At 43.6% G+C, this 144,179-nt stretch overlaps 3 protein-coding genes across 5 annotated transcripts; all 3 read left to right on the forward strand.

Annotated features, from left to right (window-relative positions):
* Positions 1-35,848: 35,848 nt before the first annotated feature.
* Positions 35,849-72,895, forward strand: ATOSB (atos homolog B). 3 transcript variants are annotated; one of them, XM_075269734.1, is made up of 10 exons: positions 35,849-36,057; positions 52,353-52,613; positions 55,252-55,442; positions 56,510-57,812; positions 64,471-64,523; positions 64,605-64,704; positions 65,067-65,225; positions 65,336-65,404; positions 66,777-66,994; positions 68,150-72,895. In XM_075269734.1, the coding sequence occupies exons 3-10, from the start codon at positions 55,369-55,371 to the stop codon at positions 68,301-68,303; spliced, it is 2,130 nt and encodes a 709-aa protein (XP_075125835.1). In that variant the 5' UTR covers positions 35,849-36,057; positions 52,353-52,613; positions 55,252-55,368; the 3' UTR covers positions 68,304-72,895. The 3 variants fall into 3 exon arrangements, with proteins under 3 accessions (XP_075125835.1, XP_075125837.1, XP_075125836.1); XM_075269736.1 differs by lacking the exon at positions 52,353-52,613 and having other exon boundaries at positions 35,849-36,066; positions 55,249-55,442; XM_075269735.1 differs by lacking the exon at positions 52,353-52,613.
* A 4,122-nt stretch (positions 72,896-77,017) lies between these two features.
* Positions 77,018-90,538, forward strand: STOML2 (stomatin like 2). Its single transcript, XM_075262398.1, has 10 exons — positions 77,018-77,137; positions 80,116-80,268; positions 82,011-82,110; positions 82,885-82,943; positions 84,793-84,894; positions 86,661-86,795; positions 88,632-88,776; positions 89,503-89,582; positions 90,047-90,175; positions 90,371-90,538. Exons 1-10 carry the CDS (start codon positions 77,096-77,098, stop codon positions 90,464-90,466), a joined length of 1,041 nt encoding a protein of 346 aa, XP_075118499.1. The 5' UTR covers positions 77,018-77,095; the 3' UTR covers positions 90,467-90,538.
* A 2,926-nt stretch (positions 90,539-93,464) lies between these two features.
* Positions 93,465-109,953, forward strand: PIGO (phosphatidylinositol glycan anchor biosynthesis class O). The gene is made up of 11 exons (XM_075269725.1): positions 93,465-93,512; positions 97,734-98,224; positions 98,450-98,593; positions 101,053-101,176; positions 101,349-101,508; positions 101,765-101,938; positions 102,705-104,268; positions 105,815-106,018; positions 106,153-106,358; positions 107,428-107,498; positions 109,394-109,953. The coding sequence occupies exons 2-11, from the start codon at positions 97,744-97,746 to the stop codon at positions 109,521-109,523; spliced, it is 3,258 nt and encodes a 1,085-aa protein (XP_075125826.1). The 5' UTR covers positions 93,465-93,512; positions 97,734-97,743; the 3' UTR covers positions 109,524-109,953.
* The last annotated feature ends 34,226 nt before the right edge of the window (positions 109,954-144,179 follow it).

Here is a 144,179-nt window from a genome sequence, read left to right on the forward strand (position 1 = left end):
GGCATCCGCTGTAATAGAGAGGCGGAAGCCGGCAAGGGATAGATGCAGGTGCCGGGGCCTGAGACATCGCTACGCTCCTCTGCCCTGCATGAAGCCAGCGGCGGCAGGGGCGATGCTATTCCGCTCCTCCGTCCCCCCGCCGCTGGCTTCATGCAGGGCAGAGGAGCGCAGCGATGTCTCAGGCCCCGGCACCTGTGCCAGCGTCTATCCCTCGCCGGCATCCGCCTCTCTAGTACAGCGGATGCCGGGTCAGTATCGGTGGCCCCTTCTCCCCTGGGGCCGGTCCCCACCGGCCCCATACCTGTGAAGTTGCAGGCCGGCTCCTGCGCGGCGATATCGCAGGAGCCGACCTGTTCTGGTGACAGCCGGGAGCCTAATGAGGCTCCCCGGCCTGTCACTGCTATATTAGTATTGCGGCTGGGTCTATGACTTGCCGTAATACTAATATACAGAATGTCTCATAGACGGCAATACAGTTGTATTGCCGTCTATGAGACTTGCAATCAAGTGACTGCAGGTTCAAGCCCCTGGGGGGGGGAATAAAATAGTAAAAAAAAAAAAAAAAAACTTTAAAAATATATAATAAAAATATGAAATAAATAAAAGTTCTAAATCACCTCCTGTCCCTAGAACATATATATATAAAAGTAGAAAATCATATATCATAAACCACCGGGGTTTTTTTTCAATACAAGGTGATCTAAGAAATAGATATTCCCCAAAATGGTATAACTAAAAAGTACTTCTGGCCCCGCAAAAAAAAACACTCTATGCGTCCCCGTACAGCTGCAGGGTCACCTGTCAATGTGGCCTTGCAGCTGTTGCAAAACTACAACTCCCATATATTAAATATTTTACCAGTTTTTGCTTCAAAATTTTTTTTCCTTATTTTCCTCCTCTAAAAACTGGACTCTTATAGTCCAGTGCGTCTTATAGTCCGAAAAATACGGTAATCCCCTTAGGGAGGGTTTCCTCAACTTAACTTACAGAGCCCAAGACAGAACGGCCAAAGGCCGTCGCGTCTGAAGCACATGAGCTCAGCCTATAGTTCTTCACAAAGGTGTTTTTTTTATAACTCAAATTTTTATTGAAAATTTTTTTAAACAATAAGAAAAGAAAAAACAATTACAAGTTACAAGGCGAACACCCGCCCTGCGAACAGAAAAAGCACACAGTGCAACACAAAATACAATCAGAAGAATAAAATAAAAAAAAAATAAAAAAATAAAAAAAAAATTAAAGACAAAGAAAGCAACATAGAAAAAAAAAGAAAAAGGAAAAAAGGGGGGGGGAGGGAGGGGTTAGTGGGACAGATGAGTGGGGGAGAGGACTAAATGTGGGGGGTGAAAGGGTAGGTAGGGGTGAGTGTGAGCAGTCAGGAAACCAGTGAGAGCGCTCGCCAGGTCATCCATACCACAGCCAGTTGGGAAGGGCTCGGGAGCAACCACTGGTCAAATACCTGAGACGAACAACAAGAGTATCAATCAGAGGAGGGGTCAGAGCCCAGGAGCGTCCGGTACTCTGCAGACTGTTGAAACCTGAACCAGTAGAACCAGGTTTTGATGTACGCCTCAGTCGTGCCATGCAGGAAAGACGTGAGATTTTCCATGCGCATTATCTTGTTGACCTTCAAAATCCAGAGGGAGAGAGGAGGAGGATCCACTCGTTTCCAAAAAAGGGGGATACAAGCCCGGGCAGCGAGGATCAGGAATCTAAGTAGGGAACGCTTATAGACCTTTACAGAAGACTCACAATGATTAAGGAGGAACAGGGCAGGGCCCAAATGGTGAGAAGTTTCAGTAAGCTGGAGGGTTATCCGCTTGACCCCCTCCCAGAAGGACGAAAGGGCAGGACAGGACCAAAAAATGTGTAGCAGCGTGCCTTCCTCGTCGCCACAGCGCCAACATAATGGGGAGACCTGAGGAAACATAGCATGGAGTCTCGTAGGAACCCTATACCATCGGGACAAGATTTTGTAGCTGGCCTCCTGGTGGCGAGAGCTGATGGAAGCAGTATGAGAAAGGCGAAAAATGCGCCTACGCTGCTCCTGAGAGAGGGAAAGGGATAAGTCAGATTCCCATTTCAACAAGAACGGCGGAACAAAGTCCTCCGGAGGTTCAACCAGGATCCGGTAAGTGAGCGAGAGGGAGTGGCGAAGGGGGCCAGCACCAACAAAAATCTTCTCCAAGGGGGTAGGTTCGACGCGGAACTCTGCAGGAGCAGGGAGAGAATGTAAAAAGTGACGAAGTTGCATCCCCCGCCAAGCATCCAAAGGGGGCAGCTCAGGAGGGGCCTGGGAATTCAGAAGTGTAGTCCATCCCCCAGAGTCCTGGATTCACAAAGGTGTTATCAGATGATCATGAAGCTGCCGAGCAAATCTGTTCCAGAGCTACTGGCTTCTTCTCCGCCCATGTAGTTGCGACAGCCCTCGTGGAGTGAGCTCTTAGATAACCTGGAGGAGAAAGACCTTGGGAGGAGAAAGCCAACCTGATGGCCTCTCTGACCCATCGCGAAATGAAGATTTAGAAGCCTTCAGGCCCCTCGATTTCCATGCTAAATTACCGTATTTTTCGGACGCACTGGACTATAAGACGCACATCTAGGTTTTAGAGGAGAAAAATAGGGAAAAAAAATTTTCAGGCAAAAAATGGTAAAATATTTAATATATGGGAGTTGTAGTTTTGGAACAGCTGCAAAGCCACATTGACAGGTGACCCTGCAGCTGTACGGGGATGTATAGGGCGTTTTTTTTGTGGGGCCAGGTGTAGACCGGGCATTTTCAGACACAGGGATACCTAATGTATATGTTTCACAGTAATGTTATACTTTTATATGTATTCTAGGGAAAGGAGGTGAACTTTTATTTATTTTATTTTTTATTATATTTTTTTTAAGTGTTTTTTTTTTTTTTTTACTATTTTAATATCCCCCGCCTAGGGGGCTTGAACCTGCAATCATTTGATTGCAAGTCCCATAGACGGCAATACAAGTGTATTGCCGTCTATGGGAGATTCTATACATTACTATCGCGGAGGGTCATATACCAGCCGCGATAGTAATATATATCTATGACAGGCCTGGGAGCCTTCATTAGGCTCCCGGCTGTCATCGGAACAGGTCGGCTCCTGCGGCCTCGCTGTGCAGGAGCCGGCCTGCATCACTAAAGGTATGAGGCCGGGGGGGGGCTAACTAACTGTCGGGACCTGCGGAGGAGCAGTGGGTTTGCAGCATGGCCGTGCTACTGCCACCGCTGGTTTTCTTCAGCGGCAGTAGCGCGGCAATCCGCAGGCCCCGGCAGCTAAGACAGTCCCCGGCATCTGCTGTAATAGACCGGCGGATGCCGGGGAGTGTCTTAGCTGCCGGGGCCTGCAGTATTGTCACACTCCTGCCGCTGAAGAAAACCAGCGGTGGCAGTAGCGCGGCAATCTGCAGGCCCCGGCAGCTAAGACACTCCCCGGCATCCGCCGGTCTATTACAGCAGATGCCGGGGACTGTCTTAGCTGCTGGGGCCTACAGATTGCCGCGCTACTGCCGCTGAAGAAAACCAGCGGTGGCAGTAGCGCGGCCATGCTGCAAACCCACATTCAGACTATAAGACGCACCCTCATTTTCCTCCGAAATTTGCATCTTATAGTCCGAAAAATACGGTAATCAGGAGATTTTCAGATCTCCTGAAAGCTTCCCCCATCTTATCCATGGGGAGTATGGGTCTGCTGGAATTGACATCCTTTTCCAAAGAAACAGTTTGGTTGTCCATGGTTAATCCCACCAGCGATGGCAAGGACAAAGAGCGCCTATCAGTGCGCTGTTTCTTGGCGATGTGGGAGATGGAATCCCTGATGTCCTTAGAAAAGAGAAAGAAAAAAGGGCCGTCCAATGGCTGGACGGTCATGAAAAAGAAAAAAATCACCATAAAGTCTCTTACCCAGACAATAACATCTCGAGTAGAAATGTTCTCGGGAGGAGGGCCTCTGCAAGAACGGCAAGCGGGCCCATACATGGCCTGGGACAAAGGGGAAAGAAAAATATTTATTTTCCCTGTTTTTTTTGTTTTTTTTTTGTGAAAAAAAAACTACCATCAGGCAGGGGAATTTCGCGTCCAGCGCAGGCCTGATGCCTCCTCTTAGAGGAGATTTCCGTCTTCTATGGTCAAGCCACTCACTCTACGGAAGGAACAAACACGTTAGTGTATCACCATAAGAATAATAGCAAGACCTGCATACTCACGGAAGAGGCCACCCAGCGCTTGAATAATTGAGCTGAATAGCAAAAGAAGCTCCAAAGCAATGAAGCAACCGCTACACAAATACAGGCTAGTGCCAGCAAGCCCCACTAGTAACTAGTAAGGCCCAGAGCCTCCAGAGGAGGGATCTCCTATAAGGAAGGGGCCAGAAGGGGCATGGCCACCCGCTGCCAACAGAGCCCTGCACTCCAAAACATAATGAGAACAAAGGGGCTCAGCACCTTGAGGCCCTGCAAGAAAAGCAGGGATAAAACATAAAGATCTTGCCCCACAAGCAAGGAGCTGGCCACAAGGGGCGGGGAGCTAACAAATACCGCCCAAGGCCCACCCCTCACCAGACAGACGGCCTAGCAGCCGGCTGGAAGTGGGGCCAAGCAACTGGAAATAGGCCGCAAGAGCCTGGCACTAAGGTAAGCGGCAAGTAAGCCAGACTAGGCTGCAAGCGCGGCCGGAACAAGCCGCAGCAAGGCAAGACCACGAGTGTGGCTAAACAAGGAGGCAAGCGAAGTCCAAACAAGGCCGCAAACGCAGCCCAACCCAGGCCACAGCGCGGCCAAAACAAGGCCGCACAAACGTGGTCTAACCACAAGCGGGCGGAGAGCCTAACCGGACCAGGCCACACTGCGGCTAACTGACCCAAACTGAGAAAACAAAGAAGATGAACAAAAGAAAAGGACCAGGACCTCATACACAGGCCGAGGAGAGGTAACAAAACCCCCAAAACCCTGGTCAAGGAGGACACAAAGTCCTCCCCACCTGTCCTACCATCCAAAGGACAGAAAAAAAACACACGGGGGGGATTTCCAGTGCCCTCTTATAGGACTTAATCATGCATATTTAAATTAATTGCTTATTAAAATATTCCATCTGTCCTACCAGCACGCAGGGGCAGAAATACCCCACATTGTGCTGCTGTATGACGACAGGAAATAGACATTCCCCAAAATGGTATAACTAAAAAGTACTCCTGGATCCACAAAAAACAAAAAAGTTTCAAAGTTTTCGATTTTTGGGATTAAAATGTAAATAAAACTATATAACTTTTGTATACCCGGAATCATCCCAAAACATAGAATACAGGTACAGGAGTGAACACCATAAAAATGAAGCCCATAAGAAAGTCGCACAAATGCGATTTTTCTCCAATTCTACCCCATTCTGATTTTTTTCCATCTTTCCAGTACATTGTACAGAATAGGGGCCAGGATCGGTAAGTGACGCCGCAGGCCCCACAAAGACTATTATTATACTTGGGGGTCTTTTCAGACCCCCGAGTATAATGATCGGAGGCCCGAGAGCGGTAAGGGAACATAAAAAAATTGTGTTACTCACCTCTCCGGGCAGGCTTGTGTGTGACGTCCATGACATCATTGAAGATGGCCGACACCACCGAGGAGTGCAGCGGAGCCGGAGATAGGTAAGTGACATTGTTTTCTATGTTGGTTCCCCCCCCCCCTTCTCGATTATTATACTCTGCAGTCTGAAAAGACCCCAGAGTATAATAATTATTCATGACTGTTCACAATGGGGCAAAATACCGTTTATAGGGACCACTATGTGGCGTAATATTAAGTGCAGGGGCCACTATGGGGCATAATAGAGCGCGCAGGAATGCGGGGGGGGATGTCAAAAGTTCGCCACGGGGCCCCGCCATTCCTAGTTACGCCACTGGTTATGGGGTTTACAGTGTTTGCTTGAACGTGTCTACTTCTTCACACAGTAGATGGGCAGTGGCATCGCGCGTTGGACCCCCACCAATCTCATATCGATAACTTATCCTATGGACAGATCATCCGTATTTTAGCTCCGGAAACCCTTTTAAGGAATCATCTGTGCTCCCTTTCTCCCCGCAGGTGCTGCTCTCGCCCCCTCCCTGCATATAATAAACTTTATCTCAGTTTTCTCAGCTCTGTTTCCTGTTCGTCAGCTGTTCGTGAATTATGACTCAGGTCTCGTATGTGAACTGACATGAGAAAAGTAAGCAGCAATGGCTGAACTTTGGACCGTGGCGAAAGCGCTGAACCTCGCTAGCGTCCTGTCAGTCTCATTCCCTGATGTTTCCTGTACGGCAGGGTTAGGATTTCACCTCTTCTCAACTCTGTGTCCGTCTCCTCCACATTATATCAAGCTGCTGATTATATCTGATTTTGGGTAGCCCCACGTTATAAAGTCCTAAAAGGATATTCTAATTTAGAAATTGGATAAATACAACTTTCCCAGCAACTTTCTTTCATGTGGCTCCATGACTGCTAGTGGCTGCAGATATGAAATATTCTGGTTTTATGTAAAAATAAAAAATTTAAAAATTTAATTATTGTAAAACATTTATATAATTTGTGTTGTATCCTTGTATATCGCAATGTGAGGTTGGAGATGTGGTTGTTTTCTTCCTACATCGGACTACTCCTACATAAGCAGATGAGAAAAGAGGAAAAACAGGAGATATCTGATGCAGCTCTAGATGTGACTAGAGTAGAAAACACGAACCCATCAGTACAAGATGGCTTTGTTATGTTTAGATTATACAGAAAGGTCAGATGGTGTCAGAAAATTGAACCTGAAAAGTTTATAGACTTCGGACCATAAAGCAATGAAACAGGGTGGGGGTACAGCAAATTACATCTGTGATGGCCGCCATGAAAAGGTGACTCCGCCGTAAGTATATAGTCCTTCTATTACTCTCCTTACATTCCCTGTACGTTATCTTCACTCCTGACACTCTAGGGAAAACAGATTGGTTTTATAAGAGCTCAGCAAAGCTGATAGGGAACATCTGGCATCAAGCTTGCTGATGGTTTCCAGTAACAATCAGCAGAATTGTGTTTGCAGTTCTGCAATAATACAGTATGGAATTCTGGATCAGTAACACGTTCAGTATCAGGACACGTTCATATGGGGGAATTTGGAGAGGAATTGAGGTGATCTTCCACTTCAGTTTCATTTCCACAAAGCTGAAATCGAGTCTCGACTTTCCGCCGCAGATTTTCACACCGATTAGACACATATACAATAGGGTTAATCTGGGGTGAGGCCTCACATGGGAGTTTTCATGGTCATTCGGCAAGATTGACGTAATTTCCTATAGAACTCATTTCCGTTTTTTGCCATGAGTTTGTTGGGCTGTAGCATCCAAAAAGTGGGTGCATAAAAAGGCTCCTGTGCGTACAGCGCCGCACCTCCCATGAGGCGACCTGAAGCGATCGCTTCAGGCGGCGCTATGCCAGGGCCCCGGGGAGCGCGGCATTTTTGCTTACCTAAGCCAGTCCAGGACAAGCTGTCCTGGACTGGCTTAGCGTCACCGAGCGGTGGATTGGGGAGGCCGCTGGAGCAGTGGCCTCCCCTCACGCTCAGGCACAGAGCAGGTCCTCTCCGTGCCTGCTCTCTGCCTGCTAACGCTGCTTTGCCCCGCCCCCTTCGCTCCGCCCCCTCCTCCGGGGGGGGGGGGCTCTCTGTCGTCCGCCTCGGGCAGCGAAACAGGCAGGTTCACCACTGTGTGCATAACTAATCCCATCTATACCAATTTTCTGAAACACACGCTTCACTTTACCTATTGGAGGGCACCGCTCCCGATGTCTGTGCGACCTGCTCTGCCTCCGATGTCTGCCACGCAGACATAAGGAGCAATGCCCTCCTGTGGCATAAAAGCGATGTGGCAGGAGGACACAGGCGGATCACCGGAAGCAGTGCAGGTCGCACAGACATCAGGAGCAGTGCCCTCCAATAGGTATAGTGAAGTGCGCTCCATGGCCTGGCCCGATCTTTCCGGCAGGTCGGACAGAAGTGCTTGGCGGGCCGCATGTGGCCCACAGGACACTGTTTGAGAACCCCTGGCCTATGTATTCAGCTCATCGGCGTCCGTAGGAAATCGGGACATACCTCCCGCCAACCGGGACCGCAGGACAGGACACCAAAATCGTGAGTGTCCCGCGGAAATCGGGACGGTTGGGAGGTATGCAAGATTACCGGCTTTTCAAAACAACATGGCTTTGCAATATTATGAAATATCTTTCCTTTCTATGTGGCCACCCAGTGGTTGTGATGTGGATTGCGGCCTGTCAAAGCTGTCACAGTATTATATGGAATTTGTTTAATGAGAAATGGAAGCCCCTAACCAGACTGGAGGTAAAGTGATAGGAGAGACATGTGTAACTCAGATTCTTATATAGAATAATTGGACATAACATAGGACATTGTAGGACATTGTTTTAAAGTCCTAGGAAATATTCCTCCTACATTACCCAAAACTGATATGATGAGGGGTTAAACAGACACCCCCAGTGTTTGGCTGAGGCTCCGAGAAGCAAATTACAAAGCTGCAACCACAAATTATATCAGGCTCTAAATAAAGCGAGAACAGAATTAGAGATGTCAGGAATCCTGTGGATCCTTCTTACAGAGAACCGTGCGCCCTGGAACAGTGATGGCGAACCTTCTGAGCATGGCGTGTCAAAATCCGAAAAATAAAACCTAGGTTAACGTGGATGCAGCATCACATCTTTTTATGGCCCCCACATAGTATCTGACCTCTTTTTTATGGCCCCCACATAGTATCTGACCTCTTTTTTATGGCCCCTGCAAAATATCTGACCCTTTTTACGGCCCCCACACAGTATATGACCCCTCTTTTCTTTCCCCCACCCCCTTGAGGGTGCACAGTAGCCAGCGCTGAAGAATGCAGGGACACTGTAGCGCCGCCTAGAGGAGGTAGCAGAAGTTGGCCAGGAAAAGAGCCTGGAAGGGGAGTACAAAAAATGTCGCACAGAGTCAACCACTTGTTCCAGGATTCTGATATTATGGAAACACGGCGCAAGTGTTGTGCTTTTTATATTTTGTTGCTAAGTCCTGACCATAAAATAAATGCATTAGGACGACGGTTTGATAAAGAAGATAGTGATTGCATCCAGGTACTAGAAAGCACCAGGACGGAAGCAAAACTCCATATAATTCTTGTAGTATTATGCAGGGTAACGCCTGCCCGATATCTTAGATCTTATAAGTCTTTCTTTTACATGTATAAAGAGAGCAGACTCTGCCACCTAGTGGTTTCTTAGGGTAAAAATATTGAAAGATGCCACCTAGTGGTAAACAAGGAAATTATATACCATATAGATATTTTTATGTAGTTTATGTTCACACATTGGATCGCTGTGTATTGCCTAATTTATAATAAACGTATAAACTATATAATTGTAGGTCAGTAGTAGAGATGAGCGAACACTATTCGAAACAGCCGTTTCGAATAGCACGATCCCATAGAAATGAATGGAATCGGCCGGCACGCAGACTTTGCCGGCAGCAGGTCGCTTACCCCCTCCCCCCGCATGCTGGCTACGTCCATACATCTCTATGGGAGCGTGCTATTCGAAACAGCTTTTTTGAATAGTGCTCGCTCATCTCTAGTCAGTACAGGTTCAACCCCTGGGACCCTCACTGATCATATGAATCAGGGTCCTTTAAAGCTCAAAATATTATAAGGACCCCATAAGTCAACAGATAAATAAAAAAGTTATGTATTTCAGAAGGTAACAAAGGAAAATACGAAACCAGTCGCTGAGTCTTACAGATTCTGCCTCAAAATCATCACTAAATTCCGTCCAGATTCCACCTTCTATTGTTTGCTGTGGCAGGGGGATATCAAAGCAGGACTCTGATAAAAACAACAATTACACCGTGTGTACATAGCCTAACCCCCCCCCCCCCTTTTTTTTTTTTTATAAGGAAACCCAGCAGCAAGATTTGAATTGTTCTATAGCACCCCCACTGGAGAGTTAAAGCATTACACAGTGTCCATTGAAATCATTGTAATGCACACACACTGCATAGCCTGTCTCTGTTCCATCTAATACACAATTTCACAATGGTGTAACCAGTCCTATATAGACCGTGGAGCAAACTATGAACTGGGCCCCCGACCCTTTGCCATGGGTACTGCAGCTTTATAGGACACAGATGTAATACCCACAACTGCCATTATCAGTAGGGGGAGTAAGCAGCGCCCCATACAGACAGTGCTGGGAACTTATTTGCTCTGGGAAACCATTGGGTTGCCAATCTAAACTTGCCAACTTAGCTTATTGATAAGCCCCCAATTTATGAAAGGCAGATGACCCCTTCATGCTAAGGCCCCACGTGGCGTCTTACAGCAAATAAAACGTTGCAGGAAACACCGCAGTGGCAACGCAATGCAGTTGTTCCTGCAGCGCTTTAAAAAGAAAGTTCAATTTTTTTCCATGGCAGGTAAATTACAACATTTACGCCATGTGGGCACCGGTCTTAAAGGGTTTTCAGCTCCTTCTTATTGATGACCTATCCTAAACATAAGCATCAATAAAATGTCAGGGGGAGGTCAAACACCTGGGACCCCTGATCATCAGCTGTCTCATGGGGGTCCACAACAAAGATCACGAAAACTGGACAGTGTTGGACTCCCACTGATCAATAAATTACTTCCTATCTTTTTGAATAGAACTTCCTGTTGCTGGAATACCCCTTTAAGGGTGCACTCACACTATGGATACGCTGACTGATTCTGAACGTTAAAACACGGTCAGAATCAGCGCGTATAAAGCAGTTCCATTCATTTCTATGGGAGCCGACATATGAGCGCTCCCCATTGAAATGAATGGGCTGCTTTTTTTCTCTACGAGTGCTCCATTGAAGTGAATGGGAAGCGCTTGCGTGTACGGCTCGGAATGAACCGAGCGCCGGGCCCCTTCACATGGTGAGCCGTACATGCGAGCGCTTCCCATTCACTTCAATGGGAGCGCTCGTAGAGAAAAACGCAGCCCATTCATTTCTATGGGGAGCGCTCATATGCTGGCTCCCATAGAAATGAATGGAACTGCTTTATACGCGCTGATTCTGACCGTGTTTTAACGTTCAGAATCAGTCAGTGTATCCGTAGTGTGAATGCACCCTAACATTCACTTTTACATCATATTTAATATACAGGCAAAATTACTTTCTTCATGTGCCCATTTCTTCACAAGTGTCTTTATGTGACAACTTTTGTCATCTTCATATTATATTATTCGGGTCAATAACTAGTAAGATCCACATATGAAAAGAATATAGTCAAAACCTTCATAGATTTTTTTATTATTATTATTTTTACATGTAGATTGGGAACCCCATATAGGGATTACAATGTACATTTTTTTTCCCTATCAGTATGTCTTTGTAGAATGGGAGGAAATCCATGCAAACACTGGGAGAAAATACAAACTCCTTACAGATGTTCCTGGCAGGATTCAAACCCAGGACTCCAGCGCTGCAAGGCTACAGTGCTAACCACTGAGCCACCATGTTGCCCAGAGTCTTATGTTTTTATTAGTCCTGGTGGGCCACGGCTGGGAGGGGAAGGAGCAAGATGCATCCTTGTAGGTGTCCACAACCAGGAAATGAAGGTGCAGCTGCTTCCGTCTTTCAGTCCTTGTCCGGTATTTTTGTCCTTGTTACATTTGTAGATGAACTGTGTAGATCGTGACATAGCACGTATGCTCGAAATAGATCCTTCATACTCAACCTAATCATTTCTTGCCATGTAAATCCAGAAGAAGGCGAAAAGTAACCCCTGAGGACTAGATATTGGTTTGTCCTCAGTTTGGGGGAAAAAATTCCTTCTAGGCCCCAAATATGGCGATCAGAATTAAATCCCTGGATTGTTGCTGCTCGAGTCTACATGGTGGCTGGTGGTAGGTAAGTGAAAGGTCCTTTCATGATGATGCTGGAATGGCGCTGATCTATATCAGTCAATTATTCCTGTAGGAAGAGAAATAGACATGTCTGAGAATCAGCTCTTCATATATAGTTTGTATAACTGGGGGGTGTAAAATAATGGCGAGGTTTATCGTAACTGACCAATGATACCACTATGGATGTCACTGCATGTTACACTTACAAAGTCCAATTGGAATGGTGGACGGGCCGTGCTGGACTCCACATCGTCCCAGTATATTTAGCTGAAGAATGGGTGAGATCTCATGAATGGTGATATTGAAAGTCGGTCACATGGAGATTTGCAGAGAAGCTGGAAAGTAAGAGCAACCATTAGATATATTATCAATGACTGTGAGGGGAAAATATCTGTGTAAAGAGAGAGATTAGCATTCATTCTGCCATCTTGATCTGAAAATCTCCATTCTGTCTTTTACTTTGCTTACACCTCGAGATTTGCAGTTCTGCTCTTTTGTCTTATTTAGAGGAAAGGTTGGACTGTTCCTCAGTTTCTCATAACTGTTACTTAGGTTCTCAAACAAATACAGAATATCCATTAGATATTAGATCAGTCTAAACAAATAAAGATGAAGGACGAGAGCATCCATTTTGATGTTTTGTGCTAATACTTTTGTAAAACTAAAATGGATGACACGGACAACCATGTGTTAACTCATGTATTGCTTATGCACGTATTTATCAGTTGTAAACGCCCATTATATACCCTAACCAACGATAATTCATATTTTTCTGTTCTGTATCAAATTGGCAAATAGCCATAATTCATCTATATAAGCTAACAATTTGTAATAAAGATTAGAACACCTATGATTCTCAGAAACTAAGCGTGTCTGATTCTGTGTTCCCGAGCTCAGCAACCATTTTGTTTTAATTTGGAACCGACAGCATGTGCTCCCAGGGGAATTCCCCCCACAATGACACATACTATAATATTACTTACCCCTTCTATGATATGGATGGCATCAGGACACATTTCAGGTGGAAATTCAATTTTATTCACCTCCAGTGACAGAATATAATCTTCCAGTGAGCCTTGGCCATAGAACGGCTCAAAACCAACAGTCATCAGATATAAGAAAGGAAAATGAGTCCACCAGATGGTTGTATTCTTCACCCTGTAGTACCTGTATAAGACATGAGGTAGGAGATGAGTGGAATATACTGGTGAGGGGATCACAGTCTATGGACTGGTCTAGGATAGTGATAGGCTAGATAAGGATTCTTATGGGTCACGTAGGATGTTATAGACTGTAAGTATCAGATGTTACTCTGTCCTACTATCTACATCAATCAGATAGGAATGGTCCTTATCTCAGGGGCGATGTAACCAGGGGTGCCTACGATCCCTGTCACCGTGTCCTCCTCAAACACATATATGGCTGAGAAGCCAAAGTCAGAGATTTTGATGTGTCCGTTGTCAGCAAGGAGGGTATTTTCAGGCTTCAGATCACTGCAGAGAGAAAGAGCAGACACTTATTTTCATGGATAATTTATTAATTTAGATCTTTACATTATAGATATGTACAAAGACAATTTAGGGAGTCATCAGCAATATGATGTGGGATGCACAAGGACCCTTGGAGGGCTACAAGGAAGCTCTGGCTCAGGATTGGGGATCGGTATATAAATAGCGGCCATCGCCGTCTCCAGTAATCTAGCAGGTAACATCCTATTAAATGAAAAAACCCAGCAGGGGCCGACTGGGCCTATCCTGCTCTGCCAAATCATAACGGAACTCCCATTGAAATCAATGGAAGACTGAAGAGACGCAACATTCCATTTTCAAAAATCAGACGCCCCTTGGCCTGCACTCTCTCTCATGTGCATAAGGTCTAAGGACAGATTTTACATCTCTTTAACAATCTGTTTAACAGATGCAAAACATGAAAGCAAACAAATTGTCTACAATTTACATGAAGATCAATGTACAAAAAAAATGATCAGTTTCTGTCCGTTTTTTAAAGATGGACAGAAAAGTACGGTAGAATATGTCTTTCTGCAAAAAAATGTTTTTATTGATCTCCATGCCATCTGTTCACTGACATTTTTATTATGCATGCTTTAAACAAACCTGCTAAAAAGATGTAAAACCACTTGATGTGAATACAACATTGCAAGGTCTGTATGCTGTGGAGTAGAGGCAGGAGCGTGAGTATGCTGCCACCTGCTGTTCAAAAGAAAAACTCACACTCAATATGCAAAGGAGAATTTTATTTTGTCAATCTCCAGTTTTATCACATGAGATTAGAATTCACAAATGTCTCTAATGAAAAGTTATCAGCATTTCTGAAATTAGCCAATATGGCCACCATTACATCTCTCGCCAGACACGCAGTACCCTACATTAAATCTGGAGTAACCTGGCAAAACAAAACAACTTGCAGATTTTTATTCACTCCCCAAATACCGTGCAGCAACTACTAGCACCTGAGAGATGCCACAAGGAGTATGGAAAGTTGTCACAGTCACAATACTCATTACTGACAGTAGTCAGGGTAGGTAGTCAGCGACTACCGTGAACCAGTAATGACAGCGTACACTGATCAGCACACTAGATGGGGCTGTAACTAGTATCAGGGTGGTGTCTACAGAGAACCTGACAGAAGATGTAGCCAAGGAGACAAACAGAAAGCCAAACCAACTCCTAGTGGTAAGAGGGAGGTTATATACCTGTAGATAGGAGGCAGTATTATAGTAGTTATATTCTTGTACATAGGAGCAGTATTATAGTAGTTATATTCTTGTACATAGGAGCAGTATTATAGTAGTTATATTCTTGTACATAGGAGCAGTATTATAGTAGTTATATTCTTGTACATAGGAGTAGTATTATAGTAGTTATATCCTTGTACATAGGAGGCAGTATTATAGCAGTTATATTCTTATACATAGGAGGCAGTACAGTCATGGCCAAAAGTTTTAAGAATGACACAAATATTATATTTTCACATGATCTGCTGCCCTCTGGTTTTTATGTGTGTTTGTCAGATGTTTTTATCACATATAGAAATAGAATTGCAATCATATTATGAGTAACCAAAGCTTATATTGACAGTTAGAATGAGTTAATGCGGCAAGGCAATATTTGCAGTGTTGACCCTTCTTCTTCAGGACCTCTGCAATTCTCCCTGGCATGCTCTCAATCAACTTCTGGACCAAATCCTGACTGATAGCAGTCCATTCCTGCACAATCAATGCTTGCATTTTGTCAGAATTTGTAGCTTTTTGTTTGTCCACCCGTCTCTTGATGATTGACCACAAGTTCTCAATGGGATTAAGATCTGGGGAGTTTCCAGGCCATGGACCCAAAATCTCTATGTTTTGTTTCCTGAGCCATTTAGTTATCACCTTTGCTTTATGGCAAGGTGCTCCATCATGCTGGAAAAGGCATTGTTGATGGCCAAACTGCTCTTGGACGGTTGGGAGAAGTTGATCTTCGAGGACATTCTGGTACCATTCTTTATTCATGGCTGTGTTTTTAGGCAAGACTGTAAGAGAGCCGATTCCCTTGGCTGAGAAGCAACCCCACACATGAATGGTTTCAGGATGCTTTACAGTTGGCATGAGACAAGACTGGTGGTAGCGCTCACCTCGTCTTCTCCGAATAAGCTGTTTTCCAGATGTCCCAAACAATTGAAAAGGGGATTCATCAGAGAAAATGACTTTACCCCAGTCCTCAGCAGTCCACTCCCTGTACCTTTTGCAGAATATCAGTCTGTCCCTGATGTTTTTTCTGGAGAGAAGTGGCTTCTTTGCTGCCCTCCTTGAGACCAGGCCTTGCTCCAAGAGTCTCCGCCTCACAGTGCATGCAGATGCACTCACACCTGCCTGCTGCCATTCCTGAGCAAGCTCTGCACTGCTGGTAGCCCGATCCCACAGCTGAAACACTTTTAAGAGACGGTCCTGGTGCTTGCTGGTCTTTCTTGGGCGCCCTGGAGCCTTTTTGCCAACAATGGAACCTCTCTCCTTGAAGTTCTTGATGATGCGATAGATTGTTGACTGAGGTGCAATCTTTCTAGCTGCGATACTCTTCCCTGTTAGGCCATTTTTTGTGCAGTGCAATGATGACTGCACGTGTTTCCTTAGAGATAACCATGGTTAACAGAAGAGAAACAATGATGCCAAGCACCAGCCTCCTTTTAAAGTGTCCAGTGGTGTCATTCTTACTTAATCATGACAGATTGATCTCCAGCCCTGTCCTCATCAACACCCACACCTGTGTTAATGGAGCAATCACTGAAACGATGTTAGCTGATCCTTTTAAGGCAGGGCTGCAATGATGTTGAAATGTGTTTTGGGGGATAAAGTTCATTTCCTAGGCAAATATTGACTTTGCAAGTAATTGCTGTTAAGCTGATCACTATAACATTATGCAAATTGCCATTAGGAAAACTGAAGCAGTAGACTTTGTAAAAATTAATATTTGTATCATTCTCAAAACTTTTGGCCATGACTGTATTATAGTAGTTATATTCTTGTACATAGGAGCAGTATTATAGTAGTTATATTCTTGTACATAGGAGCAGTATTATAGTAGTTATATTCTTGTACATAGGATGCAGTATTATAGTAGTTATATTCTTGTACATAGGAGGCAGTATTATAGTAGTTATATTCTTGTACATAGGAGCAGTATTATAGTAGTTATATTCTTGTACATAGGGGCAGTATTATAGTAGTTATATTCTTGTACATAGGAGCAGTATTATAGTAGTTATATTCTTGTACATAGGAGGCAGTATTATAGTATATTCTTGTGCATAGGAATAGTATTATAGTAGTTATATTCTTGTACATAGGAGGCAGTATTATAGTAGTTATATTCTTGTACATAGGAGTAGTATGATAGTAGTTATAGTCTTGTACATAGGGGCAGTATTATAGTAGTTATATTCTTGTACATAGGGGCAGTATTATAATAGTTATATTCTTGTACATAGGAGCAGTATTATAGTAGTTATATTCTTGTAAATAGGAGCAATATTATAGTAGTTATATTCTTGTACATAGGAGCAGTATTATAGTAGTTATATTCTTGTACATAGGAGCAATATTATAGTAGTTATATTCTTGTACTTTGGAGCAGTATTATAATAGTTATATTCTTGTACATAGGTGGCAGTATTATAGTAGTTATATTCTTGTACATAGAAGTAGTATTATAGTAGTTATATTCTTGTACATAGAGGCAGTATTATAGTAGTTATATTCTTGTACATAGAGGCAGTATTATAGTAGTTATATTCTTGTACATAGGAGTAGTATTATAGTAGTTATATTCTTGTACATAGGAGCAGTATTATAGTAGTTATATTCTTGTACATAGGTGGCAGTATTATAGTAGTTATATTCTTGTACATAGAAGTAGTATTATAGTAGTTATATTCTTGTACATAGAAGTAGTATTATAGTAGTTATATTCTTGTACATAGGGGCAGTGTTATAGTAGTTATATTCTTGTGGATAGGGGGCAGTATTATATTAAAAAATGGAAAAAATGGCAGCACTCCAATATTTAGAAAAAGTGTGGATTTATTCCAAGCAGCGACGTTTCGGTTCTTATCTGAACCTTTCTCAAGCAAAGAAGTGAGGGAAAACCACCAGTTTAAATAACAACCACATCATATGGTGCATAATTACAATTAATTAGTTAGCATGTGGATACAATGCAACACAACATCAAAACACACTTAGGTGGAGTGAAAGATACAGTGTAACAAAGTGTTATAAATATACGATGATCTAGTAACATTTTTCAGATCAATATAAGTGACACATATATATAAAATCACATCATATATAAAATATAAATATGAGGAGGAGGAACATCCACTTGCTTTCACTAGTATCATGGGCGTTTATTCATACATTGCAGTGTCCAAAAGTGACTACTGTGCAAAATCAGAAAAAACATAAAAAACATGCCTTCCCAGGCTGAATATATCAATCATAGTATATCCCTGCACGCACAGAGTAAAATAAAGTCATGTGCGGCATACCAAAAGCTGGCATCCACCCAGACTACCCAGTGCACTTGTGTAAACCTGCATGTTAAAAAACAAGCAGACACAGTGATATAGGGGGCAGTATTATATTAGTTATATTCTTGCACATAGGAACAGTATTATATTAGTTATATTATTGTACATATGAGCAGTATTATAGTAGTTATATTATTGTACATAGGGGCAGTATTATAGTAGTTATATTCTTGTACTTAGGAGTAGTATTATAGTAGTTATATTCTTGTACATAGGGGCAGTATTATAGTAGTTATATTCTTGTATATAGGAGCAGTATTATAGTAGTTATATTCTTGTACATAGGAGCAGTATTATAGTAGTTATATTCTTGTACATAGGAGTAGTATTATAGTAGTTATATTCTTGTACATAGGAGTAGTATTATAGTAGTTATATTCTTGTACATAGGAGTAGTATTATAGTAGTTATATTCTTGTACATAGGAGCAGTATTATAGTAGTTATATTCTTGTACATAGGAGCAGTATTATAGTAGTTATATTCTTGTACATAGGAGTAGTATTATAGTAGTTATATTCTTGTACATAGGAGCAGTATTATAGTAGTTATATTCTTGTACATAGGAGTAGTATTATAGTAGTTATATTCTTGTACATAGGAGCAGTATTATAGTAGTTATACTCTTGTACATAGGAGCAGTATTATAGTAGTTATATTCTTGTACATAGGATCAATATCATAGTAGTTATAATCTTGTACATAGTGACAGTATATAGTAGTTATGTTTCTTACTATAACAGGTGATCTTGTAGTATTCACTTCTCCTCCCCCAATCCTTAAGGGTAGAGATAAACAGTAACACCACAACTCTTGCTGCAGGCGCGTCACACAACCACAATGGTGTGACTTTACTTTCGAGTATGTCAGGTTGTACGGCTGTGTCAATTGCGTTTTCATAGAAATAAACATCTTGTGATGAAAATTGATTTATTTTTTTCAGCAAATTGTGGACATCTTGCACATCCGCTGTTTCTCTCTGGCGTCATGCTCACGTCTCCGTCTCCTTATATTCTCTGACTTTGATGTGTTAATTGCTGTCGCTGATTCATATCCTGTTATGTTATGTGAAGGTTTTACGATGTTTTATAATCACCTGGTAATAATGATAATGATATATGTAATGCACTAGTGACAATCCCTACAGGATATAGCACAGGGTTACAGTCCATAAACTGGCGCCAACATGTGGTTCACATTCAGTTTCCGATGGTTTTATAGTCATTTATGGTCATTTCTAAGTCCATCATCTGCGGCCTGTGACTCTCCAGGTGTCGCCAAAAAACTTTTTCTTCTTATGTCAATCAGCTGTTTGGTGTACCCCTGACATGGCCGCCTATTTTCACCTTTGGTTGGCGTGGAAAAAAAAGGCAACATTTTACAGGCCCATCCACATATTGCAGGAAAGTATCCACATTGGATAAGCTGCAATTTCCAAAAACGTTGCGGTTTTCCAAATTGCAGCATGTCAATTATACCTGCTGACGGTTTCCCCTTTAGGTATAATTGAAGAAAAAAGTCTGCAGAGGAATCCTCTGTCTGCAGGAAAAAGCGTGATGCGTTTGCGCCACACTTTTTTTTCCGCTGTGCTTTTTCGCTGCAGCCTGTTGGGTGGGGCCTTAGCCTTAATGTGGTGCATCTTTGGCGCAAAGCCCTTTCTTCTGCTACATCCCTTGTCCTATGCTTTGCTTAGCACTTTTTGCATCAGTGAGCAGGGTGGGGACACCTTTGCCTAACAAATTTATTATTGTAACTCCCTAAATATGGAGGCTCTTAATAAATCAGATGTGCTTTGCACCAGTCAGGGAAGTGCCAGTCTTACCACGTCCCACTATTGTATATATTAGTGCAGTAAACTATGCTGGGCGGGGGTCCAATTCCTCTGTTTCCTTATATTCATTGTGTAGGAGTGTGCCTGTCCCTCTGTTGGGCTTAGTTGTAGTACTAGGTAGGGCCACACTCATATATAGATCACTGTATCTGGATAAACAATGTAAGGATTGTTCTGAGGATCCTCAGGGCTTCTAGGAGTTATTCCTCCACCCAATCATATATCAATGTATGATCAATGTATCAAGCCAAGCTACCCCTTTAACAACCTTCTGTCTACACATATGAATGGACTCTAGCTTTACACTCTGCAATCAATCTCATAAAGAGATCATTTGCTTCTGAGTTATATCTTGCTGTCTGATACTGCAAACACAGGGGATCAGATACTAAAACCATATCGGTCTCCAAGCAGCTGAAGTCTGAGGCTGCTGCTTAGTCCAGGAATAATTTTCAGCTTTCAGAAGACAACCGGTTCTCAAGGTGCAAGTTCTCTGTAAACCCATAATAAACAGGAGCAGCAGCTGAAGAGTCACTCATCATAAATCACCGCCTGTCATGTCTATATCACACCTGGCTATACCTACAGTGCGTCATGTGATAAGGATGACATTGGGAATTTAAAGTGTTCCTCCAGTTCTAAAGTAAAAACTTTCCATGGATGAATAGTACAGGTGAATATAAGAGACTTTGTAAGATTTCTTACTAAGATCTACTTTCTTCTCCACTTCCGCTTGTTTGTTTAGGGCCCGTGCGCACGATGTAAGGCGGCATTGATTCTGACTCGTAAACTCGTGTCAGAATCAGTGCTTCAAAGCAGAATCCAATGGGTTCCGTTTAACGTGCGTAACACATTGAAATCAAAGAGTTAAAAAGCCTCCCATTGATTTCAATGTGTAGCACGCGGAAGACGGAACCCTTTGAATTCAATGGGATTCTGTTTTGAAGCACCGATTCTGACATGAGTTTACGTGTTAACACTGCGTTACATCATGTGCACTGTCCCTTACATAGAATCTATAGCTGTATCCTGCTCAAACACAGAGCTCTATGGAGAGGGGAGGAGGATGAGGAGGATGGTAATTGATTTATTGGTTCTTCTCTCGAGCATAGCAGTAGTAAGAGAGCTCCCCATCAATCACAGAATAGCAGAGTGTAACAGCAGGAGTCATCTGTGTTTTCCAGTAGCCTCCTTATACCCCTCCCTTCTCCATAGACTATTATGTAAAAAGTAACTAGGAGCTTGTTAAATGATGAAGGCAACATATTTGTTAAATTATATATTTGCAAAGTTTCTTATTTTATTCTGTACTATTCATTTCTGATTTTTTTTTATATAATTAGAGATACCCTTTAAGGCTAAGGCCCCATGTAGCGAATACAGCCAAAAAGCACTGCCGAAAAAAACCTGATGCATTTCCACCATGATTTTTCCTGCAGCGCTTTTTGGCAGTGGCTTTGAAACCCCCTTAAGGCCAGGGACTCACATAGCATAAACACCACACCAGGAAAATGGCGGTGTACTACAAAGTGGATGGAATTCTGGCTAATTCCTTCTACGCATTGAAATAAAATATCCACAGCATGTCAATTATACCAACGGAATCACCAGTGGTTTCCCTATAGATATAATGGAAGCAGAAAGGTTTCCTCTGCGGACCTTTTGTGAAAAGTGTTGCGGGAAAAATCCGGTTGCATTGCAGCTGTAGTTTTTCCCGCAGTACTTTTTTGCTGGGCCCGCTACGTGTAGCCTTAATAGGATCATTTGCAGATTGCAGACTTTGAAACTGAAGGAACTTAGCTGAATATCAAACCCGCTGGTTACGTCACCTTTCATTGTTGATTTTAAGCAAACATGGTGGGGCAGATGGAAAGCTGCTGAGTGCACCATGTGTGACGCTTTGACCTGGTTATGGTTACACACAGTGACTCATCCTGAAGCTGCACTGCTATGTGTGTAAACTGTATGAATATTGCAAATATTTGCGTTGTACATTTATCAATCTGATCTGTTGAGACGACTGTGTCACTGCCTGTAATTTCAGACTTACCCCTACTGTCATATACAGCACAATCCTCTACTGAAATACTCTGTGCTGCGGGAGATCCCACTCCTTCCAGTATGCAACTCTCAGTTTGTGACCTCCCACAAGATCAGACCATTTCTCTGGGAGGGGACTCTGCTTGTTCCATTATGTAACCATGAAGATGTCTGTTTGGGTTATGTGGCAGGTTTTCTATACATTCCACTTTTAGAACCAAGATAGTATACTTGTGAATACCGCAGACATGACCTTGGGCTAGATAAGGACACAGCTACTGCAGATATAGATATATATATATATATATATATATATATATATATATATATATATATATATATATCTACCCGGCCTATACCCTACATACACCATACCTCTCTGTCCTATCACATATTCTGTACTGCTTTAGGATAAGGACCCACGTGGCGTCCCACAGCAAAAAAGTGCTGCAGGAAAAAAACATGGCAGCAACACATCACAGTTTTTCCGGCAGCGCTTTTCACTAAAAGTTTGTAGAGGTTTCCTCACCAGCTTTTCCGTAGGCAAAATTGATATGCTGCGATTTCCAAAACCGCAACAGTTTTGGAAATCGCAGAGTGTCCACTGCACATATTTTCCCGCAAAGTGGGGATGAGATTCGCTAGAATCCACTTTGCTGTGATTGTAAATGCCTCGTTTTTTCCATGATGCCCTGGCCTTACACTGCTTTATATCGTAAAAGACCATCCCATACTACTACTTACTTCACTATACTGCTCCATACCCTACAGCATTGCTCGTAGTGTTATCCCATACCACACAGTACTCACCCGTACACTGCCCTGTGCTTCACCAAAATGCACTATACATTTCAATCAGTGGCGTAACTACCGCCGTAGCAGCAGAGGCAGCTGCCCAGGGCCCAGGGCATTAGGGGCCCGGTGACAGCCGCTACCGCTGCTATCATTATACTCGGGGGTCTTTTCAGACCCCCGAGTATAATGATCAGTGGCCCGGGAGAGGTAAGAAACATAAAAAACACTGTTACTTACGGTACCTCTCCACGATCCGAGCAGGCTTCGGCCTAGTCGTCTGACGTCTCATGACCCCGGCCTGCGTCCCGGGTCATGTGATGTCTGACGTCATTGAAGATGGACTACTTCGGAGGCCGACAGCGTAGGAGCTGGGAGATAGGTGAGTAACATAGGATAGGTGAGGTTTTTTTATGTTTTTCTCCCCCCTGGGTCTCTGATTATTATACTCTGGGGTCTGAAAAGACCCCAGAGTATAATAATTGTTTTTGGTTGTCCACAGTGGGACATAATACTGTGTGCAGGGGCCACTATGGAGGATAATACTGTATGCAGGGGCCACTGTGGGGTACAATACTGTGTGCAGGGGCCACTATGGGACATAATACTGTGTGCAGGGGCCACTATGGGGCATAATACTTTGTGGAGGGGCCACTATGGGGGATAATACTGTGTGCAGGGGCCACTATGGGGTACAATACTGTGTGCAGGGGCCACTATGGGACATAATACTGTGTGCAGGGGCCACTATGGGGCATAATACTTTGTGGAGGGGCCACTATGGGGGATGATACTGTGTGCAGGGGCCACTATGGGGTACAATACTGTGTGCAGGGGCCACTATGGGGGATAATACTGTGTGCAGGGGCCACTATGGGGCATAATAGAGCGTGCAGAAATGCGTAGGAGGGGGTCGGTCGAGGTCTTCGGCATCTGTGTTGGTCGGGGAGGGGGGCCATGTCAAAAGTTCGCCACGCGGTCCCGTCATTCCTAGTTACGCCACTGATTTCAATACTAACTCTGCCACATACTTTACCATATTGCCTTGGACTGAGCCACAGCGGAGTAAGTGAATCCCTGAAGACCACTAGCCCCCAACCTCTGCATCAGTGTCTCAAGTCACAGTAAGGCTTAGTTCACACGGGGGGCATAATGGCGGATTTTGTCACCAAAAGTGACGCGCCACTCTCAGGCCGAAACCCACCTGCCACGACAATCGCGGCTTCCCCCTCTGGAGTTGTCTCAAATTAATGGGCTGACTCCGGAGGTTGCTGCCTCCAGGTGGACGCCACGTCTCAACGAGCCACGGAATCTGCCTGAAGAAAGGGCAGCCCGCTTCTTTTTTCTGTGAGCAGCAACATGCCTCTCACGGAAAAAAGTAGCCTGGTGGTCTCCATAGACCATCATTGTAAGGGGGCGGATTATGACGTGGATTACGCGCCATAATCCGTTCCCTCTGTGCCTGTGTGAATGAGCCCTTAAAGGGGTGGTACAGGATAATTTTTATTTTTTTTTAAACTAGGCCAGGGGAGGTGAAAAAAAACCCATACCCACCTGTCCTGTTGCTCCAGCGTTTTCTTCTGGCAGAAGTTCCTGCCGGTGAGGCCAACCAGCGTCTTAAGGAAAAGTGACCCAGGTCATCACATCAGAGCAGCAAAACCCTGGCCTAATATAAAAAAATGTACCGTATATATCTAGGACAACCTCTTTAACTTACTGCACAGCATTAAGACAGTGTACAGTATCACATGGACTCTGCTCCCATATAATACACCATGTAGAATATTTAACAAACTACCCATATTATTATATATGGACATATTGGCTGAGATGATGTCTAGGAACACAGGAAGGTCAACCACTATCCTGCCTCCTGGGCCCTGACTCCTTATTGTCTGACTATGGGAACCCATCATCTTGATCTCCGAGCTAAGGGGAACCTAGTCTAGGGCAATGGCTAAGTAGCAGGCTAATACTGAAAAAAATGTGCCTACGGAAACGCTGACAATTCCAATTCCGACAATTCCCCTTAGGTGTAATGGAAACAGAAAGTCTGCAAAGGTTTCCTTCCCGGGACGGTAAAACACTGTGTTTCTGATAGTAAGACATGGCAACCAATCAGAACTCTACTTTCATTTTCCCAGGGCAATTTAAGAAATGAAAGCTGAGCGCTGATTGGTTGTTATAGGCAACAAGGACGGTCTTGTTAGTAGATAGTTGTGATAGATGAGGCCTAGCAACAAGTCAGTATTGCAAAATGATTTATATGCCAAGTGACTCTGTCTAGACGAGCATTTCTTATTATATTCTGTGTCTCAGTCATATTCTTTATAAAAACTACATTTGTGTAATTTTATAACCAAAGACTGGAGTGTAGTACGCCATTCTTAATAACTGGCTGTGCTCTTGTGACATGTGACAAAATCGCACATATTAGTGTTGTGTGAGCGGAAGACATTTTATGACAAGTTTGTAATTCCGAACATTGTTCTTCTGGAAAAACAAGACACATGCAATAACATTTTGGGAGACCTATTTTCTATAATGTTGTAGTGCCCTCTACATGTATGCAGAGTATCAGTTATATTATTAGGATGCTGCGCTCTACAGAGTATTACTACAATATTATGAAGCCGTAATCTGCAGAGTATTACTACAATATTATGAAGCTGTATGCTGCAGAGTATTAGTTACAATATTATGAAGCCGCACTCTGCAAAGTATTAGTACAATATTATGAAGCTGCGCTCTGCAGAGTATTAGTTACAATACTATATTATGAAGCCGTAATCTGCAGAGTATTACTACAATATTGTGAAACTGCACTCTGCAGAGTATTAGTTACAATATTATGAAGCCGCACTCTGCAAAGTATTAGTACAATATTGTGAATCTGTGCTCTGCAGAGTATTAGTTACAATGTTATGAAGCTGCATTCTGCAGAGTAAGGGTGAATTCACACTGAGTAAACGCTAGCTTATTCTGAACGTAAAACACGTTCAGAATAAGCGGCGTCTAAAGCAGCTCCATTCATTTCTATGGGAGCGGGGATACGAGCGCTCCCCATAGAAATGAATGGGCTGCTTCTTTCACTCCGTGCAGTCCCATTGAAGTGAATGGGGAGTGCCGGCGTGTACGCTCCGGCATGAGCAGAGCTTGCCGTATACGCTGGCACTCCCCATTCACTTCAATGGGACTGCACGGAGTGAAAGAAGCAGCCCATTCATTTCTATGGGGAGCGCTCGTATCCCCGCTCCCATAGAAATGAATGGAGCTGCTTTAGACGCCGCTTATTCTGAACGTGTTTTACGTTCAGAATAAGCTAGCGTTTACTCAGTGTGAATGCACCCTTATACTACAATATTATGAAGTTGTTCTCTGCACTATATTACTGACAATGTTTTATGGCTGTGCCTGCAGAGTATTAGTTACAATGTTATGAAGCCGCACTCTGCAGAGTATTAGTTACAATACTGTATTATGAAGCCGTAATCTGCAGAGTATTACTACAATATTATGAAGCCACACTCTGTAGAGTATCAGTTACAATATTATGAAGCCGCACTCTGCAGAATATAAGTTACAATGTTATGAAGCCGCACTCTGCAGAGTATTAGGGCTCGTTCACATCTGCGCCCAGGTGTCCATTCTGCAGGTTTCCATTTCCTGCATAAAACAGAGCAGGATACGGAAACCTGCAGGAGTCTTTCTCACCCATTCATTTGAATGGGTGAGAAAGATGTCCGGCTGTGAGCGTTTTATGCTCTCCGCCGCGAAACCGGGTTTTTTAATCCGGACACAGAGTTGGACATGCAGTACTCTATGTCTGGATTTAAAAATCCAGTTTCGCGGCGGACAGCATAAAACGCTCACGGCGGGACCCGGTCTGTGCTTTCCGTCTTCTGGCATGTAGAAGACGGAAACCACAGAACGGAGACCAGAACGCAGGTGTGAACCTAGCGTTAGTTACAATATTATGAAGCCGCACTCTGCAGAGTATTAGTTACAATGTTATAAAGTTGTATGCTGCAGAGTATTAGTTACACTATTATGAATCTGTGCTCTGCAGAGTATTATCACAATATTATGTTGCACTGTATGGTGCAGTTTTGATTATTATTTTTTTTTATTTCAAAGCCGAGGATTTTCCCAACAATATCCACAAACAAAATGTTCACTAGAATGTGGTCAATAAGCCCTCTCCAAAGGGAGAAGGGCCCCCATGAACTTATTTCCTTATTCTCCCCTACCCTCCTCCAGGAATCGTAAATCAGTTTTATTGCCCTCACAAAGAAAAGTTCAGAATCAACACCCATAAGAGCAGCACTTTAAGAAATCTCAAGTGACAAAACATGTAAATGTGAACACAGCGATATAAAAACAAAACAAACAAACAAACCAAACAAAGTAACTTGTACAGACAGCCCATCCTAACCTAAAAAAATAATTCCTCACGTTTAAGACAACCAGGAAGCCAGAGTATAGATGTGTGCTCAGTATGGTGTATAAGTGCACTATAAAACCAGGAGGGATGTCAGCCCCAAGTGATTTTAGTTTTGGTGCTCACCAGATTACCACAGGCTTCTAAATCTGGGAATGGGTCTTCAGTGTCACAGACCTCTGAGCCTTGTAATTTCAGCCCAGATAAGGTAAGCGAGGCTGAGGCCTCATGTTGCAGAAATGCAGCTTTTGCTGTGTTTTTTGAGCCAAAGCCAGGAGTGAATTCAACAGTCAGAAGAGATGGGTATAAAAGCTTATATTATATTTTCCATTCCTTTTCCCATTTGGCTAAAAAAACAAACAAAAAATCCTGCAAAATCTGCAAATAATGGCTGCATTTCTGCTATGTGGGGCCTCAGCCTTACACTTTTTATGATTGATCGCCTCTGATCATTATATTCTGCAGTATTAAGAGACCCCAGAGTATAATAACAGCAGTTTTGTTTTGGAAGTGTTCGATCCAAACAAAACTGTGAGACGAACCTTGCGAGGTTTGCCCAACAAATACGCTAAGGACTAGTTTGCACGCAATTGCGCATGTGCATTTTCTGTTGCGGCTGCTGCGACGGGATGCCAGTGCAGTGCACGGCATCCCATCGCGGCTTTCCGCTCCGGATTAGGCCCAAATGAATGGGTCTATTCCGGATGGTACTGTAACGAGGAGGACACTGGCTGGTTCAGCTGCGGAATCCACCTGAAGAAAGGGCAGCTCGTTTCTTTTTTTTGAATAAAGAACACTAGCGGTCTACATACACCACCATTGTGAGGAGGCGGATTATGATGTGGATTCTGTGCCAAAATCCACCCCCTCTTGCCCCTTGTGAATGGGCCCCTAGAGCTGCAGGCTAACTTGCCAATCCCTGCTCCTGCCTAAGGTCAGCTCCACTTCTCCATTCAGCCCCAGTTTGAGACATGATATGGGATTTGGGATGGTTGGGGGGGAAGGGGGAGTGAAGGTAGCCGTGGGGATACACAAATAGTGCCTAATAATAAATCAGGGTCCACCACTATGGCTGCTATGGGGGCAGTTCTACTACTGGTCCCTGTAATAGATCTTGTGAATCTTCGGTTTCCATAAGTTTACACTGTTGAACTATTAGTAAATCTGGGCTTTTGTATATTACCATGTGCTTTTGCACAATTACAAGCATGTCTAATGGCCAGGCAGACCTGTGCTGGACAATGGAGGGTCTCATTATAGTGAGTGTGATTCTTGTTCCCTTGGTGCATTGTGGGCTACGGCCTTTGTCTGAAGCCTTGGTGGCTGTAACTGCAGGATAATAATGATGTTCCTGGATGTGCAGACGTTCCCATGTTGCGGGGATGCTCCTCTGTCTGCTCCGTATGATAATGATCAGGATTAGGTGGAGATAATCTACCATTACTTGAGCTGCTGGTTCTGTTCTATTACCTGCACCCTCAGAATTACTAACAGTGGGTCCACTAAGGTCAGCACCATAAGGTGACTGCAGGTTGCAGATGTGATTGCAATTATTTCCTATTACAAGTGCTGATAATGTATTTACTCTGTATGTAACATGTTATACTAGCAGGCAGTGCAGGCAAGGGAAGGTAAGGCAGCCATAGGAGTCTTGTCAAGGTTTATTGCGGACTAGAGTGCCCAGTGGTCCCAGAAATCCCTAGTGAAATTGGCAGATAAAATACTCCGATACTGCCCCCGAAATCAGCGACAGCCAGAAGACCTGTTAAAAAGCAGCCAGAGCGCCCCTATAAAACAGCCAAAATGCCCTTAAAACAGCAGCTAGCGTGCCCCGTAATGACAGCCATATTGACTTTATAACAGCCAGACTGTCCAATAGTGGGTAGAGTTCCCCCATAATAACCAACCAGGGAATACCTTATCATACCAGGGTGTCCCTACCTCTAATATTCAGTTCCTCTTTAGACTAAGTTCACGTCTCCTCTGGTTTCAGTTTTAAAATGAAAGGCTCTGTGTGTGACCACTATATTAAAGGTCCGCTTCTCCATAGTCCTCGGCCTCCAATGGCAGCACTAGTGTGAACATAGTGTTAGATGGAATGAGTGTTTACTGAAATGAGTTACAAAGTGTGGCTGCAACAGGCTTGGGATATGTTCACACAGTGGAAAACGGATTCCACGTGTGAACATACCATGCGGCTAGCCTTGACTGAACGCCAATGTAGTGCAGCGGCATCCCGTTGGGTCATTCTACTCTGGATTAGGTCCGAATGAATGAGTCTCATGTGCAGACGTCGTGGCTGAATCAGCCGCAGAATCTGCAGCAAGAAGGGTTATCTCGCTGCTTTTTTCCACTACTATCTAACGGGGAAAAAAAGAAGCGAAGTCAATGGGAGCCGTTTTAGGAGGCGGATTCTGCGTCAAAATCCACTGCCAAAAAAACTGAACTAGCCCTTACAAAGGGCAATAGGAATAGTGGCTACAAAGATCTTACAGGAGGTAACTATTTTAGTGGTTACAAAATCTCAAAGGGGCCACAGATTGACTTTTTACATGTCTTTAGAGGCACAGTTCTTGGTGGTTCCTTTATGGGTAACACCCAATAACATGTCCACCTGTTTGGTAGCAGTCTCATACAGCACGTCATTTGTTCTCAAAGCAGGATTGTCAGGTGATAGTTATAATTTTGGCCGGGGCTCAATACACACCTCAGTCCCTAGTCTCGATGGTATGCTTTCTATTGTCCCTAGGCTAAATGCATTGGACATTGCCCCTGTCTTCTATCTCAAAATGGAAGTCTGGCTGGTCAATATACATCCAATTCACGCTCACCTGTTCACACAGACATGAGTCTTCCATCAGTCACAAGCAGTCTCAGGCAGCAGTGACTGGTTTCACGATAAGCAGTAACAATACTCCTGTGTAGATGGTCTCCACCATTATTCAGGACAGTATTGCAGTTCCGTTACCAATTTCTACCTGTCCAGAGTAAGCCCTCGTTCACATCTGTGTTGGTATTCTGTCCAGGGGAGTCCACATGAGGATCCCCCCGAATGGAATACCGAACGCAACTGCAAGCAGTGTGCCAGTGAAAGCACACGGACCCCACAGACTATAATGGGGTCCATGTGCTTGCTGCCAGATCTCCGCAGAGATCATGTGGACAGGAAAGTAGTTCACAATCTACTTTCCTGTCTGCATGATTCGTGCGGGCAGCACACTGACCCCATTATAGTCTATGGGGTCCGTGTGCTTTTACTGCACACCGCTTGTAGTTGTGTTCGGTATTCCTCCTGGAGAGTCTGCATGGGGAATACCGAACGCAGATGTGAACAAAGGGTTAGGAGTGTCATGGGTGCAGATTCCATCATCCTCTTGGGTCTTCAAATTTAATCTTTTCAGATGCCCCATGTCTGCATCATGATCTTAGGCTACACTCAACTCTGCATCAGAGTCCTGTCGCAGAGCCCGCTGAAAATTGGTGAAGTAAGAAGTTCTATACACCTGACGGACCATTATAGTCAATGGGGTCTGCTGGGCTCTGTGTGTAACCATTGTTTTAGCAGTCCACCTCTCCATTGTTCAGGTCCCCTGACGGACCCGAACAATGGCGATGCAACACTAGTGTTAACCTAACGTCACTGCTCTAGGATGATGCAGCTACTCTTTCCCCTCACTGCTATTACTACAAGGTGCTCATTAACACCCAGCGCTGCTGTTCACTGATGCGATATAGATTACATTTGCCAGTACAGTAATTACAATACTATGCATATATACATTGCATTAATATAACATGGCTAACATAACTATAACCCACAGCAATGGTCAAAGGGATACTTGATGTGGAAGGGAATGCTGACAGTCTGCATGGGGTTTCAACAATCTAACAAGCTGTGTGACTGACATAGGGTGAGCTGATGTGAGGCCAAGGATATATTAGATAATAGGTTTGTGGAAATGGCATATCCCCCACTGAGCAAACTGCTACAGAGATGTGCTTGGGCCTAAGCAATCTATTATTCCCTGTTGTCAGCCATTTCATATTGAGAAGAGGCCGACTCTTGACTGTGTGACGGGTGAATATACTCTCTTGTTCCTTGTTATGGGCTGTGTCTGAGGCTGACTAGTGTGTTGCTAGGCCTGATGCACACAATACAGAAAAACGAGTGTGACGGATTTATTTTTTGGCCAGTCACATCTCTGTTTTCAGAACAATGGAAGTCAATGGGTGTAGTCACACCTGTTTTTGTAAAGAATTGTATATAGGATTCATTAAAAAATAGGACATTTAGGTCCTATTTTTGGCCATTTTCATGCCTTGACAGAACCCTATACAAACTTAGGTAGATTTATTAATTTGTCTAAATTTATCAAAATTTTGCTTTGGGAAAATGTGGCGGCAACGCATCATGGTTTTTCCCACAGCGCTATTCACAGAAAGTTCGCAGGGGAGGGCAACACGGTGGCTCAGTGGTTAGCACTTCAGTCTTGCAATGCTGGAGTCCTGGGTTCAAATCTCACCAGGAACAACATCTTCAAGGAGTTTGTATGTTCTCCCTGTGTTTGCGTGGATTTCCTCCCATTCTACAAAGACTTACTGATAGGAGTTAAAAAAAAAAAAAAAAAAAAAAAAAGTACATTGTGATCCCTATATGGGGCTCACAATCTACATAAAAATTTTTTTTTTTAAATTGAGGTTTTCTCTATGGACTTTCTGCTTCAGCTATACCCATAGGGAAACTGCTGACGTTTCCATAGGTATAATTGATATGCTGCAATTTGCAAAACCACAACGGTTTTGGAAAACGTAGCATGTCCGCAGCGCATATTTTTCCACACTGTGAGGATGGGATTTGTTATAATATCCAAAACACAGTGACTGGAAAACACAGGCAAATTGCGGCGTTTACGCCACATTGGGCCCAGCCAAAAAGGCAAACTATTTTAGTTGCCTATAGCAACCAATCACAGCACAGCTTTAAATTTTTAAACGCAACATATGAAATAAAATCCATACTGTGATTGGCTGCTGTAAGTAACGAAGACCATTTTTCATTTAGACAGTTTCATCCATTTGACCCTATGGGTATATTTTTAATGTCCGTCAAAATGGATTTGCTTCTGAGTGATAACCTTTCAGTGGGTTGGGTGAAAGATATTAAAAGATAGTGAAATTAAAAACGACAGATGAAATGGATGCAAAATGACACGTGATGTCCTTTTTATTTAATTTTTTTTCTGTTTTTAAATTTTTCGTGTGCATGAGGTGAGTGGAAGACATATGGAAACGTCCTTGTCTCCATGATCCTTATTAATTACTACTTTATATCCCGTATTGTCAATGCTGAGACTTACTTATCCCACCCTTAAATGCTGCCCAAGATTATCCCACAAATACTGCCAGTTTGCCCCATATATAAGGAAAGAGTAACCTAGTTAAAGCTACTGTGATGCCCCAATAACAAAGCAAGTGTGTCTCATAAACTGTGTCAGAGTGTCACCTAAAAACAAAGCCACTGTGCCCCATAAACTGTGCTAAAGTATCCTGACCCTAAATCAGCAGAGTCCTGTTTTAGGCTGAGGCCCCACGTTGCAACTTTTTTTTTGCACCTTTTTGCTGCAGTTTTTTTAGCCAAAGCCAGGAGTGGATTGAGCAGAACGTATAAGAACTTCCTAAATATTTGCTATTCCTTTTGCAGCCTTAGCCTTAATATCACTTCATGACATATACAGTATATACATGTTAAAGACGTCACAAGGATTCTGCCAGTATTCCCACACAATCCTCAGTAGTTTAATAATATATTGCTTAGTATGAAGTTTTAGGCCCGGTTTACATCTGCGTTCAGGTTTGCGTTCGGGGAGTCTGCTTGGGGACCCCCCGAATGAAAACCATATCAGCTTAAAAAAGTGGTTAGACTGTAATGGGGTCTGCATGGTTTCTGCCCAAAAAGAGCGAAAAATGCGGAGAGTAAAGTCCTGCTTGCAGCGCTTTTCTGTCTGCATTTTTCAAGTGGAAAGGGGAACAGAATCCCCCAAACGGAGAGCCAATGCTGGTGTGAAAACAGCCTTAGTCCATTTTTTAAAAACTCTCCTTCTAATAAACAGAATAAAAGATGATAAAAAGATTCATGTACTTAATGATGTTGCCAATTAAAACTTCAACTCATCCTGCAAAAAATAAGCCCTCATACAGCTTCATTGATTGAAAAATAAAAAAAAGTTATAGCTCTTAGAATATGGCAGCATAAACACATTTTTTTTTAATTTGAAAACAAGTGGTTGGTGCAAAAGTGGTAAAACGTATAAAAAAAACAACCTGTAAATATTTAGTATCACCACACAGACCCACAGAATAAAATAAAAATAACAATTTATAATGCAAAGTTAGTGGAAAATTCTGAGTCTATAAATGTTTATAAATTGTATTAATTTTCATATCAAATAATGTCTCATACCCTAAATATGCTGCCATTGAAAATAACTCCTTTCGCAAAAAAGAAGCCCTCGTATTGGGCTGGTTCTCCATTCACTTCTGTGTTCAGTGTTGGAGACTACAATACAATCCCAGAAGCCCGATAGTAGTGAATGGACAGTCTGTCACGCCATCACCTTGGTGCTCCATTCACATGCTGACCTAAGGGTAAGTTCACACGGGGGTTTTTTGGTCAGGATTTTGAAGCCATATCCACCTCAAAATCCTGACCAAAAAGACAGTTTAGTTCTCTTTTCTAGGAGCCGCTTTGTTCCAGCTCCCGGAAAAAGAGGCAAGATGCTCATTCTTCAGGGCATTTCGCCTCGCAATTCGGCCTGAAGACACTCCCTCCTCCTGACTAGGCCCATTCATTGGGCTTAATCCGAAGCGGAGTGCACGACTGGATACTGCAGTCGCAGCTATCTTTTTTGGTCCGGAACCTGAGGCGGCCTTCAGTACTTACCCTAAGGGTAAGTTCACACAGGGTTTTTTGGTCCAGAACCTGAGGTGGAGGTCGCCTCAGGTTCCGGGCCAAAAAAACGGGTGGCCACGACTGAATGCCGGTGCACTGCGCCGGCATCCAGTCACGCATTCCGCTCTGGATTAGGCCCAATGAATGGGCCTAGTCGGGTGTGTCGTGAAATGGCCTGAAGAATGAACATCTCTCTTTTTTTTTTTTTCCGGGAGCTGGAGCCATCTTTTTGGTCAGGATTTGGAGGCAGATACGGCCTCAAAATCCTGACCAAAACAGTCTGAACTTTCCTTACGGGAGACTTTCAAACACCCCCCCCCCCCGTCCTCCTGATAACAGGGACTGGCCCCCAGACACCAGACACATCCCTTGTCCTATGGATATCCAAGATAGCACAACCCCTTTGTGGAGTTAGTGCGCCATAAACAGTACCAGAGAACCCCAAAAACAAATAGTAAACCCAAACCATACTATAGAAAGTGAGATGCTATAGCAGCCAATAAGCGGCCCCTCTTCACTTCCTCTCCCATAGTAGTGTCATAATCCCTATCTGATCAATGCTGACCCTCCAGGTATCTGGTAGATCTCCTTCTTATACATGGAGTATGTTGTATAGGGAGTTATCTCTAAAGTTTAGTATTATGTCACTGTACAGATAGCAGGATCCATGCAAACCTTGTAGGCCTCATACACCCCAGAAGTGGCACACTCCACATACACAACTACATACAGGATCACAGCCATTCCAAGACCTGCCACCATATTGGCTGTCACTTTTAAATCAGATTCTCAGCAGCTGACAAGACAGTCACTTTCTCGGTGTGTACTGGTAATAAGTCACAGGCTGGTCAGGCTAGGTGACCTGGTCTGCTCATTGGCATGTCGGTTTAGTTCAGCTGATCTGGGAAGTCAGGCCAATACTTGGACTCAGTTTCCCAACCTAAAGTTGGCCATGTGAAACAGTCTTGTGATTTATCGCCACAGTCTCAGTCCATGCTTCCATGACTGCATGACTGCAAGGAATAAGGCTGGGGGTATAAAGGGACTTTGGTTGAGACAGTTACAATGTGAGCTGGCAATCCAGGGTTTAATGCTACAATCAGAGATGACACAGGAGGGGTTAACTCTGCAGCCAGCACTGGCAGTGCAAAAGTTAATGACACAGTATGAGCTGGGATTGGAGAGGTTAATGTTGCAGTCAGGGCAGGGAGTGTAGGGGTTAATGCTTCAGGCAGTGTAGGAATTAAAGCGGCAATGCAAAAAGGTTATGAGGCGGTGTAATGGTTAATGCTGATGTCAGATCTGGCAGTGGAGGGGTTAATGCTATAGTCAGAGCAAACAAGGGGCTTATGCTGAAGTCAGACCTGGCAGTATAGGGGTCAATGCTGCCGTCAGAACTGGGGGTGGAGGGGTTAATGTTGAATGAAGTCTGAGCTGGAAGTGCAGAGGTTAATGAATGCAGTCAGAGCTGGCACTGTGGGGGTTAATGGTGCAGTTAGAAGTGACCATGCAAGGGTTATGTTGCAGTCAGGGCTGGCACTGGCAGGCTAGGGGTTAATGATGCAGTCGGAGCTGGCAGTGGAAGGGTTAATGCTGCAAGGTGAGAGTGGCAGTCAGAGCCGGGAGGGGGCAGTTTTGCAGTGACATCCCTGCCTACCAATGGCAATGAAGGCCTGAGCACCAATCAGAGGGCAGGCCCGGCCTGAGGGGCGTGGTTAGTGTGAGGGGTGGGCAGGGGAAGCACAATCAGCTGGCAGCAGCAGGCAGGAGCTGTGAGTGTGCAGAGGGCAGTGTACAGGGCATTATCTGCTGTCCCCCTCCACCCTGTAAGCAGTCACCCCCACACCCCTCTACTGCCCCCTCCCTGCGCCACGATCAGCTGCCCCTGGCACTCACACTGACAGCACAGCTCCCTCCCTGCACAGCCCCCTCCTCATCCTGCACCCTGCCCCCCTCCAGCTTCTCTTCCCTGGAAAAGTTTGGGGTAAGTCTGGTTGTTTTGCTTGTCTGTGGCAGGGGAGGGGGGTTGTCTGGGGGGGCAGCTCCTCTCCTCCTGGGGTTTGGGAGGGGGTAAGCAGGGGAAGTGGATGAGTCAGTGCAGTTGTAGTGTACAGCTATGTACTGTGACTTGCATCTCCTGGCTGGGCCTTGACCTAAAGGCTGACAATCTAATGCCCCTTTACCCCTCCCCACTCACACTCTGTATGGTGATCTGTGTTGTACTTGTTTTAACCTCTTTGCTTCCTCCAGAGTAGAGTGACAGGTCTATGATGTCAGCCTGCCATAAAGAGTATTGCATACAGTTGTAATATACAGGAGCCCCCCCCCCCCCCCCCCCTCTAGGGGACAGTGCTGACCTAGACTATATACACCCAGCTGCTGCTGCTATATACCCCTATAGGTAAGGTGTGGCAGATGCCTGGGACAGTGCAGGGATGTGACCAGTCGGGAGGGCATTAGTCAGGCTCAGCCATATATAGTCTTACATACTGATGAATTACAATACAGACACAGACTCTGTCACCGCCATATGGTATAACTATATAGTGTATATAATAGTATCTGGCACAGATGTGCGCCCTGCAATACATAGTATTACATACACCTATATGTCTATACGGGGCCTTCATATATGGAGTCATCCTTATACAGAAGAGGCCTACCTGCGGGTCCTTGACCGTCTATATCAGGGGTGGGCAATTAATTTTCCCATGGGGCCGTATAAGAAATTGAAACTATGCTAGAGGGCCGCGCCACGGCAAATTTAGCTCCACCCACTTCTACGTTGACTCCGCCCATTCCCAATCATCTTTCCATGTGCCCCCACACAGTATAATCCTCCTACAGTCACCCGTACATTATATGTCCCCACATTATAATGTTCCCTTCTAACTGCCCCACAGTATTAAGCCCCTCTCCTGGTGCCCCAGTATAAACTGGTGGAAACTAGAGGGGACATGAAACTGGAGCAGCTGGAGGGGGACATTAAACAGTGGGGGTAGTTGGCGGGTGGCAATAAATTGACAGCTGGAGCGGGACATGAAACTGGGAGCAACAAGAGGGGGACATTAAAATCGGGAAGCTGGAAGCAGACATTAAACTGTAGGGGTAGCTGGAGGGTGACATTAAACTGGGGGCAACTAGAGGCAGACAGGTCCCCCTACAGCTTCCTCCACGGTTTAATGTCCCCCCAGTCTGTGCCCTCTTCATCTACCCCCAGTTTTATGTCCCCCCCCCTCCATTTCTCCCTCAGTTTCATATCCCCCTTTATTTTCCCCATTTCATGTCCCCCCCCCCTCCATCTCTCCCCCAGTTTCATGTCCCCCCCTCCATCTGCCATCTCTGCCCTAGTATAACATTCCCCTTCCATCTCTGCCCCTAGGTTACTGAGACACACACACACACACACATAGAGACAGACATAGACAGACACACACATAGACAGACACACATATAGACACACACACATATAGACACAAACACATATAGACACACACACACACTTTCTCTCTCTCTCTCTCCCCCCCTGCAGCTCACCTTACATCTCTCTGTACTTTATGACACGCTCCACATCTCCATCTTCGGCCGGCACTAAGACACGCCCCCCGAGACACGCCTCCCTAGTCAAAGCTCTGCGGGCCGGACTGAATCAGTCAGAGGGCCGGATGTGGCCCGGGGGCCGGACTTTGCCCAGGTCTGGTCTATATCCTATTTCCAGGACCTCTCACGTACTTGTGCCCATTGGGGTGTACGCCATTAAACCCATTACCAATGAAACAGCCAAATCAAGATATTTTTGGGTTGGCAACTAATCTGGGGCAAACATACAAAATCAATGTAACTGTGGCCTCTGTACATACTCCGTCCTGTGTAGTAAGGTGCCATTACTTGGACTACATGGCCAGCCTGCCGCAGCTGAATAAACCCATTGACTAGGTTCTTTGGGCCTAGTAGCTAAAATAATTTGGGGGATTGACCCACCCTCAGCCCCTATGAAATGCTCAGATTTGTATAAAAGCTGAGATCAGAAAACCTTACCAGTAAATGGCTGAGAAAACCATCCAAAGATGGCATAGGAGAGCCCCATGATGACGCCCAACAATTGACGCACCAATCCTGGCTGTACTTTACTTTTCAGTTCCATTATTATTGACAAGATCCCTGCTTGCTTTCAGTGGATGAAAATTCATCCTAAGTCATAGTAGCAAACTATGAATCATCAATAAACTTCCAAAATTTTGCTGGTCTTGGCCCAAAAAAGGTAGTTTGTGTTATCCCTACCCTGGGTCAGTGAAGGCAGTTCCAAGGGTGAGGCCTAAATCCACCAATTTTTACCAGTGAGAAGAAACAAGTAACAAAACTAAGTGTTTTCTGACAGCAAGCAGACATCTTGAAAATGGAATTGAAAGGAAAGCTTGAAGGATATTGAAATGTTTGAGGCCGGGAACCCACATTGTGAAAATGCAGCATTTTGGCCATGGTGGAAACGCAATGCTGAATTTTACATTACCTTCAAAGTGGATGAGATTCTGGCTCTTCCCATTTACACATTGCAGAAAAAAATCCACAAAAGAAATGTTGCAATATCAAAAATGCTTGCGTCTTTGTAAATCGGACCATGTCGGTTATACCAACAGAAATGTGACAGCGTCTTCTCTATAGGTATAATAGAGGCAGAACGTCCGCACAGGAAAATTCTGCAGGTTTCTGTGAAAAATGCTATGGAAAAAAGTGATGCTTTTACACCGCAGTCTTTTCAGCGCACTTTTTGGTTTTGGCACGCTACGTGGGGCCTTAGCCTCAAGAGTTTTTTTGGGCGCAATACTGATTTCATACTGATGATCTATCCACAAGATCAGCTATTCTATCAGCCTTTGGGTGCAGGACACTGCCAGTATACAGCAAGCATGTGCAGCACCACTTCTATACAAGTAATGGGAGCAGCGCAGCAACCCAGTCCACTACATCGTTTCAGCGCCACTTGACCTATTATTTGAGGAGCTTTACTGCATGCGCTCCCCATCCACTAGCAGAATAGGTGGCCTGTATGGGGTCCAGGTGTTAGACTTCAGTAGGTCACATACTGAAGTTGGAAAACCCCTCTAAGGCGAAGGCCCCATGGGATGTCCCGCAGCAATAAAGCGCTGCAGGAAAAGCCACGCTATTAGCACTCTGGTTCATTCCTGCAGTGCTTTAAATAAAAAGTTTGCAGTGTTTTCCTCTGTGGACTTTCTATTACAATTATACCTATGGGGAAACCGCCAGCGTTTCTGTAAATATAATTGACATGCTGCAATTTCCAAAACCGCTCTGTTTTTGGAAATCGTGGCATGTCTGCACTGCAGTTTTTAACGCAAAGTTTGCAGGGGATTCGCTAGAATCCCATCCACTTTGCACTTACTGTAAAACGACACGATTTTTCCCTCAGGCTAAGGTCTCGCCTAGTAAAAAACGCAGCGGAAATGCGTTTTCTTGGTGCTGCGTTTCCACCATGGTCAAAACACTGCATTTTTGCAACGAGGCCCTGGCCTAAGGGTACTTTCCCATTCCATTTTCTTAGTCATCTGTAGATATGGGCACGGGCTTGGACTTGACCTGCACCAAGTGATAATTTAAGGAGGGTAACTGGGGATTCGATCACTGGGACTCTCGCCATTCACGAGAACTGGTTCGCCTCTAGATTGAATGGAGCAGCTGGTCGGAAATCCACGCACTGCCACACCATTCTTGTTTAGTTAGTTATTGGCATATATATAAAATGGATCTGCCATTTTTTTTATTTTCTCTGTTCAGCTTCTATGTGCAGGTGTGAACAGAACCTAACCTACAGGCTTTGGTCTCTTACTTTTGACTTTACTGTCCATGCTTCTTCAGTAGGTCGGTTCTTCATGGTGTGATACAAGAGTTGTCCTTAGGATAGGTCATCTATATGAGATTATTGGTTGTCTAGCCCCTGGGACCCCACAGATCAGCTATTTGAAGAGGCCTCTACTCTCAATATCAAGCACAGTGCTATAGATTTCATAGTGGTAGTGTTTGGTATTGCAGCTCTTCACCCTCCATTTGAATGAGACTGAGCTGCAAACATGTAATGAATGAGCACAACACCACATGGCCTGTGAACAGGAAGCCGTGCTCATCTGAGCTTCTAGCAGCTGATCTGTGGCGGTCCCTAAGGATAGATCACCAATAGGCATACCCCCAAAAACCACTTTAAATATGCTGATCGATGAGTCTGGTTCTTGAAACCTCCTGCAAAGACTTTTTGTTTGCGAAAGTTTCCTCCGGCTGCTCATTCTTAGGAAATGTAGTGTTACATGGCAGTCATTCAGATGAATAGCTGCCATGTAACACATGAATGGCTCAAGTCGACCATCATGAAAGCTGCTGCTTGGTAGAGGTCTAACTCATGAAGGAGGAGGGGGTGCTGAGTGATTTATCCCAACCATGTGTCAGAAAGATGTCTGTCTGGTGGGAAGTGTATAAGATAAAGTAGGCCCAATTCAGAAATTGGATATGCAGCTACTTGAAGCTGGTGCTATGCTGTGCCAAGGTGTTGTATCACTGGTTAGGGGATAAGTGTCTTATTTCTGGATCCCATTGATCACAGGAATAGGGGTCCATTTGAGCTACATTTGTGCCTCTAAGTTGTCGCTGTCAAGTTGGAGAACTCAGGGCCCCCCATTCTTGTAACTGGTGGTCCCAACGGCCAGACCACCAGTGATCAGACACTTAAAGGGCTTGTCATCACTTAAGCTCAGGCTATGCCATAAATACCTGATCAGTGGAAATGGCACTGTACAGCTGATCGGTTTGGTGAGGGGATTAGATGTTGGCCCACCCTGGTAAGGTATTTCTCTATTGAGGATAGACCATAAAAAGTCTGAACAACTCCTGTACAATCTTATGCGGACAAGCACATGCTGTAGATTGTATAGTCGCTGCTTTTGGTATTGCAGCTCAGCTCCATTCATTTGAATAGGACTGGACTGCTGCATGGCCATGTGACTGATGGAGGCGTTTCATCGTCTAGGACACCCCCTTTGGGGCTCTGGTACATCATAGCACTAGAAGAAAGAAAAACGGATAACTAACACAAATGGACCCTGATTGACCCTACTGACTAATGTGGTCCATGGTTTTAACAGAAATCGCTGGACAAAAAATTTGGGGTTTCAGTACTTTCTTGTATTGATTTCTAACGGATCTGCTCCAGACGGACACCTGGTGCAGGTATAAATGTAGCCTGGATATGAGGCAATGGCTTCCAAGCCATATTGCTATCCACAACGCAGCTGTACAACCTTTTCCTATTTGCTACAATGTATCAGTGCAGGTAAAAATATCAGTCTGGAGTCTAAGGGCTAATTCACACGGGGTTCTGCGTGAACACATTCCACTATGACTGGCGTGACTGGATGCTGGTGCAGTTCACCGGCATCCCGTCGCGGCTTTCTGCTCCAGATTAGGCCCAAATGAATGGGCCTAGTCCGGAGGGTGGTGATGCGAGGTGGACGCCGCAGCTGACTTAGCCGTGGAATTCACCTGAAGAAAGGGCAGCTCATTTCCATTGATTTCAATAGGAGGTGGCAGGATTTCGACATGGATTTCGCATCAAAATCCTAACCATTTTGCCCCGTGTGAACAAGCTGTAAGGCCTGGTTCACATCTGCGTTTGGGTTTCTTTTCAGGGAGTCTTCTTAGAGACCCCTCCAACAGAAACCTATACGCTTTAAAAAGCAGTTACTTTCATGAAACCTGCGGACCCCATAAACTATAATGGGATCCATTATAGTCTGAAGTCCGCAGGTTTCCCAGGTACCGCTTTTTAATGTGTATAGGTTTCCGTTCAGGGGGGTCCCCAAGCGGTCTCCACGAACGCGGATGTGAATAGGGCCTAACCTATTTATTTTGTCTAGACCAGATACATCTGGCTTCCATGGTAATCATCCTCTACGGTGACATGCAATATTATAATTATAGGGGACAGTAGCTTGTATGTCATTGTTTGTATTGCTTGCACGCTCCTTATCACATTATATGGAAGAGCGTAAACACGTACTGCTTACTGGAGACAGCATGGGATGGGTTAATATAGCACTGGTGACAGGTGGACACTTCTGTGGCTATCACCGCACACTGGATTTAACCCTACCTTTACCTTATTGGCATTAAAAATGTGTAATGTTTTATTCTTTGAAGGTAGTTTATTTTAATATATGGTTATGGGGGCAGCCAACATGTCGGAGCTGTTACAAGCAGCCAACTCAGTCATGGAAATCTGCAGTCTAGAGATGACTCACTGACTTTTATGGGAGTAGTTGTGGGCATGCTCTATGACCCATGTAAAGGCCATTGTACAGGGAGGGGAAGAAGTGAGCTGTGACATCTATTGTCAGTAGTGGATCCAGTGTCATCTATACGTACGTGTTCCCTATTATGGTAATCCTACTTGTGTTAATGAAAAGTGATCTCAACAGAGCAGGAAGTCTCAGCAGCCAGATTAGAATAATCCTGAAGTTTTCAATGTAGTAATATATAGAAAATGGAAACACATAATTACCAAATATGATCAAGATATATGTTTAACATAAAAAGCTCATGACCCTATACTATAACAGGTTGCATGTGATTAGAAGGAAGGCATTGCTTCCCTTATTTCCAGAAACCGCACCAGCCTTGTCCCTTTGGCTACGGTTGGAGTTTCCTTGATGCTGAATCCGCCTGAGTCCCGCAAGGAGGACTGTTCTCTCTGCTGGGTTTCAGTATAAAATTAGTGGAAACTGGGTGGAAATCCGAAAGTTCCTTTATTTTGTGGATTGAGCCTTTACCATTTCCTGTATGGTTCTCGTTCTCCTTCTAGCTGAGTAACAAGGTGACTCATAGGATCCTTGAAAATAAAGTTTGCTCAGCTATATATAGAAGGTTTTTTTGTTTCTTTTTTCTCCTAAATATAACTCAGGTGTCGTGCGTGGCCTTGTTATAGATGGGGGCAGTGATGTGGTATATTAGTGGTACCCTACACTGGAAAGTATAATGTATATGCCATGTAGTACACCCTACAACAGGTAGGCTATCAGGTGCCCAGTCTCCAAAGTTGGAAGCCATACTTATGGTAGGACATTTTTTAAATGGTTCAAAGAGAGAAATATAATTTTTGATGTTAGAAATCTATATGCCCTATAACGCTATCCACTAAAATAGTTATGTACATATAAGCTCACCAATAAAGTTGGTTTGATCCAAAACCGTAGACTGTAATGGGGTCCGTGTGGTTTCCGCACGAAACCTATGGAGAGTAAAGTGCTACTTGCACGACTTCCCTCTCTGCATGTTTTGTGCGGAAACCACACAGACCCCATTATAGTCTATGGGGACCCCGGGTTTCCCAGGTAACTGCTTTTTAATGTGTATGGGGTTCCCAGAATGTAGAATTGAATAGGGCCTCATACACAGGCACTCTTGCCTTGCCTGAGGGTGAACTAGGAGTGGGGAACAGTCTGGCATACGTTTATAAAGGGAAGGGGCACTTAACATCTAACTTCATGTTTATCTGGCAACAGGGTGGAGTCAGGAGGGCCCCATATGCATGAACTGGTCATCTGACCCTTTGATGGATTCAGCTGATATACATGTATTGTGTGTAGCCAACTTACATGCTATACTGGGATATATGTGACTACGCAGTATGGTGCTATAGTGCACCTGTTATCATAGGATAGATGCAATGTGAGATACTGAAGCCAATCCCCAGTTCTTATCTGGTTCTCTTGAGTCAATATAGTACATAGAGCCTGGAAATAATGAAGCAGAGGGCATCAGTCATCCTATATAATATAACTATAGGCCACAGAGTTCCTTTGCCCATATTAGTACATGTATCGGTCTGTGCACCCTAAAAAACAAAAACAAAAATGGCACCAATACATGGGATGTGTGCACCTCTCGACAGGTTGTATGTGGTTTTGCAGTTCAGCCCCGCTCGCTTTAATTAAACCAAGCTGTAGCACTGGATGTGTGGAGTTGTTTCAGGAAGAGCCCTTAAAAGAGCACCTGTCACCAGGTCTGACAAACACCATCTGATCGGCAGTGTCTCTCTGAGAATTTTAGTATTTTGTTTTTCAAATCCATTCAGCCATTCCAAAGATATAAGCCCTCTCACTGTTGATGCAAATTAGTCTACAACTGAGTGGGCGGAAACACTGTGTTCTCTCTGGGGGTGGAGTCTGTGCTGTATGGCATGCAATGTCACCGCCCACTAGAGCTTAATTTAGAATAATGCTAGCAGGGCTTATATCTTTGGAATGGCTGAACAGATTTGGATAAACAAAACGCCAAAATGCTCAGGGTGACAGTGCTGATCGGGTGATGTCATTGGGATTTTCAGAACTGATAACAGGTCCTCTAGAAAGGTTGGCTGCCAAACCCTTTAGTGAGCTGTCCATATTGTTACCTAGCTTTTCAAGGAACTGATAAGACTCTTTCCTAGAATTCTAACAACCTGCGCGAGAAGATATTTCAAGCGCACATATTTTCAGGGGCTGAGACTGATTTTCTCCAATATTTCCAGACATTCATTTTCATTCCCTCTTTTTATGGCCGCCCCTGACTTGTCTATAGAAGATGAATACTCTCTGACTGTGCAAAGGCACGGCGTATAATTATTCCTGACGTGCGACAGTATAATGTGCACCAGTAGCATTAGTCAGCTGAAGGGTTAATTTAAACGGCCCACACCTTACATTGCTAGCCTGTGGGTGTCGGTAATTTTCAGAGCTTGTGATAACATCATCCATTTAATTTGATGGATTCACGGCCTCCTCCCTGCTTGTGCAGTCATCAGAATTCGAGGGGGAATGGAAAGCCCCCCCCCCAAAAAAAAAAAAAAAAAAAATAAAATAAAATAAACACCCATATTGCCCTATGACCTTTCACGTAGGCTTAGAAGGTGGAGGAGTAGCTTATCACAGGAGTAGTGATAAATGTCAGGCTGTCCATTGTTGGCTGTGGGGTTACAGGAGCATTTCTGATAAGGTGTGCAGTAAGACTAGATCAATATTGGTCAAATCCACAATTTTGGCATGTCTGGACAAATCCATGATGTACATGGGGGTGTCCCAATTTTTTCTCAACAGATGATTCAGGTAAAAGTGGGCGGATTGGGGGTGTTGAATAAGGTGCTAGGAAGGGGACACAGGTGTTGGGCAATGGCTTTCCCCTCTTCCCATTCAGAAGAGATGCCGAAATGGGCTTGCATGTGTATGGGGATATTGGTAGGGACTGAGTGTTTGATAGCTATTAAAGGTGTATGGTCACTTTAACACCCCATGATGACAGTATGTACCAGTGATGGATAGCGAGGTCTTCAGAAAAAGTCGTAACTAGAAGCTCTTGGGGGCCCAATGCAAAATCTGTAATGGGGCCCCATTTTAGCATATACAGTCTATAATACGGGTGCCTTGTTATCTTGTAGAGGCTATAGGCCCCCTCAGATCTGGTAGCGATTCATACCTCTGCATCATCTATGGCTATGCCCCTGATTACAGATGAAGAAGGGGGAAATATGGGCAACAAGTCTACAAATGTGCTCTCCAAGTACAAAGATTTGGCATATAGTATGTCCTATAGTAGTGGTTTTCATCCTGTGGCTCTTTGGGTATTTGTAAATCTTGACTTCCAAGCCAAAGGCCATGTGAGTTGTAGTTTTCAATTTGTAGCTTTTTGACTTGACTTGGACCTAGCAATGGCTCCAGTGGATCTTCAATAATAGACCTGTATGGTACATCCATATGATAAGTGTGTGTGATAAATGTGGATCCTAGCTCTAAGGCCATCAATTACCTTCAGGTCAGAGGTCCTCCGACCTCCCCCCAGTCCTAACTGAAGAAGTGGCCACTGGTTGCCATATTCGGGCAGAAAATGAATGAAGTGACCATGCAAAATGTTTGGCCGTTTACATGGCTCCCTGGAAAACCCCTTTGAACTGGGGAACAAACTGAGGAATACGGGCTGGTTCCGACCCCGATCCATGTGATAAGAATAGGCACCAGCCTGCATTCATGGGGTGCTGTCTTTACTATTATGATGTATTCAGCCAGCCCCCACAATACAGGAATGGTGACCAATTCAGAGGTCATTTTGGATTAATGTAGAATGAATGTTATGTCCAGACCCATGGCTTGTGAACTAAGGAGCTGGTGTAAGGATGGCCCTATAATGCCATCATGGAGTCAGTAAAGGACGCTCAGAGCGTTTGTCTTATCTGTAAGCTGTAGCCACTGGCACAGAAAGGCATCCCTGCCTACCAGTCTCTTCTGAGCTAAGGCATGCCCAGGCACCAGGCCAGCGTCTGCAGGATTACGCCTAGGATATGAATACATGTGGGTCTTTATTGAGAAAACTAGTACGCTCTTGATCAAGGGATTAGATGTTCCTGAATTGTGCCTGACTCCTACACATGGCTTACATGCTGTCTAGGTATCTGTCTATAGCTTGTATCTTCCATCCTCTCATGCTTCTAAATATGACCATTGCCTGCAGAGCTTACAATTTTTACTTGTGATGTATATGATCCTCAATATGGATTTGTCCTTCACCGTATCGTACCAAGCTCTGTGCCCTCTGTCCCTACGTGAATCTCTCATGTGGAACGTTCACTCTTTACATCAGGCAGGGACATGGCTATGGGGCTGCAGAGCTTCTAGCTTTAGTCCAGACCTGGCACATGAATGGACCCTGCTATTGACTAAGACAACAGCAGTTTTATAAATAACACATGGTAACTGAAGGGCCTTTTCAGTGATGTAAATAGTCTTGTGGGCCCCAGTGTAATATTTTGTCCGGGGCCCCTTACCCCATCTCTACAGTGGATTCTTGATAGTGATGGTTACAGGTGCTAAGGAGTTTAATCCACCTTAGTGTGGTTAGAGTAATGTGTGTGTGTGTGTGTGTGTGTGTGTGTGTGTGTGTCAGATGGAAACTGCAACCTCCATACTGATGCCAGTGCTTATGGGGCCCCCATGGCTCCTGGGCCCCTGTGCAACTGCACCCCCTCAAGTTACGCCCCTGGGCTTTTTACAGATTTTGCATTGGGGCCCAGAAGCTTCAAACCTTCTGTCTTATGTTGGGCTTCTCTCCTCTGTAGGCATATCCATGTTATGTAGTATTGGAATAGGACATATTAGCAATAACTTCCACTCTTTTATCTCTCTTTTGGCCTCTTTAGCAGAGTTTCCTTCCTTCCAACTTTGTCTAAGTTTCTAATCTTGTATATCTATGATGGACTAGTCAGTGTACTGTATATACTGGAGTATAAGCCGACCTGAATATAAGCAGAGACCCCTTATTTTACCACAAAAAAACTGAGAAAACTTATTGACTCGAGTATAAGCCGTGGGGGTGGAATGCAGCAGCTACTGGAAAATTACAAAAATTAAAATGGTCGGAGTTTTTGGGCGCAGTAGTTGCTGGGGGAGGGGGTGTTTTGGTAGTCTGTCTGCCCCTTCCCTGAGCTTGAGGACTGTTTTTTTTTTTGTTTTTTGTTTTTTTTTTCCTGCCCCCCACTTGGAATTCAGTCTGGCTGAATATAGGGTATCTGCAGTGCACCTATTAACCTCTTCCTGACAGAACAGGAGCACTGCAGATCCCCTATACTCAGTAGACCGGGCACTGTCACACACAGGGATTCCTAATGTGTATGTGTTTCATAGTAACTTTCTACCTTTATATGTATTCTATGGAAAGGAGGGATTTACAACTTTTATTTGATATTTTATGGGAGATTCTATACATTACTATTGCGGCTGGTCATAGACCTTTTTTTTTTTTTTTTTTTTGCTTGACTCAAGTATAAGCCGAGGGGGGCTTTCAGCACAGAATCTGTGCTGAAAAACTCTGCTTATACTCAAGTATATAAAGTGTGTTCATGTGGAATTCTTTGCAGACTTTGCTTCAGGAATTGGGAAACATTACATTTTTTATTTTTTTTTATTCATTTTTAAACTCCAGCACACTATATGGTCCTGGATCATTCACTTTAGAAAAACATGTTCCAATTTTTCCGCCTGAAGATGGGTTATGTCTTTTTTTTTTTTTTTTTTTTTTTTTTTTTTTCTTCTTCTTCTCCTCTAGCTGAAAAAAAACTGCTACTGGCTCCCATTGACATTAATGGGAGCTGTTTTTTTTTTAGGTGAGTTCCGCCTGAAAATCCTCCTGCAAAAAAACTGATCTTGCCCTAACCCCTCTGTGTTGGAATATAAAGTAGAGCTTCCATGTTACCCCTCTGTTGGGCTAGTCAGTAGAGCTTCCATATTACCCCTCGGGCTAGTCAGTAGAGCTTCCATATTACCTCTCTGTCAGGCTAGTCAGTAGAGCTTCCATATTACCCTTCTGTGTTGGGCTAGTCAGTAGACCTTCCATGTTACCCCTCTGTGTCGGGCTAGTCAGTAGAGCTTCCATATTACCCCTCTGTATTGGACTAGTCAGTAGAGCTTCCATATTACCCCTGTGTCGGGCTAGTCAGTAGAGCTTCCATATTACCCTTCTGTGTTGGGCTAGTCAGTAGACCTTCCATGTTACCCCTCTGTGTCGGGCTAGTCAGTAGAGCTTCCATATTACCCCTCTGTGTTGGGCTAGTCAGTAGAGCTTCCATATTACCCCTCTGTGTTGGGCTAGTCAGTAGAGCTTCCATATTACCCCTCTGTATTGGACTAGTCAGTTAGAGCTTCCATATTACCCCTGTGTCGGGCTAGTCAGTAGAGCTTCCATATTACCCCTGTGTCAGACTAGTCAGTAGAGCTTCCATATTACCCCTCTGTGTTGGGCTAGTCAGTAGAGCTTCCATATTACCCCTCTGTATTGGACTAGTCAGTAGAGCTTCCATATTACCCCTGTGTCAGACTAGTCAGTAGAGCTTCCATATTACCCCTGTGTCGGGCTAGTCAGTAGAGCTTCCATATTACCCCTGTGTCGGGCTAGTCAGTAGAGCTTCCATATTACCCCTCTGTGTTGGGCTAGTCAGTAGAGCTTCCATATTACCCCTCTGTATTGGACTAGTCAGTAGAGCTTCCATATTACCCCTGTGTCAGACTAGTCAGTAGAGCTTCCATATTACCCCTCTGTGTTGGGCTAGTCAGTAGAGCTTCCATATTACCCCTCTGTATTGGACTAGTCAGTAGAGCTTCCATATTACCCCTCTGTTTTGGACTAGTCAGTTAGAGCTTCCATATTACCCCTGTGTCAGACTAGTCAGTAGAGCTTCCATATTACCCCTCTGTGTCGGGCTAGTCAGTAGAGCTTCCATATTACCCCTCTGTATTGGACTAGTCAGTAGAGCTTCCATATTACCCCTCTGTATTGGACTAGTCAGTTAGAGCTTCCATATTACCCCTGTGTCGGGCTAGTCAGTAGAGATTCCATATTACCCCTGTGTCGGGCTAGTCAGTAGAGCTTCCATATTACCCCTGTGTCGGGCTAGTCAGTAGAGCTTCCATATTACCCCTGTGTCAGACTAGTCAGTAGAGCTTTCCATATTACCCCTCTGTCGGGCTAGTCAGTAGAGCTTTCCATATTACCCCTCTGTCGGGCTAGTCAGTAGAGCTTTCCATATTACCCCTCTGTCGGGCTAGTCAGTAGAGCTTTCCATATTACCCCTCTGTCGGGCTAGTCAGTAGAGCTTTCCATATTACCCCTCTGTCGGGCTAGTCAGTAGAGCTTTCCATATTACCCCTCTGTCGGGCTAGTCAGTAGAGCTTTCCATATTACCCCTCTGTCGTGCTAGTCAGTAGAGCTTCCTGTCTTCCATCACTTTGGTGGAATGTTCAGTTTTTCCATCTCCTGGTTGAACTTAGAGCTTCAAGTCTTCCATACTTGAGTTGAAGTATTAGTAATGGCTCCCAGTCTTCCATCTTTTTGTTGGTCTCCTCAACTGAGTTTCTCTTCTTACTTTCATCTCTATCTTGGACTATTAGCCCACGTTTCCAGTCTTCTATATTAAGTATGACTATTAAGTAGATCACCAGTCTTCTGTGTTGGACTATTTAGTAGACCTTCTAGTCTTCCATCTCCTATGGTGGACTATTCAGTAGAGCATCTAGTCCGCCATCCCTCTTTTGGACTATGTATTAGATCTCCCTGACTTCCATCTTTGAGTTAACCTGGACTATTAGTAGACTTTCCAATCTTCTAAGTCTTTGTTGAAGTTTTCGATTCTTCCATCTCCACGTTGGACATTATTAAACCGAACTTCTAATCTTCCATGTCATCGTTTGACAGCCTCCAGTCTTTCATTATGTTAGGTCAGGGCTGGCTCCAGGTTTTTATGGGCCCTTGGGTGACAGAGCCTCAGTGGGCCCCCTTGTAAAGGAGGCGGGGGAGTCGAGACACTGTGCGTCGCAGATGAAGCAAGTGACGTCATGCAGGAGTGTGGTCACCAACACCATACCGCCCAATTTTTAAAGAGTAGAAAGAGGAGCAAAATGTGCGACAAATTTGGCTCCACCCACTTTTATGTTGACTCCGCCCACTCTCATTCATTTATCATGTGTTCCCACACAGTATAATCCTCCCACAGTCACCCGTAAATTATATGCCCCCCCTCCATCTCTCCCCCAGTTTCATATACACCCTTCCTCTGCCCCAGTTTCATGTCCCCCCCCCATCCCTGTCCCCAGTTTCATCACGTTCTCCCCCTTCATCTGCCCACAGTTTCATGTCCCCCGTCTCTGCCCCAGTGTCATGCTGTTCCACCCCCCCATCTGCCCCAGTTTCATGCCGTTCTCTCTCCACCCCCTTCATTTTCCCCAGTGTCATGCCGTTACCCCCCCCTCCCCTTCATTTGCCCCCCAGTTTCATGGGCCCCCCTTCATTATGTTCCACCTTAATATAATACAAAACAAACACTCACCTTCCATCGCTCCCCCGACGCTCCTCTCTCCGCTCTCTCACTCCATTCACATAGGTGATTAAAGCAGGAGCTGTGAGCTCAGCTCCTGCTTTAAAGCTGCGGCCCGGCTTGCGTGTGTAGGCGCGATGTGATGATGTCATCGCGCCTACACACGCAAGCCGGGCCACAGCTTTAAAGCAGGAGCTGAGCTCACAGCTCCTGCTTTAATCACCTATGTATTCAGCTCATCGGCGTAGGCAAGTGCCGGGGGGCCCCCAGAGGCTCTGTGGGCCCCGGCACTTGCCCGACTATGCCGTGCGCTGACGCCGGCCCTGTGTTAGGTGGTACATCTGTGTTTATGCATGGGGTTCCTTTTGAGAATGTTATGTTGAAATGTCATTGTTGAAATTAAATACATCAGAAAAATCAGGGAAAGCTTTACAAAAGCTGCTTTAAAAAATTTCCAAGTTGTGAACACAAGGCATTATGGACCCAAATTAGCAAAACTGGCAAGTGGCCTGATATTCCCTTGTTCTGACTTCATCAGCCCTAGATGGTGTGGATGTAGCTGATGTAGGAAAATATTTGTCTGGGAGTGACACCTGCTCTGTGAATTTAGCCTCATGCCCACGACAGCAGAATTCCTGACCTCTATATATAGGAGTTTCTGGGTCATGCTGCATTTACATGTATATAACTGGAGGAGATCATGAGATGTCACGCTGGGGGATGGCAAGCTCTAATAATTGTTATAGAAGGGGATGAAGATTTTCAAATGGAGTGTGTGTGTGTATTTTCCCTGAGTTCTAATAGCTTTTTCTGTTGTCTTTGAAAAGACAAACCCCTTAAAGGGGCTGTCCAGGATTTTTTTTCTTTTCTTTGTGCCTCTCGGTGCAGTCCAGTCCTGCTGCTCCAATGTTTTATTCTGGTAGAAGTCCCTGCCGCACTTGACTGCTGAGCCCAATCGGTGGCCGCAGCAAAGGACAGGGAGGGGACGTCACTAGCTGATTTCCCAGGTCCTTTCCTTAGGCCATTGGTTGTCCTCAGTGCTCACAATATGCAAACGATAAGGATAGGCCATCAATGTTAGAAGCCGGATAACCCATTTAAGTTAAGGGTAACTTTCAGTGTTGGTTGTGGGATTTTTGCTGTCTTGTTGCAACTTGCATGTATTAGAAACCGCTGAGTACTGCGCATGTCTTATCAGCTCCATAGGCAGTGAATGGATTGGCAGGGTGCATGCTTGCCCATCGCTTCATCCAAACTCCTCCTCCCTGCAGTCATAGTGAGATAAATTGGGGTTTAGGGCGTTTTCTAGTAATGTGTGGTTGTTGGTTTCAGTAGTGGGGACCGACGTGATCAGACAATATTACTAAACAACAATATTTATTTTAAAGGTATAAATGTGCATGGTGGATCAAGTAAAAGGTGATACCTATTGGAGCAGTAGAGGCCTAATAAAGAAAATCCTCACCGTACACTTACGCTCTGTTCACATCTGTCCTTTGTTCTGGTCAATCTGAGGACCAGAATAACAGATATAGACTGCTAAAACGGTGAACACCAACCGTGCCCAATGAACCCCACTGACTATAGTGGGATCCGTCATGTGTCCACTAGTTTAAACTGAAACCGCTGGATGAAAGTCAGACTCGCAGGTAAGACGGTGATATTCAGCAGTCACTGTGGAGACTCCGGCGCAGATGTGAACCCAACCTTAGTTGTTTCTGTATCTCCCACAAGTGTTTGCTCAGCAACTACTCCATGAAAACCCTTCCCACTAGAGATCTGTGGGGTCTCAATGGTTGTACTGGTAAATAGGGATTCTGTCTACTGTTTCTCTTATAGCACCAATATATCTCATAGTATAGCATAGGTGAAGAGTAGAGGCTATGTCCACTTATCCTTGTAAATATATTACATTAGTTATCCTGTATTATACTCCAGAGCTGCGCTCACTATTCTGCTGGTGCAGTCACTGTGTACATACATTACATTACTTATCCTGTACTGATCCTGAGTTATATCATGTATTATACTCCAGAGCTGAGCTCACTATTCTGCTGGTGCGGTCACTGTGTACATACATTATATTACTTATCCTGTACTGATCCTGAGTTACATCCTGTATTATACTCCAGAGCTGCGCTCACTATTCTGCTGGTGCAGTCACTGTGTACATACATTACATTACTTATCCTGTACTGATCCTGAGTTACATCCTGTATTATACTCCAGAGCTGCGCTCACTATTCTGCTGGTGCAGTCACTATGTACATACATTACATTACTGATCCTGAGTTACATCCTGTATTATACTCCAGAGCTGCGCTCACTATTCTGCTGGTGAAGTTGCTGTCTACATAAATTATTTATCCTGTGCTGACCTTAAAGGGAGTCTGTCATCAGACCCTCAACCGATCAATCCAATCCCTGCAGATAAAAATATTATGGCCACCTGAATCAAATGGGGTTTTCGCCTTGTGAAATGTTGCTGAGATATTGCCTTGCTTTGTCAATATGCAAATTGGCTCTTTGAAGCAACGAGGGCTGTGACATTGCTCCAAAGACGTAACTGGCTACACCCTCATTATTCCAAAGTGCTCATTAGGGAGTGTGCACCTTTACAGGCGTATGGAAACTTGCATGCCATTTTTGCTACAGTGGGGGCTTATGGGAAAAATATGCAAATCTGTTCTAAGACAGGAAACAGAGGTGCTGTTTTCCTAATTACATCCTGGAAAACAGATTTGCATATTTTTCCAATAATGACTGTAATATCTCAGCAGCATTGGCACAAACTTGCAGTTGACAGACTCCCTTATAATCTACATCTAATTATATGGCAGCTTTTCATAAGTGAATAATGCAGATTAATATAAGAAACTTTGATGTATCTTAGTAAGGTTTTCTGTTTCTGTCAATTACACTACTCTCCTCCTCTTCACTCAGGCTGTTTATATAGAATCTCTGTGCTTGCCTCACACACAGAAGTCTATGGAAGGGGAGGGCAAAGAGGGTTAACTGATTTATTGCATCATTTTATTGCAGTGGAAGAATCTTATCTTGAAATTGCCAATGTTAGAAGAGCTCTTTCATCCACTTTAATAATGTGCATTTTTTCCAGCTGCTTTCTCCTCCCCTTCCCCTGTCCATAGACTTCTATTTGATAAGTAACTGTCTGTAAACATATTTCTTTAATCAAATATATTACAACATTTCTAATATTAACCTGAACTATTCACTTATGAAAAGTTGTTTTACATTTGGAAGCGCACTTTAAATGACATCCTGTAATATACTTCAGAGCTGCACTCATTGTTCTGCCGGGGCAATCATTGAATATATTCATTACATTAATAGTACATGCTTCTCTGAATTGTAATACAGACTGGGTCAAGGCAAAGTCACTCCAGAGCCTTAGATGTTTTTTGTTTTGTACTATCTGTACACGTCTGTTTATTTTGATTTTCTTGCCCAAAGAGCTTGCACTTCCTCTGTTGCTTTGCTTAGATGAACCTATAGATAATCTTTTGCTTGCTGCTGTGTATGTCATTGTGTAGAGAGGCTCCCTGGTGACACTTCCTATGTAATGAGTAACACCCGCAGAGTCCCTGGGCGTGTCACCGTCTCTTTTTATATATGAAGCTATTTCTGCTGCTTGTCTGTGGTTATCTCACGAGCTAGGAATTCTCTATCAGGGTGCTGCAGAGCGTCTCCTCCTGTGCAGCCTGCAGATGATAATAAGGAGGCTGCTGCTGGCTTCATACATGCTAAATAATCTTCATTCCTGGCTGCAAATTCCTAATCTCATACCTGAAAGCCTGGTGAAATCCCTGGTAATTCCTCCCCCCTAGATATTTGTTAGGTGAGCTGCATGGGTCTTGGGTAATATGAGGCCATATTCCTTGGCCACCACCAGCCAGGGCTCAGTATGACAGTATGATGGCCTCTGCTTGAGTTATAGGCCCCTAGAAATAGTATCTGGGTACAGGCTGTGAGCGCTGTATGGTAACCTAACTCTACCAGTGTCTGGAAAGCTCCCCTTGTGCTGGCATTGTCAGGGTTAAGTAGTAATCCTTTCACTACCACAGAATGCTGAGTGAATGTGCTGACCCCAGGCCTTGTCCTTGCCTGACCGTGCAGCCCCTACAACCCCCACCTGCCTGTCATAATAGCCTGACATCTCTCCATTTCTTTATATTCTAGTATGTGTAATATATGTATAGACATTTAAATTTTTAATTAAACATTTTTGATTTATTAATGTCTGTTTTGTGTCTTCTTTTGGAGCAGGAATATAGCAGCATTGGTTCCAGGTGGGGTTCCGCTCCGGGATGCTGTGGAGTATTGCTCCCACCCTGTGCCCTTCTTGCAGCTGTAAATGCCAGTATGATCTCATTCACCAGCTAGATGTGCCAGATTGGAATATTGGCTGCCACAGAGGAGGGGTCATCCTACCAAAGGCAGCGCACATACACACAGGGGTAAGAGTCTGTAAGCCAAATGCACCTAAAAATGTCATGTTAAAAAAAAAATATTTTATCACTTTTCTAAAACTCTCCATACACTGTATACAATGATCCTGGTTCTTGTTATGTGTCGAGTTCTAAGGGTTGCAAAGTTATGGACTCCTCTCCTATCTTAAGATCCCCTAAAGCCTCCCAGTGCACTTCTGGGAGCGATGCTCCATTCACTGCTATGCAGTCCCCAATCCCCCTGATCGTTGGGTGATAGGGGATAAGTGTTCATAATGATACAAACCCCTTTAAGTCTGCATGGCGAACAGTGAAGAGGACATTTTTTACATTAACATATGTTGTTACCAAGCTTTGGCTTCTTTCTGTAAAATCCTGCTCTTTATTATTTCCTTTGTTTCTGTATTGAGTCCATATACAGTTTGCCACTCCGTATCTACAGTTATATCCCGACATTATAAAACCTAGAATAGTGCTTCTGGTGTCATATGAAAGATGAGATTATCAGATCGCAGCTTTGCCTTTACATAGATCAACAAAACAAAGTAGGGTTTGGGAACAGATGCATAAATATAAGAATTCTGTGTTTTCAGTTCTGGAAATCTTATAGATAGAACTGTGATCTTGGTGTCTTATGAAAGCTGAAAATCATATCTTTTAAATGACACCTGGCTTTAATTTAATATAATGCCCAAGATATAACTGAAGTGACCCCCCCCCCCCCCCCATACATTCAAATGAATTGACAGAGCCACAGTTGCGTATGGTTATAGGACCTGCTCCGTAATTTGAGGCTCTTCAATTCGGCCCAGACATGCCTGCAAAAACTATGGCTATATGTATGGGCTGATTGAGATATATAGGTCCGTACTTTTATCCACAATTGCAGATCAAAATACGTTTGCTCGAGGCCTTATGCAAGGTCCCGTACAACCATATTGGGGTATACAACATTGTATTATAACTTAGAGATCTGTCAAGTCTTTCCCCATAATTTGGTTAAATAAGAAGAAATCCTAAAATGTTTTTCTGTATATTACTCAGTTCTGAGGCCTGGCTGTCTAATCTCTTCTCAGATGCAGAGGTCTCTGGAGTCACCGGGGTTTGTGTAAGCCGCTGGAGAAAAACTCTTCCCTGGCCCCATTTATACACGAAAGACTGCACAGGAGGTTGCCAATTTGCCCAGCCTATCTAACTCTTCGGAGGCTCCATTGTGCTGGACCCATGAGGCATATCCAGATGGACCCATCACCCAAGGAGGAGGAGGACGGTGGAGAGAATAGCCGATCTATATCTGTGGATGTAACCTCTCCAGGCCAGACTGGGGTTCTTAATAATGGTCAGGATTGCAGGGTGCTGGTGGAATACCCTGAGAATGAGCACAAACTCCAAAAAGTCTATCACGTTTCCATAACATCTGATAGCCCTGGGCCTAAAGCCATTTGCCGACAAGCCTTGAAGAGGGTACCACCAGAACAGCTTTCTGAGCCATCAAGGAGCCCAAAGAGGGCTTTCTGGGGTCACAGTAAGAGTGAGGGTCCACCTGGGAATTACCAGTCTGATGGGCATCATCTAAGCTGCTCGCTAGCAGACGACGATGAGGATCTAGACACTTTTGAGGATGGATTGCTTACAGAAGAAATCCCAATGTGCAGTTCTGCTCAGCATTTCTCCCATAGTGGATTGAGAGTCATTGAGCACAGAGCTGAGGGGTTTCCATCCAAGGAACCTCAAGGCAGGAGACTAACCACACATCCTCTCCCTAAAATTGCTTACCGAAAGACTGACTCCCCCTCTTCTCCACCCTGCACCACTTTGCACAAAAGGAGCCCAAAAGAGACTCGGCTGGAGGACTCTGAAGGATTGCCCACTGCCTCTGAAACCAATGGATCACATGTCTCCATTGACCCTAGGACTTCTGAGGAGTCCACCAGCAACCAGCACATACTTGATAAAGTTTTGCACAACATTGCACATCCAGAGACGTTGACAGAGCACTTGGAAGCAGGTAGTCACAACAGTGCCAATGGCGACTCCATCCAAGGTCTGTCATCTGAAGACACATCAAAGGAAACCTCTCTTCCTTGTGTGCAAGATCAAAAGCCACAGACTGCAGATGGAGGAGACCCAGGCTCATTGGAGAGGACTCCTCCTGGGCTTGCCCGTCTCTGCTCCCCAGGAAGTGGTAGCTCAGCAGTCAAGAGGAAGCTCCTCCCCTCCGCTGAGATGGAAGACTCCTGTTCTGAAGATGAAGGACATGGCAAAAGATGGAAAGGGGGCGAGAGCTGCCAGACACTCCATGGGTCTTGCAGAAGCACAGATTCCAAGGCCGCACCATTTTGGAACCATCTCTTGCCAGCGGCCAGGAACTCACAGAAGGTAAGAACTGCTTACAAAAACTGGCTACACTTCTGAATACAAGGGGGGAATTTAATAGGATTTAACAAAGTAACTGACTGGCACTAACTGCGCCTAAATTATCAAAAGGCTCTGGCACCAGAATGGAAATGTGCGCCCGTCCATAACTGGCATAGATTAACTATGTAACTCATGCCAGTTTGGCCAGGTCCACAGTTGTTGAAAATAAATTCACTGGCGAATCCATGTTCGAGCGTTATAAAAGGTAAATCTACATGCACTTGTATCAAATACTTTGCCCTTGTGTGGCTGTTTTATTCTCTAGTCACTTCCAAAGCTGCATTCAGGATTTTACTGGTTTTCTGTGAACTCTGAGTGCAGGACCCCACATCCCACCACCTGCTGTTTTAGTGTCTGTACATAACATGCCTTTCTGTGATGTATAGATATAGGGTTCACGCCTGTACAAAGGCCATACCAAGTGGATGACCGGTCCAGGATATAGGGTGATAATGCAGGTAATCTTAAAGGGGCAGTATATAAAATTTGATGTCAGGTTAAATTAAAGGGGCACCCTGAGCAAAATTCATATGTTACACCTAGAGCAGGCCCCAAGGGGTCATACTCTACCCCCACAGGCCCTACACTAGATACAATACAACTTAAAGGTGTCGCCCAGCAATCCAATTTACTATTGGACAAATCTTAGGAAGTAGGATCTTTTGCTGCAGCTAACACAATGGTAGAAGTTTTCGTTCTCCAGATAACCCCTTTAAAGCAGAAACTGGTTTTGTTGCAACATTTACGAAGGCGTCAGCCATGATGAAAGTGTGCGTCTGTGATGTACGGGAAGCGACACATTATAGTTGTGAATATAATGTAGACCGGTCTGTATACATTGTGCAAAGTGACTGCAGAGCATCACAATATCAAGTCACAACCCAGCAGACACTTGTGTAACAGGAAGCAGAATAGGGAGGGCGAGGGGTGAAGGATACAGAAAAAAATCATCTGTAAAATAAATTTATGGAGGTAAAAGAGATTCTTCATTCTTGGAAACTTTCATATTTGCCTTTCAAATGACTAAAGGGGTTCACCCACCCTGAACGCAACGTGGGTTTATAATCTGGGGCGACCAGGGTGGGTGTAAAATTGAAAACTTTCCTGCCCCCGGAGCTTCATTGTACAGCCCCGTTCCAGAGGACACGGGTGAGGGATCGTCGGTGATGCAGAGTGTCACCAGTTCAATGACTGGCTGCAGCGCTCATCTGAGCCTCTCCACTGGTCAGTCCTGGCCCTGAAGATGGTGACTGGGGATGTACAACTAAGTCTTAAAGCTCATGTCCCTTTAAAATCAAGAAGTCCACAATAAACATAAGCTCTCGAGCAGACCACAAGTTCTATTCAGTTAGCCATGAGCACCTTAAAGGGATCCTATCATTGGATACCCTTCTTTTAAACACGTAAGAATATCCTTAAGAAAGGCTATTCTTCTCCTACCTTTAGATGATTTCTCTGCGCTGCTGTTCGGTAGAAATCTGGGTTTTCTTCAGTATGCAAATGAGTTCTCTTGCAGCACTGGGGGCGGTCCCCCAACACTCAAACAGCACTGGAGGCGTTCCCAATGCTGCGAGAGAAAGCTCCAGCGACTCCTCCACCTTCTGGAACACCCTCTTCCTGTGTCTTATTCAGTCCTTGCTTTCAATCTTCTAGGCCCGGGCAGAGCCGACTGTGCATGCCTGGGCCACAAGAAAATGGCCGCTTACACTGTGTAAGTGTCCATTTTTTTTGGGCCGGGCATGTTCAGTGAGCTCTGCCCGGGCCTAGAAGATTAAAAGCCAGGACAGAAGAAACAGGTAGAGGGTGTTCCAGAAGATTGAGGTGTCGCTGGAGAGTTCGCTTGCAGCATTGGAGACGCCCCTAGTGCTGTGAGAGAACTCATTTGCATACCGAAGAAAAGCTGGTTTTCTACTGAGCAGCGGCGCAGAGAAGACATCTAAGGGTAGGAGAAGAATAACCTTTCTTAAGGCTATTCCTTCGTGATCGAGGGGGGGGGGGGGAAGGGTATCCAATGATAGGATCCCTTTAAGAGCCGTCAGTCCAACAATATTCCTCCTGACACTCCTATATACAAACGTTTGGAGAGTAGAGGAAGACGTTGTCAGAGGGAGCGAGAAATAAAAGGATTGTGCATTGAAATTCAACATTCTCAATCCTTTTCTCCAACATTGTCTGTTGCGAATCCCCATACACTTCTAGCACCCCTACCGATCAGCTGATTGCAGAGCCCGCAACCTTTTCATGGTCTGCCAGGCACAGTGCTATACATAGCATAGCAGGTATCTGATGTCTGGACGGTGACTTGTATTTCACTGTGAACCATAAACCTGTTCAGAAATCCTGCCTGAGGTCTTTAGTACAGTATAGTACAATATAGATACCCCTCCTCTGTAAGTGGAACATTCTGGGATACAAGTATACAATGTATAGGAGGACAATGCCTACTAATCCTCTGCCTGTGCGTATACAATGCAGACTTCATCCTGACTACTGGGATCCATCTCATATTGTTTGTAGGTGGCAGGAAGAGTATGAGGATAGGAGGTAGGTCATCACCATGTTATATCCTTACATTCTTCTCAGTGAAATTGTAAAACTACATAAGCGTCATATGTTCTCATCTGCTCTGATATTATAGGGGGCAGTATTATAGTAGTTATATTCTTGTACATAGGAGCAGTATTATAGTAGTTATATTGTACGTGGGAGACAGTATTATAGTAGTTATATTCTTGTACATAGGGGGCAGTATTATAGTAGTTATATTGTACGTGGGAGGCAGTATATAGTAGTTATATTCTTGTACATAAGAGCAGTATTATAGTAATATTCTTGTACATAGGGGCAGTATTATAGTAGTTATATTCTTCTACATAGAAGTATTATAGTAGTTATATTTTTGTACATAGGGGGCAGTATTATAGTAGTTATATTCTTGTACATAGGAGCAGTATTATAGTAGTTATATTATTGTATATAGGGGGCAGTATTATAGTAGTTATATTCTTATACATAGAAGTATTATAGTAGTTATATTTTTGTACATAGGAGCAGTATTATAGTAGTTATATTCTTGTACATAGGAGCAGTATTATAGCAGTTATATTATTGTATATAGGGGGCAGTATTATAGTAGTTATATTCTTATACATAGAAGTATTATAGTAGTTATATTCTTGTACATAGGAGCAGTATTATAGTAGTTATATTCTTGTACATAGGAGGTAGTATTATAGTAGTTATATTCTTGTATATAGGGGGCAGTATTATAGTAGTTATATTCTTGTACATAGGAGCAGTATTATAGTAGGTATATTCTTGTATATAGGGGGCAGTATTATAGTAGTTATATTCCTGTACATAGGAGTAGTATTATAGTAGTTATATTCTTGTACATAGGAGCAGTATTATAGTAGGTATATTCTTGTATATAGGGGGCAGTATTATAGTAGTTATATTCCTGTACATAGGAGTAGTATTATAGTAGTTATATTCTTGTACATAGGAGCAGTATTATAGTAGGTATATTCTTGTATATAGGGGGCAGTATTATAGTAGTTATATTCCTGTACATAGGAGCAGTATTATAGTAGTTATATTCTTGTACATAGGAGTAGTATTATAGTAGGTATATTCTTGTATATAGGGGGCAGTATTATAGTAGTTATATTCCTGTACATAGGAGCAGTATTATAGTAGTTATATTCTTGTACATAGGAGTAGTATTATAGTAGTTATATTCTTGTACATAGGAGCAGTATTATAGTAGGTATATTCTTGTACATAGGAGCAGTATTATAGTAGTTATATTCTTGTACATAGGAGCAGTATTATAATAGTTATATTCTTGTACATAGGAGTAGTATTATAGTAGTTATATTCTTGTACATAGGAGCAGTATTATAGTAGTTATATTCTTGTACATAGGAGCAGTATTATAGTAGTTATATTCTTGTACATAGGAGCAGTATTATAGTAGGTATATTCTTGTATATAGGGGGCAGTATTATAGTAGTTATATTCTTGTACATAGGAGGCAGTATTATAGTAGTTATATTCTTGTGCATAGGAGGCAGTATTATAGTAGTTATATTCTTGTACATAGGAGCAGTATTATAGTAGGTATATTCTTGTATATAGGGGGCAGTATTATAGTAGTTATATTCTTGTACATAGGAGGCAGTATTATAGTAGTTATATTCTTGTACATAGGAGGCAGTATTATAGTAGTTATATTCTTGTACATAGGAGCAGTATTATAGTAGGTATATTCTTGTATATAGGGGGCAGTATTATAGTAGTTATATTCTTGTACATAGGAGGCAGTATTATAGTAGTTATATTCTTGTACATAGGAGCAGTATTATAGTAGTTATATTCTTGTACATAGGAGCAGTATTATAGTAGGTATATTCTTGTATATAGGGGGCAGTATTATAGTAGTTATATTCTTGTACATAGGAGCAGTATTATAGTAGTTATATTCTTGTGCATAGGAGGCAGTATTATAGTAGTTTCATTTTGTCCTTGAGGTTTTGTCTCCCTCTGTTCTTTCCATGTTTTTCTTGTGCATACTCTTGTCAGTCTTTATTTTCCTCTTTTGTGTGGTCTTTTTATTTTTTCTTTCTCTTCTATGTCTGGCCTCTAGAAGTTGCTTAGTATTTCACTGTCTGTATCACATGTGTCCTCACCATCACACAGGCTGGATCCAGTATCGCACATCCCTGTTACAATCTGTTCCTGGTGTCAGATCCTGCTGGGGTTGGATAATCCCACCTAATTCTCTGCCCGGGTCACTCTCCTAGTAATGAATTATTTCCCTTTTAGGGACAGGTCTCTGGACTATGCTCCCACAATCTCTCGCACCCCCATCTCCCCTTTCCTCACCAGCCCAGGAATCCCCTCTGTCTCTGTGCAGAGTGACATCTGGTTGTAGTTTTCTCTTGGCTTTTGGCTGAACTGCTGTTCCTGGCGTGAGATCCAGGGCGCCGGGCGTCTCATTCATTTCATGGTTTCAGCTTTCAGTTTATGGTTTTAATGTTTTTTTTCTTTCTTTGGTTTTATATCTAACCCTTAACCAAGTATCTGCATCTTGTGACTGTCACATAGATGCATCTTAGCCAATTTTGCTGGAATTACTATGCTGAGGTATGAGACATGGCACACCTCAGACCTCCACAGATTTTTTGCTTTATTGGGGCTGGGTATATTACCATATTTCTTATGTTATTACATGACAAACAGCAGCAGAGGAAATTCCTTTAAAAATCTGATGAATATTTTCCATCACCAGCAAATGAATGGCCATCCTAAAATGTCCCATCTGCAGCCCTGTACAGGGGATATTGTAAATGATGTATTTGTGGGCTGGGGGCCTCTGCAGTCTTTCATAGTTTCCTCTTTGTACAACACCTGGAATATTCCCCCCTCTCCATGTGTGACAGGTGTATGACAAGCAGGTAGGGAGTAGAATACAGAACACCCTACATTGAGGGTCACAGGAGTGGCACAGGGCAGAGGGGATTTGGGACTTGGCATATGGCTCACTGAGGTTCCTGGGACCTTGGTATGTGGCCCTGTCTACAAGGAAGATTTAGGGGCTGCAGAGATTGCCTAGGGAAGATACTGAAAGAGGAACGTGGTGCTATGGACCTGGTCACGGTAGGTTTATGGGCTGATCCAGTGTCTGTTTATATGTTATGTTAATATAAGATATTAGAGTTGATTCGAGTATTAGATTAGAGTACCTCGCTCCATAGGAATGCATGTTAGCGGCCGGTGCTTAACCCCTTGGTGTTCGGCCACTTCCACGCATTCCTATGGGAGCGAGATATTCCAAACTATAGTTTCCAATACTATTCGATCATCTCTAATATCTATCTATCTATCTATCTATCTATCTATCTATCTATCTATCTATCTGATATATGATATATTCTATCAAAATGCAGGGTTCATATTAAGTGTCCCATTTCAGGTAAAGGTCCATTCATATCAATGATTGGTGGGGAGAATTTAAGACTGGAGTCTTGTACGCCAGGCTTAGAGACCCTATTATAGGTTGTAGTGTTATTCTGTTTGGGGGCTTCATTTAAATTGAATCTACTATATAACAAGGTTTTAAATGAGAAATCTGAGCATTGTCAGGGATTCTTTCCAGTACTGGTGGTGGTCTCAAATTCTCAGTCAGCAGTGTAATCTTCTCACATTTTATCTTTAAGTGATTTCTCAATTTAGAATTTTTTACTTTATTATTCCATTGTGAATGCAGCTTTGGATGTGACTGGAGTACAAAACATGTCAACCAATATCAATAAAGTGCTGTTTTTGCGAAGCCGTTCAATATGGAACTAATGCTTTAGCTTCAGAGGGCAGGCAATGAATGGAAACATCTGATGAGGTTCCCCTTTCGGGGACAGTGTGACACTCCTTGGGTTTGGTTACTTAACCCTTTCCTGTTGTGATATCACTTTTTAGAATTACCAATAAGCCTGTGACCTCACTAAGGCCGTCTGGCTCCGTGTGAGAGGATTGAGGCAGTGTCGGACACTTTCTCAGGGACTGCTGTTAGATTCGGTCACTGCTCTGGTCACTAATGTTCCTAATTTGTTTCCATCAGAGCCCAACGGACTGTACGAGTCGGAGGACAAAGCGTGGGTTGCGCCTGAAATCGTAAGTTGGTCTCATCTCTATTACGATGGCCTCCTGGATGGTTTTATTTTCGATTACAAGGAGATTTTTCTTGTTCTTTAGTCGTACTTTACGCAGTCTCAGGAAAGGACAAGCCGGAAGGAGCTGCACTGGAAACTGGGCAAAATCTTGTATCAGTCGATCACTGCTTGGAAACTTTGAGGTAACTTCACCCCCCACCATGATCATGTCACCGACCTCACTATGGCCCTGTCCAAACGATCACCATACCATGAGTGCCCTCCAATAGATCACGACACTACTGCTGACATACTCTGTGCTGCTGGTTACCCAGTACCTTACATTATGTACCTTTTGACTATCATCCCTGTAAGCGCTCTGTGCTGCTGTGGACATGGCTCCTTCTTGTGATGATTTTGTCTTGGGCAAACTGTATTGTTTCCCTAATATTTTATATTGATAAACTCCAATCCAGTGGGTCATGCTGGGAGTTGTAGTTTAACCAGAAGTTGCCAGTCTGTTGTTTGTAGCCATGTTGTTAATGTGATTTAACTTTTCATCCAGGAGTCCATCTTAAAGGGAAGATTTGCTCCATGTGGTCAGATTGAAGGTTTCACTGCGGAAATTGGTGCCAGTGGTTCATACTGTCCTCAACATGTCACCCTTCCAGTTGAGGTCACTTACTTTCATATCTCTGAGCACAGCGCCCCCTCACCCTTCCTGGTAAGATGATGAAATTCAATGTTGGTCATTTTGTGTATAGGCCTGTGATCTTGTGTTAGGAGACGCCTACAGTCTGGTTAAGACCTGGATATGTTTGTCACTTTCTGCAGGGAGTGATCGATCTTGATGCTGTCGGCAGGAAGGGATACAATGTCCCCAGCACAGGAACCATACAAGTGGTAAGCACTGGCACGCTAAGGTATACATCTGTAATGTTGAGATCCTGGGAGCCATACTGCTCATTTGCCCTGTGATTTGAAGCAGCAGGTTTTGGTGCTGCAGTGCTGCCCCAGTGGGACATTATACAGTGTGTTGGGTATTAAGGGGCTATTTACTGTGTGTGGAGGGGCATAAAGGGGATGGATTGGTGGAAGTGACTAGAGAATAGTGTGTATTCATTCACTGGAGAGTAGTGACCTCACGGAGAATGCAGCCTATACATTTGCTAGAGGATAGTGACATCACTGAATGCAATCTACCTATTCAATAGAGGCCAGTGATATCGCTGAGAATGCAGCCTATCCATTCACTAGAAGGACAGTGGAAACCATTTGCTGTGTGAATGCTCTTGTATCGTACATAAGGAAATCTAGTAGTCTTTGTTTCAGCCTGCAGTATACATTGTCACCACTTGGTGTCAGCAGTATACCAATATAACGCAATCTCTGTGTACTGTAGTTAGTCTACATTAGGGAGAGTGTTCGCCTACATAGGCAGTACGGAGACTTACAAGTCATTCCTGCTCCGCTAGGGATTATGGGTAAAAAATATGCAAATCTAGTCTCCTGGATGGAATTAGGAGAACAGAGTGCACTCTGTACACCACCCTATAGAGGACAGCATCCTTAACATCATGAACGACTCAGTTATAAAGTCTTTTAATCATAATGTGGATTTAATTGCTAAATCAGTATTTCTGTCCCAAAAGGAACAGATTCCCAGCTATGGACAGCGCTGTTTCGGCCTATTGGGCCATCCTCACCATAGTGTAGGGATACTGATTTAGCATGGTGAGAGACTATAGACCAGGGTATGGGGGCACTCGTCCACATTAGGGAGAGTGTTCGCCTACATATGCTGAGGATGGCCCAATAGGCCGAAACAGCGCTGTCCATAGCTGGGAATCTGTTCCTTTTGGGACAGAAATACTGATTTAGCAATTAAATCCACATTATGATTAAAAGACTTTATAACTGAGTCGTTCATGATGTTAAGGATGCCGCCCTCTATAGGGTGGTGTACAGAGTGCACTCTGTTCTCCTAATTCCATCCAGGAGAATAGATTTGCATATTTTTTACCTGTAGTTAGTCTAAGAACTGAATGGCACGTTATACAGAAATCTGCGCAGCCTCTTCCTTACGTGTCCCCTAGATTCTGTCTTTTATACTCCTCCATCTACTGATGTCCCTAGTTATAATAGCACTATATAACATATGTTTTATTATTCTAAGCCTCAGTATTCAGCACCATCATTTTGTCTCTAATCTTTTTTCTTCTATACCATAGAATATACATTTATCTGAACGTTCTTCCTTCTGACTTCATTTCAGACCTTATTTAACCCCAACAAGACTGTGGTGAAGATGTTCCTTGTCACCTATGACTTTAAGGACATGCCCGTCAACCATGTGACTTTCCTGCGTCACCGCATCTTCCTGGTGCCCGTACAAGAGAACGATGGTGAAAACGAAGGGCCGCCCAGTGCCTCTGGAGAAGCTGCTGCTAAGGAGAAAGCCAAGAGGATCCTGTGCTACCTCATGCATCTGAGGTACGGGCAAACATCGACCACACTACTTCTGCTGTCATACTGTCACCCAGCTTTCCGGAGTCTGGAAATCCATATAGTATTGTACTAGGCTGCTTTCACAGGAACACTTTATGGGGGATGTGAAAAAAAACCCGCTGTATTTCATTTTTTTTTTTTTTGTCTGATCCATGCACCATGTGTGTGTCATTTGTTTGGGTTTTTTTTTGCAGTGCTTTTGCAGATGCTGAAAAATATAGGACACAGCATCCATTTTTTTTCACCTTTTTTATCACCTTGCAATGATCTGTGAAAAATAGATGAAGTGTGGATATTTACATACTACTATCTATCTATCTATCTATCTATCTATCTATCTATCTATCTATCTATCTATCTATCTATCTATCTACTTTTTTAACAGATCAAGCATTCAGGAAAAAAAATTGTTGCATGCCCAATTTTTATTTATTTATTTTTTCTTCTTCTTGTTTCAGCCTTGCAAGTGTATGTTGCTATGAAAAATAATGGACTGCACATGGATGTCATCTGCATGCAATCCATGTTTCATCTTTTTTTTTCTTTTTTTTTAATGGTGTAGCCAATGGAATACTTGTGTAAAATCAGGCTTTGACAGATTTAACATTGAGAATCTTTGGAAAGCTGGGTGACCATCAACTAGAGCTCTCTTTTTTTTAGCTTCCTAAACTGCGATGGTCTGCTCCTAAATGAGATTTGCTTACCATTCAGGAGTCTTGAAAAGCTGGGTGATGGAGATGACTACTCAAGAATTTATCTTTACTAGGAGTGGGTTTTTTTTTGGAGTTTTTAAATATTACCGTACACTTTTATTTATTTATTTATTTATTTTTATTCTAATACCACATTCAGGCCCAGTTCACATCTGCGCATGAGCTTCTGTTCAGGGCGTCCGCTTGAGGATGCCCTGAACGGAAACCTAATCCGCATAACAAAGCGATTACCTAAGGAAACCCACGGACCCCATAGACTATAATGCGGTCCGTGTGATTTCCACTCAGTTTCTGCACGAAAAATGTGGAGAGGGGAACGGAATAGCCCGAACGCAGATGGGAACCGGGCCTCACATGAGGGGTTATTTCATTCTTCGGTTGTAGCCATAATTTTTCAGTTGTCCTACACAATCTTTTATTCTTTCAGGTTTCAGCGCTCAAAGTCTGGAAAGATATACCTCAACGAAGATATCCGCTTACTGTTCTCCCGCAAATCTATAGAGATGGACACTGGTATCCCCTACGAACTGAAATCCTTTACTGAAGCCCCCAAGAACCCCAAATACTCCCCAAGGTTATAAGGACTGAGCCCTGGAAGAGGCACGAGGCTCCGAAACCCCCCTCGCCTCGCACCCTGAAGATTACGCACACCTTTATTTATTAACTGCACTCCCCTGGTCTTCAGCATCCCCCACACTTGCCCTCCGGGATGACAGATTAAAGTCCAGCCCCGTTGTCATCTGGACCCCACCAAAAATATTTCAGCTGTAATTTCATGTCTGGATTTTTCTTTTTTGTTTTTAATGTTTTTTTAATAGTTTTAAATTAAACTGTAAATTTTTATAGGAAGATGCAGCGTACACAACACTAGCGCTCCACGCAGAGGGATGCGTCTGCTATGGAAGCCATTTTGGATTTTAGTGTGTTACTCCTATGTCTGCAGAGCTGACCCAGCACTGAAGAAAAAAAAAAAATCAGGAACAACCCCCTCCCCTTAATATCTATGAAAGAACCCTAATATAAGACTGATCTCCATAATACTTAGTAGACCAATAGGCGTAGTTATAATCTGTTACCTACTTGGCTGCCATCTTGAATACAATTTGTTGAATTTACTTTTTTTTTTTCTAAATTGCTGTTTCAGAAGCAAAATGCGTCCGCCCTATCATTACTCATCATTGTTAATGTCCTATAAAATATTGGAAAGAAAATTTTAGTTTAATCCGCAATCCAAATTATTTTCTTACATTCCTGATTCAGCAGACATGGCGAAGCAAGTAAAACTTTAATTTTTAAAGGAGTTTTCTAGACTAAAAATATTGATGACCTCTCCTAAGGATAGGACCTAAATACCAGAATGGTGGGGTCTGACATCCCCCAACCCCATCAATTAGCTGTTAATCAGCAGCTAATACACAGAAAATAGTGCAGGAAGCAGACAGCGCTGTTTTCTGTGTAGTGGCCAGACCTGGTACTGCACATTATTTTCCATTAATTTAAAGGGATCCTATCATTAAAATGCAATTTATTTTTTTTTATTTAATTTTTTTGGTGACTAACACGTAGGAATAACCTTAAAGGCTATTCTTCTCCTTCCTTTAGATGTCTTCTCTGCGCCGCCGTTCGGTAGAAATCCCAGTTTTCGTCTGTATGCAAATGAGTTATCTCGCAGCACTGGGGGCGTCCCCAATGCTGCGAGAGAACTCTCCAGTGTCGCCTCAATCTTCAAGAACTGCCTCTCTGCACGTTGTCTTCTGGCACTGGGGGTCAAGCTTCTAGACCTCGGCAGAGCCGACTGCATATCCCTACAGCCACAAGAAAGATGGACACTTACACGGGTAAGTAAGCGGCCATTTTCTCGTGGCCTGTGGGCATGTGCAGTCAGCTCTGCCCAAGGCCTAGAAGTTTGACCCCCATCGCCTGAAGAGGCTGTTCCAGAAGAAGATGGAGGCGACGCAGAAGAGTGTTTGTGCTCTGGGGCCCGCCCCCAGTGCTGTGGGAGAACTCATTTGCATACCGACGGAAACCAGGATTCCAACCGAACGGCACCGCAGAGAAGACATCTAAAGGTAGAAGAATTGCCTTTCTTAAGGCTATTCCTACGTTGGTCACAAAAAATTGCGTTTTAATGATAGGATCCCTTTATACTGGAGATAAGCTGCAGTGGCACAGTTCTGCCACTACGGAGAGAACAGCGCTGTCTGCTTCCTGCTCCATTTTCTGTATATCAGCTGCCTGATGGGTGGTAACAGGTGTCAGACCCCCACCGATATGATAGTAGTGACGTATCTTTAGGATGAGACACTAATATTTATAGCCTGGAGAATCTCTAAAAACTATTTGTATCCATATCAAACTTCCTGGGTTATGTATTATCATGCAGTGCTATAGGAAATGTTGGAATATATGGGATGCCGGATTAAAGGAATTTTGTTGGCTATAAGGCACCTGACGCAGGGTCAGATTTACTTTAGTTAAGATCATCTACAATGTCCTATCAGGGTTATAGACTTGCACACACTATTGGGTTCATCAAAGGCTCGGTGGTAACTTCACATCTGTTGGTATTCTTGCCTTTTTTATGTTTGAGATGTAGTCATACTTCACAAAGGACATAGGGTGTCATGTTGAGACCATTGCATATCTTGACAGTCATCATCACCATCAGGTGATGTCATAGGAAGAGACCTGGGAGAATAGGGACAGGTATTTAAGCCATAGCAGGTCAGCTCTGACCTAGTAAAGGAATCTGGCTGTGGCGTGCCAAGAGGCCATTCTTCCTTAGCCATGGTGATCAGATACAGGACTAGGGCAGCAAAACGAATCTAGTAAAGAACCTCTAGCCCATCCCAGCACCCCAAAGCCAAAAGAAGCCTCCCAGCCATTCTGCATAGCCGAGGTCACATGACGCTTCTATATAGCGGTTTTCTAAAAGGAGGAAGTTCGCCCTTATCCATTTGGTCTGGGGTTTGGGGCTGCGGCCATGACCATGTCAATTGCGGAATAATCCTACTTGTCTACCATCCCGATTTTCAAAGGACAGTCCCACAAACCTTCCTGCAAATGGGGCAGAGTTATGCAGATTTGTATTTAATGGGGGTTCTTGATCATTTTTCGGGCATTTGTAGTGAAAAGGGGTGGGGCTTAAAGCATCATGAGAGGCGGGGCTTAAATGTTGGCAAGCACGTGCCACAATATCTGCTGTAAAAGCTGTAGCTAAGTAGTTTTATATTAAAAATTTGTCTTCCCGGTGAAATGTCCTGGAAATCCACAGGCAACACCCAAAATTTTTTTTAAAATGACCTTTTAGATTTCAGAAATGTTCTTTCTTCTATGTTTCCAAGTTGTTATAAAAAAAAAATAATCCTGGAGCGCAAAAGTCTTGTAAATCTCCTTCCAATTTCCACTCACATATACATTGAAATTTTTACATGTGCAATGGCTTGCAAAATGACATTGGTTGGCAGCCATGTTTGTAACAAGCTCCTCCCCTTGCGAAGCCCATACCTCCATTCAGACTTGGAGCCTCAGAATACATCTTTTTTTGGGTAATTATCAGTAATCCATTTTAGGTAATAGTGTTTTAAAGGGAACCTGTCCCATGGAATATGCTGCTCCACCTATAGGCAGCATGTTATAGAGCAAGAGGAGCTGAGCAGATTGATATATAATGTTGTGAAATATTTGTTATAACTTGCAATTTATTCATTGAAATTCCCTGCACTTATTAGGCCTAGGAGTCCAGTGGGCGGTCCTGGTTATCACTCAGATCCGCCTTTGTGATTTCTCAGCATAGAGCAGAGATTTTTAGTGGTTAAATAGCGAGTTATGTTCTCTTTTCCCACAAACCTACATATCGTTCTGCTCTGCTTCTCCTGCTCTCTAACGTGATACTTACAGATTGGACTACATTTTCATGGGATATCTTCCCTTTAAGACCTAGAGTGAAGGAGTCTGGGAGAGAAGACCAGTAAGATTGTGACAGTGGAAATGGAAGAGGAACTTGAGGCAGACTATTGCCTCAAATTTCTCTTCTACTCCTTGGGCCTCCTATGGTGGAAAGCTAAAGTAGATGAGGTGGCTCAATCCGTGGGAAAATTGAGCAGGACCCTTAGGGTACGTTCACACTGGGTTTTTTTGGATTGGATCCTGAGGTGGAGGCCGCCTCAGGTTCCGATCCAAAAAAACGGGTAGCCACGACTGAAAGCCGGTGCACTGCATCGGCATCCAGCCACGCATTCTGCTCCGGATTAGGCCCAATGAATGGGCCTAGTCCGGAGGAGTTTGTGTCTTCAGGCCGAATCGTGAGGCGACTCGGCCTGAAAAATGAACATCTCGTTTCTTCCGGGACCCAGAAAAAAGACCCGAGTGGCTCCCATTGATTTCAATGGGAGACGTCATTTTGGTCAGGGTTTTGAGGCAGATACGGCCTCAAAACCCTGACCAAAAAACTCTGTGTGAACTTACTCTTATGGTTACAGCAAGGACCTGCTTCAATCTCCACCTCACATTGAAAACAATAGAAGGTGGACTCGAAATCAGCCCCAAATTTTGCCTTGTGAACATACCCATATATTATGACTGAAGAGAAGGCGACAACCATGGGACATAATCTTACGTCTTTTTATGTAAATGTTTCTCAAAGGGGAATTACACCAAAATAATCACCTAACATATATCCTCAAAGGAAAAGTCTGAGGTTTCCGTGACTGAAATCTAGGATGCCATGTCGTGAGCACTTTATTGGAGATTTTGAGGTGGAACGTCACATAAGCACTGTGTTGGCAGCCATTTTGTGTCCTATCTCTGTTTTCATGTATATGCTGTATTCTTACCAAATTAGTAATGGTCTAATGATCGTCTGGTGTTGCCCATAGCAACCGATCTGATCGTCCCGCCACACCGTCTTCCAGTGATGTTTGGCCCCTGATGGTTTAAAATGGCCACCTGCAGTCCAGAACGGCGACCTGCTTTACATTTGGACTCTCGCGTTTCACAATTTTTCCTCATTTGTTGTTTTAAAGGCATTACCGTTTATATTTAACCTATTTTATGTGTAGAAAACTGATACAGTAGTTTCTTAGTAGAAAGAGGTTACATTTTAATTCTGCAACACAAAGGGGGTTAAAAATGTGCCAAATGTCACCTACTTATACCATGATGTTGCCGTCTTGCTCCCTTGAAAATAAAGTGGCAATATACATTATCCATGGGTGGTTTTATTTCTTGTGTATTATTTTTGAGATTTAGTAAAATGACACATTAAAGAGAACCTTTCATGTCCTTGGGCACATGCGGTTTTATATACCGCTAGAAAGTCGACTGTGCACTGAATTCAGCGCACTGTTGGCTTTCCCGTTATGTGCCCCAGGGCTGGCGATATCTGTACCGTTATATCGGCAACGATCTCAGCCCACTGTCAGAAGGGTGTTCCTGACAGTCTAGCTAGGCTGTGAGGAACAGAGGCGTTCCTTACCTCCCAGCCATGATGCTAAACTGTGAGGAACGCCCCCTCCCCCCCGCCTGTACCTGTCCATAGACTGGTATGGGGGAGCGTTCTTCACAGCTCAGCGTTTTGGCTGGGCGGGAAAGGAGCGCCCCAATGGATGAGTACTGTTAGGAGGGGCGTTCCTCACTTCCAAGCTAGACTACAAAGAACACCCTTCTGACAGTGGGCAGAGATCGGTAATGGCACCGCTATCTCTTGCCCTGGGGTACTTAACGGGGAAAGCCGACAGTGCGCTGAATTCAAACCGCATGTGCCAGAGGACCTGAAAGGCCCCTTGCAGACAACCGTGGCATGGGTCAGTATATGGGCTGGATTTTCCTAGATAGCACACTGGCCCATTCATTTCTGTTGGCCTGCACATACGACCGTGAATTGCACTATCCTTTGTGCAGGCCGACAGTCTGGGCAGCAAAACTCGGGACTGGTTCTGTTCCTGTTTGGTTTTGCAACTGTGCTTCTGTGACTCCTATTCATTAAATGATTAGGGCTGTGAAAGTATGGCTGGTTCACAAGCGGCCATGCCGTTTAATCACAACTAGTCGTGTACAACCGGCCTAGGGTCTCATGCAGACATGTGTATTCTCAGTGTGCTAGCTGAGTTTTTCATGGCTAGCACACTGATCCATTAACTTTTATGGCCCATATGTTTACAGCCATGTATATTCACAGGCCAGGGTCCTATTCCTGTCCATTTTGTGGCCTGGGCTCACTGAGATCAGCGAATGGAGGCTTTCAATTACAGTCAGGCTATATATGCATGGTAGTATGCATGTAGCCTAACATGAAGGCCCAACACAGTGAAAACACTGCTGAATATCTGCAGGAAACTTTAGCAGCATTTTCTTCCATAAAATCTTTGCGGCAAAAAAACCCCAAAACAGTATCTGCTGTGTGTCCACCTGAAAAATGCAGAGAGCAAAGTCCTGCTTGCCGGGGTCCCATGAGGCATTTACAACTGTGGACTTTTAGTGAAAATTGCTGCAGGGAAAACCGAAATGTGTTCACGCCACGGTTTTTTCTGCAAAGCTTTTTTTTTTTTTTTGTGCAGCCAATACATGGAGTCTTACCCTTGGTTCACATCTGCGTTTGGTAATCTGTTCGGGGAGTCCACGTGAGGGCCCCTCCAACAGACTACCAAACACATTTGCAAGCACTGTGCAGTGAGAGCACACAGATCCCCATAGACTATAATGGGGTCCGTGTGCTTGCCGCGAGATCTCCGCACTAGTCATGCGGACAGGAAAGTAGATTGTGAGGAACTTTCCTGTCCACATGTTCAGATCTCTGGACAAGCACACAACCCCTTTATAGTCTATGGGGACCCATGTTCTTTCACTGTACACCGCTTGCCAATGCGTTCGGTAGCCCGTTCGTTGGGTCCCCATGAGGACTCCCCCCCCCCCCCCCCCCCGAATGGATTATTGCTGCAGAGGCCTTAGCCTTAAAAGAGTTATTTCTCTACATTTGTCACATCCATGTGACCAGCTGCTTTTATATCGTCTTCATTTTAGCAAACAATTGGTGTTCCAGGGTTGGACAACCATCAATCACACATCAGTTCATAAACAAGTTTGTAATAGAAAAGGAGTTCAGGTCCATCCCAAATTTCCAGGTTTGGCAGATTCTATTCACATTCATGGATGAAATGGTGCAGCATCTACATAACCATAACATTCACTTCACGGATCCCATTAGAATCTGTAGGCACCATTGGGTTCCTGTAATGTCTCCATGTGATACATCTGTGGGTGCCATAATTCTAAAACAGAAATGGAGGTGTGAACTTGGACAAAGAGAAAAGTACAATTTTTAAGGAGTCCTGTCATGAATATGATTTATCCTCCATCTTATAAATTGCTAAGCTGTTGGGGGTCCAACCTCTTGGAAGCGTGACTGTGAGTTGCCTTAATCCTGGGTTACCATCTAATTTGGAATTACTTCACCACTGGAACATCTGGGCTATGAGTTGAGTGGATTCATGCCCTATTCTTTCAATTCCCTTAGGCCACATGGTGTTAATGTTGCGGTTTGACTGCAGAGGAAACTGCGGCAATTTACAGTCCCTGCAAAATGGATGGAATTGTAGAGAGTCCTGTGCACAAATTGCAGACAAATAAGTGCAGTGGAAATGTTGTGATTTCCAAAACCGTTGTATTTTTGGAAATGGCAGCATGTCAATTATACCTACGGAAACGCCAGCGGTTTCCCTAAAAGTATAATTGAAGCAGAAAGTCCACAGAGGAAACCTCTGCAGACTTTCAGTGAAAAGCGCTGTGGGAAAAAACGCAATGCATTTCTGCCATGTTTTTTCGCTGCGGCCCACTACATGATGGGGCCTTAGCCTTTACTGGGAGGGCCATAAATAGCTGATCGCCAAGTGCTGAACATCTCCGGTGCTCCTATTGAAGTGAATGGAGTAGGAGCTCATTTATGTCCTGTGTTACATTCCTAGTGGTTGAGGAAAAAAGGCACCTCGTGCTCAGGACTGATGGGGTCCAATTGGTCAGACCCCGAACAAGGAGCATTTTATCCTGTCTCCTATCGATAGAGGATAAGTTTTAGCCGCGTCTGTATTCAACTCAGATCTGCGTCCTCTGGACATACCTCCCTCCAACCGGGACCGCGGGACACCCAAATCGTGAATGTCCCGCGGAAATCGGGACAGTTGGGAGATATGCATAACTCTTTAGGGCTGGTGCCCCATGTAGTGAGCTGCAGTCAAAAACACTATGGAAAATAGTGTGGTGTAAAACCAGTGCATTTTTTGTTTCTACCGTGTTTTTCAAAGGCCGCAGATCTTTCCTCTGTGGACTTTGTGTCTCTATTAACCCATTTGGAAAAAGCCAGCGTTTCCGTAGGTATAATTGACATGCTGTGATTTAAAAGACACGCAACGTTTTATAAAATCGCAGCATTTCCGCTGTGGATCTTTTTCTGCAATGTGTGAATGGGATGAGGAAGGGGTTCACACTACTGTTGGATTCTGTTATAAAGGTGTCCGCTTTTTGGCGGTTACTGCCCGTTATAAGTCCGTTGCCCATAGACTTCCATGATAAAAAAAAAAAAAAAGACACTTGCTGTCCGTTTTTTTTTTTTTTTTCTAACGGACAGAAAGGTCCTGTATTTAGGATTTTTTTGTCTACTGGAAAAAACAGACTTGGGTATAAACGAACACAAATGGACATGACTGGACACAAGATAAAATCCCATTGAAAATAATGGAAATTTTGACGGACTACTGACAATTCAGCTAGTGTCCGTTGCTAAAATCTTGTAAGAGGCAATAGCTAGGGACACTACTGACGGTCACCAATGGTAATATGAACGCCCATCCACCTCGCAGGTAATGTAATAAGCAGCGGGTTTTTTCCCCGTGGCGTTTCCGGCTGTAACAAGCCCCTTTAAGGATTCCTGATGGGTCTGCTAATGTTACTTTTCTAAATGTAAAGGTGCGAATTACATTTTTTTTTTTCACAATTATCAAGATTTCAGAAAGATTAATGCTCTGGTCCATGGATCCATTTTTAAGGTGAATAGTACGGATAGAAAAAGCTGTGTCTCAGTAAATAGTCTGATTGGGGGGGGAGTTTAAAGAAATGTATTTGGTTATGAAAGAGAGGAAGGAACCATGAAACAAGTGTCCTTCTGCCTCCTCCAACATGGCGGCAGTCAGCAGAGCGGTATTCCCAGCTAGTCTGGTGTTGACCTTCTCAGTATGGCGCTCGCTCATCGTTCATGTCGTCATTACAGAGCGTCGATTTAAGTCAATGTGACAGTTCCCGGCTAGCAGTGACGTCATTGACGTGCGCTGCTGGAGAGATTGCACTCTGGTTGCAGAAGAGCTGCAGGAGACGTTCCGGGGACATGCTGAGGGCAGTGAGCCGGGTTGGGGGCGCCCTACTACGGGTGAGAACGGAACAGTGGGGGTTATAACGAGAACTATTGACTCGTTTGTATGTATGTGCTGTGACTTGTTACCTTTTCTTTTGTATATAGTTATATATTGGGCATGTATAGGGCAGGTTGACTGTATACTTATAGATGTGGACAGGATTCTGGCAAGTCAAACTTTCCATAGCCACATGTTCACATGCTGTGGTTTTGCTCAATTTTTAAGTGTATTTTGTTATAGTAATAACTTTACTGATGTTAACCCCTTGCTCTCTGCAAAACCAGCCCTGTATTCATAGACTGAGACCCCAGAGCCTGTGATTCTCTTAATCTTCTTTTCTTGTGACTGATGGACCCCATACTAGCTCTATATAATGTAGTGTCTATGCAGTAACAGCAGCTTAACAGACCTGCTCATATTCCTATGTCCTATGCTGGGTCATGTTATACAGGCAGAATTGGCTGTAAAATTGTGTCATCTACATGGCAACGTTCACATAATGGGTTATAATCACATAGCAGTATATATGGAATTATGGCCTCCAGAAAGGTGCCCATACAAAGTGCTAGCTACTGCACTGCACCTTTAAGGAGGACCTATCCCCTCCCATGATGTGTTTAAGTAAATACTTGTATTCCCTCTAATAGAATAGTTTTGGAGTCCCCTTCTCTTCATTCTATGTTGTCCTGATCTTCTGTTATGCTGCCTGGATCTTTATGAATAAATTGACAACTGGGTGTTCCCCTTGTCAGAAGGGCGTGTCCCTTACACAGTCCAATGACTTCTAGGCCGTTTGATGTTAGACTTTAGAGTCTCACCTTCAACTGGTGACTCAGTTTATTCATAAAATTCATGGAGGAATAGTAAGACTCAGAGCCAGGAGAAAATAAAGTCCTGAATTGTTCTTTAATTAGACATACGCTAAGGCTGGGTTCACACCTGTGCCCGGTCTCTGCTTAAGGGATCCTTCACACGCGCGTATATTTTTGCAAAATACACGTGTAAAAATAAGACTCCCATTGACTTCAATGATATTTTTTACACGTGTAAAAATACGCCTGTAAAATGTCACACGTGTATTTTGCAAAAATATACGCTCGTTTACTCCGTGTGAAGGCTCCCTTAGGATTCCTTTCTCATTCTGCTTTAACAATGCAAAGTCAAAAGTCTTGCAAGCAGGACTTTTCTCTCTGCATTTTTCAGTCAGAAACTTGGCAGACCCCATTATAGTCTATGGGTTTCAAAGCTTTTCTCAGGTAACTGCTTTTTTTTTTAAGTGGATTAAAGGTTTCTGTTTGTGGGGACCCCAAGTGTACCCTACGATCGAAAACCCAAACACAGTTGTGAACCCAGCGTAATACATCATCTTTAAAGGGGTTGTCCCATCACAAGGATCCTATCTATACTGCTTGTTAATGTGAATGTAAGACTTTTCCTAAATACACTGCTTCAGCAAAACCGCTTTGTTTGTCCACTATCTTACTTTATTCATTTTTTTTGTGGCCACAGCCCTGACCTAGCTGCTCATGAGTCAAGTGATGTATCAGCCTGCTCTGAGGGGGGAGGGAGGAGGGGCTAAGTGCACGGGAGCGAGCCTGGAGGGGGGGGGGGGGTAGTTTACGCTTTGGGGGGAAGGGGCCGCCAATACAGGGTTAGACGCCGGCACAGGTGAAGCCAGCAACATCGCTATGCTTCTGCCCTGCGTGAAGCCAGCAGCGGCAGAAGCGATGCTGTTATTCCGCTCCGCGGTCACATATGCAAAGCCAAGCGGCGAGATGCCGCCGGCCCTGCGTGCACGCTCATAGACCAGTCTAGCCTTCACAATGCGAATACAGACCCGGCATCCTCCTCTCTATATTACAGCGGATTCCGGGTCTGTATTCGCATTGTGAAGGCTAGACTGGTCTATGAGCGCGCACGCAGGGCCAGCGGCATCTCGCCGCTTGGCTTTGCATATGTGACCCCGCCCACCAATGACGCAACAAAGCCGGAAGACAGAAGATTTCACAGAAACGAAGACGGGTGAGTATGCGACGTGGGAATACCCCTTTAAAGAGGACCTTTCACCACCTGGGGCACATGCGGTTTAATACACTGCTAGAAAGCCGATGCTGAATTCACTGCACTCTGTGCCCCCGGTGAAGAGCTATCGGTGCCGGTACCGTAGCTCTTCACTGTCAGAAGGGAGTTTCTGACAGTCAGTCCTCACAGCAGCGTCTATAGCGTCTAGCGGTGTATAAAACCGTATGTGCCCCAGGAGGTGAAAGGTCCTCTTTAATACAAAACGCTCAGAATTCATCTCTGATCTGCTAACAGGAATCTACATATGAGCAGCTAATCTGGTGGTCTCCCCTGTACATGTATGTGCTCCACCCACTACACATTCCGGCCACACAATCCGTTTCTATACATTAAATGTACGTTGGCTGCACCTGCTGATTTTGGCCATCACCATCTAATGCATATGGGGCCTCTCAGCTCTATCCCATTGGAATATAATGGAGGAGAGAAGGATCAGGCAGGTGATTCTTGATACTTTTGTTCTTTGAGACACCAGGGGTGTCTGGTAGCAATTTCCTCCCAAATCACAACGTATGCATACTGGCTGAGCAAAGCATGCATGTGTATTGGGGTGTCGCCAGAGATAACTAAGCATTCTGACAACAGCATTCTAAGTATAATCGGCATGACCTGCCTTGTCTATTGACCTCTAAGGTAATCTTAAGGACTTCATCTTTTTCATCCTTCTGCTGGTCACCATGTTTTACACTGCATTACTGCTTGTTCAGATCAGTTGCTGTGCATAAACACAATCTTAGCAGGAGCTCAGCATATGGTGGGCAGTTCGCATTATAGCGATATAAGTGGAGCATACTAGAGATGTGTAGTTGTTGTCTGTACTTGTATTCTCCATCTTTTACAACATATAGTTTTTCTTTGCTCTCATCCTTGAAACTAATTGGTTTAATTTTTTTTATCTTATTTTCCTCAGGGTTCTCACATAAGTGGTCCTAATGCTTGGAGTATTGAGGCACGGCGATGCGCGTCGTCTGGACTTCCCATGAACACCGTTGTATTGTTTGTTCCCCAACAGGAGGCCTGGGTGGTGGAACGTATGGGCAGGTTCCACCGCATTTTGGAGCCGGTGAGTGCTGTATTGGATTAAAGGGGTTATCCGGTTTCTTAGCTTGGTGGCCTTTCCTAAGATTCAGTAAAGCAGCACTGCAGTACCTACACTCGCCTCTACAGTTTGTAAGGCGAGTGAGCAGCGCTGTGGTAATGGTGATCTGCGGGGGTCCCAGGTGTCAAACCTAAGTGGAGTACTTGGCAGGGTAAGGGGCTTTATTAGATACTATGTTACCTGTTTACACCTTGGGTTGTGCTGTGGATTAATACTTTATATGGGGGAGGGATATCCTCCTTTAATACATTTGCAGTGAACATCGCTTTCAGCATTGCTCCATGGTGTGTATGCTATATGTGAAATATATACCTTACCCTGCTAGTGTCATGGCATTTCTCTGATTTATCCCTCACTATTAATTTATGTTCGTCTGTTATTTATGTGCATAAAATTAAATTATTTTATTACCTGTCCTTAGTCATGACTTATATATTTTTTTTTTTTTCCGTTACTTATACATGACCAACAGTGGCATAACTAGGAATTGCAAGGCCCCAACTGACACCGAAGACCCCGACCAACCGACATTCCACCCCCTGCATTCCTGTACGCACGATTATGCCCCATAGTGGCCCCTGCACGCAGTATTATGTCCCCATAGTGGCCCCTGCACGCAGTATTATGTCCCCATAGTGGCCCCTGCACGCAGTATTATGTCCCCATAGTGGCCCCTGCACGCAGTATTATGTCCCCATAGTGGCCCCTGCACGCAGTATTATGTCCCCATAGTGGCCCCTGCACGCAGTATTATGTCCCCATAGTGGCCCCTGCACGCAGTATTATGTCCCCATAGTGGCCCCTGCACGCAGTATTATGTCCCCATAGTGGCCCCTGCACGCAGTATTATGTCCCCATAGTGGCCCCTGCACGCAGTATTATGTCCCCATAGTGGCCCCTGCACGCAGTATTATGTCCCCATAGTGGCCCCTGCACGCAGTATTATGTCCCCATAGTGGCCCCTGCACGCAGTATTATGTCCCCATAGTGGCCCCTGCACGCAGTATTATGTCCCCATAGTGGCCCCTGCACGCAGTATTATGTCCCCATAGTGGCCCCTGCACGCAGTATTATGTCCCCATAGTGGCCCCTGCACGCAGTATTATGTCCCCATAGTGGCCCCTGCACGCAGTATTATGTCCCCATAGTGGCCCCTGCACGCAGTATTATGTCCCCATAGTGGCCCCTGCACGCAGTATTATGTCCCCATAGTGGCCCCTGCACGCAGTATTATGTCCCCATAGTGGCCCCTGCACGCAGTATTGTGCCTCATTGTGGACACCCATGAACAATTATAGTCTGAGGTCTTTTCAGAGTTACTCCAGGTGGTAATTGCCAATTAAAAAAAAACAAAAAAAACCCGCATCAGTAGCAGCTATCACCGGGCCCCCTAATGTCCTGGGCCCTGTGGCATCTGCTACCCTGGTAGTTACGCCCCTGATGACCAATTGTTTGCTAGTTGCTTTATTAGCCCAACTTGTTTTTTGCATCATGTCATCTACATAGCAACGACTTTGTAAGGGAATCCAGCTTCATCCTATTCTCTTGCATCCCCTTTGGTCTCTCCTCTGCCATGTTATCCTTACAATTCTCCATACAACTTTGGCAGATCAAGTCTGCTTGCACCATCTATTGCCCTCCCATGCACTGTAAACCATATTCTTCTGTAGTAACGCATGTTATATAGCTTCTGTTCTCTGTTGCAGGGTCTGAACCTTCTCATTCCAGTTCTTGATCGCATCCGATATGTACAGAGTCTGAAGGAGATTGTGATTAATGTTCCTGAGCAGTCTGCTGTGACACTGGGTGAGTCTCCCCTGACACTGTCATGTCTGGTATATAGAGGCCTTTTTATATTATTCTATAGGACATGGTCCATTAAAGGGATTGTATCATTAGAATTCCCTTTTTCTACAAAGACCACGACGGAATATTCTTTTAAAAGACTATTCTTCTCCTACCTTTCTTTTTCTGATCCGCGCTGCTGTTCCTTAGAGGTGTGTGTGTTGTTTTGTTTTTAAATACCTTATGCAAATTAATCTTAAGAAATCGCAGAGGTTGTTCCCTGTGCTCACCGAAGATGCTCAGTGACGCCTCGGTCATCTTTTGCCGACACCTCACCGCTGTGTCATCAGCCGGCATAGCTGGCTGCGCTTGTCCATTCGGCCATTTTCCGTGCCTCTTACATGAGCGTCTGTTCGGCCACAGGAAAATGGCCAGACAGACATGATGCAGAGAGGTGTCTTTGGTGAGCACAGGGGACGCCCCCTTTGCTTTCTGAATTAGGAATAAAAAAGAAAATTCTCAGGAACGGCGGCACGGATCAGAAACATAAAGGTAGAAGAAGAATAGTCTTTCTTTTACTCACTTTATTAGCCATACTCACTAACAAAGACCTGCTCACAGTTTTACAAACGTGGTTGTTCTATAGTCCGGTGTGTGGTGAATCGCAGCTTCCATCAGCATAGTTCATAACTGGTTGCCACCGACTGTCTGTATAACAGGTTAGGATAGAGTAGAATAGACAACCTTCAGACCGGTCTGTGCCCTGATTATGAATTGTCTTTCTTTTCTATACAGACAATGTAACCTTACAGATAGATGGAGTGCTTTACCTGCGCGTCATGGACCCTTATAAGGCAAGTCTCTCACTAATCTTCCTTGCAGTCTTCAGTTGTCTTGACTGTAGCAACACTTAGAGCCTCGAGGTCTGAAAAGCCCAATCCCATACATCATCTGATCAACGCTGTCGCCCTGAGCATTTTGGTATTTTTATGTACAACTCTGTTCATTCATTCCGAACATAGAAGTCCTTTCAATTGTTGTTGCAAATTGGAGCATACTAGCCAAGTGGGCGGTACTATGGTTTCTCTGTGTGCTTTATATGATGCAGTGTTACTGTCCACTTGGCTGGTAGAGCTGAATTTGCAACAACACTAAAGGGGCTTATATTTTTGGAATCGCTGAACCAATATATCTGCAGGTTTGGTTGATTATATTGGGTTCAGGTGACAACTCATTTTAAGTCTACTAACAAGATTATAACTAAAGCTAAAATTTTGTATAATAAAGTTCTGCATACTCCTCATTCTCATTCATTTACAAGATTACTGGTTGATGTCAGGAATAGGATTATTGTTGTTTATATCCAGAGCTCTAAACTTCATGCACACATTCTGGCTTGTTACATTTGTGTGCAGTATCAGAAGAGAAGGGGTTAAAATCTATTATTATTAGTGATAAACTATATTAGTCTATTAATAAACTGTATTACTTTGGTATTGTGACAATCCTACCAACCAGTACAATAAAGGTAGAATTTTATTTATGCTGCAAATTGCAAATTTTGTTACATAATAAATGAAGTGTTTGGTTTTTTTTTTTTTGTTTTTCTTTCCTGCTAAGAGAGGGGATTTTTCTGTCCCAAAATAGTTTTTACATACTGATGGGCTATACACAGCATAGGGCATCAGTATGTGATTTGTCTGGCTCAAACACCCGGACCCCACACACATCATCTGGTCATCAGTGAGTCTGGTCTTACACGGCCGTAATGTAAGTCCGCAATTGAGGGTTTTCAATTGCGACCACATTATATTCAATGCGGCCTCTTACACCACTGGACATTTTATTCGTGGTGTGCCAGGCCGCAACCGAGGTCTGCACTTTATACAACATGTCCGTAATGGCCGTGAATTGCGGCATTGCACAGACACCCATAGAACTCTATGGGCGACTGCAGCAGGACACTGACGTCTGCGGAATCTATGTTGCCGATCAGCAACTTGCAGACCGTACATTCAATACGGTCGTGCAAGACCAGCCTAAGAAAAAAAAGATTTGTAGCGGGAACATTCTTTTAAAATTTAATTCATGATGTTGTCCAGGACCTGAAGGTAATTGATACTGGACAAAAACAGTATCCTGTGATACTTTCCACAGGATAGGTTATCATATCTGATCAGGTGGGGTCTGCCACACAGACCCCTGCCCTGTTGAGGTGTTTCAGCCACCAGAAGTCATATACTAGGTATATGGCTGAAAGCAGCCCTGCTCCTATTCAAGTGAATTGGAACAGGGCTATGGTTCCAACCACCTCCACCACACTGTATACAGTGTACTGACCTCTGTATACTGTAGCAGTGGCGCCTGGAACTGCAGTCCTGCTCCCATTTACTTACTAGGAAACAGGGTTGCTTCTGGCCGTACATCATCTGATTGGTCAGGGTCTGACAACTGGACCCCATCCTGATCTGATAGTGATGACCAATCCTGTGTATCTAGGTCATCATTATTAATGAACTTCAGGTTCTGGACAACCCCTGTAATAAGGTATATTTCTCCTAAAATGTTGTCATCCTGCAAAAGCCCTCATGTGGCTACGTCAACAAAAAATGTCAGTTTTTGGAATGGGGCAATAGAAAATAAATCAATGGCCCCAATGCATCCCAGCACTCATTCACTTTTTTCCCCTCCCTTTGTGTTCAGGCCAGTTATGGTGTGGAAGATCCAGAATACGCGGTCACTCAGTTGGCGCAGACCACTATGCGTTCTGAACTTGGCAAACTGACATTGGACAAAGTCTTCAGGGTAAGTTTATGTTGTCACGATTGTTTAGAACCAGTGATCACATTCTATATGAGTCTGCGCTGTGTGTCAGTGCTATACACATGAGGGATGAGGACATTGAAAGTTGTAGTAATATATCTGTATGCAGAATTCTCTTGTAATATTAGCTTACATAGTTATGTCCAAGGCAAAGAGCAAAGTGAATACCTGAGTCTGTTAATAGGAAGTCTTAAATAGCCATATCCGCATCATCCTCACACATTGGACCTGAGATGTCACAAGTCTGTAGTTAAAGGGGTTTTTCAGGACTGTGATATTGTTGTGTGATCCTTAGGATAGACCATCAATATCAGTTTTGTAAAAACCCAATGTTTTGGACTTCTGGAGATCTTGTGGCACTTCCTCTGCCAAGGAATCTTGTCCATTGTTCACATGGCCGTGCTTCAACACCAATAAAGTAATGAATAGGTCAGAGTTCTTGTCCAAATGTCGCAACCTCTTCAATTAGCTGATCAGTCAGGGTCTTGGGTGTTCACTGATCTGATATTGATAACCTATGCTAAGGACTTGTGATATCATAGTCCCAGAAAAACCCTTTATTTATTGAAACCAATATATGGAGAAAAATCCTAAAACAAGCTTTGCCAGTGATAATTGTAATGGACCAGCTGCTTAAAGTGGTATTACCATCTTGTAATGTGATACCGCATCACTAGGATATGTTATCACCTTTTGATCAGTGCGGGTCTTTGACTGGGTGTCTCGCTGATCCTATGAATAAATGGGACCAGAGCACTGATATAGTGCTGCACTCCTGTCATTGATCGTCCGTGTTCAGCAGCACAAGGCCACCAGATTTTCCGGGAGCTGCGGCATGACCCCATTAGTGAATGGGACCAGCTGCAGTTCCCTGCACAGATTTGTGCCGATGGTCTGGGGAAGACTTAATAGGTAGCACAGCATTAAATTATTGCCGACCATAAAGCAATGACCTAGTGATTTAACATAATGTAAACCCTGGCAGCTGCAGATTTCTTTCCCAGCTTGCACTACAAGGTATATGCAGTATAATATGGCTCCCGTTTCAGTTAATGTGATATTTGGTTCAAGGCAGGAACCGCTCTAAGTAGAGAAAAAGGACAAAGATTGTGCAGTCACACAAGTCCTGATGGACCGGATTATTTCCAATAGTCATTGCAATAAACATTATTAAAGTTTTACATATTACAGTGATTACCTTTGTTATATATGGCACTATTGCAGATTTGGAGAAAAACTTTTAGGCATTTGGTGCACTGTGGGCGGGACTTCTGCCGTTGCCGATCAAGGAGGATGGGTGATGTCATAACAGTGGGAAGATCAATTCGCACTGCTTGAGATGGTGCAGGCAGGAGATGTTTAGGGTCTGAAGGGCAAGAGCAGCGTTCTAGAGAGCTGAAGCCCCGCCCCCAGTGCACCATCTGCCTTATTTCTATAATATTTCAGTCGTTTTTCCCCAAATTTACAAAAATGGCATATATACTATAGGTATTTATCACTGTAATATGCTCTGTATCACAGACTCTATTTTAACATTACACATATGAGCAGATTTAGTAATAGGTGAATGACTTGTCACACTTATTGGTCATTTTGTCTCTTTCCAACATCTTTTGCTACTACAGGATGTTAGGAAATGGATGCCAAGAAGTTTAGTATCAAGTGTCAATGAGATTGCGTTTTATGCAAAAAATGTCTCCCTTTAAGACCCTTGTGGTGTTTTCTTGTCTGTCTTGCACATTCATCAGGAGAGAGAATCACTCAACTCCAGCATTGTGGACGCGATAAACCAGGCCTCCGATTACTGGGGCATCAAGTGTCTGCGTTATGAAATTAAAGACATCCATGTGCCCCCTAAAGTCAGAGAAGCCATGCAGATGCAGGTAGGTCCTTATTGCGTGTCTTGTAAGGTTTATATGTCATGCCTGTGCTGAACCTTTAGGAACCACCCCTGGCCCAGACCCTGTGGCCCCTCTGCCGTGTTTCCCTGCACATCTGTGTCTCCAGTCACCCAGGAGCTGCTGCCAGTCCCATTCACTTGTTACCTGCACAGTTCCAGCTCTGGCACCTGCTGTAAATCAGTGTTGTTGCCCTTCCCTTCATTCTCAGGATTGCTGGGGGCTCTAGAGGTCAGACCTCTCCACCAATCGTAAAGTGATGTCCTATCCTTGCAATGTGCCATCATAAATGATGAAAGATTCTGCAACGTCTTATACAAGTTTTAGTTCCTCCCTGTTTTTCTAGAACTCTGCTTGCTGCCAGTGAACCTGCATAGACCTAATATTTCTCACAGCTGATAGTTTGTTACAGTTGTATTCAGTCTAGACTAGCCTCTGTCAGGCAAGTTGTACAGTTGTATTTAGCTCACAGAGGATTTACTAGACTGGAAATGTAGCAAACCCACAGTTATGTCTCTACAATTTCCAGCCTTTGAACAATTTATCAGACATTATATGCCAGTTTTTGCTATAAAGTGTATGATAAAAGGCAAGTTTTGAGCACAGCGCTTTCTGTACCTGAATGTGCAACTTTTGATGCCACGCCACTTTTGTGATACATCTCTGTGTAAGTTTCACTATTCATGAAGTGCAGGTAGAGATGCTTTAAAATGGTAAGGAACGTAAATGTAAAGTATATTGTAAAGTTACAGAAGCCTTTACTATACAAGCCATGAGCTTTATATGTATTCTGTAAGTCCATCTGTTTCGCCCCCCCCCCCCCCACACACACACACACACACACTCCCAATGTTATACTGTCGCTTCTGGGCGAGGCATGAAATATTCCAAAAATGTCAGTTCATACTTTCTACTGGTATTAGGAATTTTGCTGAATTCATTTACGAGACTTCTAAACTGTGACTTAGAGATACCAGGAAGCAAGGCTGAACAAACAGTGCTGTGCAAAAGGTTTAGGCAGATATGGAAAAGCAAAAAAAAAATCTTTCAGAAATAGAAGGGTTGATTTATTTTGGGCAATTATCACAGTGAATGAAGACAAGAGAAATTTAAATCCCATCAATATTTGGTGACCTTTGCCCTTTGGAGGAGGAGTCCTGGAAGTGATGATACGGCCCGCACAGAGCCCTGATCTCATCACCATCCATTGTGTCTGGGATGACATGAAGAGACAGGAGCATTGGAGCAAGCCTACATCTACAGAAGATCTGTGCTTAGTTCTCCAAGATGGTGGGAACAACCTCACGTCGGAGTTCTGCCAAAAACTGTCTGCAAGTACCGAGAAGTGATGGAAGGCAAAGGTTACACCAAATATTGGTGGGATTTAGATTTCTCTTTTCTCCTTTCACTTCATTTTGTTAATTGACAAAAATAAACTATTAACCCTTTTTCTGAAGTCATATCTTGTATCATTTGGGCCAAACCTGCCTAAAACTTGCAAAATACTGTATCTCAAATTCTTGGTCCCACAGTCTAGATAATGTTTAAGGAAACCGGTTGAGATCAGACCATCCATGTGTTCAGTGACACGCTAGTAACAGATCAAGATCCATCTGTGACGTTTAGGTTAGTTAGCGTAAGGCCCGTGACAAGATGGCTTCCCTATAGTGGTTGCTTAGAAGACTTACTTACTACCCATGTTCAATACTGATCTTGTCAATAGTGACTGTAATGCCGGTATTTGGAACTCTATATATGGAGCTACAGCCACTGAGTGTGTTCTCTCTGGTGTGTGTGACCATTGTCCTTTTGTCTCCTTAGGTTGAGGCTGAGCGGCGGAAGAGGGCTATGGTGTTGGAATCTGAAGGGACCAGAGAATCTGCTATCAATGTGGCTGAGGGGCAGAAACAGGCCCAGATCTTGGCCTCAGAGGCAGAGCGAGCAGAACAGATCAACAAAGCTGCAGGTACGTTTCTTATGAGAAGCAGCCATGATCCCTGGCACATTAGTATCACCAGGCCTAGAATCAGGATCTTCCACATAGTGCATGATCTTAATATACTGAGATCTGGTTGAAATTAAAATCCCAGGACCTGAGGCTGTACTACTGAGAGATTCTGATCATATGACTGACGTCCATAAGATGCAATAGTGTTGTAAAGACCTTGTGTAAATTCCATTTACATTGATGTCTTACCTCTATGTACAAAACTGCTGCTATTAATACCGGGCAGGGTGCAGGCATCGATGTATTTGCATTAATAAAACCTAATCAAAACCTATATCCCCCAAAATGGCGACAAATAAAAGTACAACTTGTGACGCAAAGAATAAGCTCACATGTGGCTAGGTTTTCAGAAAAATAAAAAAAAGTTATACATTTTGGAAGGCGGGGAAGAAAATATATGAAAAATATTTTTAGCAGCCTTTAAAGGATTCATTCACATAGAATTGGAAATCTGCTGAAACTTGAAGGCTCCCCAAGCTGCTATTGTTCTCTTCTTTGCATCCATTCCTGAATTTGGCTTCCAAATATTGATGCAGACTGCTGACCAAATACATGGTGCATGAATATGGCGAAGTGCCTGTTTGCTCTATACCTCTGATCTCATGGAAATTTCTAATGTCCCACATTATCTCTATGGTGGATCTGTAGACCTGCATTAAATTACTGACATTTTTATTTCCTCAGGTGAAGCCAATGCAATTCTAGCCAAGGCAAAGGCCCGGGGTGAGGCGATACGTCTAGTGGCGGATGCCCTCGACCAGCAGGTAACATCCCACCTTTTTTCCCTGTAATTACATTTGGGGGCGTATGATTGTCACAGGGAACCTGTTAGCAGATTCATAGTACTCTTACGGCAGGCAGCATGAATTTTTATTTATTTATTTTTTGTTAAATGTAGATTGTGAGTCCCACATAGAGCACACAATGTACATTTTTCCCTATCAGTATGTCTTTTTTGGAATATGGGATGGAAATCCAATGGAAACATGGGGAGAACATACAAACTCCTTGCAGATGTTTTTTTGCCCTTGGCGGGATTTGAACACCAGGACTTCAGCGCTGCAAGGCTACAGTGCTAACCACTGAGCCAGCGTGTGGCCCCCGGCAGGCAGCATGAAATTTTGACCGGCTCCCACATTATAAAAATTCTGTAACCATGTGCTGTGTATTAGAAAGCTTTGTTTTAAAGCACGATTGACTTGATTTATACGTCATTCTATTTTTCCAGCATGGCAATGCTGCGGCATCCCTCGCCATAGCAGAACAGTACGTTACCGCCTTCTCCAAACTTGCAAAAGAATCTAACACAATACTACTCCCTTCAAACACCGGAGACATCAGTAGCATGGTGACCCAGGTCAGTATACTGTTAAATCAGATTTATGACTCTCTCCAGATCCCCATCTGCTGCAAAGCCACTACCCCCAGCATTGGCTGAAATGGCAGGATTGGAGTTGTGGTTTTGCAGCAGTTACACAATGACAGACTGGAGACCACTGGTGTATAGTATCTCAGTTTGTATCCATTTCTTTCTTAATGTTTCTATATACAGGCCATGGGAATTTACGGCACGCTGACCAAAAACATGCATCAGAACAGTCCTGCAGAAGACAACAAAAACACAGAGGAGCTAAAGCAGATATCATGATGTCGCTGCCCAATATTAGGAAATTTTGTATTTTAAGTATGACTTGTCAGATAATATATGATTTCAAACAAACATGGCGTCCAGTGTTCATTTGTTATGTTTAGGACTATGATTGCATAGAGAAAGCTGCACTTTAGGGTGCACATGGGAGAATTATTCACTGCAGAGCTTACCAAAAATCAACTATCTGAGAAGTCTGCAATCTACTCTGGCTTTTTTTTTCTTGTATTGACGTCAATATAAGTAAATCCCTTGTGTCCTTCTACAACTCAGCTGTCACCTCTTCTTAGTATTTGCCCAAGCGGTGCCTTAGAGGTTTCTCAGGTTTTATTTTCTTATGGTGTCACCTGCCGCAGTGATCACAGGGAAGGATAAGATCTGGTAAATGATAGTGGGGGATCAGTGGGATAAGATGACACAGTATGCCACTATCTTCCACTGATGTTGGGGGACATTGCAGCAGGAGGAGGAGGATGATGGTAGTAGGCAGTGTTCGTTCAAAAGCACACGTTGTAACCATCCAAATGTGATGGTTATAGAGCAGGCAGAGAAGACAACACTGTCTGTCTTGTTCTGCTTCTAACGCAGTGATTGGTCAGTATAGCCCTGAGACCAATGATGGGCTGTGGAGATCAAGCGCGGTCACTGCTGCAACCCACATCAACAAACACCAGGGGGAAGCAGCTGGGATGGAGCTGCAAGGTAATTAGAAGATGAGTAACTTTTGGGGTCTTTGGGTTCCTTCCCTGTCTTTGGTCTATTATTAAAATCTGACATCCTCTTTAAATGTGGATTGGATATAGCAGGAGATGATGCTATGTATGGTATGGCAGTATATATGGTAAACTAGGAGAACAAGCCTCCATTAGTACTGGTGCTGGCTATAAGAGGGAGAAAACCTCTTCTAATGGATGTGCCTCAAGTTCCACTTTACCTTCAGGGTACTGCGTCACAAATCTACTGCTTAACCGCACAGAGTAAGCCTCACTGACATGCTGTGCAAAAAAGTGAAAATGGTGTGCGGTGTGTGTTTGTTATAGGTTTACACTCCAGATATTACCTGTTGCACCATACACCCTTACAGCATGTTCTCGTGTAACTGAAATGCTACAAATCCTCACAGAATATCGATGGAAGTTGATCTACGGTGCAGATTCAACATATGCAGTATGTCTGTTGTTGCAATTCCACAGCATTTTCACAGTGAAGTCTGTAACAATAGCACAAATTTATTTTTTTTCTTTCCCTTTTGTGGGATACCAGCAGAAAAGAAATCTGCAGCTTTTTAGTCCTGTGGGAACATACCCTTAGGGTGTCTTCACACAGTCAGGAATTGTAAGCTAAAACCAGAAGTGCAACTTGCACAAAGAAAAAGTATAATGGAAACTATCACTTCTGTGTTTCTGTTGCAAAATACTGAGCATCTGAATGTGGCCTTAGGATAACGCAGATTTGTCTGGAGTGTAAGGCTGGGGCCTAACACTTTGAAAACATTGCGTTTTTCCCAGATTTTATTTTTTGCTGCATCTTGCTATGCCAGGCTTTAGGCTCCGTTCCCACGGAGTAACGCGCCGCTCATTCTGACACGTAAACACGTGTCAGAGTCAGCACTGTAAAACAGAATCCCATTAGGTTCCTTCGTACGCGCGCTACTCATTGAACTCAATGGGAGGCTTTTTTACCTATTGCTTTCGATGTGATACGCGTGTAAGACGGAACCTACTGAAGTCAATGGGATTCTGTTTTACAGCGCTCACTCTGACACGTGTTTACTTGTCAGAATTAGCGGCGCGTTACTCTGTGGGAACGGAGCCTTAGCCTTACTCCTAAAGGTGGGCATACACAGTAGATTTTGGACAGCTGCAAGCGACCACTCAATCCATAATGGGATTTTTAGTACTAATGATCTCACTATTAGCATTAACTAAACCACCCTATCAGTGGAGCAGTTTGAAAATTTCCAACACAACAATGTTTTGCTTGTGTGTTATTTTATTTTTTTAAACTGTTGATCAGCCAGCTAATGCCCAAGTCCAAAGCAATGTTCTCCAATCTGCTGTGGTGTAAGGCATTCTGGGAGTTGTAGTTTGCAACAGCTGGAGCCACAGGTTGGCGATCACTGCTGTACAGCCACAGTTCACGTTATTGCATATATAAAAACAAGGCCATTCCCAAATATCTTACAATCCTGTTGTGTGACCAACGATCGCCGGGTGGCCCTGTGGCTCCTTTCGTAATGTCAGAGACGCAGAGGGTGCTGCGACTAGACTTCTAGCTGCAAGAAGTTCAAATGCAACCTGATATTCTTTGGTTGCATGATGGGAATTGTGGGTAAAATCACCATTGAACCCTAGCCTTATAATAATACATTTTATTTATATAGCGTCAGCATATTCCGCAGTGCTGTACAATGTGTAGGGTTCGTGTACAGACAAACAAAAGATACATTACAAAGAAATGGTCGCTTCACACAAAGGCCTGGTTTACATCTGCATTCGCGGAGTCCGAACGGAAACCATTACGCATTAAAAGCAGTTTTCAAAGAAACCACAGGGACCCCATAGACTATAATGAGGTCCGAGTGGTTTCTGCACAAAACATGCAGAGAGAAAAGTAAAAAAAAAAATCATATATATATATATATATATATATATATATATATATAATTTTCTCCCAGTGTAAAGTCACTTCTTTCTGCAGCCAAGATGACTAGTGAGGAGAATCACAGCAGGTGCTATAGAACTACAACTCCCAGCATGCTCTTCTGTGTTCCTCCACATGGAAGCTTCTCCCAGTTTCATTTACCTATCCTTTGCCCATATATCATTTCACATGCAATACATCCTCCAGCCACTAGATGTCGCCAGGCTGCGCTCGGTCTTATCGAACCTTATCTATAAGTCGTCGCTCCTCTCTATGATTTCCTACCTGCCGTAGCTGTAGTCTCCTCTCTATGGTAGCGTTGCCCTGGTGACGTTGTTCTGCTCTTCCGGGTCCTCCTGACCTCAGAATCAATGTGAGGACAACAAGCTGCTGCAGATCCAAGGTAACACCTGGGGGAGGAATGGGAATTACTTAGGAATAGTTTGTATGGGTTTCTGCACTTGGCATCTTTAACCCTGCAGATCTGTATACAGGTTAGAAGGACAGAGACTAGAGGTGTGTGTGTATATATATATATATATATATATATATATATATATATATATACACACACAGGGGTTATACAGTATATAGATCTAATCATTATATCCTCTGCTATGTCAGTATATGATAGCTTTCTACTAGACACTTTGGATATAGTATAACATTGAGACTGACTATCCGCTGCTTGGTGACTGCTTATATAATGTGCTGGATAAGACCATGTTCACACTGGAGTTAGTTTTCTCACATTAGATTGTAACTGATCATGACCATTATCTTTTTTGTGACGTGAAGGGTGACCATATTGTCAACGGAGCCTAACGGGGTCATTATGCTGGTTACTAAGATTTATTTAACTAATTATGGTCACTTAGTAATTAGATGTAACTCTGTGACACCTTTCTTATGTTCTCTTTACAATAGCTAAGCCTGCATAGAGCAGAAAACACAATCCCAAAAACGCATGTGTTGGGTCTAGTTCACACAGGGACATGGAGGAGGATTTTGACAGCGGAATCCACGTCATAATCCTCCTCCATAGTCTATGTAGACTGCTAACTTTTTTTTTTTTCTGCTAGCAGAGAAAAAGATGCGACATGACCTTTCTTCAGGCGTTTTCCACCTGAAGAAAGCAATAGAAGTGAATGGGAGGCGAAAACCACGCGGTTTTTTTTTGCAAAAATAAGCGACGTTTAAGTAGCGTGTCAGTATTACCAGTGGAAACGCAGGCGCTTTCTGAATAGGTTTAAAGGCTATGGTCCCACGGAACATAATCGCCGCAGAAAAATCGCGGAGTTGTACAGTCAGGGCCAAAGTGGATGGGATTCTAGCGAATCCCATGACCCCTTTTTCAGTAAAAACCGCAGTGTAGACATGCTGTGATTTCCAAAACTGTGAACTGTCATATAGGATGAATCTGAAGAAGATCGGGGGTGAGGGTGGAACGAAACCGTAAAAAGTCACTTTCTTGTGCAAATTGCTGATGCAAAAAAATAAATAAATACAAAATGTATCATGCCTTGTACTGCAGTTTTCTAGCCACACTGTGTTTTCTGCTGGGCTTTTTCCACAATGTGGGTGATGAGATTAAATAACATCTCATTCACATTGCTGGGACTGTAGAACTCCTCACTGTTTTCCACTTTGTTTCAATGGCCAAAAATACTGCGTATCTTCAATGTGTTGCCTCAACCCTCATTCCCATCTCGTTTTGATCATCTGTTTAAGAGTAGGTTCGCACTACTGTTGAAAGTCCGTTATGATGGCGTCCATAAAAAAAAAAAAAAAAAAAAAAAGTGCCTATCATAACAAACCCTAACTGATGATAATGTGTCCTTTTTTTTTTTTCTTAGAAGGGATTCTACCACTAAAACACATTTTTTTCTAGTTACCACGTCGGAATAGCCTTTAAAAAGGCTATTCGTCTCTTACCTGTGGAAGTGCTCTCCGCCGCGCCGTTCGTTCAAAATACCGGTTTGTACCGGTATGCTAATTAGTTCTCTCGCAGCGATGGGGGCGTCCCCATCGCAGGAGCAGCGATGGGGGCGTCCCCATTGCAGCTCGAAAACCGACCGCAGCGCCGCCTCTCTGGTCTTCAGTGTCCTCCCCTTGCTTCTTCAGCGTACTGTCGGACGCCTGCGCAGTATGCTCTGTTCGGCGAAGATTGCTTTGTAAGCATGGAAAGAAAAAAACAGACTGAAATAAAGAAGATTCTATCATACATTAGTTTTTTTTTTGTTTGTTTTATTTATTTATTCTTTAATGTAGATTGTGAGCCCCACATAGAGCTCACAATGTACATTTTTCCCTATCAGTATGTCTTTTTGGACTATGGGATGGAAATCCATGCAAACATGGGGATACATTAATTTTTGTATCCGCAAAAACTGATCAGTTAAACTGATGATGAAAACAGGCTATGAACGGCCCCTTAAAGGAAACCTTTCAACAGTTTTGACCCCTTAGACCTCCTAACAACATCATATCGAGAAGACGTGGTGAGCAGTGTAACCGTACCTGGGATTATAGTCATGTGTTAATACCCAGGGTCAGGTGGTGACCTTGAATGAGTCCCTAAAAAATCCACCTCGGCCCTGTTGTAGGGCTTAAGTGATGGCTCTAGTATCCAATTGGAAGACCACGAGAGCAGAGAGGAGAGGTCTGGACACTGCACACGATTGGGCTGATTCTGATGCTCATAGTACTATTTGCACATGGGACACTCCAGAATGGAAAACTGGTCCGAACCAAATTGGGAGCCAGGACTCCTTACAACAGTGTCTATGGTGAGGCTATGAGACCCTGCCGCCTTGTGGCTTCCTTGTCTTTACTATATACAGTATTGGACTCCTAGGATCATTGATCACTATGATGCAAGACGTGTCATCTCCTAACTAGGTGCGGACCAGGAAATCTGGCCAATGTAAGGACTGCATTTGCTTTATTATCTTCCCCGTCGAAATGACAGAAATCACAATAGAACCGTCAACGGGAGTTTTACAAACCTGTATATACCTTTATAAGTGTAAACACGACTTGAGTGAACAGAGGCGTACAGAGACCGGTCAGTGCTTTCAGTCTTACTATAACCCCCATTCATATTGATAAGGATCTGTTCTATATACAAGGCCTGCTCTCATAGGAAATGGGCCACGTCCTAGTACTTAGACCCCCATCATCCCATTAATAGATTATAAAGCAATGTGGTTTAAATTTGGGGTAAATCTGATACAGATTAGATGACATCCTGAATAAGAAATGACTGTTTAACCCATTTTAGTCCACACTGATGGGTTCTCTTCTCACTGTGTGACCCTTCCCTCTGTATGTGCAGTGTACTAAGGAGATTAGAGGAGAAGGATAAGATGTGTGACCTTCTACTGTTCTGACTGTAGGGGGTGGGGAGGGGTCTTATCATATAAGCAGCAGGTGTACAAATAGGACGACCTTAGCTTGTAGCTGGTATGTGACCTATACCTATGCCAGGAGATACATCACCAGTTATGGGCAATGGGTATGAACAATGCTAAGTAGTAATGCCATCATCGTGTAATACCAGCAGATACTCATATTACACCAGTTTACCAGGTTTTTTGCACACATCGCGGTCACGTTTCATTTGTACTGCACTATGTGAATAAACCCTTCGTAGACAAACAAAAAAATCCACCTGTCTATAAAAGCAAGAATGCTGTATATGTGATCTTCTCTTCTGTATAGGTGACAACATGTTGGTCTGACCACAAGGATCTTTATCAATCCTGCTTCCCCTGATCCCACCAACAGCAAGACCAGACCACAGTCAGGAGGATTTGAGTGGGGCGGTGTTGTGTCTGCTCTACTGTTCCATTCATCTCTATGGGTTTGCCAAAGAGAAGCTGAGTAGACTGCACGGCTATGTCTGGCAGATCCATAGAGATGAATGGAGTGCCATTCAGTTCTCCTGGCTGCAGTTTTCTTATGGGGGCAGCAGAGGACAGGGGACCACATTCTAGCTATCAGTAGGTTTGTCAGCAGTCAGACCCCTCCACAAGTAGTTATCACTTTTCCAATTCATAGATGTTAAAGGGATTCTATCATTAAATTGCATTTTTTTCTGGGTACCACGTAGGAATAGTCTTAAGAAAGGCTATTCTTCCCCTACCTTTAGATGGCTTCTCCGTGCCGCCGTTTGGTAGAGATTCCGGTTTTCGTCGGTATGCAAATGAGTTTTCTCGCAGCACTGGGGGCGTCCCCAATGCTGCAAGAGAAATCTCCATTTTCTGGAACGGCCTCTCCCTGCGTCATCTTCCGGCGGTGGCTTCAAACTTCTAGGCCTCGGGCCTTGTGCAAAGCCGACTGCACATGCCTGCTGGCCACAAGAAAATGGCTGCTTACAATACTGCAAATCAATGAGTCTGTGGAGCCATCTCGATACAGGCGTATCAGCCATGTGCCATCCATGCTGTACGTTTGACATGTACTCAGGATACCCAGTAGCAGACAAAGTATAAGTGAGTGATGTTACATTATATAATATTATATATGGCTGTAATAATGGCCGTCACCCAGTATCTGCAGTCTGTGGAGAGAACATATTAGTAGGAAATGTTCTTTATTGATCTCTGTGTTTCTTGTTCAGATCTTGCAGGATGAAGAGGGCGCCGTTGCTTCTGTTCCTGGCCTGGCTCTCGGCCTCCTTCTATTCCGGTATTTGGCTTTTTATGAGCGGTTTCCTTCTCATGAGAATTGAGCTTAATAACCAGAGTCAGTGCTCTGAGCCTCCATCTGCTGCTCCTCACCTCCAGACTGCCCCCTGCTGGTTCCCACAGAGGTTTGAGAAAGCTGTTATAGTCATTATCGATGCTCTCAAATATGACTTTGCCAAATACGACCCGGCAAACAACAACCCGAAACCTTACGAGAACAAACTAGGCGTTATCCACCAGCTCACCACTTCACAGCCACAACATGCCCGGCTGTACCCGTTCCGAGCCGACCCTCCGACCACCACCATGCAGAGGATTAAAGGCTTTACTACAGGTTCCCTGCCAACGTTTGTGGATGTGGGCAGCAACTTTGCCAGTTATGCTATTCAGGAGGACAACTTGATCCATCAGATGGTACAAAATGGTATGTATTGTCATGGTAGAGTATTTTCATTCAGAATTCTGCTTGCTTAGCTTATAGACTTTCTGACCCCCTCTGATCTTCATGACCTATCCTGATAAAGTCATTTCTGTATGAGACTGTCACAGCTCATCTTCCTCAGACCTGCGGAGCAATAGTTATACTGGGAACTTAGCAATTGTCTCACTGACATAATGTGAATGAATCTTGTACTGCTCTGTATTACAGGGAGGAGAGTGGTGTTCATGGGAGATGACACCTGGGACGGACTGTTCCCCAAAAAGTTTTACAAGTCTTACTTCTTCCCATCCTTCAATGTAAAGGACCTCCATACTGTGGACGATGGGATCTTACAGCATCTGTACCCCACCGGTGAGTGACCTGACACGAATATTTTAGTGCCACAATGTCTCATTTTAAGACCTGTCCAATTTTACAAAATCCCTTTCCCATCAGTTCCTATTCCAGTGTTGGTAAGGCACTAGAAGTATCAGAAGTTGTTTCATATACTAAGAGCAGAATTGTAATTGCTCAACCAACAACCTCCCCATTTACATGTTAACCACTATTTCTGTGAGAGTTTTTGAGCTCTGGCATCACTACACTGTCTACCAATAAGTATGTGGACCCTGTGGTAGAATAGAAAACAACATTTCTTCCTATCCAATACTTAGTAGAACCCAGCAGACGCTTCCTTATGGATGGTATTGAGCAACACAATACTCCCGGATGCCTGGTGACACTCCTGGTGTATGTGAGCCATCGGTTGGGTGCGGTTTCTCTGGCCAGCACTCGTCGGTCTCTGACTCCCAGTTTCGGGGGTCTGCCTGTACAATCACCGTTCACCTTCCACTTTGTAATCACATAGGCCACTGTCGATTTGGGGTAATTCAGTTCGCTTGCTATGTCCCTTAAGGATCGACCATTTCTATGGTATCCCCCAATTATCTCAAAATCGGACAACTCTGTACTTCGTGGCATCTTGCATTCGACTAATGCCAATGCTGTTTCCTATTTAATAGCGGAAGGCGTGACATACATCACGACCGCAGATATCTTCATTTGCATGGGTGTCCAAATACTTATTGGTAGACAGTATATAGGGGTTACAGCTGTATCAGTTGTGACTGGGCCCAGTACCCAGGGGGGTACACAGGTCACCCTCAACACACACGGGCTGGCTAAACTTCTTTAATCTCCTTGCTGACTTCCTTTGACGACGGGCAGTCTGTGCATTGTACATTTAGGACCCCTGCCCTCTAGTAAGCTAAAGTGAGAAGATTTATGATACACAGCCTTCAACTGTAAGAAAGGAGAAATTAGTGGTTGGGATGTGGCTGATTGTGAGGAGAAGCTGCACATGGGGGAAGCCATTCCTGGTCTTCTGCACCAGTGCACATGAGACTTAAAGGGGTCATCGAGCTTACTGAAATCTGTAAATGCATCCACATTAATGCTAAACACTCACTGGTCCCTTGTGCACCCTTTGCTTGGCTTTATTTTACTTGTTGCTCCTTGTATCGCTGTTATTTCCATGCAGTGAATCTGTGGACAAACTACATTTCCCACATCTGAGGTCCCGTGCTGCTATAACATATTGTTTGCTTGCTCTCTACCCCCCATCCCCTTTCCCTTTTGCAGGGAGCAGCAAACGAACCATCACATCAGCTTTAACCTCGGATGTTGGATTGATTTCATATCTGTGATCTCATTGGAGGGGAGAATGGAGATGGGTGGGGTACACACACAGAGTGAGAGCAGACAGATAAATCATGGGAAATGTAGTTTGTCTACAGATGTCACTGCATGTAAATAATATTGATACAAGGAGCAGCAAGTAAAATAACGCCAAGCAAAGGGTGCACAAGGGAGCAGTATGTGGCATTGCTGTGGATGTATCAGCGGATAATTTTTGGAAGCTGGATAACCCCTTTAAGTTGCGGCCCTGTCTATAAGAGCCTGAATGTCACTCCCTCATAGACTTAAAAAGAAAACAGGGATTCCCGACTGTTGTGTGAACCAGGAAGGTCTGTCTGCCATTTACCGGACCAGCTAGGGAACAATTTCAGTCCTTGTATTACAAGAATACATTCGGTGAGAATACACCTTTCTTGAAGAACAGGTCATGTAAGTTCTTGGCTCCATCCGTCTCTGGGAGAATCCCCCAGGTGCTAAAGCCTAAACCCTTTAGCAGTGTCTATTGTTTCTTCAGCACACAATAGAGACTTATCAGAAGAGCTGTCTAGGTATTTACAGCCCAATTGTCTTTTTTACTGTCCAGGCTGATAGCCCGAGTCTATATCAAGTTCACCTTCTCTCCCCTTGTACTACAGGGACGAAGAATTAAAATAATTGAGTCGGTTGTATCAGAAAACTTTGGGGACTCCTGCAAGATCTGGGATTGGCATTTGTCAAAAGTGACTACAGCATTAAAATGGTTTTGAAGGGAGGGCGCCCCTCCACTAGTCATTGGAATCCCAGCAAACATGATGTTTCTATCCCCAAATACTGCTATTAAACACCACAAAAAAAAAAATTCTAACACTTGTACGTTGATGGAACAATAAAAAAAAAGTTATAGCAGAAACCCAAAACCGTTGATTCTCCTGCAGCGCCACCATAGGAACAAATAGGTATTGCAATGCAGCTTTGAAATCATTTGACTATATATTCAATACCCGGTATCCTTCAAAGCCCTTCTTTGTAGTTGTTCTCCACATTTTTTAATCTATGAAAGTTCCAAATTGAGGAACCCCCCCCCCAATTCAGAAATCTCTTAGAGAGTTGGTGAATTGATTCTTCTAAACCAGACTTCTGATTTGTCTTAACAGTGGATGGAGCGGACTGGGATATAGTCATTGCCCATTTTCTTGGTGTCGATCATTGTGGGCACAAACATGGTCCGGACCACCCGGAGACTGCCAAGAAGCTGATGCAGATGAACCAAGTCATCAGGTGAGGGGATTTACTTATTTTTCGGCTTGGTATTGCTGATGTTTTGAAGACATTCACCATCCTCAAATCTGCGACTTGGAAAAAAATGTAGTTACAGATGACAAACTTTGCAGATGTCCTTCTTGTAAATACATCTAAGCCCAGGTAACAAACATGATATCTTCTTCCATAGCAACCTCATAGAACATCTGGATGACAAGACTCTGCTGGTGGTGGCCGGCGACCATGGGATGACTGACACCGGAGACCATGGAGGAGACAGTGAGAAGGAAGTGACTGCGGCCCTCTTCTTGTACAGCAAGGCCCCTCTGTTTGCTGACCAGCTGCAGATGGTATTACTTTCAATAACGTGAACTTAGGAAGGGTTAATATTGCTTGTTGTAGCTCCAAAGACACTTTCTGCAAAATCCTATATAAATCCACATATGGAAAGAGCGTGCTGGGCAGTTAGGTTGCGACCTAATGATGATGTTATATGGACAGGTGATGGGGTAGGATAAGGATATAGGTATCGAGGACTGTTTGCTTCATAAACATTTTCTGACATGTTCTCTCTCTCTCTCTTTTTTTTTTTTTTTTTCCTTTAAGGAACCTGCGGCCATTCCCCAAGTAAATTTGGTCCCCAGCCTGTCTCTGCTCCTAGGTATCCCCATCCCATACAGTAACCTGGGAGCTGTTATTGATGACCTCTTCGGATTCTCTGAAGACAAATTATCTGCTCTGCTTTCGAAGACCAGCGCTTACCATCTGAATGCCCAGCAGGTACCATCTCTCTGGTCAAGTACTACTGCTTGTACAGTATTACCTACATGTTGTAACTAGCATTGAAGCCTAAAAAGAGGGAACCTAGGAAGCAAAACAAACAACATGACTGCACCCAAACCACACCGTGTCACACAGTGCCTGGCAGACCCATTGACTATAATGGGATCCATTGGGTGTCTGATGTTTTTAAAGGGATCCTATCATTAAAACACAATTTTTGGTGACTAACACGTAGGAATAGCCTTAAGAAAGGCTATTCTTCTCCTACCTTTAGATGTCTTCTCCGGGTCACCATTCGGTAGAAATCCCGGTTTTCTTCTGTATGCAAATGAGCTCTCTTGCAGCACTGGAGGCGGGCCCCAGCACTCAAACAGGACTGGGGGCGCCCCCAATGCTGCGAGAGAACTCTCCAGCGACGCCTCCATCTTCTTCAGGAACAGCCTCTTCACGCGTCTTCTTCCTAGTAAAACTTCTAGGCCTCAGGCAGAGCCGACTGCGCTTGCCCATAGGCCACAAGAAAATGGCCGCTTACTTACTGCGGCTATTCCTACGTGTTAGTCACAAAAAATTGTGTTTTAATGATAGGATCCCTTTAAGCTGAACTAGTGCAGGAAAAAGGAGGACTTTTTTTTTTTCTCCACTTTCTCCCCCCTATAGTGTAATACTGACATGCAGCCTGGTAACCTATAATATCCTGCAGACATATTTGTCTCTCTCAGTATATGTTGCATGTAAGTTACTTACCCTTTGCTCTCTCTATCAGGTGGCTCGCTATTTGGACTCCTATTCTCGGGCTGCTGGGGATCTGCCCACTGAGAAGCTGAGGGATCTAGCAGATCTCTTCTCTTCAGTGACCGCAGAATATGAACAGCTTATGTCACAGAAGGAGCAGCAGTCAACAGAAGTTCTGGAAGACCATTTGCAGAAGATTATACATAGGCTCCAAAGCTACCTGAACCAAGCCAGGGGTGTGTGCATGGAGTCCTGGGCGCGCTTCCATCCATTACACATGATCATGGGATGCATCATACTACTCACCTCCTGTTTCCTTTCTTACATAATGGCTGAGACCGGTTCAGCCCTGACTTTGCCATACAAGCATTTGCTGGGCTATCCGCTTCTTATTTCTGTATCCGTCACCGCCATGCTGGGCCTTGCGATATGGATGTCAGTGCTGACACTCGATCTGGTAACTCTTTGTGCCGCAGCCACTTTTGTCTCCCAGATGTGTTTTTACTTCAACTTTAGGAAAAAGAAGTGTTCACAGATGAAATGGCGGACACGTCCCTTGTATCTGTTACTGTCAGGACCCTGCGTTGTGCTTTTATTCCGCTGCTGCTCTCTGTTTTCAGACAGTTATGTCGTCGCAGAAGGGAATGTGGCGCCTTTCCTTCTCACATCTCTGCTCACAGCGACAGTGGTGAAACTACATTGGGATGGTAAGCTGATGCTTCCCACATTTACTCCTCTAGGAAATGAGTCCTTAAAACCTTCTCTGACCCCGGTGTACAGGAAGGATGGCTCCCGACTTATGTGGCTACTGGCCGCACTGGGGATGTGCGTTCGACTTTGTGAACTCTTCCATAATTGCCGAGAAGAGACTCCAGATTGTCAGCCATCCTCATTCCTGTCTCCTCTGTCGAGTGTTCAGAACCATGAGGTGAAGAACTTTTCCTATATTTGCTGCGTTCTGTGTCTTGGGTTCATCGTGTTCCTCATCAGAAAGTGGCTGCAACATTATGGAAACCTCAACAGCTCCTCTCCGCTGGTGCTTTATGTCCGCTGGGGCTTCCCGCTTATAGTGTTGGGGATCGCTTGCTACTGGGCAATGAATTCAGGTACAGAAGATAGCCTTACAAAGCTGAAGGAGCTCACACACATTGCTCTGGTGGCCTGTCCTAGAGCTATCTATGCCATGGCTGGGCTGGGCCTTCTGCTGATCCTGTGGAACCCTATAACTGTCTTTATGAAGAGCCGGGTCTCTGATGATGACAATACAGTAACTACATATCGTGGAGCGCCTGGCTCTGCCGCTGAACTACAGCATGTAATCCCTCAGATCTACAGGAAAATGCAGCGTACGCTGAAGAGCCGCCTTCAACATGGAGGTCAGGGAGAGGATGGAAAGAAGGGAACAGCAGTCGAAGCTTATGGTCTGGGTAGCGTGTACTCTGCCGCCATGCTGGTCACTCTTTCTATTCTTACTCTGGTTCTGATATTGCTACACAGCGAGAGGTTGACCCCGGCCTTCCTCCTGCTCTTACTAGAAGCCTTTGTCATTCTGCACATCCACGGACAAGTCACCAACCTTTATAGTGATGGCATCGGTAAGTAATCTGAGTTATAGCAAGAGTATGACTTCAAATATGGCTGAAGGATTTATATGATGGGAAGAGTGATAGTTAAACCTTACCTTTAGATGCTTTCTCCACGCTGCTGTTCGGTAGAAATCCGGGTTTTCTTCGGTATGCAAATGAGTTCTCTGGCAGCACTGGGGGCGTCCCCAATGCTGCAAGAGAAATCTGTAGTGACGCCTCCATCTTCTTCTGGAACGGCTTCTCCCTGTATTTTCTCACGTCCTGGGTTTCAATCTTCTAGGCCTCGGGCAGAGCCGTCTGCACATTCCCGCAACCACAAGAAAATGGCCGCTTACAGAGTAAGCTGTGTAAGCGGCCATTTTCTTGTGGCTGCAGGAATGCGCAGTTGACTCTGCCCATGCCTGATGGCAGAGCCAACTGCGCATGCCTAGAATATTGAAACCCAGGATGGAAGAAGATGCAGGGAGAGGACGTTCCAGAAGAAGATGGAGGCATTGCTACAGGGTTCTCTTGCAGCATTTGGGACGTCCCCAGTGCTATTTGAACACTGAGGACCGCCCCCAGTGTGAGACAACTCATTTGCATACTGAAGAAACCCAGATTTCTACTGAATGGCGGCGCGGAGAAGACATCTAAAGGTAGGAGAAGAATAACCTTACTTAAAGCTATTCCTACGTGTTAGTCAGAAAAAAAGGGTATCCAATGATAGGATCCCTTTAAAGAGTGAACCTTCACCAGTAAATGTAAATCCCTGACTTGTCCTGGTCTCCAGTTAAAGGGAACTTGTCATGGCAATTTGGGATACTGAACCATCCACAGGTCCTTATGGACGGGGAGTTTAGTGCCCCAAATCGTCGTGTTTACAGCAGTCTGCATCTGCATTAAAATTAGAAAAAAAAAGCTTTAGGCTCATCTATGGTTTGTATTCCCCTTGCTGGCACATTTCTTCAATGAAACCAGAGGAGCACACCTTGGCTTCAGTGCACATGCTCTGAACCTTTGGCACTTGCACATTGAAGATATGATGTACATCTCTGGCTTCATAGAAGAACTTTGTAGGATCTGGGAGCCCCAGATGAGACTCAACACACTCTAGGGAAGTGTAACATGGCGATTTAGGACACTAAACCCCAGACTTCTAAGGACCTGTGGGTAGTTAAGTGTCCTAAAACGCCCTGACAGGTTCCCTTTAAGCAATAATTATTTAATGGATTTGTTTCTTGGGAGATAAGCAATATGGCGACCAGTTTACAACAACTTTTATAGAAGCATACTGACAAGAATCACACTGTTACTGGCATACATCTGGCCCATTGTAGGCTATGGATAAGTTTGATGTTTATGCAGAGAGCATTTCCAGGCAAATGCCCAAAATCGTACTGAATATGGAAAGAAACTTTGGATTGGAGGGGATCCCACTCATGGAACCCAATTGATCCTGTCATTTTCCATGTTTGGATGAACATAGTGAAAACTGGAGCGCTACTGGATTTAGAGAGAGCTGCCATGGCTTGTTACCTTTTCTGTCATTGAAATATATATCTTTTTTCTGCAGAATTATTTAGCGTTCCATGGTACGCAGTTCTAGCCTGGTCTCTCGTCGCCACCCAAGGCTTCTACTCCACCGGTCACCAACCCGTCTTCCCCGCGATCCACTGGAACTCAGCTTTTGTAGGATTTCAGGATGGACACACAAATAATATCATGCCAGCCCTTCTGGTTGCAGCAAACACCTTCTCGGCCAACATCCTGTTCTCAGGTAACAGTCTGCAATGTATTATACAAGATGGAAACCTCTCTGTTTAGGTTTAGAGGGATGGGTCTGGGTGTCATGGATCTGTATGGGGTATTTGTTCTCTTTTAATTAAGTTCCATTTTTCTCTCCTGAGGAAGCCGGATCCTGTCTATTGCTGCTTTGGCCATTTCTATGTGAGTCCCCCACTTCTCGGAGAAAGAAAGGAAAGAAGGAGAGCAGAGACGGCGAGACTGAAGACGATGATATGCCTATGATGGAGATGAGGCTCAGGGAGGACCCAGACAGGTTCTCTGTAGCTCTGCTGCAGCTTGGGACCAAGTATCTGTTCATCCAGGGAATACAGGTACCTACTTTATATTGTTTTTAGTTTGGGCACACATTTTAAATCATTCCATTATTCATCATAGAGGGATTTGTATTTGCAATATAGCTACCCTCCCCCCATCAGCCGATAGGATCAGTCACAGCTCGAGGATTTGTACAGTGCACATATCCCTTTAATACGTGCACTGTACAAATCCTCGAGCTGTGACTGATCCTACCATTAAAACCTCTTTTTTTGGCGATCACATGTCAGAATAGCCTTTAGAAAGGCTATTAGTCTCTTACCTTTAGACGTGGTCTCCGCCGTGCCATTCCTTAGAAATACCATTTTCTACCAGTATGCAAATTAATTCTCTGGCAGAAATGGGGGCAGGCCCCAGCGCTGGAAATACGATAGGGGCGTCCCCACTGCAGCTCGAGAACACGCTCCAGCGACGCCTCTATCTTCGGCTGGATCCTCCCCTTCTCTGTCGTCTACCTCTGACAACTGCTCAGTTGGCTCTGCCAGTGAGACACCAGTAGAGCCGAGTGCGAATGACGGCCGGCGGCCATTTTTGGGAGGCCGCTCCTGCGGAGGTCACATCTAAAGGTAAGAGACGAATAGCCTTTCTAAAGGTTATTCCGATGTCTTATCCACAAAAAAAGAGGTAGAATCCCTTTAAAGTGGTCCTGTCATCTCCTGTTCACACCGATTTGAAATACACCTGCCCTAAGAAAAACTCCAAAAATATCCGTCATCTGGCATCCCCAGCATACATTGCAGCACCAGGAGGTACCACTGTTGACTCCTCCAATTCACTGTGCTGGGTTAGTGCAGCTCAGTTAGCGCTAACTTGACTGAAAAATGAGCTGCAGTAACCCAGCACGGTCACAGGGCAGGTTATCAATGTCTATAGTTTAAAAATCCCCTTTAAGACAAGTTCTGGTTTCATGCTTTTGCCCTGAATACTCTGAATACAGTTACTGTAGTCTGTATTCTGCCTTCCCTGCTCTATAGCCAGGATGCTTCTACCTGTCATTGAGTTTATATATTATTATGTATTCTAGAGTCCCCACTTACATCTAATGCGTCTTATGTGCTTTTCCAGCTGCTGTCCTGCGTCTGTGCTGCCATGATACTCCGACGCCACCTGATGGTCTGGAAAGTGTTTGCACCAAAGTAAGTCCTATATGATATTTACATTTACAGAATCACTCTATAGCAGGTTTTACCATAACGTATGCCCTAAATATACTAAAATGAATTCCAATGATTAAACTTGTGATAGTCAATGTGCTCACAGAATCAGAAACCGTGCGAGCATAGTCATTGCTTTAGAAGTACTGTATGAATGCTGACTGATATACAGGGCTGTATGCACTATGGTGGTATTACAGCAAGGTCGGCCGTACACATTTTGCCAAGTGCTGTCTCTCTTAACCCCCTCTTTTATTCTTACACATACTGGGCTAATGTGGTTGATGGAGAGAATTGTTGCCAGACACTTCTGGTGGTGCATTATATCCCTAGTACACAAGGAACGGACATGTGAAATCCAACTGCTTGATCCTTCTTGCCAGGGAAGAGTCAGTAGGATCCCATATGCTGAAATCAGAGGGTTCAGACGACATTTATCTATTACAAGTACTGTAGAGGGGTATTCCCATAACTCTTGTTCTGCAGCCTGCTCTCTTCACTTCCTAGATTTCTCGGCACATTGGTGGGCGGGGTTTCACTTGCTCTGCTATCTGTTATGTTTGCATTCAGTAATGAGGGATTGATTGTAAATGCATTACCATAGTATGAAGCTGATGTAGCAGAGCTGGATTTGAGTCAGCTTGCATTACATACAGAGGTAATGGACTCAGCCCTATCTCAGCCCTTATCAGCCAAATTCAATTAAACCGGCTGATAAGTGGAAAAGCTGAAGATAGACAGCACAGTAATCCAGGAGCTCTCACCTCCCCCCTCCCCTATCTGAGAAGCTCCGTCGCTTGTCAGCCCCTCTCTCCCCCCCTGAGAGCAGGCAGCTACCTCACTTGGGAAATAATCAGATAAGCCCAGTAATCGTAGAAATGCAGTGTCAACAATGAAGTAAATAAATTAAGATAGCGGCCAAACAAAGCAGTTTTGATGAAGCAATGTATTTAGGAAAAGTCTTAAATTAAAAAAAAAAAATAGCAGTATAGATAGGATGCTTTTCATGGGACAACCCCTTTAAGACCTTAGGATTCAAATGTAATACCATGAGGATGCAGCAGGGGGTGGTGTAGTTCTGGTGAATGCAGGTAGGCACTACTGTGGGCGTGTGTGACGTGACTAGGCAGGGGCTAGTGGAGTGGAATATATCTTCATCTAGTAAGTGAAATACACAACTGATAAATATCAGCCATATATATGTAAAAACGGTCATTTATACAACACTTGTTCTTTGACAAACTGCTATACTGTACTACTGAATGGGATAGAATATACAAAATAAACACATTTTCATCAAAGTTCCATCGTAGCGAGTCGCAGCAGGTATAACAATGATTATTACATATAAAAAAGATACTTTACTCCAGTTGCATCCAAAGCTGCAAACAAAAGGTTGCTGGCTGCCATATGGAATATATACGAATATATGTCGAATTTATTGCACATCTTAATAAATTCAGAGCTTCCCCTGCCATCTGTGTGCCGGAATCTGACAAATACACCAGGACTTTTCCAGGCTTTATAATTGATGACCTATCCTTAGGTGTAAAGGGGATTGCAGTCAAATTTACAACCCAATTTACTGTCTTAAATTAATTTATTTTTTCATGTAGCTTGTGAGTCCCATATAGGGATCACAATGTAGATTTTGTTTCCCTATCAGTATGTCTTTGTAGAATGGGAGGAAACCCACGCAAACACGGGGAGAACATACAAGCTCCTTGCAGATGTTGTTCCTGGCAGGATTCGAACCCAGGACTCCAGCGCTGCCACCGTGTTGCCCCAATTTACTGGCTTAAAATGATGAATACCCCCTACATATTGTAAACCCTGATGTACAGACTCCATTGTAACACTGTGTGTGCTTCTCGCAGGTTCTTGTTTGAAGGCTTGGGTTTTGTAGTCAGCAGCCTCTTCCTCCTCCTCGGGATTGCATTGGTTTTAAGGGTTGACTGCGCGGTCAGTAACTGGTTCAGGAACCTCACCGTCCAGCAGAACAGGTAGCGCTGCAGGATATGGGCAGATAACAGACTCCGAATTCACTCAGTGCCTCGAGGACGGTTGTACCTACACAGCTCAGGACATCGGTTACTGAGAAGGTTGTGGTGCTCACAGGGGTTTTGCCTCCATTTGCTTCCTAAGGGCATCGGACTCTATTGAGAAGTAGAAAATGCTGCATCAACATCAGGACATTTTGCTCAGTGGCTGCAGGGGGGCTCCTGTGGTGACCCCACCAGCCTGTGTACAACCAAAGTGACTTGAAGTATAAAGAATTCACTGTGCCAACCGAACTGTACAGGAGCGCATCTCTAATAAATGTCGGTAAGAGGGGGGTCCATCTTGGATCTGTATGTTGCCAATCGATTGGGTAATGGGAAAAAAAAACTGCCAAGGATTTCAGAAATTTCTGGATTAAAAAATAAAACAAAAAAAAACACCCGGGTCACACTTTTTGTCTCTGCTTATTTATGTAGTTCTATTTAGTTTACATGGGCACAACTTGGGTACATGATATAGAAGACTGGACGCACCTGACAACTAAAGGGGCACCATGGGAGGTTAGTGATGCCTACAGAAGATGGGAAGGGTGTGAAAAACTAAATGGTATCCCATCATTATTTATCATCGGCTGTGATGTCACTGTATACATTATACTTCAACTCTGACAGGAGTATGCAATGCATGCTCGCATTGTGACATCATCCCTGTACTGTGACATCACTGAACAAATTACTTCACTATTGTGACATCATTGTGTATATATTCTGTGTTCTGCAATATTACTGAGCACATTATTTCACTACTGTGACACCACTGCATATCTATAATCCCTGTACTGTGACATCACAGTGTATATAATCCCTGTACTGTGACATCACCGTGTATATAATCCCTGTACTGTGACATCACCGTGTATATAATCCCTGTACTGTGACACCACTGCATATCTATAATCCCTGTACTGTGACATCACCGTGTATATAATCCCTATACTGTGACATCACTGTGTGTATAATCCCTGTACTGTGATATCACCGTGTATATAATCCCTGTACTGTGACACCACTGCATATCTATAATCCCTGTACTGTGACATCACCGTGTATATAATCCCTGTACTGTGACATTACCGTGTATATAATCCCTGTATTGTGACACCACTGCATATCTATAATCCCTGTACTGTGACATCACCGTGTATATAATCCCTGTACTGTGACATCACTGTGTGTATAATCCCTGTACTGTGACATCACCGTGTATATAATCCCTGTACTGTGACACCACTGCATATCTATAATCCCTGTACTGTGACATCACCGTGTATATAATCCCTGTACTGTGACATTACCGTGTATATAATCCCTGTATTGTGACACCACTGCATATCTATAATCCCTGTACTGTGACATCACCGTGTATATAATCCCTGTACTGTGACATCACTGTGTGTATAATCCCTGTACTGTGACATCACCGTGTATATAATCCCTGTACTGTGACACCACTGCATATCTATAATCCCTGTACTGTGACATCACCGTGTATATAATCCCTGTACTGTGACATCACTGCATATCTATCATCCCTGTACTGTGACATCATGTGTATATAATCCCTGTATTGTGATGTCACTGCACTTTATTCCAATACTGTGACACCGCTGTTTATATAATACACATGTCATATACTGTAATATTACTGTGCAGGATATCCCACTACTGTATAGTCCATGTACTGTGATGTTACTGTGTACGCTTCCACTAATGTGATATGACTGTGCATGATAGAGTTGGGCTCTACTACAGGTTTTACTGTAGGCCCCCATGGTTGCATGTTTGTCCCCAGATCAGTGATATAAATATGTGTTTGCGGTTGACCATAGACATTATCTGGCCAATGGCCAAGCTAGAGCCCTCTCTTCTCAGGAAGTTGAGTTATTTTGATGGTGAGATCGCTCACACATGATCCCACTATCCAATGCTTGGCTATATGGCCTCGTTCTCATCTGCATTGGTAATCTGTTCGGGGGAGTCTGCGTGGGGACTCCCCGAATGGACTACCAAACGCATTTGCAAGCGCTGTGCTGTGAAAGAACATGGATCCCCATAGACTATAATGGGGTCCGTGTGCTTGCCAGGAGATCTCCACAGGGAACATGTGGACAGGAATCTACTTTCCCGTCCGCGTAACTCGTGCGGAGATCTTGTGGCAAGCACACATTATAGTCTATGGGGTCCGTGTGCTTTCACAGCACAGCGCTTGCAAATGCGTTCGGTAGTCCATTCAGGGGCTCTCAATACAGGCTCCCCCGAACAGATTACCAACGCAGATGTGAACCAAGGGTATCACTGTTGCTTTTTATCTAATGTATAAGGCTAACCTTACAATCCAGCTTTTCTGATTCCTGTCTCCCTTGATGGCCCCCCTATGATGGATTGTTGGCAGAGCCCATCCTATATTACTATATTAGATCCTATATTACACCCACAGCTAGTTATATTGTATACAAGCTATTATAATCTGATTAGTAAACTTCAGTAATATATATATATATATATATATACAGTCCTATGAAAAAGTTTGGGCACCCCTATTAATCTTAATCATTTTTAGTTCTAAATATTTTGGTATTTGCAACAGCCATTTCAGTTTGATATATCTAATAACTGATGGACACAGTAATATTTCAGGATTGAAATGAGGTTTATTGTACTAACAGAAAATGTGCAATATGCATTAAACCAAAATTTGACCGGTGCAAAAGTATGGGCACCTCAACAAAAAAGTGACATTAATATTTAGTAGATCCTCCTTTTGCAAAGATAACAGCCTCTAGTCGCTTCCTGTAGCTTTTAATCAGTTCCTGGATCCTGGATAAAGGTATTTTGGACAAACAATTCAAGTTCAGTTAAGTTAGATGGTCTTTTTTATAACCAAACAACTCAATCTTTGTTTCCAAAATGAAGTTGGCTTCTCCAAATGTGCTTTTGCATACCTCAGGCAACTCTATTTGTGGCGTACGTGTAGAAACGGCTTCTTTCTCATCACTCTCCCATACAGCTTCTCCTTGTGCAAAGTGCACTGTATTGTTGACCGGTGCACAGTGACACCATCTGCAGCAAGATGATGCTGCAGCTCTTTGGAGGTGGTCTGTGGATTGTCCTTGACTCTTCTCACCATTCTTCTTCTCTGCCTTTCTGATATTTTTCTTGGCCTGCCACTTCTGGGCTTAACAAGAACTGTCCCTGTGGTCTTCCATTTCCTTACTATGTCCCTCACAGTGGAAACTGACAGGTTAAATCAACTTATCCTTCCCCTGAACAACTATGTTGAACAATCTTTGTTTTCAGATCATTTGAGAGCGGGCTGTCCATGTTCGGCGACCATCAAACTTAACTGAACTTGAATTGTTTTGTAAAGAGGAATGGTCCAAAATCCCTTTATCCAGGATCCAGGAACTGATTAAAAGCTACAGGAAGCGACTAGAGGCTGTTATCTTTGCAAAAGGAGGAGCTACTAAATATTAATGTCACTTTTCTGTTGAGGTGCCCATATTTTTGCACCGGTCAAATTTTGGTTGAATGCATATTGCGCATTTTCTGTTAGTACAATAAACCTCATTTCAATCCTGAAATATTACTGTGTCCATCAGTTATTAGATATATCAAACTGAAATGGCTGCTGCAAACACCAAAATATTTAGAACTAAAAATGATTAAGATTAATAGGGGTGCCCAAACTTTTTCATAGGACTGTATATATATATATATATATATATATATATATATACACACCATCATTCTTGGGAGGTTAAAATGTACCCCTAACCGAAAATATACACTTGACTGACCTCCAGTATGTGCAGTAATGATATGGTCAGGATCCTCCTGCGGCCCTGGGACAGGAAGTATCTGCCCCAGTCCATATAATGTTCTGTTCATCGGTTACATGGTCTGTGAGCAGTTCAGCCCCATCCACTAGAATGCTATACTAAGCACAGCCGCTATACAATGTATAATGCTACATCACTGCATGGTCTCCAGCGAGAGACTGCAGAGCTCACACAAACACTGCGGTCTCTTCAGACAGCTGATGGGCACGGCTTCCGCTGGTCGGGCCCCTGACAATCTTGCATTGATGACCTGTCCAAAGAGGAGAAAAATAAATTACAATACGTAGACTGGGCACAGCTGAGAAACAGCTGAAAGACACAAAGAAGTAGTGTGCAGCAAAAGTGATATTGTATATAAGTAATACAGAGAGTATTGTTCTCTGTATGAAAGAGAATATATTTATTTTAAATTTGATTTTTATTGAGGAAGAAACAGAAGGGAAATTTTCAATATATAAAACAGTAACAAACGAGAAAATCAACATAGTTCCGAACAGCAAAATGTTGCATACAAGGTCAACGCTCCAGAACGCAAACTAGGTGTGAAGGCACCACAAATATAGTCAAGTATACAAAGACCAGAAAATCGAGTATACATACGATTCTTAGATAACAGATACTGCGGTAGTACGGAAATAACAAAGGAAGACAGAAGTTCGGGAAAAGAAACAAGAGGGAAACACCAAAAGGGAGGGAGACGAAAGAAAGAAAAGGTAAAGATAACAGGATAGCAACAGAAGAAAACAGGAGAACCAAACATAATCAAAAACAGTATACCGGAGTGCAATGCCGAAGATATATGGAGTACAACAACAGAAAATGAAGCCACCTGGAATCATGAAACAGAAGACAAGTTAGGGGGTTCCTGTGGGGTCAACCTGAGACTGCAAGGAAGAAGACGCTTTACTAGTTTCCATATATGAGATCCAAAGGGACCATTGGGTACGGAATTTGATGTAAGTGTGATTTTTATTGGCCAGCATACGTTCCAGAGTGCACGCTAAATCAACATGATGGAGTAACTCAGCTACAGTCAAACAAAGAGCAGACTTCCACTGACAAGCAATCATAGCCCGAGCTGCTAGCACAACCTGCGACCACGAGGGGAAATTATCAGTGTCCAAAAAGCATAGAGCAAGGCCAGGGGAGGGACATATATCGAAACCGACTATGGTGGACATGAATTGAAATACAGCCGTCCAAAAGGCTAAAATCGGAGGGCACTCCCACCATAAATGTATGAAAGAACCCACTCGCCCGCATCCCCGCCAGCAGAGATTCAAACATGAGGGATCCATATGCGCCAATTGACTCAGGGTCCTATACCATCGTAGCATTATTTTCAAGGCCGTTTCCCAGTGAGCAGCCCCCCTAGAAACTCGTTTGAGAAAACCATTCGCGTCATACCAGTCCGGCAGAGAAATGGTTCTGTCAAGATCCGCTTCCCAACGGAGCAGATGAAGAGGCTTAACCTGCCCAGCGGGAACAGAGAGAGAGTTATAAAACGTGGACAACCCACCTTTAGCAGGAGAGGATCTATTCCACAGCTTCAAGGCTAATCTAGGGAAGATTAGCCTAGAGGGCTCGTGGGTTTGAAAAAAATGACGCAGTTGTAAATATTTGAAAAAGTCTGTTCTAGGGAGGTGGAAGTCATCCTGTAGTATAGAGAACGATTTAAGCCCATCCTCAGAATACAGAGGAGCCACTTTGTAGAGGCCTCTAGAGACCCACCCACAAAGTCGTAGCTGAGGGAGGAAAGAAGTCATGTACAGTAGGGGTAGCTTCGACAATGGAGCCAGATCTTTTCTGGAAGTGTGCAAAAAGAAATACCTCCAATATTCTCAGCCACCCGAATGGACTCCGCCAGTATGAAAGAGAATATAACACTAATGTGTATGGGATTTATACAAAGATGCCTATAAAGACTATGGGGAATATTCATGAAAAACTGGCAAAATGTATTGCCCTGCCATGTAAGACCACTGCACTACTCGCTCCTTCAGCCGAACAAAATGGATCATTTCCAGGTCACCGCAGATAGGGCCATGGACAGGAACAACACTGTGCCCATTAGGGGGCCCGGTGACAGCCGCTACCGCTGCGTTTTTTTTGTTTTTTTTTCTTAAATAGGCCGTTATGGGTCCTATTCACTTGCCGATCCTGGCTGGGCCGGGATCAGTAAGTGACACTGCGGGCCCCACAAATACTATCATTATACTCGGGGGTCTTTGCAGACCCCCGAGTATAATGATCGGCGGATCGGGAGAGGTAAGGGAACATAACAAACAGTGTTACTTACCTCCACGATCCTGCCAGGCCTCCTTTCTGACGTCTCTGACGTCACATGAACCCAGCCTGCGTCCCGGGTCATGTGACGTCTGACGTCATTTCATAAGGACAGCAACGGAGAAGAAAGCGTAGGAGCCGAGGACAGGAAGAAACAGTAATTTTTTATGTTTTTATTCCCCCAGGTCTCCGATTATTATACTCTGGGGTCTGAAAAGACCCCAGAGTATAATAATTGATTATGGGTGTCCACTATGGGCTATAATACTGTGTGCAGGGGACACTATGGGCTATAATACTGTGTGCAGGGGCCAGAAGGGACATAATACTGTGTGCAGGGGCCAGTAAAGGACATAATACTGTGTGCAGGGGCAACTAAGGGACATAATACTGTGTGCAGGGGCCAGTAAGGGACATAATACTGTGTGCAGGGGCCAGTAAGGGACATAATACTGTGTGCAGGGGCCAGTAAGGGACATAATACTGTGTGCAGGGGCCACTATGGGACATAATACTGTGTGCAGGGGCCACTATGGGACATAATACTGTGTGCAGGGGACACTATGGGGGATAATACTGTGTGCAGGGCTTACTAAGGGACATAATAGAGTGCGGAGGAGGGGTCGGTTGAGGTCTTCGACGTCGGTGTCGGTTGGGGGAGCCCAAGTCAGAAGTTCGCCACGGGGCCCTGCCATTCCTAGTTACGCCACTGAAGCGAAAGAGGGACCGTCCTCCTTGTGGAAGATGAAAGGAAAACTGCGCTCGCCCAGGTACAATGAAAAGACTTTATTTTGCACAACGCGTTTCAAGCATACTGCTCTTTCTCAAGTGCATATGATCAACCTTCCCAAGTTGAGGGTTAGTGCTTGAAGTTGTTTACTTCAAGCACTAACCCTCAACTTGGGAAGGTTGATCATATGCACTTGAGAAAGAGCAGTATGCTCGAAACGCGTTGTGCAAAATAAAGTCTTTTCATTGTACCTGGGCGAGCGCGGTTTTCCTTTCATCTTCCACAAGGAGGACGGTCCCTCTTTCGCTTCATTGCCTTGACGTCTTGCAGGCGTTCTTTCCAGCGGCTGCCCGTGTCCCTATTGCTTCCAATATTATACGTCATAGAGTTGTTGTGTCACACACAACTCTTCCAGGTGAGCGGCCAATTTTTTGCTTACCTACCCTTTACCCATCATTTCTACACATTGGTCGGCTCGGTGCCCCTCTCTCTCTGTATTAGTTACGCCACTGGACTGGGCTGGTGACTTTACCAGACTTGGACCTCAACCAATATAATATTTGCCATCTACCCAGTGAATATTTAATGAATGTTTTTAAGTTGATTATTTCTTTAAATCAAGCTAGAAGGTAAATGAATGGAGGAAGAGTAAATAGATTAGAGAAGAACTAATAAAACAGAATAGTTTCTAGAGAAACCATTCAGAGTCTAGAACATATTCCGACCAGTGAGTTTCTATTACACTTTAAGTTGCTCAACTAGACTTTCATGTATCACTGCCTACAGTAGTAAATGTGAGGTTCTTAGCACACAGTTTGCTGAACTGCGTGAGCCCATCTGCCACGTCAAGGCGACCTCATTCAGATGGGTCCCTACCCTAAGACTTTAATTGTACAATAAGTGATGTACTCCCCCTCTAGATAAGACCCCAGAGATCACATTCTTACTGAAAACACTGTAACAGTGAGTATATAAGAAGGTTATCTCCTGCCCTATATATAAAGTGTTAGTGTAGGGACCCATCATAAAATGACCACCCAAATGGTCGATGGGCTCATGAATATCATGTAAAATTTGAGCACAAATGTACTCTTTAGAAACACTGCATGTGGAGATTCTTATTACACAATTCTATTATATAACAGATAATAGACATATACTGTACAAAAGTTAGGCATTACACATAAGACATTATCTACACCGTGGCACAGAGTGTTTCAGAGCTCAACTGTATCAATAGAGCAAAAAGTCTATATATGTATACTTATACAGTATATACAATATACACACCTCATATATACTATTTCTAGTGACTTACAAAAAGCAGCACTACGACCAAACATGCCTAAATATATATATATATGTATATATCTATATATCTACCGTACTCTGACTTTACACATCTAGAAATATGTACACTATATAAATGATATAATATAGAAACATATACATACACTGTATGTATAATACTTACAATACTTTATATACAGATATTAATTACATCAGGGACATTAATTTTCAACACATCTAAATAATTTATATACGTTTCTCTCTATGTATCATATATCTATATCTCTCTATGTATATCTATATCGATGTATCTATCTATATACTGTATATCCACTTATATACTGTACACACACACTTTACATAACGATTCCTACTAATGTACATAAGTGGACAATATTTTCAGACAGGGCTATATGTATATAGAGATATTAATTACATCAGACACATCTATATATACATTTCTCTCTATGTATCAATCTATCTATATATCGTATACCCATTTATATACTGTAAACACACACACATTTTACATAAAAATACCTAGTAATGTACATAAGTGGACAATATTTTCAGACATATATATATTTCTAGAGGTATTTATTACATGAGTGGAGCTACATACCGTACATTATATACTGTACATCTTACATATACTATATTCATTCACACTACTTGATATCATGTCACATTTTCTGTATACATTAATACCTATTACATAACTTTTACTACAGACATGACTATATCTATGGAGGAGGATACTGACAGCAGGGGGCTCCTATACAAGACATAGATTTGGAACACATAGTACATACGAGTACATACATATATACAGGTATATCCTTAATAGAGATCCAGGATTATAGTTTATACAGCATTAGGGGTTTTATGTAATGATGGCTGCTTATTATTATTATGAAACATGGACTATTTATTATTGTATAAGTAATTTCCTCCAACTTTTCAGGAGCACCTTTGTGTACCAAGTTCATCCTGCTATACACCTTTACCATTGGAACTGGTGCGGGGGGGCAAGCAACCCAACTTAGAGGCCCAAATACAACAAACAAGAAGCAAAAAGCCTAAAATATAAGTTTAAATAAATTAACAATAAAGACCTGTGTCTATACCAATGACACTCACACTAAAACCTATAGACCAAAATCTCTTAGCTCATCAGAGAACGAACAATACACAGAACATTACCACCAACCCGATCCTGCCGTTCTCTTTATATACATTTGAGGGTTCACCAGCCCACCGCCTAGGGACTCATGCCGACTGATCTACATCTATGATCTGATACCAAGGTGACTGAATAAACGGTTTACAAAACCAAATGACCAGACTACTCCTATTACTCATCTTCCTTTCTAACACAACATATATGTAATTACCTGACGGAGGGAATTAACCTAAAACGTTGTATATATAACATAATTACATTATTAAGAAGCAGAACCTCTTTGGAGTGCGGATTTATTTGCTTTCTTCTACTGAATCTAGTGGGGGAGGTGGTCGGCCCCTCACAGAACGTGCACCCTTCATGTACTGACACTAACATTTGTCCTGACAACCAAATCAAAGCACCGTGCAGAGCAGTGTAATAAAAAAATATACAAAATATTCATACATATGACCAAATGTACATCTAACCTACGGATCTGAACTAATAATGACTACTGCAGTACAACCCGCCCACATTTGTCCCATCCATATTGTGGGTAATGTCAGCACTCACATAACGTCAGAACATAGATGACCTATGTAGACCTGATGTCATAATACCAAAGTACCGTCACCTAGACAGTGACCTTAGTTATTAGAGATGAGCGAGTACTGTTCGGATCAGCCGATCCGAACAGCACGCTCGCATAGAAATGAATGGACGTAGCCGGCACGCGGGGGGTTAAGCGGCCGGCCGCCGTCAAAGCGGAGGTACCAGGTGCATCCATTCATTTCTATGGAGCGTGCTGTTCGGATCGGCTGATCCAAACAGTACTTGTTCATCTCTATTAGTTATTAGTCCCGTATACAGAACATTAATAAAATGGGCAGATTGTCCACAAACACATATAATCTAATGCTGACTTTTCTGCACATAAACACACTCACTGGGTACATGGACAATGAATTATCTACCTCAATGTATCAAAGCAATAATAAGACTTACGATAAAATCTATCAAACACTGAGATATATAGGAGACATATAACCAAAAATAAAAAAAACCTTCTGAGATATTGCCTAGATCTCTTCTTAGCATACAGCCTGTATAAAACACACACACACACACACACACACACACACACACACACACACACACACACACACACACACACACACGTATATACATATTATAGAAACATGTACACCTGATACACAGATATACATATTAGTCTATGTACATATCTGTATTGGAGCCTCTGTTATCATAATTGCTGGAATAAATAGCATGGCATGCTGCACAATTTTTTTTCCCTTTATACTGATGGACATTATGACCGAAAATCCATCCGACCCCATTATAAGTCAATGAGGTCTGTGGGGTGACATTGGTGTCTGTCATGTAATGGATGTGACACTGCCAGTAATTTAGTTGTTCTGCTCTTTTGACTGAGCAGGACAAGGGACAATGCAAATATGAACACGGCCTTATACACACACACCTTACAGGTACCTATATACAGATGCATTCACATTAAACATTCTGCACACATAGATATATATACATACATATTGAACATGCACAAAAACATTAGGTACATACATATACACACACACACGCACACGTACAATTTAACAAATTATATATTTACAGACTAGTGGATACATAAATGTACTTTATGTCCAGCTGTATCCCAGGCCTAATATGGACCCTGTACAATCAGCAGCAGCCATTACTACCCTGCCCCATCCACAGCAGAAGGAGGAAGGGCCCACATAGGACTCAACCTCACTCCAGGTCAGTGTCTTCTGACATCCGTCCCTTCCTTCTGACTACAAAGCTTACTAGAAGTGTCATTACACCAGTAGGAGCATGTTCTGTAGTAATGACCGAGCTGCTGATGTGTATTGTATACTACAACCATAGCACCACAGAGTACAGTCCATGTGAAGAAGCTGCTCATATCGATAGGTTAGCTTCCTGGCCAGGACCCTTTCTCTTATGACCCCTGTTCAACTGAACCACAAGCGGTATGTCTGTCTCTATACAAATAAATATACAGGTGTACTTGCCTAAAGTCCGCCATATGGGTGAAAAAACACTGAGCTAGAAGCTCCACAGCATGTGGCGTCGGTAATGACATCGGCTAAGCTACACCTGCATAGGATACACCCGATCCTGCGGTACTCTTTATATACATTTGAAGGCTCACCAGCCCACCGCCTAGGATCTCATGCCGACTGATCTACATCTATAATCTGATACCAACGTGACTGAACAAACGCTCTACAAAACCAACTGGCGAGCTATTCCTATTACTCATCTTTCTAACACAACATGTATGCAATTGTCTGACGAAGGGAATAAACCTGAAACATTGTATATATAACATAATTAGATTATTAGGAAGTAGAATCTCTTTGGAGTGTGGTTCTGTTTCCTTTCTTCTATATCCATTTACTATACACACACTTTACACAACGATACCTACTAATGTACGTAAGTGGACAATATTTTTAAAACAGGGCTATATGTATGTACAGAAATTAGTTACATGAGAGGTATTTATTTCAGACACATCTCAATAAATTATTTATATTTCTCTCTGTGTATCAATCTATATATATATACTGTACACACTTTACATAAAAATACCTACTAATTTACATAAGTGGACAATAATGTCACACACACACACACACACACATATATATATATATATATGTGTGTGTGTGTGTGTCTCTAGAGGTATTTATTACATAAGTGGAACTACATACAATACAGCACATACTGTACATCTTACATATACTATATTAACCATAAAGACCTGTGCCTATACCAGTAACATTCACAATATAAACTATAGACCAAAATCTCTTAGCTCATCAAAGAATGAACAATACACAGAACATTACCACAAACCAGATCCTGCCGTTCTCTTTATATACATTTGAGGGTTCACCAGCCCCACCGCCTAGGGACTCATGCCGACTGATCTACATCTATGATCTGATACCAAGGTGACTGAACAAACGCTCTACAAAACCAAATGACCAGACTATTCCTATTACTCATCTTTCTTTCTAACACAACATATATGTAATTACCTGACGAAGGGAAACAACCCAAAACATTGTGTATATAACATAATTACATTATTAAGAAGCAGAACCTCTTTGGAGTGCAGATTTATTTGCTTTCTTCTACTGAATCTAGTGGGGGAGGTGGTCGGCCCCTCACAGAACGTGCACCCTTCATGTACTGACACTAACATTTGTCCTGACAACCAAATCAAAGCACCGTGCAGAGCAGTGTAATAAAAAAATATACAAAATATTCATACATATGACCAAATGTACATCTAACCTACGGATCTGAACTAATAATGACTACTGCAGTACAACCCGCCCACATTTGTCCCATCCATATTGTGGGTAATGTCAGCACTCACATAATGTCAGAACATAGATGACCTATGTAGACCTGATGTCATAATACCAAAGTACCGTCACCTAGACAGTGACCTTAGTTATTAGTCCCGTATACATAGCATTAATAAAATGGGCAGATTGTCCACCAGCACATACATATAATCTAATGCTGACTTTTCTGCATATAAACACACTCACTGGGTACATGGACAATGAATTATCTACCTCAATGTATCAAAGCATGAATAAGACTTACGATAAAATCTATCAAACACTGAGATATATAGCAGAAATATAACCAAAAATAAAAAAACCTTCTGAGATATTGCCTAGATCTCTTCTTAGCATACAGCCTGTATAAAACACACACACACACACACATGTATATACATATTATAGACACATGTACACCTGATACACAGATATACATATTAGTCTATGTACATATCTGTATTGCTGGAATAAATAGCATGGCATGCTGCACAATTTTTTTCCTTTATACTGATGGACATTATGACCGAAAATCCATCAGACCCCATTATAAGTCAATGAGGTCTGTGGGGTGACATTGGTGTCTGTCATGTAATGGATGTGACACTGCCAGTAATTTAGTTGTTCTGCTCTTTTGACTGAGCAGGACAAGGGACAATGCAAATATGAACACGGCCTTATACACACACACCTTACAGGTACCTATATACAGATGCATTCACATTAAACATTCTGCACACATATACAGATTATGCATACATACACATTACACAACCATATACAACTTATACATGTGTATAAACAGTGCTCACATATGGGTATACAGACACACATATGTACTTGTACAAAACATAGACATTACAAATACATACACAAGAATATATAAAAAAAAATGCAATGTACAAACATATATTATACATGTATACATTATATATTCATGTAAACAAAAACATTGCAGAGGCCTGATACAAAAATACATATACAATTTATGCATAGATTGTATACATTTTACAAATATTATACAATTACAAACTATAGTACACATATATACACGGTATACATACATATACACACACACACACACACACACACGTACAATTTAACAAATTATATATTTACAGACTAGTGGATACATAAATTTACTTTATGTCCAGCTGTATCCCAGGCCTAATATGGATCCTGTACAATCAGCAGCAGCCATTACTACCCTGCCCCATCCACAGCAGAAGGAGGAAGGGCCCACATAGGACTCAACCTCACTCCAGGTCAGTGTCTTCTGACATCCGTCCCTTCCTTCTGACTACAAAGCTTACTAGAAGTATCATTACACCAGTAGGAGCATGTTCTGTAGTAATGATGTGTATTATATACTACAACCATAGCACCACAGAATACAGTCCATGTGAAGAAGCTGCTCATATCGATAGGTTAGCTTCCTGGCCAGGACCCTTTCTCTTATGACCCCTGTTCAACTGAACCACAGGTGGTATGTCCATCTCCATACATGCATTGCTTGCTTTGGAATGGTGGGGGCTAGAGGAAAAATTCCAACTGTGCCAGAATGGAGCAGCAAATATTAATGTAAAGCGCTTTGAGGAGATGTTTATATATATAGCTCTACTAGATGTATATATCAACCCACATTTCTTCAATTGGTTTGCAGAATATTTTTTCAATGACTTTTCATAGTTTTTTGTTGTCTTTTGTGACAAGATATTACGCTGCAGAAGTTTAACCAATTGCAGAAGTTCAAGTTGACTCTGCTGCATCTGTATATCTACAGTACACACATAATGTAACTCATGCTGTATATAAACACGCTACGTAATTTGACAATATTTATACAAACATTTAAATACATATGCAAAAGAAATAAACTAGAAAACTAAAGAAGCAGCATAATAAAATCTTTCCAAAAGATGAAGGTTTTATTCACTCATGGTATAAAGATATACAACGTGCCAATACTACACTGAGAGGGAAGCCATTTTGAAGTTGAAACATGTACCATGAGTGAATAAAGGCTTCATCTTTTGGAAAAATTTTAGATGAACTGACCCTGTTTTTTTTTTTTCATCTGAATGTGAAAAGTAGCTGAGTCCAACCTAAGAAACTAAGCATACATGTAAATATATGTGTATACAGTACCTCTAATTATAAGTGGGCTTCATGTATATACAGTATACAACTATGTACCATACCTTACAAATTATGTATATAGAAAATCAGAAAAAAAATCATAGTAGAGCAGCGCAGTTACTAGCCGCCACGGCTCCTCTATGATTTGGCCCTTTGACTGAATCGCAGACGGACGCTATTGGTTTGATCTGCTTTGGGGTGTCCAGACCAGCAGGGTATCCACCACAAGATTTCTCCATCCAATGAAGTCCATCATGCTGTGAAAAAAAGTAAAGTTTTTTTTAACGTTAATTTAAATAAAACTTCAGCTATAAAACATATATAAGGTGTTAGGGCAGTTCACATCTGTGTTTGGTGTTCCGTTCGGGGAGTCTGCTTGGGGATCCCCCGAACAGAATACCGAACGCAATAAAAAGCGGTGATTAATGAAAGCACACGGACCCCATAGACTATAATGGGGTCCATGTCTTTTCTATGCGGTGTCCGCACGAGTCATGCTGACAGAAAAATACTTCATGAACTACTTTTCTCTCAGAAAATGCATGGACCTCATTATAGTCTATGGGGTCTGTGTGCTTTCATTGCTCACCACTTTTTAATGCATTCGGTATTCTGTTTGGGAGTTCACAAGCAGACTCCCCGAACGGAATACGGAACACAGATGTGAATCGGGCCTAAGTTATGTATCTGGTTTGTTTCATATTACATAACGATAATTGAATATTTGTTATATTTAACACCTATGGTCTCTTTATAAAGAGATTTGGGTACTGGGGACCATACTGGATCATGCTGTAGCTCAGAGATTTCTCCTGACTATAGTGATATCAATGGAGCTCTCCATAAAATTGGAGAAACTGACAGGTTATGATCAGGGGTGAACCTGGGCTTTCTGGCGCCTGAAGCAGACATCAGAAAGCCGCCCCCCCCCCTGGAGGAGGGGTGGGGTCTCAAGAAAGGGGGCGGGACTGATCAGCTTGTCCTGGACTGGCTTTGGTCGGCAAAAATGCCGCCCTCCCGAGGCACTGGCATAGCGCCGCCTGAAGCGGTCGCTTCAGGGGAGGTGCGGCACTGGTTATGATGGAAAAACGGAGAGAAGCAGAGCGACAAGTGGAGACAGTATTACTGGTGATAAGGCTCTGTTCACATTATGTTTGAGGCACCAGTTTGACATAAATATCTGGAAATATTGATAATATACCTCTAGTGGCTGTGCTAATACATGAAACTGCATGTCTATCAGGTGACCATTGTACAATTCTATATTGCACAGTATACATTTCCATTACAGGTTACACTTCACTTTATTTGTTGAATTCATTTCCTTGTACAGCGCTAACATATTCTGCCAATGTTTTCCTTGGTCAGATTTGGACCTAGAGCTACAGCAATACAAGACCACTGATATGAATAACTGCATTGTCTATATACTGACTATAAGTATATTGCAGCCATGTATTTGGCATTTCACGACCCCATGGGGGACTATAGATATTTGGAGTGTTTGCAGAGATTGTATACAATACATGAAGTCAGACCAAACTAGCGACAACTCATGTCATAATTGGTCACAGAAATTTTTTTTTTATTGAGAAGCGTGGAAATAAGGGTGAATTCACACTGAGTAAACGCTAGCTTATTCTGAACGTAAAACACGTTCAGAATAAGCGGCGTCTAAAGCAGCTCCATTCATTTCTATGGGAGCGGGGATACGAGCGCTCCCCATAGAAATGAATGGGCTGCTTCTTTCACTCCGTGCAGTCCCATTGAAGTGAATGGGGAGTGCCGGCGTGTACGCTCCGGCATGAGCAGAGCTTGCCGTATACGCCGGCACTCCCCATTCACTTCAATGGGACTGCACGGAGTGAAAGAAGCAGCCCATTCATTTCTATGGGGAGCGCTCGTATCCCCGCTCCCATAGAAATGAATGGAGCTGCTTTAGACGCCGCTTATTCTGAACGTGTTTTACGTTCAGAATAAGCTAGCGTTTACTCAGTGTGAATGCACCCTAATACTGGAAAATTGTTACATACATTATAGAATGAACAGAGACTTAGGGTGAATTCACACTGAGTAAACGCTAGCTTATTCTGAACGTAAAACACGTTCAGAATAAGCGGCGTCTAAAGCAGCTCCATTCATTTCTATGGGAGCGGGGATACGAGCGCTCCCCATAGAAATGAATGGGCTGCTTCTTTCACTCCGTGCAGTCCCATTGAAGTGAATGGGGAGTGCCGGCGTGTACGCTCCGGCATGAGCAGAGCTTGCCGTATACGCCGGCACTCCCCATTCACTTCAATGGGACTGCACGGAGTGAAAGAAGCAGCCCATTCATTTCTATGGGGAGTGCTCGTATCCCCGCTCCCATAGAAATGAATGGAGCTGCTTTAGACGCCGCTTATTCTGAACGTGTTTTACGTTCAGAATAAGGGTGCATGCACACTACGTAACGCCGGGCGTGTATGAGAGCCGTACACGCCGGCATTACGGCAGACTGCCGAACACTTCCCATTCACTTCAATGGGAGCGCTCGTAACAGCGGCGTTTACGAGCGCTCCCATTGAAGTGAATGGGAAGTGTTCGGCAGTCTGCCGTAATGCCGGCGTGTACGGCTCTCATACACGCCCGGCGTTACGTAGTGTGAATGCACCCTCAGCTAGCGTTTACTCAGTGTGAATGCACCCTTAGGGTGCATTCACACTGAGTAAACGCTAGCTTATTTTGTAGAGTAAAATTACACTTGTAAATTTTGCTATCCCATTGACTTCAATGACATTTTACAGGCGTATTTTTACAGGCGTATTTTTTACAGGCGTATTTTTACACTTGTAAAAAAATATCATTGAAGTCAATGATATTGACCTTAGGGTGCATTCACACAGAGTAAAATGGAGTGTAATTTGGAGCGTTTACGGAGCGTTTACGTAAACGCTCCGTAAACGCTCCGTAAACGCTGCGTAAACGCTCCAAATTACACTCCATTTTACTCCGTGTGAATGCACCCTAAGGGTGCATGCACACTACGTAACGCCGGGCGTGTATGAGAGCCGTACACGCCGGCATTACGGCAGACTGCCGAACACTTCCCATTCACTTCAATGGGAGCGCTCGTAAACGCCGCTGTTACGAGCGCTCCCATTGAAGTGAATGGGAAGTGTTCGGCAGCCCTGCTGTAACGCCGGCGTGTACGGCTCTCATACACGCCCGGCGTTACGTAGTGTGCATGCACCCTAACACTGGCCTTTTATTAACCATTACCCTTCTGATGATCAGTTGTAAGGTGTTCAGTGTTAGGATTCGATCCTGGTCTCTTACCAAAAACCTCCACAAGTTGTCAGGGCAGCGAGCAGAGCCGATCACGTAACGTCCATCCTCTCTCTGCGCTTAGTAATAACTGACTGCAGCCAACTGTATTTTTGTAACTGAAATGCTGCAATCCTATTGGTTGTAAGCGGCTGCAGTTACCATGGTGACAGATGCAGCTGAGGAGTTAACTTCTTAAAGGGGTTGTCCGATCACAAGGATCCTATCTATACTGCTGGTTAATGTGGATGTAAGACTTTTCCTAAATACATTGCTTCAGCAAAACTGCTTTGTGTGTCCACTATCTTACTTTATTCATTTCATTGTTGACACAGCCCTGACTTAGCTGCTCATGAGTCAAGTGATGTATCTGCTGCTCTCAGGAGAGAGGGAGGAGGAGCTAAGTGCAGGGAGCGAGCCTGTGTATCTAGCTATTCCTGTGCCTACACCACGTGACCTAGCTTCCTGCACTCAGATAGGGGAGAGGAGCTGCTTTCATTTCTTCTGTTCTCCCTGGGCCATTAGGAGGCCCGGTGACAGCCGCTACCGCTGCGTTTTTTTTTTTAATAGGCTGTTATGGGCCCTATTCACTTGCCGATCCTGGTTGGGCCGGGATCGGTAAGTGACAACACGGCCCCCACAAATACTATCATTATACTCGGGGGTCTTTGCAGGGAGAGGTAAGGGAATGTAACAAACAGTGTTACTTACCTCTCCACGATCCTGCCAGGCCTCCTTCCTGACGTCCTTTCTGACGTCTCTGACGTCACATGAACCCGGCCTGCGTCCCGGGTCATGTGACGTCTGACGTCGTTTCAGAAGGACAGCAGCGGAGAAGACCGCGTAGGAGCCAGGGGACAGGTATGAAACAGTAATTTTTTATGTTTTTATTCCCCCGGGTCTCCAATTATTATACTCTGGGGTCTGAAAACCCCAGAGTATAATAATTGTTTATGGGTGTCCACTATGGGGTATAATACTGTGTGCAGGGGCCACTATGGGGTATAATAATGTGTGCAAGGGCCACTATGGGGTATAATAGATGTGTGTGCAGGGGACACTATTGGGGATGATACTATGTGCAGGGGTCAGTAAGGGACATAATACTGTGTGCAGGGGCCACTATGGGGGATAATACTGTGTACAGGAGCCCCTATGGGGGATAATACTGTGTGCAGGGGCCACTATGGGGGATAATACTGTGTCCAGGGGCCACTATGGGGCATAATACTGTGTGCAGGGGCCACTATGGGGCATAATACTGTGTACATGGGTCACTACAGGGCATAATACTGTGTGCAGGGGCCACTATGGGGCATAATACTGTGTGCAGGGGCCAGTAAGGGACATAATACTGTGTGCAGGGGACACTATGGGGGATAATACTGTGTGCAGGGGCCACTATGTTACATAATACTGTGTGCAGGGGCCACTATGGGGCATAATACTGTGTGCAGGGGCCACGATGGGGCATAATACTGTGTGCAGGGGCCACTAAGGGACATAATACTGTGTCAAAAGTTCGCTCTTGGCCCCGCCATTCCTAGTTACGCCACTGCGTAGAAAGTAATGCCGCACAAGCATGGGAGGCTTCAGTAGGCTCATGGCTGTCGTGGCAATGGATTGTCAGCCTCAGATATGGTTCCAGAGATTGCAGTCCAACCCAAAAGGTGCTGCCAGGAAAATGGCCGACTGAGGTGCTGCAGGGGCCCACGATCAACTCATGAGACTCAGGACCTAAGCGAAATACCCGCCATCTGCCATACTATTACGACAGATGTTGCAAAAGGATTATAGGCAACCTGTTACTATGACAATGCTATATAATCTGCTGACAGCATGTTACAGAGCAGGAGGAGCGGAGCAGACTCATATATAGCTCTGGGGGTACAAACTCATTATAACTTGTCATATACCATTGATTTCTCTGGTCTTTCTATGCTTACAAGCAGTAATGGAGACTGAGAATGACTATTAGGACCGCCCACTGGACTCCATAACACCTTCATAGCACATTGTAAAAAATATGGAAAAAATAACAAGTTACCCACAAACCTATGGTGATAGGTTCCCTGTAGTAGTTTTGTCCCCCGGCCACTAGATGGCGCCAACACTCCCTGTCTTGTCTGGCTGACGCTTTGTTCCTTATTGTCTATGGGCCCGGTGTCCCTGTAGCCATGGAGAGTTTGTGACATGCGCTGTTTGTGCCCGGGATGGATTATTGCTGGTAAGTAGGTGAAGCCCTGTGTGTGCGCCCTGCTGTGTGTGCGCCCTGCTGTGTGTGCGCCCTGCTGTGTGTGCGCCCTGCTGTGTGTGCGCCCTGCACCGGGTGTGGGGCGGGCGGCCGGGTGTCAGTGCTGTCAGCTGGCCGGCTCCAGTGCAGCGAGGCCCGGGGAAACTTGCAGACAGCCGGGTCCTGAGCTCTGCAGCCGCTGCTCCCTATAGCACTTGATATAGATATATATATACATGTTATTTATAAAAATGTTAATTTCCTATATTTTATATAATTTTTTTTCATGTCTTTTTTATTAACCTCTCTGTTTCTCCATCTCACCTCTGACCTCACTTTTCTGCCTGGATTTTTTTTTTAATTAATTTTTTAAAAATTTTTGTTAATTTAATTGACTGTATTTTAATATTACACCAATTTAAATTTGTTTCTGTATTATTGTAATTTTTTTGGATGTAAAATCTATGATTTTTTTTCCCTTTTATTGAAAAACAGGTGACAGGCAGTGGAGGGGTTAAAAAAAAAAAAAAAAAAACCTGGTGCCCAGTCTCCCTGACTGTGTTTGTTGACTGGGTACAGTAATGGCGTCCCTGCCGTAGCCCACTGAGACCAGCAACTGACCGTAGTAGTCGCTTTATGTCATCATGATGTCACACCTAAGTCCGTATCAATAAGCGCTGGCAGGGAGCAGCAGAGACTGAGCGCAGGGGTCCAGGAGGTAAATACAGATCTGTTGTTGTTGTTGTTTTTTTTAACCCTTCCCCTGCCTGGAGGTTCACACTAGCGTTCGTCTCTCCGTTGTTTGGGTCTGAATGCCCGTAGTCTATAATGGGGTCCGTCGAGTTTATACTGAAACTGACGAAGAGAAAAGACTTTTCTATCCATTGATTTTAGGTGAAGTCTACGGTGGTGTCTCCTATGACAATCCAACACAGATGCATACCCAGCCTGAAACTGGATAACCTCTGTAGGGTCAATGCACACAGAGTATTTGGGCACATCCGCAGCACAGTCCGCGCGGACAAAAAAGCAACTTTTTTTCCCCCATGCAGATTGTGACGTGGATTCCGTCACCTACTCTGTGTGCATTGACCCCTAAATGGAATCTGTCCCCACACCCTGGCATAGCTAGCCAGCACTGCAGATAGGTTAGGGTCACCTGACTCAAACCATATTGCCCCCTTGTGAATTGCCACCTCTGTTGCTATTTGTGTTAACATGCAAATGAGAGGTAAAAAAAAAAAATGTGGGAATACTTCAAAAAAAAAAATCACAATACGAGGTGCTGTCCTTAGGTACCAAAAAAATCCCCAAACTTTAATTCAATGTGATAAAATGCACAATCACACTAGCGTTCGGCTTTTTGTTGTTCAAGTCTGCATGGAGAGCCTGTCTGCTTAAAAAGCAGTTCCTGTGGTCCCCGTAAGCTATAATCGGGTTTATTTATTTATATTAAAATGGCAGAGAGAAATGTCTATTTTGCATGATTTTTCTCCGTCAGTTTTAGGGGGAACCTGCTGTTGAGTCTTCTACAGAGACAGCAATGCATGTGTGAACTTAGCCTTAGGCCCAGTTCACATCTGCATTTGGGCCATTCCGTTCCCCTCTCCACATGAAATATGCGGAGAGAAGAGTCCTACCAGCAGCACTTTTCCTCCGCATGTTTTCTGCAGAAACCACACGGACCCCATTATAGTCTATGAGGTCTGCAGGTTTCCTTAAGTAACCACGTTTTTATGCGGATAGGTTTCCTTCGGGGGTCCCAAGCGGACTCCCGAATGGAAACCCGAACGCAGATGTAAACTGGGACTTAGAGCAAAAGGTTTGGAAAGTCAGGGACAACTCTATGTACATTTAGGGGTCAGTGAGCCCCTCTGAAACTGGTGGGATCGGCTGCCCTACATATAATGTGCATGGCTGCTTTTCACCGGTCACTACACATTAGATATAAGTCAAACCAACTAGTTTTAGCGGGACTCACCAATTCTATAAAGTATATGGAAGTCTCCCGTCTCTCCCCGTAGTTGCCATTTGTTTCTTCTATGGAGACAATCTTCTACCAGGGGTGTCTGACAGTGACCCCTCTCCCAGTTAAAATAGAAAACATTCAGGCTGGGTTTGTAGGAGAAACATGGCTGCTTTCTTCCAGAAATAGCGCCACACCTGTCCATAGGTGGTTTCAAGTATTTCATAGAAGTGAATGGGGCTGAGTTGCAATACCTGACCCACCCATGGACAAGAGTGGTGCTGTCCTGAACCTGAAATATTAGTGGTTTTTGGGTTAGTAACTCGGTCTTCATCTACTTCGCAGTCTGTACTACTCCGGTCTGTACTTCTATTTATATGTGTAATGTATTGAGTTCTATGTGGTGTGAACGTCACCTGGTTTATATATAGAATACTTGAATATTGATCATGAATAAAAACATTAATTCCACCGGCGTGTATTGTAAGCCATTTTATGTTTCTCCAGGGGAATGGTTCTCCGCCTGCAGCCAGCCGTGTAAACAATGGGGGGTTTCATCCTGGTTACTATGGCTGCCGCTACTGCCGCTATAAATAGGAAGAGGCCTACAGTAGAGAATTAAGCCTGTCCCTGGACGTAACAATGACAACTGCGATGGGAACCTTCATTGTTTACGCCTGGATTAGAGAGATGGAAAGAGGTTAATGTCAGAAAGTTGCCTCTGACTTCTTAAAGGGGTTGTCCAGGACTGATGGCCTATCCACAGGATAGGTCATCAGTCTCAGATCTGTCAGGGTCTCCCATCACTGTCAAGTCCTGCTGCTCCAATGTCTTGTTTTGGTGGACGTTCCCGCCTCAAATGACCGATGTTTCCCATCATTCAAGTCATAGCCCAGGTCACAGATAACCAGCAATGTTCTCATTGCTACAAAGAGCTGATTGACAAGAGAGAAAACAAGGCTTCAGATGACCCTGACCTATCACTCTGCATGGCTGGGTTCTGGTGACAGACTCGCTGGGCAGTAAGGACCCCCCCTCTGACAGTACAGGGCTATGGACGATTACAGTCAGGGGGACGCTCCTCATATCCCAGCTAGACTATCAGGAACCCCCTTCTGACAGTGGGCAGAGATCGGTAACGGCACCCCGGGGGCACTTACTGGGAAAGTTGACAGTGCGCAAAATTCATCCCACTGTTGGCTTTCTAGCGGTATATAACACCGCATGTGGCTGAGGACACTAGAGGTCTTCTTTAAAGGGCATTGTTATTATGTGATAAAATCTTGGGGCTCAAAAAAAGGTTCAAGTCAAAAAGCACATTGTTATCCAAGGTACCCAAAATATACTCCTCTTATCAATAAAAAGTCTCCATGCTTGCCACATCCAAAATTCCATGTTGTTCAAGAGACCCCTGTTAGTCAACATATCTCCCGATGTGTTTCACCTTTGTATTAGCAGAGGTTTACTAGGATGAGAAGATATTACAATTATATGAGTCCTAAAGATTAAGGGCCATATAACAAATAATCTCTGCACTGTAATACTGTCGTAGCTCATACAACCTATGCAATACACAGAACCATGATATAAAACCCATAGGCTCCTGGTTCCTTGAATGCAGAAAGCAACGTAAACAATTGAGTTGTCTCTTCATGTTACCAGGGTTACATGAACATATAGAAATGGTATATAATTATCACAGATGAATATATAGGTGACCTTGGACAATTATGCGGTAATCCAAAAAGCAAACACTATCCCCTCCCGCCCTGACTTCCCCATCTCCCAACCTTTTTGTTCTGGTTTTTCATTGCATCCTATGTCTTGAAAATTTAATAAAAGCTTTAATACCAAAAAAGAAACCCCGGTGTATCATCATGAGGCCGTGCGCCCCAGCCAAAACTCCAGACGGGCCCTATTCCAGTCCGTTTTGTGGTCCGGGCTCACTGCATGTAGGGTAAGGACAAGTGTTGAGGTTATTTAATGTGATTTTTGAAGCCAAAACCAGGATTGGATTGTAAATAGGAGAAGAATGGTATGTCTTTTATATGTTCTCTCTCTTTAGGATACACACCTGGTTTTGGATTGAAAAACTCCATTAATAAAAAGCTTAAAGGAGGGCCCTAGTCTTACAGAACAACAGGCCTCATAGCCCATAGCAAGCAGTGACAGTGCAGGTTTAGGGTGTATGCTCATGGCACCGTGGCCACCAATAATCGATCATGTATACTGTATCTGTGCCATCTTTGGTTGCCGCACTGTGAACTTGCACCATTTACCTGCCGTGATGGTGGCTATGGGTAAGATTTAGGGACAGATGTATGGAAAAAAAATCGTATCTTTGTTCCCCATAGTAACCAGGCCAAGTTGTGCTGTTATTGCTTGCTATGGTCTACAAAGACAGGTTTCTTATAGACCTAGACTTCCGCCATGGTATCTAACAGCAAAAAGCAATTTTGTCATTCATAGCAACCAGTTTCCATGTAGGGTTCATTTCACCCGGGTATTATCACAGGCCTGTGCATGTGCCCTGAGTCCGGGGCATCTATACCTGTCTGTTCTGTGGGTCGTGCTTACTGACCGCAATGAATGGGGCTGTGAAGGCACGCGGATGTCATCCATGTGCCATTCATGACGTATAATCACGGCCTGGCTACATGCATGTAGCCATAAACACTTCACTATTTGTTATGTATCTTATAATTGTAAATGTTGGGGGGGGGGAATAGTATCTTACCCTCAGATTATATTGATCATTGACATCTTGGCTTGGTCCTCCCATCGCCGCCAGTTTGGGATCCAAGATCCGTATTTGTGACATCATTTGCACTCATCTGAAAACTTCTTAAAGGTGCCCATAAAGGTGTCGCATTTTATTCACAAATGGAAATCTTTGTGATATCAGCGGGACAGCTGATATTGTGAAGTTTCCCCTCTGATATGGATGGTACATTGGCACCGGTGTGTACTTATAGGTAAGTAGCAAAATAAAAATAAAATATGTAAAATTCCTATAATCAGGTATCTCAAAATCCAGGAGATTTTTCTACCTTTCATAGTGAGGTCTGTATACCTGTACGTATCCTTGATAATATGGCGCCTGCTAGGTTACCTTCGTGCAAGATTAAATGGGAAAAAAATGGCTATATCCTGGCGATCGTGTGTACGTACCACAGTGATCTATGTCTGCCGCATTGTTATAAGTGAATAAATCCATATCCTCTGTTTTTTATCTTTCAGTATGAGATCCCACTAACCTGTAACTGTGGTCTCGCTGTCAGCGTCGTTCTCTGACCAGGAATCATCTCTATAAAGGTAACCTAGCAATGATTGTAAAAAAGTGTAATATAACTGTAGATTTGGGGAAATAAATCCAGTCTTAGAGCATTCACTGCACTACTGAAAGAGGACCTTTCATGGCACCGGCATTGGCGGTATTATATAGCAATAGAAAGCTGGCAGTGCGCTGAATTCAATGCACACTCAACTTTGATGGTACGCACCCTGGTAGCGCTGAGCAGTAAGGTCCACCCTTCTGAGAGTGGAGGGATATCTGTGCCCAAACTAACAGCATCGATATCTCGAGCACCCATGTGTATACTAGCAAAGCTGACAGTGTCAACTTTTAGCGCTATATAATACTGCTGGTGCCAGAGGATGTGAAAAGGTCCTCTTTTACAGAGGACCTTTCATGTCCTCATAGATGTGTGGTATTATATACAGCTAGAAAGATGAATTTTCCGGTATACTCCCCTGTGCTGATGATAACGGTACCGTTAAAGGGGTATTCCTACGTCGCATACTCACCAGTCTTCGTTGCTGTGAAATCTTCTGTCTTCCTGCTCTGTTGCGTCATTGGTGGGTGGGGTTACATATGCAAAGCCAGTGGCGAGATGCCGCTGGCCCTGCGTGCACACTCATAGATGGTGAGACCAATCTAGCTTTCACAATGCGAATACAGACCCGAAATCCGCTGTAATAGAGAGGTGGATGCCGGGGAGTGTAGACGCCGGCACAGGTGCCTGCAACATCACTATGCTCCTGCCCTGCAAGAAGCCAGCAGTGGCAAGAGCGATGCTGTTATTCCGCTCCTCCGCCGATAACGATTGTGGTTTGTACTTGTCACAGTATTTCTGACACTTAAGACACAGGACAGATACTCTCTGGGTTGTTGTTTTTTTTTCATATTTGTGAAACCTGCAGCTTTTTACATTACCGTATTTTTCGGACTATAAGACGCACTATAAGACGCACCTTTTTTCCCCCGAATTTGGAGCCAGCAGCAGGAGGAGTGATGGCTGGAGGAGTGAGCCCTGGCTTCATGCAGGGCAGAGGAGCGTAGCGATGTCTCAGGCCCTTGCACCTGTGCCGGCGTCTATCCCTCGCCGGCATCCGCCTCTCTAGTACAGCGGATGCCAGGTCTGTATTGGCGGCCCCTTCTCCCCCGGGGTCGGTCCCCACCGGCCCCATACCTTGTAAAGTTGCAGGCCGGCTCCTGCGCGGCGATATCGCAGGAGCCGACCTGTTCGGGTGACAGCCGGGAGCCTAATGAAGGCTCCCAGGCCTGTCACTGCTATATTACTATTATGGCTAGTCTATGACCAGCCGTAATAGTAATATACAGAATGTCCCATAGACGGCAATACAGTTGTATTGCCGTCTATGGGACTTGCAATCAAGTGACTGCAGGTTCAAGCACCCGGGGGGAATAAAATAGTAAAAAAAAACAAAAAAAAGCTTTAAAAATATATAATAAAAAAATGAAATAAATAAAAGTTCTAAATCACCTCCTTTCCCTAGAATATATATAAAAGTAGAAAATCATATGTCAAACACATACACATTAGGTATCCCTGTGTCCGAAAATGCCCGGTGTACTATTAGTTTTCCTGTACAGTGAACGTCAAAATCACAATTGCTAAACCGCCAGGTTTTTTTTCAATACAAGGTGATCTAAGCAATAGATATTCCCCAAAATGGTATAACTAAAAAGTACATCTGGCCCCGCAAAAAGAAAACACTCTATGCGTCCCCGTACAGCTGCAGGGTCACCTGTCAATGTGGCCTTGCAGCTGTTGCAAAACTACAACTCCCATATATTAAATATTTTACCATTTTTTGCTTCAAAAATTATTTTCCCTTTTTTCCCTCTAAAACCTAGGTGCGTCTTATAGTCCGAAAAATACGGTAATACAAAAGCAAACCTATCTCATATACACGCTCCAGCAAAATGTGCACTGGAAAGTGACCATCGGTGCGGATTGTAAATGTACAGCATGTCCGTTTATGCTGCAGGTTTCACCCTTTGCAATGCTTAGAGCAAATTCAGAATGCAAAATCCATAGATTTGTTGCGGATTTTGCAGTGGACACTTGCTTTATACATCCTGCATGGGACCCTCATTGTCCATTACAGTGCACCCAAAGGTTATATGTTATCCAGTACTCACATGAACTAGTCTACAGTGCTCCAGCCAATGGTGACTCCAGTCCTATGACTGTTTGTGAGGTCACTTTGGACCACAAGTCCTGCGGGAGTAACAGAAATCGACCAGTGCAAAATTTGTTTGTATTTGCAGAATAGAACCTTAACTGTTTCAAAAACCACATATTTTTTTAAAAAAAGTAACGACCCAAATTGCGAAAATGTCATAATTTTTTAATAAACTCCCACACTGATTCTGATTTAGCTTTCCGTGTCACACGATACATTGTTTAGAAAGATGTGATACCATGCTGATGTTTAGTCCGTCATACCCATTGATTGACCAACCAAATTATGTGATGTTACTACTGATGTTACATTATCACCCAGTGGAGAGTTGTGATTGGAGAAGATGGTAGTGGAATCAAGCAGGTGGATATTATAAGCAGATTAGGTTATTTTAATATTTTTGGATTAGTTGGAAATCCCTTTAAGGCTGAGGCCCCACGTTGCGGACATGCAGCTTTATTTTGTTGCAGATTTTGTTGCGACTTTTTTGAGCCAAAGCCAAAAATGGCTACAAAAGGAATGGGAAACATGTAGGAAGCTCTTATAGTTCTACCTTCTGCTCAATCCAGTCCTGGCTTTGGCTCAAAAAACTGCAGCAAAATCTGCAACAAAAAAAGCTGCATTCCCACAACGTGGGGCTTTAGCCAAAATGCATCCATAAGGTTTTCTGATGACCAAAAATGTTTAGTTTCGGCATTAGTCCTGGTTTAGGTACAATACCTAGTTCAACATGTGGTCATTCAGCTTATCCCCTAGAGGGTTGGAGGATACTCAGGTATGTTAAATTTTTTTTGCTAGAATTGATTTCTTCAGCACTTTTTTTTTTTCTTTTAATTTTTAAAACCTTTTTTGCAGGTTGATTCGCCATGCCTTCCTGTGTGGTTAAGGGGTGCGTTTGCACATGGAAATCCAGAGATTCGGGCATCATCCTTCACGTCTTCCCAAACGACCCAGCCATCATCAGATTGTGGTTACAGCAAACAGGCCAAGGTGGCGAAGACTTGGAAGCGCTGGTGGAAAAGGTCATCAGAGGAAAGAAGTCTGACACCTATCGCATGTGCTCTATGCATTTTACCGATGACTGTTACACATACGATGGCTCTCGTCGTACACTGAAAAAAAATTCCATACCAACTATTTTTCCCCCGGTTACAGCAAATTACTACAAAGAAATACCGACAGAAGAAGAAGGACCAAAGAGGAAAAAAAGGAAAATCTCACAGACTTGTATAGGTGGTGAGAACCAAAGTCCTTCTACCTCTACCTCAATTGAACCTTTGTTATATCATACTGTCCAAATAAGAGACAATGAGGCAATGCTTCTTGACTACCCACCACCCTCCGCTCCAGAGCCATGTAGGGTGTGTAGGGTCGTGGTAGATCAAGGTACCAATACGGATTCTGTGAATCATGATAGATTTGGATCAGGAGGAGTTACGCCAAAGCCTGGGAAAAAACATGCACAAACACAGACGTCCGTAAGAATGTTCAACCAACAAACAGAAAAAGTTCAACCTTTACCAAAACACTGTCGAAGTCCGAGGGAGGGAACATTTTTAAGAAACGCTGAACAAATGAATTCCATCTTTCATGAATCTGACTACGAAGAGGAGGAAGAGGAATCTTTCTACGTCGAAAGTGACGAAGAGGCAGAGAATGAAGCCCAAACCGGAGAATTCAAGTGCGTCTACGAAGGTCCCAAGAGTCCAGTACGTGAAAAAAAGTTTATAGTCTTTGAAAGTTGCCTCAATAAACTTGTTGCGATGATACATTGCCAGGCGCAAAGTCAATGCGATGATCGTGTAACGCACATTCGGAAGAGCTTCGTGGGCTCCTCTGTAATAATAGAGGTTAAGTGTGCGAGCGGTCACACCAAAATCATATGGGAGAGCCAGCCGAAACTAGGGAAGCAACCATTAGGAGATGTTTTGGCTTCGGCTGCGGTCTTGTATAGTGGATGCAGTTTCCTCAAAACTCTTCAGATGGTAAAATTGTTGAACTTGAAATTTATTGGAAAATCCACCTATTACAAAAATCAAATGACATATTTGTTTCCGGCCATAAATCGCCACTGGCTTCTGGAGCAGCAGTCTATCATTACCCGCCTACGGGATAAACCTGTATGTCTAATGGGGGACTGCCAAACTGACCAGCCCGGGCCCTTGGCGAAGTATTGCACTTATACTATGATGGACGCAGAGACTAAGAAGATTATTGGTTTTCACGTACAACATCTCCTGCCCACTTTATCTCGAGCTCACCTCGAAAATATAGCATTTAAGAAAACACTGAATGGTATTTTAGGAAAAGGAGTCAATGTGAAGGTAATAACCACCGATCGACACGCCGGAATTAGGAAAATAATGAAGGACTGTTACGCTAATATTATTCACAGTTTTGACCCATGGCATGTGGCGAGATCTCTGAGTAATAAAATACTTGTCCAGTCCAAGAGAAAACACTGTGAAATCCTCTCGCATTGGGCGGCACCTATCAAATCGCACTTATGGTGGTGTGTCAAGACGTGCAATGAAAACCCAGAGGAATTATTGGACCGATGGAACGCATTACAGTACCATGTTCTTAACGTTCACCAATGGTACTCCAATTCTGACTACTGGAAGTGCCAGCACGATATTTCCCGGTCTGCCAACTCCAAACCTGCCAAATGGCTTTCAAAAAGTTCTTCGGCTTACCGTAGACTTAGAGAAATCGTACTTAACCCTTCATTGCAAAAAGACTTGAAACGAGTATCTTACTTCTGCCAAGCAGACGCCCTGGACGTATTTCATAATACATGTCGCAAATACGGTCCCAGGCAGTTTCATTATCATATGGACGGGGAGGTGGCCAGAACCCAAATGGCAGTTTTGGATCACAACCGAAACGTACAAAGAGTTGAAGCTGCCCTGAAGAAGTCAACAACCGACGGTGGCCCAGGACATTGTGCCAAACTCTTCAAAACCCGTAAGGCACGGGTAATGAAAGCACTTTATGAGCGCAAAGGCCAGGACTTTGTTTTCGAGTTACTAAGAGACGTGGTTTCTATGGTGCGCAAAAAGAACAAGATGGAGTTAAATTCGACTCGTCCTCCATTACTGGCGAAGCCTCCATCGAGACACCAGAAACTATCAAGCGCCTCAGACAATACTTGATCACGTCAGGTTCTGTTTCATGTTGAAACGTTGCTGTTACGTTTTTTGTAACCTTTTATGAGATGGGTGTTGTGTACTTGCAGTTTGGAGACTGGACCATTACTCAAATATTGTGGTGGGTGAGGTCTGGAGAAATCCTTCAGCGGTACGGGTATTAACGTTTTGAGGGGTTGTTTTACTGTATTCAGAATTATTTTGCCTTGGAAAGGAGTTCACACACAAAAACCATCATATTTGGAATTGAACAAGTTCTTTGACTTAGCTTGAGTGCCATGAACCCACACAATGCACTGAGCTGCAGGAAATGAATGAGTGCAGCTCTGGATGTGATTGGAGTGTAAGACATTGATCAGTGTAAAAGAAGCCTGCACTGATCTTGATTTCTGTCATGCCTTATACTCCAGTTACATATAAAGCTGAATCAAGTCCGCTGCTTGTTGCTGATTGGATTTTAAGGTTTATGTGACTGAGCATCTTCATGTTAACTATAGAACCGTTACTTAAAGGGCTTGTACCAAGTTTTGAAGTTATTACCTATAGATGGAATAGGGGATTTGACTGGTGAGGATTTGACATCTGGGACTGGTTCTGATGTCGTGATGGGGTTGACGTGCAGCGCATGTACCTTGTCCCCCCATTAATTTTGTGATATCTAAGCACTGTATCTATGATGTTCCCATAGAGAATGAATGGAGCAGCGGGGCGCTTGCTTGGCCTTCTGTTCCATTAGGATGGGGGAACAAGATTCCCATTCTACTCTATCCTAGTGATAGGAGATAACTTCAAAATTTGGTACAACCCCTTTAAGGCTCCTGCGGTACAGATTGTTTTATTAGGATACTAGCAACATTTTTCTAACTTTGGATATGACTGGAGAAGAAGAGACAAATAAAGCAAATTGTCTTATTTATCTAGATTGGTAAAATTAAACTGTGCAGTTTTGTAAAATTGGTTGCTGTAAATAAAATCTAGAGCAGAAGTATCCAACTAAACCGGGCGAATCCTATATTCTACCTTACTATTGGAACTGATTTAGGCCGGGGCCCCACGAGACGTAAATGCCACGGCGGAAACTCTGCGGGAAAAATTGTGGCGTTTTACAGTGCAAGCAAAGGGGATGGGATTTATGCGAATCCAATGCCCACTTTGCGGAAAAAAACGCAGTGCGGACACGCTGCAGCTTTGCAAATCGCAGCATGTCAATTATATCTACGGAAACGCCGTAGATATAATGCGAAGAGAAAGTCCGCAGAGGAAAACTCTGAACTTTCACTTCAAAGCGCTGCGGAAAGAACCACAATGCGATCATGCAGCGGTTCTTCCTGCAGTGCTTTTTTTTTTTTTTTTTAATGTAGATTGTGAGTCCCACATAGGACTCACAATGTACATTTTTCCCTATCAGTATGTCTTTGAAATATGGGATGGAAATCCATGCAAACACGGGGAGAACATACAAACTCCTTGCAGATGGTTTTTTTTATGCCCTTGGTGGGATTTGAACACCAGGACCCAAGCGCTGCAAGGCTGCAGTGCTAACCACTGAGCCACCGTGTGGCCCCCGTGCAGTGCTTTATGACTGCGTTTATGGCCCGTGGGGCCTTAGCCTTAAAGAGGAATTATAACTTCACTTTTATTATTAGTCTCAAAGGATGAGACCAGCACCGTGCAATAAAGAAATCAAATACAATACCTGCGTGTCCCATTATAAATATTCCTCAACATCAGCTCCATATTCCGTCCTCAATCTGCCTTCCATTGCTTCCAGAGATAGACTAAAAAATAAAGGGGCCTGCTCGTTCTTCCTGCAGATTTTATGGCTGATTCACAGCTACAGAACGGGCTGAATAGCTCCATTGTTTTTAGAACTTATACGGTGCATTCACACGGAGGAAAATGGTGCTGACTTTGGTGTGGAATTCGTGTCAGATTCAGTGCTTAGAATAAAAGCCTCCCATTGACTTCAGCAATCTAGCAGAAAAAAGGAACACATTGAAGTTAATGGGAGGCTTTTTTTCAGCGCTGAATCTGACTGATTCCATTCCAAATTCAGCGCCATTTTCCTCCGTGTGAATGTACCTTTATGGTCTGGATAATACAATCTGTATATTTCTTGGACACCTATGGGACTACTGTACAGTATGGGGCAGCAGACACCAGCCGGAGCAGTAACCCACAGCATCATAGATAACTGAGTCCTGGAAACCTAGCCAATACATGTGCCATATGTTATGGACTATGAACGTCCATGTGCAGTAAGCAGCTATACATCAGATTCCCCCTGGTCCAGGAGCAGATGCAGGCAGGCACATGAGATGCGTGTTCTCATGTAACAACCACAGTCTGTCATGTTGCACATTCATGCCTATATGTTAGAGAGCCAGGAATCGCCATATAACGGTATGTACATAGGCCCAAAATCTGCGCTATTTGTTGGAATTAGCTGTTTATGCAGCAAACACATGGATTTCTTAATGCCCACTGATGTTTCACACAGAGGCAAAAATGTCTGCAAGAACTCAAATGTAAATTTTCCCTAAAAGTAAAAAAATATATAATTTTTTTTAAAAAGTACATAGCTGATATGCTTAAAAACACCAACGTGGCATACCGTATTACAGAGGATCTCATGCGACTGCTTCCTAATGGTACCATAAATATCCATGTATTAATAGGAATATCACAAAAAGGTTCGCATTATGGTTGGTTGTACGGCCAAATGTCCCAAACACGTGAACAGCCAAGAACCTTCCAACGAGTGTTCGCGTAAAAATCTGTGCTGAAAAAAAGACTCCCATTGATTTCAATGGGTTCCGTTTTCTGCTAAAGTCAATGGGAGTCTCTTTTTTTTTCAGACCTGAAATTCCACCCCATTTTCCTCCGTGTGAATGGACCCTTAAGCTAGCTTCACATCTGTACTGGGATCTCTGTCATTCGGGTCCAACAGGGGACCCAAACAAGAGAACCTGTTTGCCAAAACAGCTGCTACTTCCAGACATCGGCAGACCCCATAAACTATAATGTGTCCGCTGTTTTTATACTTAGAGCGGTGGAGAGAAAAGTCTTACGTACAGGACTTCTCTCTCTGCTGATTTCTGCGGCTTATTCTCCAAAGGGCTAGATATAAACCTAGCCTAAGGCTCTATTCAGATCACATTTTTAAAATCTGATTAAGGGGCCTTCACACTAGCGTCGGTGTCCGTGACATTTTGCATTGATTTAATGGGACATCATGTGCGTTCTTTTACAGTCCGTGTCTGTCCTTAAGTGTCCGTTCACAAAGATGTCCGATTTTTCAAGCGGACAGCAAAACCCTACATTAACAGCGCACACCGACGGTAGTGTGAACGCCCCCTAATGGATACAAAACACGGATAGAAATGATGGCCAGCCACTGTCCTGTACCTAGTAGATGAGGTTAGATGAAGACGCCGGTCTATCAAGTCTAACCTATAACCCTACAATGCTGATCCAGGGGAAGGCAAAACACAATATACGTAGAGATCAATGTTTAGAGAAAAAAAAATAAAAAATCGGTTTTTTTTTTTCCGTTAATGGGCAATATTTTCGTGGCTATAAAAAAAA

Source organism: Leptodactylus fuscus, chromosome 1, assembly GCF_031893055.1.
Source record: "Leptodactylus fuscus isolate aLepFus1 chromosome 1, aLepFus1.hap2, whole genome shotgun sequence".
In the NCBI taxonomy this organism is placed as follows: Eukaryota; Metazoa; Chordata; class Amphibia; order Anura; family Leptodactylidae; genus Leptodactylus; species Leptodactylus fuscus.

Excerpts from the sequence above, each read along its gene's own strand:
- ATOSB (XM_075269736.1), top strand. The coding sequence starts at position 55,369 with ATGTGCCAGATTGGAATATTGGCTGCCACAGAGGAGGGGTCATCCTAC. Across the intron at positions 64,705-65,066 it reads CACTGCTTGGAAACTTTGAG|GAGTCCATCTTAAAGGGAAG; the intron begins GTAACTTCACCC and ends CTTTTCATCCAG. Across the intron at positions 65,226-65,335 it reads GCGCCCCCTCACCCTTCCTG|GGAGTGATCGATCTTGATGC; the intron begins GTAAGATGATGA and ends CACTTTCTGCAG.
- STOML2 (XM_075262398.1), top strand. The coding sequence starts at position 77,096 with ATGCTGAGGGCAGTGAGCCGGGTTGGGGGCGCCCTACTACGG. Across the intron at positions 80,269-82,010 it reads TCCACCGCATTTTGGAGCCG|GGTCTGAACCTTCTCATTCC; the intron begins GTGAGTGCTGTA and ends TCTCTGTTGCAG. Across the intron at positions 84,895-86,660 it reads CATTGGACAAAGTCTTCAGG|GAGAGAGAATCACTCAACTC; the intron begins GTAAGTTTATGT and ends CACATTCATCAG.
- PIGO (XM_075269725.1), top strand. The coding sequence starts at position 97,744 with ATGAAGAGGGCGCCGTTGCTTCTGTTCCTGGCCTGGCTCTCGGCCTCC. Across the intron at positions 98,225-98,449 it reads CCATCAGATGGTACAAAATG|GGAGGAGAGTGGTGTTCATG; the intron begins GTATGTATTGTC and ends TCTGTATTACAG. Across the intron at positions 106,359-107,427 it reads TGTTCATCCAGGGAATACAG|CTGCTGTCCTGCGTCTGTGC; the intron begins GTACCTACTTTA and ends GTGCTTTTCCAG.